The sequence below is a fragment of the Lytechinus variegatus genome, chromosome 2 (assembly GCF_018143015.1).
Source record: "Lytechinus variegatus isolate NC3 chromosome 2, Lvar_3.0, whole genome shotgun sequence".
NCBI classification, from domain to species: Eukaryota; Metazoa; Echinodermata; class Echinoidea; order Temnopleuroida; family Toxopneustidae; genus Lytechinus; species Lytechinus variegatus.
In genome coordinates this window covers 36,556,513-36,674,401 of record NC_054741.1, presented here as the reverse complement: position 1 = coordinate 36,674,401, position 117,889 = coordinate 36,556,513, and the positions used below count along the sequence as shown (strand labels likewise).

Below are 117,889 nucleotides of genomic sequence, written 5' to 3'. Positions count from 1 at the left end.
GTACTGTTTCCAGAAGAAGAAATATTGATCGGCATAGAATTCACTTTTAATGTTGTATGTGTGTGGTGGGGGGGGGGCGGATTTTTTTTCAGCCAGAAATTTCCCCTGATCGGCCGCTCGAAATTGATTTTTGTTTGTTTAAAGGGTAGTCCTATAATAATCACCTCTAAGCTTTATATAGATCAACATAAATATATAATAATCTCATAAGCCTTATTTAACTAATGCGAGCCATTTTTTTAATTTCACGTATTTTGTCTTAAATTGAAACAGTTTTGGCTTTAATTGTTTGTGATCCCAAATGTGATGTGCATCCAACTAAATAATTACTGCCAGCGCGAAGCGCGAGCAGAAACTTTTAATTTACGTTTTGATCATTCTGATAAAAAAGTATCTGAAAACGACTGCTTGTAGTAAGCGATGAAGACCGTTAAATATTTCAATAATCAAATAATGCGAGCGCGAAGCGCGAGCTGAACATTTTGACACTTCTACCTGAAGAATGGAAATTCTAAGCACTTTTTTGTAATCGTGAAAAGATAAGTATATAACTAAACAATAATGATGACAGCTCTATAAGCGCGAGCGGAAAGAAATCGAAATTTACACCTAAAAATGGGACACTCTATTCATGTTTTGTAAATCATGAAAGGGTGAGTAATTGGAAAATCTTCCTATATTAATAATGCGAGCACAAAGCGCGGGCAGATTTTTTTTATATTGTGATCTGAAACCGGAACGATTTAATTAGAGAACATGCTGCGTATCTCAATAAACATGCGCGCGCGTGTTTCAGATTTCGACTTTTCTAAATACCTTTGTTTTGATCGTGAAAATCAATAAAGTGAGCGCGAAGCGCGAGCCGCTATATTTGATATTCCGATCTCAAAAAGGGTCAATTTAAGCAATGTATTTCAAGCGCTTTGTGAGGTGGATATGGATCACAGTTAAAAGAAGGAACTGATGTGTTTGATGAGTTTTGTCATAGGACCGGGGCATTATGTCATCATAGGAAAATGATGACACCTTCTTAATTTCTCTTTGTAAGCGCGAGGTGAAACTGCTCAATATTCCATTCTGAAAAGGGACAATTTCATTATTAAATTAATTTATTAATCTTACAAGCCAAATGAGAGCGCCGCAGAAATCTGAAATATTATAGCCTGGTAACTGAACATTTAAAACACTTTTTAATTATGAATAAGATGTATGAGTTAATAAATTTTCAACAATCAATGCCAGCGAAAATCGCGAGCCGAAATTTTTGATAAACCGTTGTCATGAAATGGGGATTTCAATTGTTGTTATAGAATTAATATTAAGATATACACAACGAACCAGTCAAAATGCCTACATACAGCCCTAGCTGATAGTTTCGACAGACCCGAATAGGGATATTTTGAGAACTTAATGGAATAAAGCAAAATAATAGGTACCTGAAAAAATCAAATTTTGCAAGCGCGCAGCGCGAGCAGAAAATGTTAATCATTCGGCCAATAAAACATACATTTTTACAGAGCACTTTTTAAAGATCAATTTGTAAAAAAAAAAATGAAAGTTCGATTTCCGAACTTGACTTCAAAATTTGATAGCTTAAGCTCCATATAGAGCAAGATATGTAAATCACCTAAAAGGCAATGCGAGCGTGAAGCACGAGAGAAAATTTGGTAAATTAAGTGACAGGATTTTTTTTATCAAGTCTTCCCCTCATCTTATTTCACTCGTTTTCCTCCTCTTATGTTTCCCCCTTTCTTTTCCCTTCTTTTTCTCTTTTTTTCTTCCTTTCCCCCGCCAATAGGGGGGGGGGCTGGATCCGCCTATGGCTATGGGGGTATAATCTGGTATAAAGAGATCATTTGGGATGCCTTCTCACTGCCCCCCCCCCCCCTCCACCCCACTGTTCTCTCCTTCTATTTTGTTTGTTGTTGTTTTTTAGTACTATTAATTTTATCATGAGAAGGGGGAACTGTACAAGTATTTCGCAGGAAACAAAAAGCTAAGCAAAAAAAAAAAATCCACCCACAATGGCTCTCCATAACCATTTGTGCAAAGTTCAATGGAGATTTGTGCACAGTTCAATGGAGGTTTGTGCCATGCACAGTTCAATGGAGATTTGCCTCGCACATGAATTTCTGATGCAATCCCCTCGCGATGCTAGCCGGTAACGTGCACACGCACCCGCGCGATATCGACCACACATGTGTGTATAAAGCCGGTATTGCGGTAATGCTGTCTACCGTATCTACATATTGCACTATTTTACAAACCAGCTGTGCTGTGGTACTACTGGAATAGGAACTGGACATTTGACGAGTTACTATAGATCTACTACACATTGTTGTGTACTAACTGTAGATTAACACCAGTAGATTTGCATCTGTATTTCAACATTCTGAAGAAAAGGGAGAGTTTCTTTTCTAAGTTAGTCAAAACGAAGCTGTAAAGTCGGAGACAGAAAAGTCAGAAACGAAGTCGAAGAAAATGACGGACGAAGTTCAGGAAGACAATGAAGCGGTAATGACACTGTCAGACCTCCAAAATGTTTTCATACGATCTTAATTGTGTATTTATTTTACTAAGTGAATCCTTTATTTTTTCTATAGACTTACGACTAGATTAAATCTAATCCTACCATTGTTTAGATCTAGGCCTACTAACATATTCACCATGGGCATGGCCATGCTAAATTTCCAACTCCAAGAATAAAAAATGATTGTTCAAAACTTCAATTTCTGTTTCCACAAGAAGGATTTTTCTAAATCCCCCAATAATTATGCCATAATCATGATATTGTAAATACAGAGCTACCAAGTCTCACGCATTATGCTAGACAGCTGGCAGCCGTCTGTTTCGAGGAGTTTTTTAACATTTAAAAAAAAAATTTCTCCTCGTACACTGACGGCTCGCTATCGTGCAGCCAACATTAGGGCCTAGGGGACTTGCAATGCAAAATCCCCCCGTCGGGGCTCTTCAATTTTTTCTTTAATGAATAAAAATTTTGAGAAATAACGTGCCTAAAATACAATTCAATATTCCCTCTTGGCATTAATTGCCAAAAAACGGAGAAAAATCAAGTGAAAAGGAATTAAAAAAGTGACTTACCTCGGCTGTCTCGCAAATTCACTTCCCCGTTTTATCCGATCTTAAGTACATAAACATATGGCCATTGAGTCCCCTGTACAGATCGCGCTAGAACTTCGGTCTCTGTATTTGGTGAGTGAAGCCAAAGAGTTCAGCTGAACAACCAACATAACAGAGACCGAAGCTTATGGTCTAGCATTATGCGTGAGACTCAAGCATTTTGGACTCTTGTTCATCCCCTCAAATCTCTGTCTCACGCAACTATCACAGCCTATCCCCATATGTACACAATGTCTGTGGATCTCACTCGGATTCACAGAAAATCTCACGCATAGCTGGTCTTTGAACTTTGCATCTCTGTAAATATAATATTAGGGCCACGTGTATTATATTCCCTGCCCAGCCTCTGGCTGCCATGAAACCCATGAGACCAAACCAAGTATAGACTATCAACATGATCAATGACTCTTTCTTGTTGTTTTTTATTGTTCAATTTCAACTAGGTCTATGCCTATTAAATTTAAAGTTTAAATTTAAAGACCTTAGGGTCAAAATAAATTTTGTAGAGAGTCTGTTAGTGTTATCATGATCAATGTCTGAATAGAATTTATAAAGAGGGGCTGTCGCATATATGTTCTTTTGCTAGAATCGCACAGATACACTTTCGCACAGACTTTGTGCCTTAATACCATACAGTATATCTGAAGTCAGAAAAAAAATATTTTTTCATCACAAATGATCAGATAAAAATTGTAGAACTAATTTGAAACAGTGAGATATAATATTGTACATAAAAATTGGCTCACATATTTTGGCATACAACTTGCCCAGATTACCATGCTACATGTATCTGTGGCAGTCCCGTGGATATTATTATGAGTATTACATGAGCCTTTCAAATCATTTTGAGACTGCAGCTTATTCTTACGAAAATCAGGTACACTGTAAGATCAATATTTCAAGCAAATACTAATTAGATGGCCATGCGTCTTGGCCCTATAAAAAGATTTTTTCTTATGCTTTTTCCATTTTCATTCAGTTTAACATATTGTATCTCAGTTGAACGGAGAGATATTGTTTTGAAATTTTTTATAATTTTAAAGCTCAGTTGAACGGAGAGATATTGTTTTGAAATTTGTATCATTTTAAAGCTGAAACTATCATGTCTGGAAAAATGAGCGCAATAGCACATAGTGAGCGACACCGCGATTGATACTGGACGTCGGTACTTTTGTAGTACCGAATGATAGTTCACTGTAGATTTACATGTATGCCCAGGCCCAGTGGCTGACAGTGACCTAGAGGAGACAAAGCATTGGAGGGGCACTGTATTCTGGAGGAGACAAAGCATTGGAGGGGCACTGTATTGTTTGTGAACAATATAGTGCCCCTCCAATGCTTTGTCTCCTCCAGGTCACTGTCTGCCACTGTGTATGCCCTACAAGCCAGTTCGTAGTTCCTTTCTGCGCATGATCAAAAGATTCTACGCATGATCAGAAGAAGGTCATTTGTACTAAAATGACATGGTGCTTTAAAATCTAATGAGATAAGCACCAACTTTGATGTCTTGATTTTTCATATATTCTTTTGAATTGTCATTTTCAATTATATCCACAAAAAACAACAATACTTCCACGAACGACTGGTATTTCACAGTTTGCAAAGTACATTGTGCAACATGCTAAGATATGCATTCAAAGTAGAAAAGCAACAAATGCCTTTATTAAGTGTTCATTTGTGTGCTATTCTAGTCACCTGGTCTATTCAATTTCTTCATCCTGCTATGTAAGGCAAGCTTACGTAATATCTTGCTTTGAAATCTGCCTATCATGATGAAAGAAATGAAAGGTCATTTGACCAAAATTGTCCATGAAGTAACTACAAACTGGTCTATTTACTAGACTGCTGTGTCCGCCACACTTTTACTTAATCCATCAGGGTTTTTTGGCTGGCTTTTCTCCTTGAGGGAACTGCCTTCTGGTCTGGGTAAAAATACTGTTAAATGAGAAGTCCCCGAAGAAAACGGACAGGATCATCTGGTGCAAATTTCTATCACAAGCAAAATAATAGTTACTATCCCTATGGGGGGGCATCAGTTTTGTTAAGCAGATCCAAAACACTTCTATAAAGAAAAAAATAAACAAACTGATAACGCCTTATCAAGCTGTATCAATGGTACATTCGTTATTTTTTACGTAGAGCGATATTGTTAGGTACATGTAGATCTAAAATACTAAATAAAAAAAATGCTTTTCACGCCATATCAATGGAAGGTAATGTTATTTTTTAAATTAGGCCTTCAAAATCAACTAAATTAGATCTGATTCAAGTATATAGGTTTCCAAAACTACATACATGTTCAAACCCTCCACATTTTTACATGTACAAGTAACATAAAACCTAAAAAGATCCATTGCTTTTCAAGATTATGACTGACGTTTAACATAAACACAATAAATTCAAATGACTCCATTCATATATTTGTATCAAAATGAATGTACGTTAACGCATGTTCCCAATCAAAACACTTTGTTATTATATACACTACATTAAATAGAAAACATCTCAATGATAGTGTATTATCGTGCTTGCAACATACACTGATGTATCTTCTAGTCTACAGTACGTAATTACAATTTATTTTGTTAATGAAATGTATGGATTCATTCACAATATAATATATTGGTCTGTTTGGTGTACATGGGATTTACCAAATAAAGTGTTCTTTAGATCTGCTTTATTTGTAATTGATGTCTTTATGATAAAGTTTTAAAATATCATTATCCTTTTTTATTTGTTTAATTTCTTAATTTCATGAGCATACACTTGTCTTAGAAAGGAAAAAAAATGTGCGGAGTATATAAGCTCAAATATATATGATTATGATATCATATGATATATGATTATGCTGGTAACCATCCATTTTTTACTTGTCTGTATATTATACAGATCTTTGATCCTTCTATGAAGAAGAAAAAGAAGAAGAAGAAGACGCCCTTTGATTTAGATGCTGCCCTCGGTGGTGAAACTCAGAATGAGGAAGCTGATGCACCGGCAGCAGAAACAGAGAATGTGGATTCAGAGACGAAACCAACCGAGGAGACGCAAGGAGAAGGAGAGAAGAAGAAAAAGAAAGAAAAAGCATCAGCAGATAATTGTAAGTTTATTAATTGTATTGTGTTATTTAATTTGTAGTTGAGTTAGCTACAGTATGACAAAAAATGTTTGATTCAGCCAAACCTGATTTACGGTGATTCCACAGGAGAGAAACAATAGACACTCTGAATATGGATCAAATTGATCATTTTGATAAGTCCTGAATTTAGCAAAATCATGTAATTCAAATAAGCTTCAAAATTGGAATCAACTATAGTCAGTTTTTAGTATAATTGGTTTTGATTTTACATGACATTTTGGTAGCCTGACCATGGCACCATTCGTCAGTAATTCTGTAACCTAGCTTGAGTAGCACGATACCATGAATAGATACGTAAAGAATTGATGAAATTGAAGTTTAAGGTGAAAAAAGCATATTAAGGCAAGGTTCAAAACACACGCACAAACTTTACAGCTTTTGGTTGGTATGGAATTAATCATCATATTGCTTTTAGCAACCATACATGTACATGTCTATATCCTGGCATCTATAGGCTAACATTGATTTGACTTAAATAAGTATTAGTTGCAAGGTCCCTCTCTTCACACGAGTCTGTGATATGTTACAAAAGTGAAGCCCATAAGAAATTGTCCAAAAATCATTATGTAGTGCTTCAAAAATTTGAAATATAAAGTGACTGGAATTCTGGAAACACATGTATACTCTATAAAAAGTGTTCTGACTCAGAAACACAAAATTATAAAATTGTGGTTTGCGATGTACATGTACTTGTAGCTTTTTACTCTCAATAATTGTTGTTTTCCGGGTATTTTTTTCTTTTTAGATCTGATACATGTAATGATGTACTGATACACATGTTTCATCTCTGTTTGGAGAATTTTAAATTGGTTGTTTGCAAAGCTAGCCAATGCCTCTAAGGCCGTATATTCTCCACCTTCAACATTGTTTACCAAAGGATTATGCAGTGAAGGAAATATATCTTTAAAGATCAGCATGCTTCTTTGGCCACTTTTAAGTTTCAATGTAATATACACTCATGCAGAGCTGCCAAGTAGTACTGATTTTCAGTATTTACTACTGAAAAGTGAGAAAAATACTGATAGTTTAATGTAAAATACTGATTTCTAAAGTTTCAGCTATATGTGTTGTCCTATGGTATTTTTTGAAAATACTGATTTCCTCACCGAAATACTGATTTTCAACTTAAAAAATACTGAAATGTTCTTTTTCAGGTTGGCAGCTCTGACTCATGTAGGTTTCATATGGTTCCATTTCCGTGTTACGAATACCTGCCATGTTTATTTTGAGCTTCTAACCCTAATGCTACAACATGAACGTTTGCCATTATTGATGTACATTTCTTCATTGAATTGTTTTGCAGTCGATGAACTTGACCTGGAAGATTTCACAGCGTTGAAAAAGAAGAAGAAAAAGAAGAAGACGGCTTTTGTGATGGATGGTTTGGAGTCAGCCTTACCAGTAAGTAGCGCCTTTGAAGGGATACTCCAGGTAGAAAATTGTGTGATTTGAACAAAAAGAGTAAAAATAGACACACAAAACACTGAAAATCTTATCAAAATCAGACAAGGAATAACAAAGTTGGGAAAATTCAAAGTTTTTTCCTTTATGACGGTGAAACAGTTCTTTGCATATCTTCATGAGTATCATCCCTTTCATCATGCGTGAGAATCTGTGGCTATGTGGCAATCTGCAGTGCACCTTGCATCATATTGCATTATGCAATCTCAGCTCGAAGCTGTTGAAGTTTTGAAAGCCAGAAACATAGGTTTGGAGAGGCCAAATATCCAAGTGCAAAGAGTTTTATTACAAATTTGAAGCAGAATAGGATGGTAAAAAGAGCCTAGTTTTGAGTGTGCCATGGTGGCAAGTACTAGTCGTACTCTGAGACTATTGACCTTGGTCTGAATAGATTTGAGCTTGGATGCAGTGTACATTAGTCTTAGATGTTGCTTTGTATGATTTGCAGACACTTTAAATTCAGTTTTTCATGAGAAAAAAAATTGCTGATATTGCTTATTTTAGGAAGATTGGCCACACTGTCTTGAATTACAAATGAACAAGAATGGGTAGATAAATGCTCAAAATGGCAAAGTTGTGGAAAATTTAAACTGGCAATTATTTGGGGGATACAGCCCCCTTTGGGTCTCTTATTAACGTGCACAGAGCTAAGACATTTTATGATGTTGATGCCATCAAATGATAAGTCATGTGAGTTTGTGTCTCTTATCAAGTGTCTTCCATCTCTCGTCTTTCTAGGATGTGGATGATAACACCAGCAAAGAGCCGGCCGAGGAAGACACTCCCATGGCACTGGAAGATATGCCAGAGATGGAAGATCTGGATATCACAAAACAGAAGAAGAAGAAAAAGAAAAAGAAGAAGCGAATCGAAGACTTGGATGGAGATGATGTTGTCGAACCTGTCACTGGAAAAGAAGATGGTAAGTCAATCGTTTCTAATAGGAAACGTATGATTGGTCCTATTTTCGCTGCAGGACTGTACAGAACCTATCTTCTTTAAAGAAATTTTTTATAATGGCCTGGTTTCCTTGTTTTCTTTTACTTTTACAGTATTATTTGTGTTGGTTCACTTGTGTATATTGCCAATAATTTCTCGTCAATTTCTAATATTCCCTGTAACATGTGGGCACGTTGTGGGCGCGTCGTCGTCTAGCGGTTCTGACTCTCGCCTTTGGTCTTGGGCTCGAATCATAGCCATGACGTGTTTTTCTTCAACAAGAAATTTATCCACTGTGCTGCACTCGACCCAGGTGAAGTGAATGGGTACCTGGTAGGATTATTTCCTTGAATGCACTGAGCGACGATGATGGTAGCTCAAGCTAAAGCCAGGGTAATAATAGCAGCGCTTTGTTTCCTCAGGCAAAAAGCGCTTTATAAATCCAGCTATTATTATTATTATGTATGCTTGATACTTTTATTCAATTATGTTGCAAGGTTGCTATGTGCATTGCACTCGTAAAGTTGCAGTCTTGCTTTGTAAACTGTTTTGTTTCACACTACAAGTATTGCAAGACTTAATATTTGCTCTCTTTTTTTTGCCACAATTTGAAATCTATTTTGGATCTTTTGATCAAGGTTTTTTTCCATGTTTTTTGTTCTTGTTTTTATAGATAATTCAGAATTAAAGGACACAAGCGGTACAACGTGGGCTGGAACAGAACGTGATTACACATATGATGAAGTAAGTTGTAATGTATGTACTGAACTTACATGAGTTGATCGATACTGTCACTGACTGGTAATTTGTTAACCTGGGATAGCTAACTCAAAGAGCTTTGAATCTTGTGGAAAAGTTGCTCCAGGAATATTGACCATTATTATCATTTGTTTAAGGATTATAAACACTTGATTATAGTTGTGTGTATTTAAGGACATACATCTGTGTATAATGTATAAATGTATAGAAAAAAAGACATATGTAATGCATTTTTAATACAGAAATGGTGAATGTAACACTAATATTGTATGTCAATACTAGTATTTCGTGATGATGTACATGTGCAGTTATTGTGAAAATGGTGATGATGTTGGCAATGATGACCACATTTACATGATCACAGAATATTAACATAATTCATGATATTATGAAGCTAAAGCACATTCACTGATACTTTTGGCAATATGGTCATCATCATCATATTGCTACCAAGAGAATAGTACATTGCATAAAATTGTGGTTTTCCTGAATTTTGTTCATTACATTTCATATGAGATAAAGCAAAGGAAAGAAAACAAAAACACTGCATTTTGTTTATTATTGTTCCTTTTCTTTTCTTTATTCAAATACAAGTGTATTTGATGTCATACTATTATAGAATCTTTATACATCTGTTCGCTTTTATTACTTTTCTTTTCTTGTTCTTTATGTAGTTACTAACGAGGGCATTTGACATCATGAGATCAAAGAATCCTGACATGGTAACAGGAGAGAAGAAGAGATTCATCATGAGGCCTCCTCAGGTCGTTAGGATTGGAACCAAGAAAAGCTCCTTTGTCAACTTCACAGAAATTTGTAAAATGTGAGTGTGAAGATTCATTTTACTGACATATTTCAATTAATTTACATGAACATAGAGTGAAGACATTTTATAATGTGTCAGAAATGGCATTGCCATGGTAGTGGCACATTACAACAATAAACCTTTGAAAATTGTTCATAGCAAATTGGTGCTCTTGATCTTAGAGTGAAAGGCCTACAAAAAGCATTTATTGAAGTGTCGGAAACTGCGATGCGATGGCAGTGGTATATTGTGGCATTGGGTCCTCATCATGGGGCTTGGATATTAAACATAAATAACATTTGTGGTAACGGTCGCAAAATGATTGTTTGTATGTGTAACTAGAAAATACGCGCTAAGGATTCAGGAAGAAAATGTCTCCCAAGTAAACATGACATTCTAGTTCGGAAAAATTACATGGGGCTCGTGATGATCCCCCCCCAAAAAAAAAAAAATGCTTAAAAGAGCCCTCGAAACTTGAAAAGGAGCCCTGGAAAATCTCCAGGCATTACTCAATGCAATGTTAAAGCTTATCCAATTTTGAAGATTTAGGCAGTAAGTTTTGAAAAGTAGCCCTTTGGAAAAATAAGAACTTAATTTCTGCCTGCATTCTAGCAAGGTACCTTATAGAGTCATTTTCCAATCAATTACCTCACATGCACATTGGGTATCTTCAGTATGATAGATAGATAGATAAATGGTATTTATTGTGATAAAAATTCAATTAGCAGCCAAAGGCTGAATTGCATGAATTTGTACATAGTAAAATCTTAGTAAACAAACAAGCGAAACAGTAAAAAAAATAACAAAGTATGCTAATGTATAATACTGGAAAGGGGATACAAAAAGAAAAGCATAGAGAGGGAGAAGTAATGTCAAATACAGGAATGGGGAAAGGTTAGGAGTAGACTAGATGTATATACCTTTAACATAATGCACATTTTAACATAAATATATATTTAACCAATTTTGAATGAATAACAATACAGAGGATTGTATGAAATTACTTGCTTTGTAGAAAAGAAAAAAAATAAAGCTATTAATTGGGTGGAACTGAAGGAGGAAAACATGTATAAATATTATAAATGATACAGTAATCTGGGTTGGGATTGCTCTCGACATGCTTGATAATGATTCTAAATAAACACTGTGTTGATGGTAATAATAATAGTTAAGGGAATCGGAGTAATGAATGAATTATCTCAAAAGAAATTTAAATTAAAATAAGAGGACGTGGAAGTAATATGATCTGAACAAAAATGTAGGTGTAAAGTGGGTTATAACATTAGCCAGTGATTTTTCGGAAGAGAAAGTTGAATGATTACTGCAGAAATTAACAATTAGAAAAATATTTCAAAAGTCAGTTACAGTTTAAGAGAAGCTACAAATAAAGCAACAAAGGTATAAAGACATAGTTCTTCACAGTCCATGTGAGTTTAAAAGTCTCGTAAAGAAGGGGACTGGGCTGTTCCTGTAGCGATCAGTTCTACTTCTAGGTTCGATGCATATTCTTCTTTTTCTTAGTGTCCTTGTATTTGTGTTCCTATCAAACCATGGGCACCCAGTCTGTGTAGTTTTTTTTTCAGCTTCACATAGTACAGTATGCTTAAATATACCAGATCTTGATCTACAACAATATGGTGACAATTAGCCTTGAGTTTTAACAATTTTCTCATGAAATTGTTTGCTGCAACTATGTGATTAGTTTCTGCTTGAATCGCATTAGGTGATAATTCTAGGTTTTTTTCGTAATTTTTTCCACACAGGCTTCATAGACCCACAGAGCATCTGCTCAACTTCTTATTAGCCGAGTTAGGGACGAGCGGGTCCATAGACGGAAATAACCAGCTCATTATCAAAGGTCGCTTCCAACAAAAACAAATGGAAAGTGTACTCAGGAGATATATTAGTAAGTATCGTAAAATGTTTGCCATTGTTGGTGTACATTTATTCATTGAATTGTAAAATTGAATTCATGTAAAATTACAAATTTAATCATGTGAATCACATTTTCGTTTCTCCCCCCCCCCCTTCTTTCACTGTTTCTTGGAATACATACTCATATGATCTAGTAAGGAATTGGAATAGTAATCTAGACACATTTTGGGAATTTACCCAAGCTGAATACTGGTTTTAATGCTCTGGAGTATGGAGATGTTCCAATTTTTTGTAATTCGACTCATTAATACTGATATGAAAACTTTGGGGATATATTAATTTAATGTTTCTAATAATTTAATAATGCTCTTCTCTTCCTACTTACCTCACTTTAGATTATATTGGTAGAAATTATATTTTTTATTAATAGTAGCTGTGATAAAGATTTGTGAATGTCATTCAAAATATTCCAGAATTAACTGATAAAATAATATATTTGAAGGCAGTATATCAAATGTCTTCATGTCATAGTATGTATGCTCAGTAACTTTAAATGGCATTTTGCAATAGTATTATACTACATTGATGTTTCGCTTTATGATACTTGATAAATCAAACCAAAAATTTGGAAGCCTCTCACAAAATGTGCAGATGCCTGCTAACTGAATAAACCCTTGATTTTCTTTTTTGCAGAGGAATACGTAACGTGTCACACGTGTAGATCGTCCGAAACCTTCCTGCACAAAGAGAATCGGCTTTTCTTCTTACAGTGCGAGAGGTGTCAATCAAGGTGTTCTGTCGCTAGCATCAAGTCCGGTTTCCAGGCCCTTACAGGCAAAAGGGCACAAATGCGTGCCAAAGAAAAATAGTAGGGTTTCTTGTGTTTGTATGTATAGAAACGTTGTCTTTATATCAATGTCATTCTTTACTGTATGCATAGATAGGTATGTTACTCTGATACACATCATGCACATGATCTCTACTTCTCTGTATTTTTATTCAAAACCTTACGAGCTTGTATGAATAATTTTTTTCCTTCTGTGTTTTCTGATATTTACCCATAAACCTTATTTCTAAGGTGAAATTTAAATTCTGAATGTATCATTTTTTTTCCTGTCAAAGACAAATAGTGATATAATATTTCAGTTATTTAAAAAAGAGATGTTTGTCCTGTGTCCAAACCAGTATGGTTTCGGTATAACTACACATACAAAATACTTGAAAGCAATCAAATTATTCTGTTAGTGGTATTGAACGAAGCTGGTGTGACCTTTAAAAACTTCAGTATACAGGTGGCTCTGCCCAAGTTGAATCTATTGGGACCAGATTGCAAAGCATGTATTTAAGCCAGGGCTGGACATTAGCAATGGCCACCAAAATTCTGTAAGAGCTCCCACTTGGTGGCCCAGTTTGGCTACCAAAGTTTTGCTAAATTGAAATGTTTTCTATTGTTTCAGGGCCACCAAATTTGCTTTGCAGGCCATCAAAAATATGAAATTGATGATTTTGGTGGACCGATCGGGCCACCAAGAAAAAAAAGTTAGTGTGGAGCCTTGATTAAGCACATGTTAATAACATCTAAATGTTGAATTTAACCTATTGTTATTGATACATGTTTTGCATATTCTGGTCTGAAATCATGCTTTTGAGTTATGGCATTATTTGACTTAGAGAAGGTAGACTTGAAACTATCCTTCGAGTAAGGCCATTACTTGACTTTAATAAGGGGTATCCCAGGCTGAAAACAATACGATTGGAAGAGATAAAGAAAAATTAGACAAGGAAAACACTGAAAATTTGGTCAAAATCGGACAAGAAATAAAATTTTGACATTGAAACAGTTCTATGCATATCTTCATGAATATTCAATGAGAAAACTGATGCTGTCATATCCCCACTTGTTCTTATGTATGTTATTACATGAAATTATGTTTATTCAAATTTTGTCAAAGAATTTTAAAAAATGGATTAAAATCTGATTTAATGTCTTAGATATTCATTGCTGCAAATTATTATTATCATATTGTAATGGAGGCATATCATACACACATGTATGAAAATATAAAATGAAAATGATTTCATGTAATAACATAAGAAAAGGGAAAATGGGGATGAGACATCATCAGCCCAACCGAATGAATATTCATGATTCTATGCAAATAATTGTTTTCACAAAATATTGGTGAATTTTGAAATTTAATAACAGATTTATATTAAATTTTCAGAATTTTGCTCAGTGAATTTTACTCTTTATTTTTTTAGATATAATTTTCAGCCTGATTATCCCTTCAATGAAGGTCAATATTTATTGTCTCTCATTAGTCATTTTGTTGAATCAGGTTTTTTCTTTCTCAAACTTTCACACAGACAATCAGAGTAGACAGTATCAAAGAAATGACCCCCCCCCCCCCGTGCATGTTATGTTTATCATTTTGTCCATGTTTGTGTACACGTCGTCCTGTGTTTTTATGTCCTTTCTCTTTTCATTTTTAAAGCACCGTCAGGATGCTCTCAAAAATATATTAATTTGTGACATTTCTCCGCTTAATAATGGAAATATGGAATGTTATATCTCTTATTGCCAAGAGAAAGCATATGCATGTTTGTAAGTAAGCAATTAGTGGACTTACAGCTGTACACCATCACCAGGGGGCTTGATTGTGAAGGTAGCTAGTATCATGTCAGGGGTGGGGGGGTGTTAGGAGATCAGTTTGCTGAAGAACATGCTAAGCATGCAAACTGGTTCATATGGAAATTTGTTACAACACCAAGTCATATAAAAACTCTGCTTTATAGATAGGCTTTCCGTTCTCATTTTGAGTACATTTCCTATTGTGCTATGTTTAAAGGTCAAGTCCACTTCAGAAAATTTTGATTTTCATCAATGCTTGAGCGCCTAGGCAGCTCAGCTAAAGCCAGGGTAACAGTTTTCGAAACTGAAGTGGCTACCCTGGGTAAATATTACTATATTATTATTATATTATTATAATAGAGAAAAATCAGACAAGCACAATGCTTAAATAAGAAAGTTATGACATTTTAAAGGTTCTCTTATTTTTCACAAAATAGTTATATGCACAAATTCGTCACATGCAAATGAGAGAATCAATGATGTCCCTCACTATTTTTTTATTTTTTTTATTACACAATTTTTCAAATTCCACAGATTTTACAATAAGACAAACTTGACTGAACCATAAAATGATATGACAATGGTAATGCCACATATTCAGGGAGAAATAAAAATTTGTTTCACAGGACAATGAGAAAATAAGAATATTTCATATAATGAAATATAAAAGAAATAGTGAGTGAGTGATATCATCAGTTCCCTCATTCGCATACCAGCCGGAATGTGCATATAACTATTTTGTGAAATTGAGTGAAACTTCATGATGTTATAACTTTCTTAGTTTACATCCGATTTTGATGAAATTTTCAGTGTTACACTTGTTGGATTTTTCTCTTTTTATTTGAATCAACATTGTGTTAAGGTGGACTTATCCTATAAAGAAGTCTTCTAATTTATAATTTTTTAAATGAAATTCCAGTTGTCCTATTTCATGCAAGCAGTGATTGTATTGCACATATCTCACCATGTACGTACAAACTGTTGATAATGGGAACACCAGGAAAGTCCTAATGTTAGCGAAAATCAAGTTCAACTTAGCAGATGAATTCATACTTTCATGTCCAATGATCAGTTCTAATTTTACAATAATTTCAAAATTTATGATTGATTTTTCTCAATGAAAACTTTACTTGTCATAGATTGCAAGGACAAAAGCCATGATTACCGGTAGACCAAATGGGCATAGCATAACTGGAAATTAGACAAACTGCCAGGTGGGCTTTGTGGCAATGAACTTGTAGAAGAAATGGGAGTAGACCAAGGAGCGATCCAGGGCATTACCCTAACTTGTATATGTTTCACCTCCAAAATGCATCATGCAAATATATGTTTACAGACTTATTTGCTAATGCTATACAGTATATCATTTGTGAGCAAGGTTGCAAAGTACATTTTCTTCATTATTTTTCAACTATGTTGTCTAACTGTACCCATGAAAATATTTCTAACTTTTGATTGTTTATTGTGCAGAACCAACCACTCATCCTGGATGGTCAAATAATTCTTAAAGATCCATTATATTCTCTGTAGAGGATGTTGCCTTTTTTTATCTCAAATTAGTCGACTGGGCCCCGTAACTCAGAGGTTAGCGATTAATCGCTAAATGAAATGGCCCCAAAAATGTATCATGCAATTACATGTTTACAGACTTATTTGCTAATGCTATACAGTATATCATTTGTGAGCAAGGTTGCCAAGTACATTTTCTTTCAACTGTGTTGTTTAACTGTACCCATGAAATTATTTCTAACTTTTGTTTATTGTGCAGAACCAACGACTAGATCCTGAATAATCAGATAATTTTCAAAGATCCATTATATTCTCTGTAGAGAATGTTGCCTTTTCTTTATCTCAAGTTAGTCATCTGGGCCCGGTAACTCAAAGGTCAGCGATTAATCGCTAAATGAAATGGCCTATCAAGATCATCGTTGCATGTGCGTTTTGCTCTGTAGACTGTCTAGGAACCAATCAGAATTGTTCTTTCAAATTAGCGATTAATGGCTAACCTTTGTGTTACTGGGCCCTGGGTTTCATTCCATACCAGGGTTTTTTTTTTCATTTGGAAGAAATATGAATCAAATCATGATGTGGTCTTGATAGAATGATTAAATTTTGAAGAGATTTCAATTTGACATTTTCTTGCATTTGTCTTCATTTAAGTTCTACAGCATTTCATTACATTGTGCACAATATACACATGGCGATTGGGTTATGACGGGGTAAGAGATTCTTGATCATCACGTTTGGATAACGTTCATTGTTTGATTATTGCATGTCATAATACATGCGCCACCAACCAATGTTCACTATCATGAGAGTGGTGTTGGTCAACCATTTTTCCCCAAGCCATACAACATAGAACAGGCCACGAGTAAACACCCATGTGCAGGGAAGAATACGAACTAACCTAGGAAATCCTGATATCCTAGGAAAATTGTATTATGTATTATGAAGGTGAACACGACATTTGCTCCGAGCTTTATGTCATCTAAGATATTGGGTTATATGTTAGGTTTAGGATAGGTTATGGTGTAAAATCAAGGGATGAAATTGGTAATTCCGTGTGTGGAATTTACAGCGGAGCAATTGTCGCTGGAGCAAATGTGTGAACCATTATGGAATTCACTAATTGATGCATATTAGTTTTTTTTTCAATAAAATCGACTTGGGAAATGAGTATTTGGGAAAAAAAATATGAGCATTAATTTCAGTTCAAATTTGTAGTCGACTGTTAAAGCCATGGCCCGAGGCCACTTTGCATTCCACCCCCCCCCCCCCTCCAGGTTCCATGACTTTTGCTCCTGATCACATGACAGACTTTAATCAACAGCGATTTCAGAATGAGGAAACATAACATAAAAGGGGTAATCTTGTAGTAAACTTCTGCCAACATTGTATTCCTGTGGTAGGAAGTTGTCCCAAACTATGTTTTCTTTATGAAATTTGAAAGAAAAAGGATAGCACAATTAATTTCTATGTATTATTTGGTACATGTTTGAAATATCAGATTTACTCTACCATTCAAGAAAAAGTGCAGACCGGGTGGGTGTTTCATAAAGCTGTTCGTAAGTTAACAACGACTTTAAGAACGACTGGTGATCCCTTTTTGAATGCTAAATAATCACAAATGAACAGTAAATACTGAATATCATTTACCACAAGAAAGGGTCACTCTTGACTTACAAACAGCTTTATGAAACAGCTTTATGAAATGCCCCCTGTACTGTTAGAGAATTGTGTCACAATTGGCTATCCATAATTAAATCACTTCAGACCACAGCTTGAATTTAACTCGAGTTCAGAATACAGGCCAATATCTCTGGGACCAAGAGGTAAGGAAAAGGGGGGTGGGGGAAAAATTTAAGGGAGAGTTTGAGACAAAGAGGAGGGGCCAATGAACAGGAATTAATAAAGAGAGGGAAGAGATCATTAACGGATCTGAACGACCACTTTTTAAAACATGTCAAGACACATCAAAAATTAACAAGCATAAGCAAAATACTTGATTTCTTTATAAAATTTATTTTCAATACTAGTGATGTCGATATTCGAAGAAAAAATGAAAGTGGAACGGACATAAGGTAAAGATACACGTAGTGAAAGATTAATTTGTTCAATACCCATTTGGAAACTAGGTGAGCCGATGGTTCGAAGATTGTTTTGAATTTTCGTGATTATGATTTTTTTTTGGAGGGGGGGTTCCGATCAAATTATGTACACATAATAGAGAAAAAATAAACATATTTCAAGCCAATTTCACCACCTTGTCCTTCAAACATCAATATACCAGTCTAAAACTTTTGTGCCCAAGTGTCCTTTGAAATAATTTTTTTTTTCTTCAGGTAATGATTTGTCTGTAAATCATTCAATGGAAACAATGCTAACAAGATTTATCTCCTGGTAATAGATATCTTTCTTCATAGGAATGTGGATCAGGTAAAAAAAATCTATTTAATTTCTGCTGTTGGCAGAAAAAGCATGGCAAAAGCATATAACAATTTTCAAGGATCTATGTGCATAGACAAATATTAGGTGTTCTATTCCCTCAATAAAATTTCACTGTACACTGATGCGTTCACATTTGAAAGTGCCTTGACGTGAGGATCATACACATGTAGTCAAAATTGTTCTGCTTTACTGAATGTTTTCAAATATGACGTTCTGCACATGTATCCAAAATAAATGGAAAAGGTATTTTTAATGCAAATGTTTTTGCAAGTAGGTATTATATTTTAACTTCATTATCACAGAATTAAAGGACAGCCACATTTCCAAAAGAGCCTGGCCAGAACACAGCTTTCTAGTATGGTTTTATACTGTGAACATATGATGTACATGTCTACTGACATGTCATGGGGAACTTATGAACAAAGAAATAAATCATATATGACCAGAATAAGAAATGGGGGGGGGGCATTTATCTCAAAGTATCTCATATGTATTTACATCATATTTACAAAATGTCATTGTTCTTGATCAATACTGAAGAGGAAAAAAAGTCGAAACTCGTTGACATCAGAAAGATAGTTTGGGTAAAAACAGACCCCTTATTTACAAGTACGAGAATCATATTCATAAAAAAATTTCAAGTCTGAAAACACTGAATGGCACTCTTTTCACTAATGACAATCAGGGACATTTAATTCAAGCATTAATCTAGAAAAATATTATCAACGGCACCAAAAGAAGCTCTTTGTGATAGCTTGCACATTAACTAGGTTTGTGGTGCATTCACACACTCACTATGGCATGATTAGACCGAATAATATTCCTGTTATTGCATCACAATTTGCTCCCTATTTTTTAAAGACCACTGGGAACACAAAATGTCTTTCTTTAATATGAAGCATAAACTGGAGAGTAATCATTTCAGGAAGGTTCAAGAAATAGGAGGCCCCACATGCTTTATGGAACTGCCAAAAAATCTTCAAAGCGTTCCTTCACTGAACAGCCTACAATTTGGGATCAAATCCAATTAAAATTACATAAAACAAATAAACTCCCTGCTAGATGATACATACAAGGTAGGTTCAAGAAAAATATTGAAGAAAACCATGAACATATCCTTCTTTAAAAAAATCTATTTTTTTTCTATAACAAATATTACAGGAAAACCTTTCTGGAAATAAGATATCATCCATTTGCAGGGTAATGGTTAAGAGCGGGCAAGTGTGATGAATTACTGTATTAATCAATAGATATTAGATCAGAGAATCATAAAACACATGCGTACATTGTACATTTAAAACCACATAAAACAACTTATACCAAGGGTATTATAAGCACTCTGCTTGACAGTATACTTCTCATATTAAAAAAAAGAATAGGAGCATTTTCAGTCTTACTGTGCCACTGTACGGGCACATATATTGTGATAAATCAAGCCTGCTAGCTGTGCAGCGAGCAGCAGAAATTGATTTGGCACAGATCGTTGATTCAATACCTAGTCAGACACAGATTTCCCTTCGCAAGGTATTAACCGAGCATTATCCACTCCATGCGGACCAAATCAGAGAACAAAAGACCAAGTATCAGAATTTGACATTTGCCCTTATGATGTCTGCATGGATGATGTCTGCATGGCAATGATTCCCAGGTAGAGAAGATGGTCACACGTTTCACTGATTCATCTCTTGGCTATGCTTGTAGCCCCCACGCAACACAAAAGAGGTGATTATTTGGTATCGAATGTTCTGTAAAAATTGTCACGGCTGAAGCAACTTCTGCGACATTGACGGGACAGAAAGGAAAGCGTTGCTGTTGGCGTGCTATACTCTCCTGGGTGTGCTGGGTTGAAGCAGCATTGTAGCTGACGCAGCTTGCGGAAAGATGGCATGGTAGTTGGCCACTGGCATGTAGGCTGCGGTGATCATTTTACCTGGAAATACAATCAAACACACATCATTAACTTTTACAGAGTCTTCAATTCTTCCATAATTATACTTGCCTGCATCACCTAACAATTTTGGTTAACATTGGTTTGACTTTTAAAAAATCTGAGCTAGAAAGTCACACTTGTCACCTGTGTCTGTGATATGTTACAAAAATGAAGCCCAGAAAAACTTGCGTTCGAAAATAATTATTTAGTGCTTCAAAATTGAAATATAAAGTGACCGGAAACACCATCTTAATTTCATCCCATACACTTATGTGTACTATTTAGGCGTCTTACAGATGCCTATTTACAAAATCGGGTTTGCCTTGTACTTTTAGCTTTTCATTCTCAATAATGGTCGTTTTCAGAGTTTATTAGTTCTAATACAGGCACTTGTACACATGTTTCATCTTGGTTCAAGAATTTTTTAAATCGGCTGCTCACAAAGTTAAACAATACCTTTAAGAGTCCCTATGCACTCTCAAATAATGCTGCATAACAACCCCGGCTTTAGGGGATAATATGCTACACACTGTGTATATGGAGATGTACATTCAATCTCACATGAAAATTTGAAGAAATACATCAGAACTATTATCTGAAGATAAACATATTTGTTTTCGATAAAACAAATAAATACTAATGCAAGTACTAATGTCCAATTTCAAAACTTTGGTTCATATTCCAGCACTTGGTCATGTGTGTCTATTACTCCAACCTTAATAAAATATATATGTTTTTGTTTTCCCAAAGTAGCCATCTCCCCAAAATATTGTTTCCTTCTTCAAAATAGCATTTTTGTTTTAAATATAAATTTAGCTTGTCTTTCCAAAATACGCCCTCCCCCTCCCCAGATGCTTCTAAAACAGGGTTCCCAGCTTTTCAAGAAAACAAAATTCCCTGATTTTTCACCGATGAAGTTTAAAAAATTCCCTAATAATTATTCAAATCCATTCCAAGTTTTGCATGTTTTTTAAGTTGTTGCAGTGAAATACATGTATTTTCAATAATGCAAAACCACCATAACCAGTCATTCAATGGATGTTGATTTGATAAGTAATAAGTAAGAAAATATAATAACAGATCCTGACTGATAACTGTGCTTTTGACTTTTGGGCCGATCAAAATTCCCTGACATTCCCTCATTTAAGGCATTTTTCCTTAATTTGAGGTGTTTAAAAAAAATCAATTCCCTGCTTTTTCCCTAACTGAAAAAAGTAAAATAATTTTCCGATTTGCTGGGAACCCTGTAAAACTGGAGTCAATGACCGACAACAAAAAATAAAACCATCCATAGTGTAGTCTTACCTGCAAACCATCTGTTGTGTAGGTTACTAACAGCTGCCATAGCTATCTGAGCATTTGGGCATTTGACATAAACATTCCCCTGCGGCGATGCTTTATCTACGTGTATATGAAGCACTCCTCCGTGTTTATTACATTCCTCAATCACGTCATCTCGGATATCAGTCTCCCAACCTATCATTGTCTCTCTGTAAGAAAAAATGTATTCAACTGTGAGTTGATAGTTAAGGTATTTCTAAAGCATTCGTAGAGGTTCGATACTGTGAATTAAGTATACTTAGGTACAGAGCTGTCAAATATTTTTGTTAAAAAAAAACCCTTTTCTTCATTTCTTTATATCATATTTTCAAGCCTAAAATCCTGTTTTTCTTTAAGAATTTTAAACAAAAAACCAAGATATATCATCATTCTTACAAATGTCATAAATCCTTTTATTGGGGTGAAATTCTTATGTGTCACTTCCCCCAAAATCCTACTAATTGGCATCTCTGTTAGGTATCATTTACATTCTAATCTTGGAAAGGTGTACTGTCCTTAGATTTATTTTTCTTCAGTATATCTAGCACCCATTTGCAGTAATGTTTTCATTCCCTTTGAAAAATGACAGATGGCCACTTTACGGATTATTATCACCCTTCTCAATTTTAAAATAAAGTAGCTCAGAATTATTTTTAATTTCTGCAAAAATCTACTTTTAAAGGATTCATATCATGTGATATATGGGGAGAGCAGCTCAAATGTGGGGTCACAAAATAGTACTTAAAAACAAATTTTATTCACTGATGGATCAGTAACAAACCTTCAATAACATTGTTTCTATCATTTTTATTGATATCAGGGTAATCTTTGCCTTTGCATAAAATTCTGAATTTATTAAGTAGAGGACACCCTGTTAACTATGCTAATAAGATGTCTTCCTGTGAGCCCAAAGAAAGGATTATACCGTCACCTAGAACCTAGAGATTACCCAATTTCTGATGAATTTTAACAGAGACAACTCTGTTCCAGTTGGAAAATAAAATGGGCAATTCCATAAGCATTTACACGACTTGACTTCCAATATGTGGGACCATCCTGCCATCATTTGTGTCTGTTTTTCTTATTCACTGGAAAAGTTGTAAAGCTGTCCTATCAAGGCGTGATCAATTCAAGCAAGTAAAAATTAGGCAACAAGCCGTTGGTCGGGACGTACAAAGGTCGACTATCTGATGTAATATCCCATTTATTTATCGTTTGAATAGTAGATCAGAATACGTACGCTTGAGGATCAAACATGTTGGAGAGCATGAAGCAAGCTGTAGATCCAGCTCCAGTAGGTCCACCTGCTGCTGCTGCTGGTGGTGCCGGTGCTTGGACCTGTGGTACGGGCGGTGCTACCTGAGGTACCGGTTCAGGTAATAGACCAGCTGCGAGAGGTGGGATGCCTGATAACACATCTGGTACGGCTCCCATTCCTAGTGCCAAATTGGTCTGAAATAGTAGATAAAGATATACAGATAAGGACATGAAGACTTGTGACAGGGATATTTTGTAAAAATATTTGAAAAAATCCATGCTTTGAGCTACTTCGCATTAGGATGCTATTCACCACAGAAATACTTATGTCCTAATTTTGTTGATAGGTCAAAATTACTCTTCTTTCACTTTTCTTTTTAATCAAAATAACAGGATCTAAACAATCGTTGCACAAAGCAAATGATATCTTCATTCTTTTACTATATGATCTACCCTCTCTTGTTGAGGCTTGAGTCATCTATCACAATCAGCCTGGACACAGATTCTGGATAAACTATACAATTAACCCATGCACGTGTTAACATTATAACTATTTCAGCTGTGTTATTGTTATTTATTCTTTTTATTAATCATATAATCAGCATAATAGCAAACATTAAATAGAAATTTAACAACAGGATAAGGAGAGTCACAAAGATGTCTGGGGGCTGTTTCATAAAGCTGTTCGTAATTTAAGAGTGACTTTAAGAACGACAGGTGATCCCTTTTTACGTGCTTAACAATCTCCAATGAATATACCATTTACCACAAGAAAGGATCACCAGTCGCTCTTAACTTACAAACAGCTTTATGAAACACCCACCAGGAAAGGAAAATACATGTAGATGAAAGAAACAACTATTACTTTAGGGTCTTCCTTTCAATCCGTAAGCATTTACAGAAACACCCTGGGTACAAGTAAGGCACACAACAGCAAAGAAGCTGTACGTACATGTGAGTACATGCATCCAGACTGACACAAAGACTGACACCGAATGGAAATAGAGGCATAGTCCAGGATAGAAGAGACATAACCTTGTTTTTTTATATATACAATATTTTTTGATGGTTTCTTGTCAATTCGAGGGTGCTGATTACGAATCTGAATGATGCCACTCGTGTAACCTTGAGCATTTGCCGCAAATTGGCAAAATCCAATATGGCCGCCAAAATATGCAAATTACCCATGAAAATCATAAAATTGTCCGCACATTGGCTGTGAAATGCATGAAATTGTGTGGCAGGAGTGAAATACAATCTTAAAAAATAATTTTTTTAATAAAATATTTATTTTCCTGATATTCAAAATGGCCGCCATAGGCCATTGTATACACTATCATGTACAATATGAATAGGGAAAACTAATTTTCATAAAAATAAGCACTAAACTGCAAAAAATCGCGATGTATGAACGAAGTAATATATGCAAATCACCATTACTAACGAGATACATAATTTGTAATGTCATATATGGGAAAATTGCAGTATTTTTATATCTAAAATAGCCGCCACTGGCCCAAACAGTATTGCGTACAATTGCAATGGGAGCCAAAAAATTCTCAAGAGTGATCACTAAAATGCTTATTATGAAGATTAAACAATTGGAATACTGACATGATTATTAACGAAATATATTATCAATATGCTTTGTATGTGGTAAATGTTGTATTCTGATATTCAAAATGGCTGCCAAATGCCCTAAAAGTATTATACACAATGAGAAATAAGAGAAAAGAAATCACAAGATTGAGCGCTAAAATGCATATATATGTGATAAATTGACTGGATACTGTCTAAAAACGTATTTTTTAACGAAATATATCATTCAGGTTTCAAGTTTGTGTTAAATACTGTATTTCGACCTTCAAAATGGCCGCCATCGACATTAACCGTATTATGTACAATGTAAAGTGGGAAACCAATATTGACAGGAGTGAGCACCATAAATGCACGTAATAGTGATCTATGAGTAAAATATTGTCTGAAAGCATCATTTCTATTAAGATATATCATTTATTCTGCCAGTTAGGTGATAAATACGGTTATTTTAAAGTCAAAATGGCCGCTACAGTCCCTTACGGTATTATACACAATATGAACGGGAACAAATCATTTGAACAGAATTTGGCTATGCTTGGTCAAATGGTGATGTATGAGTGGAATATTGTCTGAAAACATGATTTATAACAAAATATATAATATCTTATGTAATTTGGTGATAAATACTGTATTTCAACATTCAAAATGGCTGTCATATGCCCTTTTTGTGAACATCATTTGTCTCCACCCAAATTGTATATATACGATAAGTGCTTATGGTGGCCATTTTCAATTTAAAAATGCAGCATTTTATCACCTTAATTACACAACATTATGATATATCTAGTTAGAAACCATGGTTTTAGACAATAATTCACCTTTACATCACAATTCACAATTATATGCAATATTTAGAGTCAAGCAAAGCCAAATTCTGTCAAAATTATATGTCCCATATTACAATGTACACAATACTTTTAGGACCTATGGCAGCCATTTTGGATTTCAAAGTACAGCATTTATTACCTCCACCATGTCCACGACCTATATGTGATGTTTTCAGTTAGAAATAATGTTTAAGACAATATCCTTACTCGTACATCACAGTTATATGCATTTTATGATTCTTACTCTTGTGAATATTATTTTCCCTGTTCGCATGTTACATAATTTATTTAGGGCTTGTAGATGTTATTTTGAATGTCAAAGTATTAATCACCTATATGGAAGAAGAAATGCGATGATTAAAACAAAAATGTTTTCAAATAACGATTTACTCATACAACAGGATTATATGGATGTCAAATCCAAATTCTTACAAAATTATATGTCCCAATTCACATTGTAGATAATACTGTTAGGGCCTATAGGGGCCATTTTGAATTTCATAATACAGTATTTATCTCATGCATGACAAAAGAAATGATATGTCTTGCTATAAAACATGTTGTCAGACAATATTTTATTCATAGATCACAATTACTTGCATTTTATGTTTCTTACTCGTGTGAAAATTAGTTTCTCTATTCGCATTGTACATGATTAATATAGGGGCTATGGCGGCCATTTTGAATTTCAAAATACATGTATACAGCATTTACCCCATAAATGGCATATTTACAATTTTGTATTTAGTCAGTATTCCACTCGTTCATCTTAATAATCTACATTTTAATGCTCAATCATGTCATTTTTTGGCCCCGGCTATTGCCATTGTACATAATACTCTTTGGGCCAGTGGGGCTATTTTAGATATCAAAATACAGCAATGTTCCAATATTTGACATAATAAATAATATATCTCATTAGTAATGATGATTTGCATATATTACTTCGTTCATACATCGCGATTTTTGCAGTTTAGTGCTCATTTTTGTGAAAACTAGTTTTCCCTATTCATATTTTACATGATAGTGTATACAATGGCCTATGGTGGCCATTTTGAATATTGGGAAAATAAATATTTTGTCAAAAATTATTTTTTAAGATTGTATTTCACTCCTGCCACACAATTTCATGCATTTCACAGCAAATGTGAGGACAATTTTATGAGTTTCATGGGTAATTTGCATATTTTGGCGGCCATATTGGATTTTGCCAATTTGCGGAAAATGCTCAAGGTTACACGAGTGGCATCATTCAGATTCGTAATCAGCACCCTCGAATTGACAAGAAACCATCAAAAAATATTGTATATATAAAAAAACAAGGTTTGGTCAATTTTCTATGGGGCCTATCCTGGACTAGCATACCTGTTGAGCTGAAGCAGTGGCTGCTGCAAGAGCTTGCGCACTCTGTTGAGCCTGTAGCTGAGCAGCTTGCAGGGATTCCTGTAGGTTCAAACCAGCTGCTGGCTGTGGTAAAGTCATCTGGGTTGGATTCACCTGGAGACCTGGTAGACCCATCCCTGGTACCTGGCTCAGCGGATGCAACGCTTCCGCCGCTGCAGCAGGGATCTGGAAACCAGTGCCTGCACAGTGACAAAGAAATACAGATATTCTTGGTGTTTAACCTTCAGGGATGTCACTTGGATATTATTAAAAAATAGTCTGAAAATCATCCAGAATGACTCCTTCCCTAAAAGAAAAACATGTTTTCTATGGGCAAAATAGGTAGACTAGCTTAGCTGGGAAATGATAATAGCAGGGCTAGCTGGGAGAACAGAAGTGGCTACCCTTGGTAAATATACTGTTATTATTATTATTATTAAAATATATTGAAAAGGTCTGAATTCAGACTTTAGTCTGAAAAGTGGCATCCCCAACCCCTTATCTATGTGTATCATACTGGGTGAATTTAAGTTTGGTGTTGGAAGCACAGTTAAGATTGTCTTCCTAAGCTCCAACACCTAGTCTGAGTTTACTAAATGATTCAAATTACATGACAGCTCAACACCAGGTGCAATTCATCCAAGCACCAACTAACATTTCAAGTTATAGGAGTCAAAGGTCTAAAGTCAATATCGTAGTTGGAATCAGCAACTCAGTGACAAAGCCTTCCTGGGGTGTCTCATGTAGAAATAGTTGCATATCGAATACAATCAAAAATCAAACACAAGTTGATTTCAAACTATTCAGAAGCATGCACTTGCATGTAATATATCAAGTTGTGTTTAAATGCAACTCTTTCTGTAATTTATGGGCCCCTGAATAAAGAAAAACAAATTACTTTTGCTATTTTTTTTTCTTTTTCAAATCATGTAAAATGTGTGTTGTTCTTTGAGCACTAAAGAGAGTCAATTGTCAAGGTACAAGTTCAATTTGTTGTCAACATCATCAGTGCTATCATTCTTGACATCATCACCATCACTGTTAACAAAAGACAAAAGATTTTTCAAATCATGTAAAATGTGTGTTGTTCTTTGAGCACTACAGAGAGTCAACTGTCAAGGTACAAGTTCAATTTGTCATCAACATCATCAGTGCTATCATTCTTGACATCATTACCATCATTATCACCATCACTGTTAATAAAACAAAAAGACAAATGTCTTACCTTCTGCTAGTTTAGCCATGAGTTGCAATCTGCCGGTAGTATTGAGTGTGATACCTCTCTTATCAAGCTCTTCGCTATCTAAAAACGAGGGCGTCTGTTGACCCTGTTCATTCCTCTCTGTAACGTGGTTGACTTTCATGGGTCTTCCGGCTAACTCAAATCCATTCAACTGATCTAGAGCCCTCTTGGCATCCTCGGCATCATGGAACTATAATAAAAACACAGATTTATTTAGCACAAAAAGCAAATTTGAGACTGTGCATTGTTCAACTTAGCCATTTCAAGATAAAAGATCTGTTGTGGACCAATAAGAGTTTGCACTCTTCGCGCAAAACAGTATGAAGATGGTTATGGGGCAGTCACACTTGGATGGCTTAGCCAGCGTATGCCCGACATACGCCATCATACATTTGGCAAGTCATTTAGTCATTTACCCCTATTTCTTAATAAACAGAATTGCCATTTGTCAACAAAACAATATTAAATCCATTGGATTTCTTGATACTAAGAAGTAGGATTAAATGAAATGTATGGCAGCATACACAAATCAACTCCTTGTTGTGGTGGAAAATTCTTGATAATTTCATCTTGAAAATCATGTATATTTTGCCATACAAATTATTAAGTATGTTGGACATTCTTCATGACAAAAGCAATAATGACATTTAAACAATTATATGGCAATAGATTCTACTTACAGTAATAAAACCATATCCCTTGGATCGATTGGCGTCTGTGTCCATCATGAGCTGAATATTATCAATCTGCAAGGGAAGTACAAATAACCAATAATCAATAAACTGGCAGAAAGTCAATCCTACTGTGAACTTAAAATGATGGTAAACCATATAGTTGTGTTACAAGATAATTACATGTTCATGAAGCTTACAGCTTAAACTGATTATATATTTCCCTTGGAAAATAAGTCATCATTCAAATATAAGAAATCAATACAAAATACAATCATCAAGTATTTTAGAAAATCAATGATCAATATTATTGCTGATTGTTAAATAAAAATTAAATAAATTAGCATGGAAAAACATGCTAACATCCATATACCAGTACATGACATGGCAGAACTTTTAAATCATTTTTATTAAATGCTAATGATACCAAATCTAATGATTTATTATGTCTAAAGAATACGAAGCGCTGACAAACCCTTTTAACATATTACATTAATGTTGGTAGTTTACTGAGTAGTGTGACTTTCATCAGAAAATCAAATACATGGATAGGCAGTCCATCAATTCATTCAATCATCAATCCATCCACCAACCAATCCATCCATTCATCTATCAATCTATCCATCAATAAATTCATCCATTCATTTATTATTCATTTCATATATTTATTTTATCCACAGTTAAATGCAATTTAATGCATTCCGAGTTCATGAGCTGGCAGGGGTGAGGTAGCAAGCAAAGAGAATTTTACAATAACCCCCTGTGGGTACTTACTTTACCAAACGGTTCAAAGATGCCCCGGAGCATAGCTTCTGTGATGTTATAATGAAGAGATCCTACATACAGCCTCATAGGACCTGAATTGACTTTCTGCAGGGTAACATTCTGACCAGCTGACCGATTCTTCTCTGCATGGGACGGCTGTACGATGATGGGGACACCTAGTAACTTCTGATTATTGAGTCCTAGTGCCTGTGTAAATTACATGATTCATATCATATAAATTTCTGACACTAGTACACAAATTAATCAATTCATGGGACTACAGCAAAATTAGTATACATTTGTTTTATTCGTAAATTATTCATACTTTTTTAAAGTCATACATGACTTTCTCCAAAACTGAATACAAAGGCCATAAAGAAAAGTTTACTCGCAAATTGGTAAAATGTTTATCATTATCTGCATAATTCCATGAGAACTGAACATGATAAAATGGCTCACAATCTAATTCAACTACCATATTCAAACCATTTATAGCTTTTTGAACATCTTAATGAAATTCTTCAGGTTGAAACATATACGAAAAAATACAATATAAAAGATTTAAATATTAAGATTTGAAGATATATTAAACAAAGTATCCAAAAAAAAGCCTTGTTGGTTGGTTGCCCTGAAATTACCCTAAAATCCTATTTTGTTCACAAAATATGGCCTGAAAAACAGGGTGCTTTTTTAGGAAGTGGGATATTTTAATTCATTGGATTTATCCTTTGTATAAATATCAAAGAAAAAAAAAAGAAATGTATTGAAATAACGCTCACTACACTTACCAGAGGTACTGAGTCTGCAGAATCATATTCCACATAGCCTACTCCTTTTGATCTCCTTGAGTTCCGATCTGTGATGATTTTGACAGTTCTCACCTATGGGGGGGGGAATAATCAAGAGATAATTACAAATGTCTCCTGACATTGGATACAAACATTAACAGTGTTGACCATTCAGATTTTTTTTTTTTCACATACTTTTGTAAAGTGACATACCTTGTATCTTGTAGTATTTTTTTCCTGAAATCCTCCACCAGGGTCCCGTAACACAAAGGTAAGTGATTAATCGTAGGCTTGATTTTCATGATCGATTGTACATTGAAGTAAATGGTATGAATAGAAGAAAATTGTTCAAGGATCATTGCTAAGCTTTGTTTTACAGGCCCCAGGAAGTGTTTACTTAGGGCAGATGATAGTGTCATTATTTTCTAGATTTGGGAGGGCCTTCATAATTTGGTTTTTGAAGATTTCAGTACTTCTTGAATTAACATTTTCCCTTGTGAGTTTGTCCCAGTGGGCTACTGTGTCAAGAAGTTTGCAAGCCAAGGTAGAGTTAACCTTGTATTGCTCGTCATGAGAGAGTCTAAACCTTGTTGATTTCTTTGAGGGACATTTATGTAAATCTCAAGTGAAATCTAAGTGAAATATCAAATGTTGTAATAACGCAGTATACTCCCTTGCATTATTTGCATGCTATACCAACTGAAAATATATTTTCAATATTCTATTATTTTTTTTCTTCTGCTGGCAGCATAAAAAAATGTTCTGATATCCTTAAATATACAATATCATGATTGCTACATATGGGTTTTAAAAAAAACTTCAATAAAATTACTATTCTCTGCCTTTTGTGAAAGTCTTGATCACAAAGGAAGTCATATTGTCTCTATGAATGTTAACTGTTGGGACGTTTGCTGAAATACATATTTCATTCCAATATATAACATTTTTAAATTCCCACCATTTTTTACTCTCAAGAGAGTACAGTACATACAGTACAAGTGTTTTAGAATCTCCGAAGTACATATCAGTGCTCTTAATTATTGCATGTATGAATAAGAATGCTTTTATATCATTCGACTATACAATATTCATTACAAAGTGTACATGGACTGTTCTAGTATATATCCATCCATAGTATCACTATTACTATTACATGTAGGAGAAATGCTGCAGTTATACCAACACTAGTGAATCTAACCCAACAAACGATATGTAGGGACAGCCATTTTCCGATTAAAAAAATCTTAAATCCTGTTCTTGCATGTCTGAAAATGGAAATTCTGTTTCCCCACAGACTTTGTGTACATGAATAAGTGACATTTCTGTTTACATAGAAAATCAATACGCAACAAGTTGTGATGTCAAAATGCTCGCGCAGGTCAAAATTTGTATTTGCCACTGGACAAACAACGCTTTAAAATCTACTGCAATCAAAGAGATACGAGTACGAAAGCTATTTAAAGAAACATAATCAAATCAATACATCCTCACCTTTCATGTTATCAGCACCATTTTTTGGTTGAATGAGATTTTATTGATAATTTTGGGACCTTTTGGACATTTATTTGAGCAGTTGATGACTTTCGCCTATCCGCCATTTTGGATTTGAGTATTCCACCAAAATGATGTTATGACCAAACGCAGAGGCGGCAACACACGGCCGTGTTTCTGCCTCTATGCGGACGTGAATGTAATTTCGATACCTTTGAGTGATGGAATCGAGTGCAGTCATGATGATGTGTGGATTTTCATGGTTGTAGGGAAGTGAGATTGTGATTTTTGGCCAGTTGATATTTGTATTTCGTTAAGGATATGGGAGTAATTACTGTTGCTCTTCTGTGCATTTTGAGGAAAAATATGTTTTCTGTGATTTTTCGTTTGAAAAGCCACTTTCCATTTCAAAAGGCCGATTTCGTGAATTCTGTCTGTTTTACGGGTTCGCAGAAAATCACTGTCCCTAGATAAGTCATTGTAAATATCATGAAAGCTGTGAAAGGTCTGGAGTCGGTATCGCTGGTGTGACTGTGGGATAAAATACCCTACCTTTCCAACTGATGAGAAGAATTCTTTGAGTTCCCTTTCTTTGGCTCTCTGTGAAAGTTGCATAACGAAAACAGTTCTGGCATCACGCGTATCTGCATCTGGATCATCCCGCCTGAATGAGGAAAAGATTAGAATTGAGTTCCTGGTGAATTATGCACAAACTATGCTTGATTTATTTCTTTGGAAATATCTTGTTTTCTCTCTCTTTCAAAGAAACATTTACTCAAAGTCAAACATGAAAACAATTTATTCATTTTATACAAATTTCACAGCAGCTGTACATGTATACCATTATAATAACAAACTTTGCATTTATCATGCAGAACTGACTCTATTCTGTATATTCTTTAATAAAAGAAATAATGAACAACTGATCTACCTTACAAAACATTTAGAATATAATACATTTAGCATGGAGAATTAAACAAAATCAAAAAATCAAATCTCCACCACATCCACAAACACACCAATACTAATTGCCTCAGTGACTTACACAGGGCTGATTTCCTTGTTGCGTTCTTTACTGCGTGATCTTCTGGATCTGTAGTTGTCTTCCTCCCTGTCTCTGTGATAATAGCCACCTCGACCACCCCTATAGCCTCCTCCACCCCATCGGTCTCCTCCCCTGTACCCTCCGTAGCGCTCCCTGCTTCGGCTCCGTCTCCTCGGCGGGCTCCTTCGTCTGTCCCTGTCTCTGTCACGATCCCTCCTGTCGCCTCGGTCCCTGTCACGATCTCTATCCCTGTCTCGGTCTCCCCTGTCCCGGTCTCTTTCACGGTCCCTGTCTCGGCCTCTGTCGCGATCCTTGCGATCCCTGAAATGCAAGAGGAAAGCAGATGTAGTCGGAATAAAGTCATTCACTTGACTACCGTTGCTACACCTTCTTTCAACAAGTGGAATGCCTCTGGCCGTCTCACCTGCATCACGCGATTCAACATAGCAGCAGTGCTGGCTTTGAAACTACTATAACTCACACAAGATGTTCAGTGATACTTGGTTACTCTTATTTCCACGTTTTATGAATTAGACCAATACACTTACAGAGATAGGATGGTAATTCAACAAATACCCCCAATGTGGCCAAAGTTCATTGATCTCACATGACCTTTGACCTTGATTATGTGACCTGAAACTTGCACAGGATATTCAGTGATACTTGATTACACTTAGGTCCAAGTTTCAAAAGTCAGATCAATAAACTTGCAAAGTTATGATAGTAATTCAACAGATACCCCCATTATGGCCAAAGTTCATTGACCTTTGACCCTGGTCATGTGACCTAAAATGCGCACAGGATGTTCAGTGATACTTGATTACTCTTATGTCCAAGTTTTATGAACTAGACCAACATACTTTCAAAGTTATGATGGTAAGTTCATTGACCCTAAATTGACCCTAAATGACCCTAAATGACCTTGATCATGTGACCTGACACTTGCACAGGATGTTCAGTGATACTTGATTACTATTATGTTTAAGTTTCATGAATCAGATCCAAAAACTTTTAAAGTTTTGATTGTAATTCAACAGATACCCCCAATCGGCCAAAGTTCATTGACCCTAAATGACCTTTGACCTTGGTCATGTGACGTGAAACTCATGGAGGATGTTTGGTGATACTTGATTAACCTTATGTCCAAGTTTAATGAACTAGGTCCATATATTTTCTAAGTTATGACATTTCAAAAACTTAACCTCAGGTTAAGATTTTGATGTTGATTCCCCCAACATGGCCTAAGTTCATTGACCCTAAATGACCTTTGACCTTGGTCATGTGACATGAAACTCTACTAGGATGTTCAGTAATACTTGATTAACCTTATGGCCAAGTTTCATGAACTAGGTCCATATACTTTCTAAGTTATGATGTCATTTCAAAAACTTAACCTCAGGTTAAGATTTGATGTTGACGCCGCCGCCGCCGCCGTCGGAAAAGCGGCGCCTATAGTCTCACTCTGCTATGCAGGTGAGACAAAAACTAGTGACTGTTTCAAAAAGAGTTACAACTACAACAAATAACTTCATAAACACATTGTATAGTGTTTCGATTATCAGCTGCATAGGCTAGTGTTTGCCAAGTATTTCAATTTATTTTCAAAAGCCCGGAGAAGCATTCCAATCATTTATTAAGTAGTCTGATGAGGTTGTGGAGAGCCAATCCCAACTGGGCAATCATGATGCAGCCAACTCCAAAGTTATGCAACATTTATCAAACACTGGGAATTTATTCAGTTGAACATCAAGACAGTCCCTCTATGTAATTTTAAAGTAATGGAACTGGTATCTATTATCTTAGACTTCTCTCTCTCTCTAACATCAATGTTTTCCTTCTTTATCGATAACCATCTGAGGATTAGGGCTTAGAAGAGAACAGCAAAAGATACCTCTTCAGAAATAAACTAAAAAAGAGATTAAAGCTGATAAGGAGAAAACAAACTCTCGAAAGAGGGCAGGAACTGTGTCTTTCTTTGCTCTTGCTGCGGCTGCGTTTCCTTCCTTTGCTCCTGCTGCGACTCCTCCTCCTTTCTTCCCTGAAATACAGACAGTCTCCACATGTTAATAAATTATCATTTATGAAAGTACAACTGTATTTACAATTACTTATAGTATATTCTAACTGGAACCCCTTTTATCCAAAGCAATTAAATCAGTTTTGAAAATTTTGATATTTCCATCATATAGCTTTCATGGAGTAGACTTCCAAATACACTAGGAAGTGAAAACTTAATCTTTATTTATTTCTTAATCTTTTTATAAAGTTGAAACGAACAAATTTATCATCTGCAGAAAAGGAACTTCTCATGCTCTTCTGTATGGGAGCTATTTAAATCGTAGAGCAATTCTTCTATCGAAATTCTGTCCCTTGTGATAAATAAAAAGATGGAATGCAGAGTTACGGACGAGCATTCATTCCTATTTGTAGATTCAGGGTGTAGCTGATAATCCAACTATAATATGGAGTATTATCCACTTGACAACACTGGTTGTATATATATATATATATATATATATAGGGGAAGGCGGGGTAAGTTGTGACAGTTTTTGCTTTTTGCATGTTAGAATTGATATGATTAATAATCTTGTCGAAATAAGTACCTTGCCTTGAAATGTAATTCTTCTGAAATATTTTCCACCTATATATAACTTTCTATCCCCACACTGAAAGTCATCGTGACCTTTGAAAAAAACGATGTCAAATGGCTCAACTTGCCCCATATATGGGGTAAGTTTGAACCACTTTCTGGGGTTAGTTGAGCCACAAAAACTATGTACAAAATGTATGGGGGGAGAACCAGCATGTCAATTTTTGTTTAAAGTCTTTTCACTTGCTAATTCTCTATAAATACTAACATCCTGTAAAAGGAAAAGAGCAGTCACGTAAATTTGCTCCTTTCAGCCTGCATTTCAATCGATTTTTATGGTTTGTTTGTTTTTTAAGATACATTACCATAGGAATTACCATGGCTCAACTTGCCCCATGCTGTTTGGCTCAACTTACCCCAGTCCGAACTTAGTGCGATAATTTTGTATCCACACATTTATTATGCATCCATCATATAAAAGACTATGACAAGAATGAAGATCCATACCTGGACTAATAATGTTGTTATCATGTCTTTATTATATCTAAAGACGTGTGTGTTTATAAAGCACTTATCTATTTCACACTCTTTTTTACTTTTTTGGCTGAAATTCATATTTTTCCCTCTAAAAAAATAGTTTTTGTTTCAAAGTTGGAAACAATGTGGTGGGGTTAGGGGTTATGCTATGGGTCATCAATACATGACACCACCACAATGTTTGACTCATTCATTATTGGCCTGGGGCTGGTGGCTCAACTTGCCCCTATGCTCAACTTACCCCGCCTTCCCCTATATATATATATATATCTCTCTCAAATTACAGACAGGTCTAAAATTACCCCCTAATGCAACCGTGGCCATGGCTTGCCTGGGAAACTTTTAACTGACAGCAATGCCCCTCTCAGTTGCCTTACATATTTGTTTAGGATAATGCTAAAATGTCCTTATTTCAAGCTGTTGTACTGTATAGAAATGGACCTTATAGGAGAGGCACCTTGCCCTCCTAAATAATAACTTCAGGCCTCTACAGCTGTACATTTTTTTTCGGACAGTTAACTGCGAATCAACTAGCTCCAAATGTTCTTCCTTCACTATTAACTCATAATATCACACATGATATGTTGATGCCGTTTCCACAACAATTGGTCCCCATGCATGGGGCACAGTGACACAAAGTATCCCAGGATAGTCTAATTATTACACCATGTATCCCTCAAAACTCAGACACCTTGTAGACAAACCATATACATATATCTCCTGCAGTCTCACACCAGACTCAACTTTGTTTTAATGTACATGAGACTACAGAAGATAAGTGAAATGTGAGAGGGAGGGTGTCAAATCATAATCAAATGGGGGACGTCAATCTCGACACCTTGCGCCACGGTGATCATCTCGGCTCTTCTCCAGTGACCAAAGGACGAAAACAACTTTCGAATTGCGTTCAGCAGGCGAAGATGGCTAGGTATTTCTCACTTTATCCATACAATCTGCGGCAATAGACATTGACCCAAGTTGTTACTTATTTCTTGGTTTTTAAACACTGATTTGGGGGAGTTGGGGAATGGACTTCACTTGAAATCAACTTAGACATTATAATGGACTCACTTTGAAGATTTTAATTGCAATCAACATTTATAAAGGGCCAAATATGTCAATGAATAGTTTTTGTGAATTATATGCAGCAATAAAATGAATATCAAACTGCTTGCTCTTTGACAATGTCTCCTCACTACATGAACAAATTCACATCTCAAGAAAAATTATTTTTCAGTATAGACAACAATATATCAGAGATGTATGTGTATATATGTGTTCGTAAAAATTGTATTTGATCAAAAACATGCTTCAAGTAACTCTTATCCCCCAATTTATCTACAACATGGTGTACATTTTGGGCATGCATGTAATGGAAAATAGCATTTTCTCCTCAAGCTCTGCTAGACAGATGTTACAAAAGCAACCATCTACAATCATATCTGCGAGATGGCCAATAAATTCTCTCTGCATCACAGTTCCACTATACCTTACCTTAAAGAGGGGGTTTTAAGCAGGGCTGACTTTTCCGCATCAAGTTCACCAAACTATCCCTCAAAAACTTGCCACCTATGTGATGGAGCACATGTGTAAAATTGTTACTGTGTTTTTAGCCTGGAAAGAAATATAGTCTTCATGATGAGATTTTCTATGTGTTTTAGTTTCATTTGTACCTCTCACACACTACAACCTACTATGGGGTATCCACTGACAGGACACATTTCAACATAAAGACTGAAATCATTTTCAACATAACACTTTGACTCTTGCCCGAACATCAGTGATGCAAGTTAAATGGACATTGACATAATGACATAAGTAAGAGTCCCTCTAGAGAAAGTAATGAGCAACTCACTTTTTCTTTGATGCCGGGGCTTCCTCTTCTGTTTCTTCAAGTGTGGGTTGATCATCTTTCTCTGGGGCGGCTTCCTGGATTCCAAAGGATAACATCATCATCAATGTAACACCACAAGCACGATGGGGGAGTATTGGGGTAGCAAAAAGGGGAGGGGCAACAGGGATTGTGGTAGAATAAAAGGGAAAGAAAGCAGAACAAGCAAAGGCATGTGAATAAATGTGTTTATATTTTATATTTGTTGAGATTTTCCCATGACGTGATGCATGCATGAGAAGCAGGAGTCTCTCTATCAGTTGCTATTAAATTCAATGTATAACCAACTGCTGTGTGAGGAAAATAATACATCATATTTATTTATGCAGCATAAGTATTTGGTGTTTCTTTCCTTGATCATCCTGAATTGGGAGATGCAACTTGGCATGAAACTACTGCTTCTCATGTTGCTCCCTTCGCATCAACTTACCAGGCACCTACTACAAAACAGAGTGCTTCCAATTTTGGAACATATTATAACCCTAGGAACATTTTGCCTGGGACCTGCAGAGGAAAATACTTACGCTGACCTACAACCATCAGTCATGAAACTTTTTAAAAGACCGATCCAAATAGAATGAGATGGTCCAAATACCAGTAAATAGGAATCTGTGACAAATGAAAATGTTGGAAAAGTGTGAGGTACTGATGTCTTTAAAAGACAAGAACCCTGCTGTACATAGGTGCATTGAGATTCTGACTATTAGGGATAATGCATACATCTTCATGCATGAAAGGATATAAAATAGCCAAAGGAGACTTAAATATACTGCAAGAAATGAATTTCTTGGACAATAGTGGAAAAGAAGCAATTGATTGGGGAGAAAGATATCAAAATAGTACAACGATATACTTGGTTCCAATTATTTCTTCTTTTCAATTTCCCTCCGTTGAAACATGCATCAACATTCTACTAGTTTCTGTTACAACCCACCCCCCCCCCCCCAAAAAAAAGGGATGAAAATGTTAAGATGTGTTAACAAAACAATGATAAAATCAAATATGTTTTCAAATATTTGAGAAATTAATGAAGAGTAAAATTTATCAAAAAAAAACAAAAACATTATTACAGGTGCAGAAGAGAGGTGACAAAAGACCAATATGGTCCTGCATGCAACAAATCATTTTATCTTTGACTTAAATGTTGAAAAGATAATTACTATCCACAAATATGACTGTAATGCATTATAAAATCATGCACACTCCTGAGTGCATGAGACATGCCCCCCCCCCCCCCATTTCTCCAATTGCAATGTTTTTTTTTTCAACAATGTACATCTTCAAAAACACTATATTTTATACTCTTTGTCATAGAGATGATACAATATTCTTTGAAGGTCATGAGCTCCCTAATATCATCTGGGTACAGGTGGACATTCTAATCAAACCTAGAAAAGACAGATGGGTAAGCATGTCAATTTCATTCTTAAAATAGTGTTGTTGTTTTTTTAATAAATGTTTTAGAATTTAAACTTCTTTGCAACATCAATAGGCGATTCTGTATGCTAAAAATTGCAAACTTTGCTCATTACCTGGATACATTAAACATAAAACATATTTTCCCTCTTTTTATATCAAATTCATTGTGCACATAGGAACTTGGTTCTCAGCATTTTCAAATATTTCGATTTTAAAAGACTGTCTTCAGGTTCTTGACATTAATTCTTGCTAAGATGGACTTTGACATTAACCATCATGAATTTCTCTAATAAGGTCAGCCTCCCACAAACATATTCAAAATTAAATGATAACACCTTGTTTCAAAATGCTTCTTAAAACATGATTTAAAATTGATTTATAATACATCAACAACAAAAAATGTGTACCATAATCCAGCAATCAAGTAATATTTACAAGAACTCACCTCTTTTTTGTACATGTAGGGGGCCTCCAACATGGCCTCAACATCCAAATCCTCTGCCATTTTGATCGTCTATTTGTCTTCAGTTATTGATAACCACTTAACCCTAAAATGAAAACAAATGATGTAAATGGGTAGATACAGTATGATCTGAATCAGTTCAATGATAAACATTCAACCATTTAAAAAATTGTGAGACTGCGACCTGCTTATAAAATTGCGATAGACAAAAACAAACTGCTAGATAACCGTTATCAAACAGTATTATCAAATAGATTGTACACTAATCTGAGATGTTGCCTACTTCTATTCTGTTTTATTTTCCTTTCCACCACTGTCCGAATAATGCATCATCTATATTCCTTTTCGTAGAACTGGAGTTCATAACGAAAGGTATACAAAATATATTTTATCTCGTTAGCACCTCAAAACAATTTTTTAAAATGTCCTGATAGATCGTACTGATCTGAGATGATGCCTACTTCTATTCTGTTTTATTTTCCTTTTCGCCATTGTCGGAAAATGAGTCATTTATGATACATGTATTTATCGGCCGATGCAAGTATCACCCTTGTCCAAGTTTCATGAACTAGGTCCAAATACACCAGAAGTTATAACATTTCAAAAACTTAACCTTGGTTAAGATTTTGATATTGATTCCCCCAACATGGTAAAAGTTCGTCGACCCTAAGTGACCTTTGACCTAGGTCATGTGACCTGAAACTCACGCAGGATATTCAGTAATACTCGATTACTCTTAGGCCAAGTAAAAAAAGAAAGTAGTTGATCGTCCGGGTTTTTCGAGAGCAGTGATGAGGTCCTTACTATTTGCTATCTTAATATTTTTTTTTAAAACAAGGAGGCATTTTCTCGGCCCGATTTTTTACATCATTGATGAGGGAGGCCCTTACTATTTACAATTTTTTTTGATATTTTTTATTCATATCATTTTCAGGCCATGTCAACCTCCAATCATGTGATCTATGCCTGCTCAATATTAATAATGAGTAGAATATAAATATCTACGATTGATTGGAAATCTATGGAAAATGTATTATGCGATAAATTGATGTTATTGCTGATGTATACTGGTACTGTATTGTTGTAAGACAGAATGTTCATGTCAAGTGAATAATTCAAACATTCTATATATGTAAGGGTAAAAATAATGCATGGGGGGGGGGTCATTTTTATTACCATGGTCATGGAGCCATGTTCAGTTTTCCAGAGCCAATCTCTTTTTTAGCTCTGGGCATGGTTCGCATCGCAGTTTCCAGCTGCTTGTTCGTTTACATGTTTAATACTGTTCAAGTTTTATTCATTCTTTATATTGATATTGAATATTAAATCCATAATTGAATATTCAATGCATTGCCTGCTGATGTTTAAAAACTCGACAGAAAATTCAATTCATTTCACAAATTCACATGTGCCAGCAGTCACATCATCCCAGCACACATGCATTCAGCCAACAGAGCATAGAGATGTATATCTCTATGCAACAGAGTCACACAATCACCGTAACACACATAAATACAAGCGCTATCACTCACCAAAAAACCCAGCTGAAATACAAATTACGTCATTGAAATTGATTTATCTGCACCATATTTCCAAAGCACACGACGGATTAGTTCAGATTCAGGAAGCGGGGTCCCCGAAAATGCACTAAAAATGAAGAAATCTGTGATCTTTTCTGAGTATGCAAACTTTATTTTCTCGCTAATTTATGAAGGTATCTTCAAATTTCCAATAAAAAAAACAAATCAGATTTTTTTCTTTCTTGCAGTTACGGCGATATCGGACTTTGCAATTGTTTTTGAAGTTGTGAGAGAGATCCCAGAGCACATGAGAGCAAATTGCTCGCCAATTTTGTGATTTTTTTGCTATTCAGCAGTCATAAAAATAGTAAATATCAAGAAAATTGATGCTGCAATCAAAATGGGAAGAGGGCGCGGACGAGAAACATCACTTTTTTTTTATGGAAAATAGTAAATAAAAAAATTTCATGCGGCGGCCAAAATTGATGCGCACGAGGACGATCAACTACTTTCTTTTTTTACTTGGCCTTATGTCCAAGTTTCATGAACAAGGTCTATATATACTTTTTAAGTTATGACGACATTTCAAAAACTTAACCTCGGTTAAGATTTCAATGTCGACGACGCCGCTATCAGAAAAGTGGTATGCTATGCAGGCGGGACAAAAACCAGATAGATTCCAAGATAAGGGTTTTCCCAATCGAGATGACATCAGGCCTCTACAAAAAAAATTTCAGCACTTGCCCTGTTGGGCAAGTGATGAAAAATTTTGCTTGCCCGATAGAAAAAACTGCTTGCCCAATTTTTTAAATAATTTTTTTAATAATAATTAAATAATTTTTTTCATTATGACGGCACTACTCTTACTAAATAACAATTGAGAATCATGTCCAGTATAAAAGAACACACATTGAAAAGGATATTTTCAGCAACGTAGGCCTGAGTCTTTACGTTTATTTTGGAGAAAAAAATCAATATTTTATGGCTATTTAAGGTTTTAAAAAACCCTTCAACAAAAGTTGCTAAAATTTCATATTTTGCATCTTTAAATCCATGAAATGGCTACCTGCGTAACATATTTCCTTAGAATTGCTTTCATTTACCGTAGTTGGAAACTATAAAGAAAGCCAGTGAAAAATGTTCAGCTCTTTATTGACTCAGAAAAAATTATTTTATCATCAAAAGTGGAGTGGCTAAAATTTCACATTTTGCATCTTTAAATCCATGAAATGGTCATTTATTTTCCATATTTCCTTGATTTCCTCGATTAAAAAAAATTATTTGGAAACCATCAAGTCTTTTCTTCATCATTTTATGATGTTCCACTCGGTCAATAATTTTATCTACATGTTTTCACTTATTAATGAATTATTAGTAACATTGTTTATGGCAATATTGTATGATTTTTAAGTAATCTTTTTCACTATGCTTAGAATCTTGGGTGTGTGTGTGTGTGTGTTTGTGTGGGTGTGACTGTGAGTTGAACTTTGATATAAATGAATTCAATATCTAATTTCTACTTCGCCTATTCCAGTACAATAACCTGTACTCAGCCATGTAATAAAGGCCCACATACCCTAACTTTTCCTGAAGTTCTTTGAAAACGCAGACTTCTACGAAAATTGCATTTCTCTATGGGGGAGTCTAAATTTGGTGAGAATGTATTCATTAATAACTTAAATATACATGACAATAAAGAAATCATCAAACTTTATTGGAAGTTTTGAATAATATACCCGAAATGTAAACTCTGTCTGAAACAGAAAATCACCATCATTGAGGCCTTTACTGAGCGAATTGTCCCCCAGAGCTCTGGCAGAGAGACAGAGCTCAGACTGGCTAGCTAGTACATGTAGTATGCGCCCGTGTGTGAGCCTCCCGCCGGCCTTGTGAAATAGATGGAGCTTTGTTTGATGTTTATTGTCTGATATTTACCTCTTCCCCTCAAAAAGGGAAACAAATTTTAAGTCATAATTAACAAATACGGCAAGTTATTTTAGATGTTAATAGGCCGTTTTGAAAAGCAAAGCAGAATGACATGACAACTCACCAATGCGAGGTTACTAGACTCAGTGATTTATTTCCTGTGTAATTCTAATTATTTTATCACAGAATTGTGATATCGGAAGGGGGAAAATGTGCATTAGAAATTGCACATGGTGGTAGTCGTAATGGACCCCTATACTACATTCAACTGTTTCCCGGCCATTGCGTTGATTTTTTTCATACCTGGTACCATGTATGGAAATAAGTGGTACAGAAAAAATAACGCAATTTCGGAATTTGAAACTGCGCTACTCGTTATTTTTTAAGGCTGATTCATGATTTTGAGTGTGGATTTTGGATGATTTATGGAAAAACGAGGTACGGTACTGAAAAAAAAGACGCAACAACCACTTGCCCGATCGGGCAATTGATTTTGAGAGGTGCTTGCCCGCACGTCATTTTCACTTGCCCCGGGCAAGCGGGCAAGCGGGTTTGTCGCGCATCTTCATGACATGCATGGTAACGGCAAATGGATATGATAAAGATTTGAATATACATGTAGACATGGTAGAGTTAACCTATGTAGAGTCTACTTAAACTTTTCCATCCCATTTTGTTGCATATATTCACTCCATTGCCGTGTTTTGGTATCGACAGAACCGGCCAATTATCATCATCTATTTTACATTGGAAAATGACGACACCCGATCTCCCAGGGCCAGGACAGAGAGCAGCAAGCAAATTTCGATGCAGTGTTATGCAACAAATTTCATCAAACTTTGCCATGCGCGATTTAAAGACAGTAACTAAAAATGCGTTCTTGCAGTTTTCATCAATCATGGTCATGCGCATTCATCATGGTTTTGCAAGCGTAAGTTGCTATCTATTCTTTGCCTTGCTTCTGTTTGAACTTTGTGGTAAAAATTCATGATTTAACTAATTTTGTAGTACTACTTGTCATGCTTGTCAGACTTGTGAACTGTGAAAAAGTCGGCACAAAAAGTCTTTAAATGTGCGCATATTATTATGGTCACCCCACAAACATTAAACAATTTTGATATTTTTTCTTGTGAAACAGCAAGCAAGGACATACATACACCATGTACACCCTCCCCCACACACACACACACAAGCCAAAGGCCATACACATGACGACACGCGAACCACGCATGCATCATCACATCAGGCCGAATCGAACCTGAGTCGGCACTGAATTTCATAATTAAGACATCGGAATTCGTACTGAAATCATCCAATTTACCACAATATTCACGAGTAGTGTAGAGATTGTGTGACGATATACGAACAGCAACTTATATGACACGTTCATGCGCCGAAATGTCGATTTGTGTTCGACTTCCGCAAGAAATTTCCACAGATTTCCACGGGCCAAAGTTCAGGAATTGTCGATTTGAGCTGTAAGTTTTAAAGGTTTAATCATCAACGAAAACTTAAAAAAGGGATTTTCAACTGATCTGAACAAGATTACATTGCATTTATTTAAATCTTTGAATAAAAAATTATAATAAGAATAAAAAATTGATTTTTAAAATTGAATTTGATCAAATTTATCGACTAAGTCTTATATATTTCATAAGATATTTTGATCGAGACAGACGCGTCCGCATGCGCAATTAAGCGCAAGCGCAGCCAACGAATTGTATTTGGTAGGCACTTTTGACGACAAAGTACGCGGTACGAGGACGCCGGCGATTTGTATGTGTATTTCTGTGGAGCAAGCTCAAGCTAGTCTACAAATGTAGACCCACATCTGCAGTGTGTGTACCAAGGCTGATTCAAGGAGTCTGCATAGCAAACTAGGTCTACTGCATAGAGGTCTACATCTCTATGGTCTACTGTGGCTGCAGATGGCTCGCTTCAGCTTCGCTTGCCCTTTCAGGCTGGTGAGATCCCACCTTACGAGCCATTCAGAGTCTGCATAGCAGACTAAGCTCAAGCTAGCTCACGGAATATAAAAATGGGAACTCGGGCGGATCCAGCCTTCGCCAATAGGGGGGGGGGGGGGCAGAATTTTTTTTCAGCCATCTCATGTGTATTTTTTCTTAAAATTTGAAAAAAGATGTGTATGCAACTAATTACTACGAAGCGCAAGCAGAAATGAACTGATATCAATTGGAAAAGGTATACCTGTTAAAGACTATGCTGTTACATAGTCATGAAGACGTATGTTACATATAATGCCAGCGCGAAGCGCGAGATGAAATTTTTGACATTTTTACCCAAAGAATATTTGTAACTAAAAGGTCAAGTCCTCCTCAGAAAAATGTTGATTTGAATCAATAGAGAAAAATCAGACGAGCACAATGCTGAAAATTTCATCAAAATCTGATGTAAAATAAGAAAGTTATGACATTTCAAAGTTTCGCATATTTTTAACAAAATAGTTATATGAACGAGCCAGTTACGTCCAAATGAGAGAGTCGATGATGTCACTCACTCACTATTTCTTTTGTTTTTTATTGTTTGAATTATACAATATTTCAATTTTTACGAATTTGACGATTAGGACCCCTTGCCTGAAGCACAAAATGTTGAAATAATGAAATTCCACGTGTTCAGGGAGGAATGAAACTTCATTTCTCAAGACAACGACGAGAAAATAAAAATATTTGATATGATAAAATACAAAAGAAATAGTGAGTGATTTCATCAGTTCCTCATTTGCATACCGACCGAGATGTGCATATAAACTGTTTTGTGAAATTAAGCGAAACTTTAAAATGCCATAACTTTCTTATTTTACATCCGATTTTGATGAACTTTGATTTTGAGTGTTACGCTTGTTGAATTTGTCTCTTTTTATTCAAATCAAGTTTTTTGTTGGGGTGCATGTGCACTTGTCCTTTAAACAGAATATAATAGATGCGAGCGCGATCGAAGCACGAGCGGAAAATTTCGAGATTTAGACCTCCTGAACGAGACACTATTCATCATTGGCAGCGGAAACCGAAAATTTTAGGGGGGACCTGTCCCCGTCCCCCCCCCCCCCCCGCTTCCGCCGCCTATGCTATTCATCATGAAAAGGATGAGTAATTGGGATAATGCGAGCGCAAAGCACGAGCAGAAAATTTCCATATGCGTTTTGATCTGATCGAACTTGAAGGTACCTGTTATGGGCCTGTTATGGACTGTCACTTAGCCATGGAGACGTTACATATTTCACCAATCAAATAATGCGAGCGCGAAACGCGAGCTAAAAAAATTTGACATTTCTACATAATGAATGGAAAATTTCAATCAATTTTTATAATCGTAAACAAGATAGCTTGATGCGAGCGCGTGAAGCGCCGAAAATTTGACTAAAGTTAGTCAAATTTAAAGTTTGGCAATATTTTGTGAAAAAATAACAGTCATCATGAATGTGGGCTAATGATGTCACACCCCCACTTTCCGTTTTCTTATATTATTACATAATACCATAATTTTTTCATTATTTCATACATTATATCTCCGTTAATGGACTAAGTTGCAGCAGTAAATATGCACTAATTAAATCAGTTGTCATTCCAATTTTTCTAGTTCTTGAAGGAAAAAATTGAATAAACCTACTTTCATTTGATAAAATACAAAAGAACAAGTGGGGGTGTGACATCATCAGCCCACCTAATGAATAGTCATGACGACTGTTTTCACAAAATCTTGCTAAACTTTAAAATTCAATAACTTTATTAGTTATCCGATTCTGATGAAATTTTTGTCATTTTGCTCTACTCTATTTATTAAGCTATAAATACTTTCGACCTGGAACATCTCTTTAAAAGAGAGCTGATATTTTTATTATTATTACTTTGAGTTTTGACACAGGACCGGCACATCCTTAGGACATATGAAAATGAAGACTGTCTTCCTATTCCTCTTCCTAAGCGCGAGATGAAACAAAAGGGAAATATCTTAATGCCTAATGAGAGCGCGAAATCTTCTGATATGATGGCCTGAAAACTGGACATTTCAAGCAATATTTCGTTTTTCATAGATTTGGCAATAAGGACCAACTTGACTGAACCATATAGTATTAAACAATGCTAATTCCACATGTTCAGGGAGGAATTAATCGTTGTATCACTTGACAATGAGGAGAAAATTAGAATATTTCATATTTCATGTAATAAAATACAAAGAAATAGTGAGAGGATGACCTAATAGTCTCCTCATTTGCATACCAGCCAGGATGTGCATATAACTGTTTTGTGAAAGTAAGCGAAACTTTAAAATGTCATAACTTTCTTATTCTACATGGGGGTCATTTTTTGATTTATACATAATCCAACTAAGGGATGAAGCCGAAGTCGGTGTGGCCTCCATATTGGTGACACAAAATGAAATGAAAAAGTATTAGAGGAGGGAGAGAAGTGAATGAAAATTGAAAAATAAGGGGGGGGGGCGAATAATTGGAACAAAGGGTTTTTTTCAGGTCATTAATTTTCGCTCACCCTTCGCGCTCGCTTTCAGATCAATTCAATTTCAATTTATTTCATTTTCAACAGGACAAAGTAAAGAGGTCGAAATAATTACAATGAACTTTTTTTTTTGGGGGGGGAGATGGTTTTTGTAGTATCATGAACAATATCGATGTGAATATCTCGCTGATTGAGGTGAAAATAATGAGAATACTCCTATAGCGAGTAGAACAGGACATTTTAAATCCCATGTGACCCACTTCAGCAGTTTATTATCTCATTCATGGCAATGCAATTGGGAAGTATCCATTTTAGTTTTATACAATGACCTGAAAATTTGTTCCCCCAATTATTCCCTCTCCTTGTTTCGCAAATTTTTCTTCCCCTTTTATCCTTCTTGTTTCTTTTCTCCTCCCCATTTTTCCTTTTTGCGCGGCCAGCGGTGGTGATGGTGGTTGGGGGGAGGGGTGATGGCCCATGGCTGCTTCGGCCCCCCGTTCATCCAGCCTATGGGGGGGCCGGGGGGTGTATTTGCACAGGCCATTCTCCTCTCCGAAAAGCGAGGTGGGGCAGGCTGTGAAAAGTATCCCCAGGCCCCTGGAATTAAAGATTTTTTTTGAAAAATAACATAAGGGACAATTTTTTTTTATAAACTGTAAAGAATGATTTTTTCTCGGTTGGAAGCGCAAGGAGTTGTAAAAGTTTTTTTGTAAAGAATTAAGATAAGGATTAGGATACTTGGATGGCTGTAGTTTATGCTTTTAGAGGACCTAGATAGCCCTTAGACAGGCCTAAGAAAAATCTAGGCCATGAAATCTAATGTAAGATATTGTTTGAAGAAAGCCCCAAACCCCTAAATCCAAGTAAAAAAAAATCTTCGAGAGCATGATCGGAACTGGAACTCTACTGAGTAGATCCAGCTTGGTGTAAATGTATTGCATGTATGGCGCCATCTTAAAAAAAGTGTTAACGCAATTTTTATTGACGCGTTATTCATATCCACGACGAGCAGAATGCAGAAGTACGAGATCCAGTGACTGATCTGGCAGAGAAATTCACGTCAAACCATGTTTCTTCATTGTTTTTCTTGATATTTGGAAGGGAGATCGATTTCTGTTGACTCGATGAAAACCGTCTAAGATAATGTCGTCTGTGAAGAAATTAAGTTTGAGTGGATTTAAGTCCACTTTCAAGCGAAAAACAAGCCGAGGGATTTCTCGGAATCATTCTCCCGCACATCTCAGTGGAGACTTGCAACAAGGATGCTTGTGTGACGACTTGAGCAAATCGAATAGCGAGTACCAGAATATCCCGACCAAAAACAGGCCAGGTAATATAAAATCTGAGGAAATTACTCCCGCTTTTAATGATAAACACAGTCTGAAGAATCGGGAGTCTAAATCAAGTCGATGGGGTCTGCGTCAAAAGGCTGATACTAGCAAGAGCAAATACGGGAATGAAAGTGAAACAATGATTAACTGTTGTGAACCCGGAAGTGGTGTTGATTTGGATCGCGAATGCACGGTTGATGATTCTGCTGTACTATGCAAACCCCCGTCTGCAAATGGGCACATTGTAATGAGGAATGGAAATATGAATGAGTATGATATTGATACTGGGTATGTTGGTGCCAGGTCTGTGTCATCACCCTGCATTTCAAATAACCATTCATTTCATGAAGGCATTTCCAGTCATTATATAAATAATCCCAAGTCAAGAAAAAGTGAGACTGAGCCTGAGGTTGTTCCCCATGCAGAAAATATGCGCACAAACCAAACAACAGAATGTGAAGAAAGTGCTGGATATAGACGGTATAATCGCCCATTGCCTGTGCCTACATGTAGCTCTGTTAGTGATGAAATTTGTGAAAATGAAGGTCAAACAAACATGAATAATAGATTGTGTGATATAAACGATAATGCAACAATCTTTGAACAAAGACTTGATGAGTGCCTAGAAAATAACATGTGTTTGAAGGATGTTGACGAAAGTGTTCCATCTACAGAAACCCCACCAGCCATTCCACCTAAGCCTGCATCACTCTACTGCAATGGTCAGTGGCAATTGGAAGATGATAAGGACCCTGACTCTGTTCAGTCAAAGAATATGAGGAATTCAACCTTGTCTCTTGGTGAAAATCCTGATGTTCCTCCACGCCCCCCTGCACGCTCTAAAAGGAGACACGGTTTGGATTTGAGTCTGCCGTTCAACAGGATGTACTTGGAAATGAAAGAAAGAAGCTGCAGCCAGACTGTACCTGTATACGAGGACGTGAAGGTGGAGCTTGGTCTGGAGAGTGGCGGTCTTGCAGGAGAGCTGTCAAAGCTTCCTCGTCAACCTTGGTACTGGGGTCCAATGAGTCAAGATGAAGCAGAGGGTAAGCTTAGTGATGCTGACGATGGCAGCTTCCTCGTGAGGGACAGCTCCGATGATAGGTATCTACTTACCTTGAGTTTCAAGTCCAGTGGTCGTACCCTCCACACGCGTATCGAACACCGTAACGGCCTCTTCAGTCTCAACGATTCCGAGGGACATGCCTCGGTCATTGAGCTCATAGAGAATGCTGTCAAGGAATCGCAGGGTGGAGTCTTTGGCTACATGAATGACTCCACAGGAATCCAGAACTTCCCTGCGAGACTCACCCATTGGGTATCCAGATACAGTGAAGTGAAGTCTCTGCAGTACCTCTGTCGCTTTGTGATACGGGAAACCTACCCCAGACATCACATCCGGCATCTTCCACTTCCTAAGAAGATCAATGAATATATCCTAGAAAATCAGTACTAAAATCATTCTATTTGAATTTTGTTGAATCATGAATTGAAATGCTGAATTGTTCCAAAGATGTTTCTTGAGTGCTCTTTTATAAAGCATTTTGTACTAACAGCATATATTTTATATATTTTTTCAAATATGATAGGTTTACATGTGTCGTAATGAGAATGCCTTGTAGGCCTTTACTGTACTATTATACTACTACACGTACATGTACTTCTGCTAAGTAACAGTAAAATGTATACTAATCTGCAATTTGATTTTGTAGATATTCATTGTTTTGAGAGAATACAGTGTAAATGTAATGACAAAACCTTACTTCAAATTTAAGAAAATATACTTCCATAGTAGGGTACTACATGTTCAAATATGTACCACCATGCATAAGTGTGACTAAACCGACTCGGTTAATGTTGCTTAGACTGCTAATCGTCTATAAAAGATATTAATATGGTAAAGAAAGAATTTTAGTACGGTTCATTGTATGCACAGCTCCTTACAGACTTAAAGAGAAATGCCTGTAGTTGCAGTAAACACTGATTTCATGAGAAAGTCTGTAAAACCAGGCTTAATTGTCAGAATATCATCGAGGATCTAGATCTGGTACAGTTACATAAACTGAACTTTGTGAAATCTGGAAATCTACGCTGAAAAACGTTGACACTGAAGATCACCAACACAGATAGGCACACGTGGGACAGTGTATTATTATTGCTGGAATAAAGACCCGACGGAAGTGACCGAATCCGCGCTTATTTTGCTTATTTCTCAGCAATTACACAATTTCTTCCAGAATCCTTTGGCACATATTTTTTACTCATACAAACAGACACTTGGGTGGTCATTATATTAGATTCTGTAAAAAGTCATTTTGAGATAGTAACCAAAACTGGAATTTATCTTTAAGCTTTGAAATTGGTAAAAGTTGCTCGCATACATGTAGGTGGATTTGTAGTCTAATATGTAGTCCTTTCAGTGCTGAAATACTTACATGTACATGTAGCAGAATGCAGTCCATATCCCCAAGCATTTCTTCCTTTATTTCTTGTAACAATACTTATTTCTTAACCCCCCCCCCTGAACTTGATGCTCTTTGTACATGTTTACATGTGCCTCCAGTATAACAAGTTTTTTTTCTTTTGACAAGTGCCTTGAGAGTCTTTTGAGATTCAGTTATAAAGCAACAGTTAATCCACCAGCTTTTTCAATTAAATTGTATTTATATATTTTTTAAATTTTGATTTCACTTTCATTTATTATTGAGTTTTTTATTTTTAGTATTATTATTAATTTTTTTTGGATGGGGTGGAGACGGAACAAAGTATATAAATTAAAGCCACAGATCCTTGTAGAAGGAAGGGGGTAGTAAAAGAGTGCTCAGTATCGAAAAGTGATGTAAATTGTGATCTATCATGGTTATAAAATCTATGTAAGCTCTGTGTACTTTAGAGTGACAGTAGGTACGCTGTAGGTAAAACCCTTTCCGCTTTACATGTATGTTTTTTTTTAACAAGGTGAATGGAAAGTGGAATTGTTTCCCTTACCATTACTAAACTAATATCAGTACTTGCAAATTATTTGTACAGACATGTGTATTAATAATAATATGCATGGTTCCTTGCTCACTCAGTGGTTAACCTGTTGACTACCAAAGCAAGGTAATTCCTTGAAAACCTGTTTGGAATCTGCAGTCGACAGGTTTCGTTTGATAGCAGGACCATCTGGAATTCCTACTGTCTTAATTCTTCTCCTATTTAAAAAAAAAAAAAAAGGAATCAATCCGAACTTTTTTGCCATCCGTTGTAGTCTGTATCATGATTTGTCTAGATTTGCAGAGTTTTTTCATGTTAATAACATTTAGTTATGTAATGTACTACTAGTTATATTGAGCCTTGCATTTTATTTTGGAGTATGAAGATCAAAATCGCTTTTTATCTTCTTTCCACATGGTTCTCATTCATACTTGAAAAGAATTAATGATACTTTTTTATACAATAATTATAAAGCTTATTGACTATGATTGTGAAATTATCTGTACAGCTGAAAGCTTTTTCTTCCTGATTGTGGTATGATTCATGATATTTCCTTTTTTGTTCCTTCTTTGGGACAGTTTTACATTCCATCTTTTATGCTTTTGTGTTTGGTCAACCAACTGGAGCCAGAATGTTGTAAAAAAAAATAGTCTCATTAGTGGTATTCGTATGAATCACATCCACCTGATCATGAAATACTTGTTTACAAGACCTTGTTCACAGGAGCAAGGTTGTAGTAGAATTCCCAAGACAAGAATACCAGCTCTTATTGTGTATTTTATTCTGATAGATGGGTGTGAAAGTACCCAATGTGACCATCCATAATTGTGCCTTATTTAAACCCCACTAATGGAAACAAGTATAGATCCCACCTTCAAATAATAATCACAAAAATAATTGTAATGTACTACACTTGTTTCTCTGTTTCTTTTATTTTTGTTGCATCTAGTAGTAAACAAATATGGAGGCCTACATGTCCATAATTTTTAATTGGTTTGGACTTTGATATTAATAAGTGTGAATATTTATAGGCAGTAAAGACAGTGTTTTTTTGTAAGGGTCATGTGAATACTGAACCTTTGACCAGGGGAAAAATTCATGAAACAAATACTAGTAGTCCGTGATCTTCATTGACTTACTTACATGTATAAGCTACTGAAATACTTGTACATTGGCTCAGAGCAAATTTATCAGTGAAAATCACTAAATATTTGTTCCATGAAACATTTCCCTGTTTTGACCGTTTTCCGTATTAAAAAAGGCTTTAAACAACATAATTGATTTGTTATTGTCTGTTCAACTTGAAAGTTTGTATAAAATCTTTAATACAATATTACGCTTTAAGGCCAGAATTACATACGTTTTTTTTTAACCGTTTACTGATTTCATTCATTAATTACCGGTACACTTTAATTTTAAAAGGGTGCTCATTGAGAAAGGATCCACATTTGACAAAGGTGTCTAATTTCATGCCTGTCTGCGGCTTATTATAAGTCCTAAACTCCTATGTCCTCTTTCTGTAAATGAATGAATAAAAACAAAACAGAATTAAATGAATTCAAAACAGTCTTATTATTCAAGCAGTGGACTCAACCGTAACAAAAAGCTTTAAATTTCTCTGCATACCTGCATGGCAAAAATGTGCAAACATTCATGGATAAAATTATGAAATCTGCATTTATATGACATCATGGTTCAAAACCAGTTTTCACGATCCCCAGCCAAAGTTTTTATTATGAAAAGAGCCTAAATTGACCAAAATTAATCAAACAAAAATCTTTCCTCTGAAGAATTTCCCTTTTTAAATGTATGAAAGTAATTTGGGTGGATTTATAGTTTTAGTGTACTATTTGCAACTATGTTTTTTTTTTAATAAATGTGCATGTTTTTTTTAAATGCACATTCATCTTTTCAGTCTACATAGATTTGTATTTTTCTTTCATAAGAAAGGCAATGTAATGTGCATTTCATATTACACTGTACATGTAATGTATGTACGACTGACCGAGAAAAGTTTCATTCCCTTTCTGGGTACAAAGTCTATTTCCTGTATTATGCACATTACATGTACATGTATGTATACACTTATTTACTTATGAGTATGGGTAGGGATTTTACATGCACAATAAGTTTTACACATGTATGTATATGTGCATTGTGTGCATGATGTAATTTTGTACCGTGAAGATCTGATCTCTCATAGGTTTTGTTGTTGTTGTCACTGTACAGTACATGTACAATGTAATTTTCATGATTTCCAAAACTTTTTCTTCCATGATTGAACAAAAAGAAATAAATTGTATCCCTACATGTACATGTACTGTACCTCCACAATTTGATGCATTCTGTTTGTGCATTTTAAAAATTTTGCTTCTTCAAGTTCCTATCCTCATAAAGCACAAATATATTCATAAAATGTATTGTTATTTTTTTGCATTGGTAAATACTAAAAACTATTTATGTATGGTAGGCCTATTGCTGTCTCGCCTGGCTGTACTATGAAAACAAAGTAAGGGGAATTTGTGCAGCTAGACAGTGATAAATGAATGGAGGGAATATGTCTACTGTAAGTACTGTATTTTAAAACAAAATTCATGGATTGATGAAATTGTGGAGTTGAGCTGTGTGTGACTTCCTGCCTTTATCTATTGGTTTCCTCTTTGAAACTCAGCTACATGTTCAGTATATCTCACAGCCTTTCATACATCATCATTCTGCAAGTAAAAGGGCAATATGGCTGATGTAAAAAAATATTCTGTTTTTTAAATACATTTTCTGATAGAGTATTCCAAGCCCTTTCTGATGATATCTTCAAAATGAGTTTTTAAAAAATTAGAAAACATTATGAAAATTTGAAAGAAATTGGACTATGTTTGAATTATGACATTTCTACTAAAAGGCTGCAACTTTAAGAAATAGTGTAACATGAATTGAATTTATCTTCATACTTCACAAGATAACAAAATAATAACATGAATACAAGAAATACGTTTAATTACATAGAAAATACAAAGATAATGGCAGTAAATAAAGCGAAATATGAAGGAACCTGCATGAAAGCAGAGCTTGTAATGTCTGCACGTTCCTTAAAGTAATTATGAAGTTCGTAAGGAGATCGGACACTAAAGAAAAATCAGACTACAAAGGAAAAGCCAAAGATTAGCGCAAAATCAGGGGGTAAAGAATTAGAGGAAAAGTGGACAATGTGAAAAATAGGAGGGGGTATGAGCGAAGAATGAAAAAAAATAAAAAACTATACCATAGTATACCTTTAAAAAGGTACAAATCAAATACATTATATATATTCAGCCAGTGCATCTTAACGGTGTCCATAACTGGACAAAAGAAATGATTTCAGTTTACATTTAAACATACTTAAGGATAAACAGCTAGTTATTTCGTTTGGAAGATTATTCCAAAGCCTTGGTACTTCGAATACAATTTTTCTTTGAGCAAGTAACGTACGAGTACGTGGAAGGTGAAATGAGTCCCTTTGGCGGGTAGGATAAAAATGGATGAGATTGTTTCTTTGAAACAAGGAAGAGAAAATTTCCGGTAGATCATCTTTTGAGAGATGAAACATGAATGTACCAAAATGAAATTCGTAAAGATCACAAATTTTCAGGATTTGATTTTTTATAAATAATGGATTTGTGTGTGCATTAAAGTCAGATTGGTTAATCATCCTAATTCCCCGCTTTTGTAATTTAAATAACATTTCTAATACAGTCTTGCTTGTATTACCCCAAGCCAATATACCATAATTTAATCGTGATGAAATGAGAGTCATATATAAGTTTAGTAGTATATAATCAGGGAAAAAGAATTTTAGCTTGCTTAAATTACCAATACTTCTAGAAGTCAATTTACACAAGTAATTAATGTGACACTTCCAAGACAAATCATGATCAATATAGAGCCCAAGAAATTTGGTGGATTCAACCTGTAATAAATTTACATTATCCATGACTACTTGACCAGGTAAACTTTTGAGAGAATTACTGAAAATCATAAAATTAGTTTTCATGGGTCTAGGATTTGCAAGAAATTCCTATACACAGGGTACCCTTTTTCGTAAAATTTGTGTCCGAAGATGGGCAATAGGGGTCATGGTATGGGGACTTGCACCCTTGTAAAAACATTGGTGTCTAGAGTGCCCCCCCCCCCAGTTAAATATAAACAAAGATGTATAAGTTGTACATTTACTTCAGTGTTGGATCTGAGAAATCTGTTTTGTGTACATGCACCAAGCAGTAAACCACTTAAGTTTGAGATCACTGTAATACCAGGAACTTCATTAGAAAATATGTTATACATTAGCATTTATTGGGAAACAGGATGTTTGCATAGAAAATACTGCTAAGTAGTCAGTTTAATTTTATTTGGAGAATATTTTATTATTGAGTTGTATCTTTTTTTTTTAAATGTATTTTATCAATATATTTAATCATGATTCTGTTAAAGGGGTACTCAGGGTTAAAAAAAAATTATTCATTAAGTTCACAAAATCTTGATACAGAAAAGAAAAATCATTTTTATATACCAAGCCTAATTAAGTATATTCTTCCAGCAGCATTAGTTTTAATGATTTTCTAAATATCTTGCGACCGGGGGTGTTTCTAATATTACTTGGCAGATAACTGAATATTAATGTACATAAAAGAAGTTTCACTGAAATAATGCAAATCTTGAAAATGTCATAACTTTGTTATTCCTTATCCAATTTTGACCAATATTTCTGTGTTTTGTTTGTTTTTTCTTTATCAGATTAGAAAAAAAAATCAGCCTTAAGTACCCCTTTAACACTGCATGTAGGGACAGTGAATTCCTTTGTAAAACAGGATTTATGTTTTTGACACACATTTTTTATGACAAATTAGAATTTCCATTTTAGATCTAGTTACAGGTTTTCAGAAATGGAAAAGTATTTCATGGGGCAGGAAAATCAGTGTTCCTATACACTGGCATGTGTTTGACTTTTAATAAGTAGACAACAGTATTTGAAGATAAGTATTTTGCTTACTGCAACTTGCTTTTAACTAGAAATATTGCACTCAAATGATGTATTGGTTAGACTTAGAATGAGGTACTTAGTAAAGGTCCTTTATGCTATTTGGTTGAAAGACTAAGGTCTAATTTCCAGAGCCCATTTGGTCTAAATAGCCAGTTTGGTCTACTCTTCCATTTGTTCAGGTAGATATCACATGGTGTGTTAGTTGTTAGAAAAATAAACATAGAAATTGAATATTTTTTCTTTGGTGAGAAAAGTGTTACCCCTTATGGAGATTGTTGGAAACCTAAATCATGTACATGTGTTTATCATGTAACATCTGTAAGTTTGTTTTTGTATCATGTCATATATTCATGTGATTAAAGCAAATTAAGCGATGTCACATGCACACTAACCTCAGCAAATCAGCCAAGTTTAAGCTTCATGTGCTTCCCTTAGAATTGACGAAGAGGGATTGTACATGATTGATGTAATACATTGTAATTTCCTTACATGTATAAATCAAAGTCATGATTATAAAATTGTGTGATTTGGCCCTCAAGGTGTCAAATTAGAACTTTGCAAGATATCATTTGCAAGTAATGATATTAATGCCTATTATTATTATTATAATTATTACTAAACACAAATGAGAGGCACACCTGGGGGGATGTCTCACAAAGATTTAAGTATGACTTGGTGTCGCACTTTAATGTCAAGTTGCGTTCAGTAGAAAAGGCATGACCGAATTGGTCAGATCATGCCAAGAGGACGTGCACTACTGGGTATTGATCAATAAGATTGCACGTTGCATATCATGTACACGTTGGCATTTAATTGCGACTCAAAGTCTAAGTCATACTTAAATCTTTGAAATCTTTGTGAAACACCCCAGGGTTATCATGTAGTAAAATGAAAAAGTATTACATACATGTGTATTTAGGTGATAAATATTTTGTATATATCCATCATGTTCAATAATATGAATATGTTTATCTTGAACGATTTAAAGCATTCTATGTATCAAAAAGTAAACGTAATCAGAATGATATGTGTTTGATCTCTTAAATGTCTGTAGTACTATGTGAGTGGAAATGTTAATCATTTTGGGGTACTTGATCATTTTATATAGAATGAAGAAAAAAAATCAGAGCATCTTGATTGCTTTTGTAACTGATTACTATTTTGTACTGTTTTTCTGCCTTTTCTAATGTTTTGTAACTATTGTATTTTTGTATACCAGCAGTGCTTGAATCTGAAGTTGACTTTTAAAGCCACAAATATGAAAGAAATGTGATGTGTATTGTTCATTTGAGAGCCGATGCAACATTGTTCTTAATGCATTTTTATTAAATGCTGTTTTTTTTGGTAAAGAAATAAATGCAGACAATTTGTAAGCAAATGAAAATTACATATTTCCATCATTTGAAGCTTGTTGTGTCCAGAGTTGGAGAGAAAAGAGGAATCTGTTTATTCTGTGTAAGGGTGGGTTATTTTGTCCATTCAATCTTATGAATTTTCCAAGAAATGAAAGATTGATTTTCAATTAACTTTAGTTTTGAATGGTCCATCAATCTTACATGATTATGTACATGTTTATATATATATATATATATATATATATATATATATATATATATATCACTGATATACACACACACACCCACACATCACCAACCTGGTCAAGCACTTACAGTAAAACTTGGAGGTAAGAAATCAGACATTTATAATGTATCTTTTTTGTATACATCATTTATTTATCGCAGAACCACATATATCATTGTTACCTCTACCTATTATATGATACTTTGTGTAATTACCAGCACTACCAATTAGAGTAGGGTTGGTTTGGGTGTCTGCGCCTATGTATGTATGTGACTGCGAGTGTGATTACATACATAAGTTCACGTGCTTAGACACGAATGTATATATGAATCAATACCTTATATAATTATGTATTATTTTGAGATATATATACTATTATATATTATTATACATTTTGAGATATATGTATTATACAACACACATAACCCAATACTTTCAAAAAATGTTCGTAATAAAAATCTGCGTAAACTTAATTAATTTTAATAGCTATTGGATAATCCTAATTAAACATTACCGATGTAAAACATATTCTTTTAAGATATACCTCTATTTAGTAAATTAATCCAAATATATGCATATTACATGTAAAGCCATTATGTCTTTTACATCTTCAGATACCTGAAGAAGGCCGAACTAAATGGCCGAAAGCTTGTATTAATAAAAAGTTGAAGAAATCCAGGCTACGTCTCCCGCTTCAATGCTTTTTGAGCTTCTTCGCCAATATATCACTCACTGAAGCACCCACGCAATGTTTAGGTCCTTGCTCATCACAATTATATATATATATATATATTATATAACGTGCCATGCATGAAGTCACGTTGCGCTAATCATTTCTTCAACTTCTTGTTATTGACATGCACACTATATAAGAGAATTTTATTTGAAACCTGCATATTACAGGTGTATGTATCATAAGTATTGAAGTATATTCAAAATGATACTGAAGAGGAATTAGCCTGTCAAATCACATTAAATGTACATGTAATTTTATTTTTTTTTAAAGGTTTGTGACCTTAAGACAGATTTCAGGTTACAGATTTAACTATTATTTTTACAATTACACATTTGCTTTACATCTCTGCAATATGGGAAGTGAATCATCAGCACACAGTACAATACAAACAGTACTTTGTATCGTTTCAGTTTCTTTTTCCTCCTTTTTTCCAAAGTCATCCCCTAGCTATCACACAAAGTTAATAACCCCCCCCCCCTCTATTTCTAAATACACACCTCTTTATTTCCTTTCCTCTTTCTATCTCTTTTTCTCTCCTGTTTCTCGCTATTCCCCTTCATTCTGTTCAATTCTCAAGACCAATGGCCCGTTTCATAAAGAGTTACAACTGTTGTAACTTTGCCATTATGGCAACCTTGATTTTAATTGGCTGCTGAGCCCTGTTACCATGGTAGTTGCCATAATGACAAAGTTACAACAGTTGCAAGTCCTTTATAAAACGGGCACCGATTACACTTACTGTGACTTTGCCATTATGGTAGCTAAGTTCTTCGACTTTGATTGGCTGCTGAGCCTTGTTACCTTGTTAGTTACCATGGTAACATACAAAATTGCAAAGTTACGATACTTTTTAATGAAACGGGATTCCAAGTTATGCAAACCATGTGTCGTTTACTAATTTCTAAGTCAGACCATAATCTAGTAAGATCTATAGACATTCAGCGATTTGACTCGGGCATTCATCCATATTAGACCAAAATAATAGTCGTACAGCTATCCAATAAAGACTGCAGCGATGATCATGTTTGAAAACATTTGTCTATTCACAGATACAATAGAAGTGAGTCATGATGGAGCAAGGTTGCATGTATTGAGTTCAATTTCACATGGACACGCCTTATCTTGATGTGATTAATGGATTAAATAAATACACCCTGAAGGCCACAAATTGTGCAATACATGCAAGTCAGATGCGGTTAACCTTGAAGTGTTAAATTTATAACACCAAAGAGTATGAAGACGTATGAAATCTGACTTTGATCGATGATCCCTCATCAGTTTTTAGTGAATATCATTGTGTGATTGATACAAATAAATAGATCACTTAATAATTCCCTTTAAAATGATACCCTACATGATATGATTATGGTTCACATGGAGGTGCAGTGCCTTGAAATGTGGGGCAAGGTCAAAATTCAAAAGTTGCAAAATGACACAAAATTGAAAGTCATTGGGTTTTTTTCCGTGGTGATGAGCGAGTTTCTAAGCGGTTTCTTTTGTTTTCATGCACCTTAACATTAACATGGAATAAAACACACCTCTGCACGAGCAAACACATAGGATAGAGGAATCATGTTCTTTATTGACCCTTCATGACCATTTCTGCTCGTTTTGCAGCTTTTTAATTCAGACCTCATCAGACACTTTAGAACCCTGCTCTTTTCGTGATGGCACGATCATAAAAGGTATGGTATCATTTTGAAGAAAATTAAATGATCTTTTAAATGATATCAAATTTGCATTGTGTAAAATTGGGAGTTGGGAGAAATAAATGGCCAAACTCAGATTCCCAAAATGTTTTTGAGAGGTTTATATTTGTGTACCAACACCAAAGTTTATGATGTGTAGAAACCCGAATCTAAACCGAGATAGTTCAAACCAAAATGCCAGTCACTTTGAATAGCACCGACTCAAGTCCAGGGGAGCGTTTCATCAATATTTTCATTCGACAAGTTGTCAGATCTGACATCTTTCCTTGATTCTGATTGGCTGAGAGGCACTGATCCCATGGTAATTGTTGGCTAAACTGGTACTTGTCGGATAAAACGTCCGACAAGTCTTTTCATGAAACGCTCCCCAGGAGAGTATTTCATCAACATTTTTGTCCCGACAAGTTGTCAGATCTGACAACTTTCCTTGATTCCGATTGGCTGAGAGTCACTGTTACTATGGTATAACTGTCGGATAAAATGCCTGACAAGTCCTTTCATGAAACGCTCCCCCGAAGCGTACATGGACTCAGTCCTAAACTACTAAAAACCTCCGACTTCTTTATACCAACATCAAATGCAATATTTTCCTCATGAATTGATGTCACTTTATGGAAATCACAATTAAGATGAGAAATTCACAACTGTAAATACAGGTATCAGTGAATATTTAAACAAGTAGAATGCCTCTGGCAATCTCGTCTCCATTACACAATTCAATACAGCAACAGTACTGACTTTGAAAACAACTCATTGAGGTATTGTGCTTTTTTTCAAAGAGAGAGAGAGAAAAAAAGAACACATTCATTTGATAAAAATATCCTAAGTTCGTTGACCTTAACTAAGAAACTTGTACTTCATTTCATATCACTTTTTGATATCAATAACCATCTAATAATTTTTTTAAGCAGTGAACAAATCCAACTTGATTGATCCAAACTGACATTTATAAACTCTTACCTTAAATTTTACTCGACTAATTTCTGATCCCTGTTAACCATTATATGCATGTGAAATATAGGCCTAATATTGACTGGTTTTTTTCAAAAACTTGTAAAATCCTAACATTTGTTTATGTTTTTTTAATGACATCAGTATATTGACTCCTTAATGACCTTTAGAATCCGCATTGTGACCTTAAATTACATTCATTCATTTGCTGATACTAATTGGCATCCATCGTTCGAAAGCTTTGTGAAGTGGGGATTTATACTTTCAAAATTATCTTCAATTTTTTTCTTGGTTGTTGATATTTATAGTGCAACATTGTCAAAATTCATTGACCCTACATTAGACCTCGACCAAGTGACCTCTGAAGCTCGTTTAAGATCCAAGTTTTATGAAATCCTAATACTTTCAAAGTTATGATGGCATTTCAAAAATTTTATCTTGGTTAAGATATCAATTTTGATACCCCAACATTGTCAAAGTTCATTGTATGCAAGAGGATCAGTGATACTTGATTACCCTTATGTCCAAGTTTCATGGACTAGGTCAACCTTAACCTTGGTTAATATTTCAATGTTGACAACACTGACTTCTCCTTGGTGTCAAAATATTGAGTATTCTCAGTTTCATTTTTTATTTCTGTCATGTCCTGGATAAAACTCTCTTTTTTGCTAGTATTTTGATTGGATTCACAATCTATTTCATGATCATCATCTCAATTGGAACTTGGTCATGAAAAACTGAATCGTCTCTGAACAATGTATACTGCTGAAAGTATCGTAAACTCTCAAATACTCTATACAATAACAGGAACTCTAAACTATGATTTCATGGTTATTTTTATCATTCACTTATCAATAATGAATCTGGAAATGGTAATGGTCATGGTAAACCAATGCAAGTTGATTCTTTTGAAAGAAGTGATCTGCATTTCAAAACATACCTAAATAATTATGGTTAAACTTTTTGAAGTTGATAAATTTCCATAAAATTATTCCTGATTTTGGACATAGGTCATTATAATAGACATGATATAATGAAAAAATATATTGAAACCATACCTTCATGGTAGTAGTAGTAGTAGAGGTAGTAGTAGTAGTGGTAGTAGCAGCAGTAGAAGTAGTAGTAGTAGTTGTTGTTGTTGTAGTATGGTAGTAGCAGTTATAGTGTATAGTAGCAGAAGTAGGATTAGTAGTACTAGCAATAGAAGTAGTATTATAGTAGTAGTATTAGTAGTAGTAGTAGTAGTAGTAGTAGTAGTAGTAGTGGAAGTGGTAGTAGTAGTAGTAGAATAGTAGTAATATAGAAGTGACAGAGGCCATTATATAGACATGATATAATGAAAAAATATATTGAAACCCTACCTTCATGGTAGTAGTAGTAGTAGTAGTAGCAGCAGCAGTAGAAGTAGTAGTAGTAGTAGTAGTAGTAGTATAGTAGTAGTAGTAGTAGTAGTAGTAGTGGTGGTGGTGGTGGTGGTGGTGGTAGTAGTAGTAGTGGTAGTAGTAGTTGTTGTTGTTATTGTTGTTGTTGTAGTATGGTAGTAGTAGTAGTAGTAACAGTATTAGTATATTAGTAGTAGTAGTAGTAGTAGTAGTAGAAGTAGTAGCAGTAGTGGTAACAGTATTAGTAGTAGTAGTAGAATTAGTAGTAGTAGTAGTAGTAACAGTATTAGTAGTAGTAGTAGTAGTAGTAGTAGAAGTATTATTATTATTATTATTATCATTATTATTATTATTAGTAGTAGTAGTAGTAGTATAGTAGTAGTATGGTAGTAGTATAGTAGTAGTAGTAGTACCAGTAGTAGTAGTAGTAGTAACAGTATTATTATTATCATTATTATTATTATTAGTAGTAGTAGTAGTAGAAGAAGTAGTAGTAGAAGTTGTAGTAGTAGTAACAGTAGTAGTAGTAGTAGTAGTAGTAGTAGTAGTAGTAGTAGTAGTAGTAGTAGTAGTAGTAGTAGTAGTAAAAATAGTAGTATTGTTGTTGTTGTTGTTGTTGTAGAAGTAGCAGTAGTAGCAATAGTAGCAGCAGCAGCAGTAGAAAGAGTTGTAGTAGTAGTAATAGTAGTAGTATAGTATAGTAGTGGTGGTAGTAGTAGTAGTAGTATAGTAGTAGCAGTGGTAGTAATAGCAGCAGCAGCAGCAGTAGAAAGAGTTGTAGTAGTAGTAATAGTAGTAGTATAGTATAGTAGTGGTAGTAGTAGTAGTAGTATAGTAGTAGCAGTGGTAGTAATAGCAGCAGCAGCAGCAGCAGTAGTAGTAGTAGTAGTAGTAGTAGTAGTAGTAGTAGTAGTAGAAGTAGTAATAGTAGAGGTAGTATAATTAGTATAGTAGTAGTAGTAGTAGAATTAGTAGTAGAATTAGTGATAGAAGAAAAAAAACAATATTGCTGCTGCTGCTGATGATGATTTGACACAAATTTAACAATAGGGACCAACTTGATTGAACCATGAAATATTAACAGAATGTTAATTCCACATGTTAAGAGAGGAACAAAACTTTTTTCACATGACAATGACATGAATGAGGGGAAAATTAGAATACATGTATTCAACATTTCTTATAATAAAAATACATAACAAATAATGAGTGGATGACGTCATCAGTTCCTTCTTTGAATGCAGAAAAGGATGTGCATATAATAGTTTGTGAATTGAAGCGAAATTAAAAATTGTCATAACTTTGTAATTTTACATCCCATTTTGATGAAATTTTCAGCGTTACGCTTGTAGTATTTTTCTCTTTTTATTCAAAACATTTTTGTTGGGGGTGGACTTGTCCTTGAATTTCTAAATTTAAGATTGATTATTTTTAGTTAATGACCGACTTGCTATTGACTGAAACTTACCGATCTGTATGATGTGGACCTTACATTGACTGGAGTAAGGTGAAAAATACATCATACTTTTCGATGGTTATCACAGCGATCAATCATATATGTATCATATGATATTATGTATCACCACTGTGCTCATAATAAGTACCATTCTATGGTTTCACTCCGTACTTGAAAAGATATTTATAACACTTCTTAAGGGTGTGTTCCTACAAGATAATATCAAGGAGAGTCATTGACATTTTCATCAAAATAGAGTGGTAAAATAAAAAGACAGGGCGCTGTGACATTGCCAGGGTATTTTATACAGCATCCCACGTTATGAAACCTTTCAATAACAGGTTTGATTAAAAGAATAAACATTCAGAAGACATTAAACGAGAAACAAAACCCTTGTAACAAGTTACCTTGTGTGTAAACAGAAAAATCAAAGAAGATTAATGAACGTTTGATAACAACTTGGACAAGCAATGATAAAGTTAGGAGCATTTGAATGTTGAGATTACTAATACTATATGGAGATCTTCCCATCGGCAATGTGACCAAGATTTTTGATGTCACGCTAATCTTGTACAACAATAAAAATTATACCACACGGCATCTATTTTTCCTATTTCATAAATATAGAAAAAGCTCTTTGTCGATGATCTACGTGTATTATTGAAACCTCTGATCTACACGCCCCCTAATGAAAAGAGCAGCTGGTCTTCGGATAAATTTAATAAAAACAATGTTAAGTTAGATCAATATGATGTCCAAAGGTAATGGGGGGAGTGGTCCCCCTACCTTTGGGGACAAATTTCCGTCCTTGAAAGAAAGGAGATGTCATGGCTATCAAGTTGTATTGTAGCATGGTACATGCGTTGATGATGTTTCAGAGTATCTGAATTAGTGAAATCAAGGCTAATAATAGTACGATTCGAACAAACAAAAACACTCAAATTTCATCAAATCGGACAAGGAATTAATGACAATTTTGACTTATTTGGGTGAAATAGTTCTGTACTATCATCGCTCTGAGCAAGCTAATGATGTCATATCCCTAATTTATTATTGTGTATATTGTAATATGAAATTATATTCAAATTCTGTCCTCTAAGAATGACAAAAGAATGGACCGACTACTGATTAAGCATGTTAAAAGTGTAAGATAATCATTCAACTTACTTTGTTATATAGGGGAGACATATATCATGCTCACATGTATGAAAACATGAAAATATATGATTTCATGTAACAGAAAAAGTAAAATTGGGACATGACATCAACAGCCCACCTATTGCAGCATATGACTGTTTTCATAAACTATTGCAAAAAGTTTTAAAATCTGATAAGTTATTATTTGTAATCAGCTTTTGATGACACTTTCACTGTTTTACTTGGTGAACTTTACCCTGATTATTAAGATATTAATATTTAAAGCCCGCAGTACCCTTTTGATAATAAGAATATTATCACACACTACAGACTCGATAAAAAGAGGTGTGATAAAATTTAGCAACATTTATGGGTACGAAGACAAAATGGGATATGAGACAAGGTGGCTTGTTTTTGGTGACATAATTGCAGACCAAGTAAAAGATTTTTTTAAGGGTAGAGCAAATGAAATGAGATATAGTAAGTGCAAATAATGTCGAGAGTTACACAGACAAATTCATGGACATCAAGAAACTTGAGCCATGACGCAAACATGACATTATTATGACATGATATAAAATCATCATCATCAGATTATATAATAATTATAAAAATAATAGACAATTCTTGTATAGCCCATATCACATTATGATATAGTGTCCCAATATGCGCTCTCATTTGACAGGAACCAGCCATAAATGATGTCATGAGTTTGCCGACCTAAGTTTTGAACCATTAATCAGACCTGAAGTGTGATACTCATTTATTTAATAGCATATATAAAAAAAATGTAACATCATGGCTGAAAAACGTTTAAATATATTACGAGGCTTGTATCCTATATCCGAACGAGACTTAATTCAATGAAGGAACAATAAAAGCAGTCGCAATTCAAATGCAAGTCAATTGTAGGTCTTCAAGTTGAACATATTTAATTGTCTTGCAATTACTTGGAGAATTATAACTGATTGCTAGACTGCTTCTTGTGTTAGAAATGATAAATCTATTTCTATAGTAATTATAATTATAATGATAATAACAACAATAATAGTGTAGAATTATTGAGCACATACACCATCTTCTTCTTCTTCTTCTTCAGGGTAGACCTGTGTCCTTCACACTTGAAAATTAATACAGGCGAAAGTAAGACAGTAAGAAGCAAATGCAGCTGTTATCAAGTATAGTACAAATCAATTTATGAAGTATTTAAATCAGCTACTTTTTCATGTTTTTACCATCACCTACCATTAATAGCACCACCTGACATGGCCCTGGGAAGCGGGGGTGCTGCGCGGAATATTCTCCATCGGAAGCACCCAAAGTATTCTCGAAGGTGCACATGTGTAAAAAGGAAATATATAACCAGAATGACCTTCATAATGTACTGAAACTTTTTTTCGCCAGACTTTTTTTTGCTGTTCAAAATTTTGAGGTCCAATTTGAAGTTTGTCAAGTAAAATGTTTTATTTTTTGCTTTCAAATTTATTTTTACCAAAATGACTTTAATATTTTAGTGAAAACTTTTTTCTTTCTTGCTTTTCAAATTTACATCTGCGCCCCCTGTCAAAAAAAAAATCATTCCCAGGGCCCTGTTGATACTCTGATAATAAAAAGGGGATATTTCAAGGGCAGTTTGTGGGAATTCATGGAGAGGATACGTAATTTAATAACCAGGTAATGCGACAATCCGATATCAAAAATATCTGTCTAATCAACAACATTCTTTTTATTGACATCCTCTAGGTTATTTTCTACACTCTAAAAGCGGCGCCAGTCTATTCACAATCGCCATGGAAGTAAAATGTCGTGAGATCACAGACAGCCTTTTGCAAACTATCTACGCCATCTACGCGCACTCACTTACGTAACAATCCGTCCAACAACGCTGCAAAACAACATAAACTTTTGACCAATCAGGAACGAGATACTGAAACCGCTTATGACAAATCATACGTAACAAAGAAACGCGTAAGTTTCCGTTGACATTAGCAACTTAAATTCATTCTTTATGAATTCTCATTGCGATCAAGACGTTTGCTTTGCTCCTAGCTGTCTTTAAATCTCTCAAAGAGAATGGCTCGACGATCTTCACGTGTACGAAGATATTTCTCCCGACTGCGAAAGAGCATGAGAAAGAAATTGACAAAATTGTGCTGTTTCATCCAAGGTATGGACGATATTCTTCATCAGAATCCCACTCCCAAAGACATGACATGAAAATAGAAAATTAATGTCGACTCATTTTAAAGATACTTCTGAACTATTTCATTCAATTCATATTTAATATTTTGAAAACGATACGCAGTTTTCTGATAGTACTTATTCTCATGTACAAGTTCAAAGGGAATATTTTTGCCAAAAGATAAATTTCATTCAAATTTAACAAAATCTATATATTTGTTTACAGTTACCGAAGATGACAGCGAAGGCATTCCAAAGAATGCATCGACAATAGAGGGCCTCAAAATGGTAAGCCATGCACTGTTGACAAAAACATTTTAATTCTATTCTCTGTAATGCCTGTTAACCAAACATCGAGAGAGTTGCGAAAACTTTTTGTAGTATAAAGGCAGATGGGCGGAAATTCCATGTACCGCGTCCCCGGCTACCAATAGTAGAGGGACACAATATCAAATTTCCCCGTACTATTTTAGGTCTTTTTATGATAGAGAAAAATACATCATTCTAAATCGAAATAATACATGTATTTTGGACTAATGACCTAACATTTTGGGTGATAACCTTATTTTTTTTTTATTTTTTTTTTTTTGCTTGTAAAAAATATCCTGCCCCTTGTCCCGTTACCTTTGGGGACAGATTTCCGCCCATGTATAAAGGTACGGCCCTACCCTGGCTGTGCGAATTTTCTCCTTTAAGATCTCTAGCTCACCGAATTCCTGTTTCTGTGTCCAGCATCGCAAGCGATGATGAGATGTTGACACGTTCGATGACGACAGCAGTGACGTCGTGCTTGAAATGTCTCTGCCAAAAGTCGAATTTGGGCTGATAGACAATGTTTTTTCCGTTGCAACTACCTTTGTCGATGAAATAATTGATGTCGCTTCCAACTACCCCGGACCAACTACTTGAAATATTGAACTTCAAAATTACTCAATCACTTTCCTTCTCTAATCTTTATGTTATTGCTATTAGAAATTATAAAAATAGTAACAATGAAAGCAAGAAAAAGTGCTAGGCGTGAGAAGTGTTCAAAGTTCTATTAATATTCCTGAAAATTACAGACCCCTTTTTAAGCTTTTCAAATTTCTTGGGACCAATTTTTTTTTTTTTTTTTTTTTTGGGGGGGGGGGGGGAAAGGGGGCTTTAAAACGTACATCTGCACCGCCAGTAAAAAAAATGGTTCCTGCCACCTGGGGGCCGTTTCATAAAGCTGTTCGTAAGTCAAGAGGAACTTTAAGAACGACTGGTGATCCTTTCTTGTGGCATATGGTATATTCATTGGCGATGGTTTGGCACGTAAGAAAGGTTCACCAGTCGGAAATGGCCCAACTGTCTGCTGTGTAAACCTTTCACTTGAGTTAAGGAGTCTGAATGCAAACCCACAATGATTTGTCTACAGAAGGCCCTCTTGCTCAGAATTAAAAAAATGCAAGTTTCATATAATAGTCTTGTGTGAACACCCACTTGTTTATCAAAGTTTCAGTTAGGGTTCGTGGTCCAGCTCCACTAGCTAAAATTGATGTCAATTTATTGCTAATCACTTTCTTGCAATACCCCTCTCGATAATGCTTGTCAATCTCTGGATGCATTTTGAAATCATGGTAAAAGGAATGACTAGCTTTCACAACAGGTATTTAATAATAATAAAAAATAAAAAACATGAATACAACAAAAACAGGTATTCAATATGTAAGATATACATCCATTCTTATATATGGTACATGTCTATCATTTAATTTACTGCCCAGCAGAATTTTGTATAAAGAATATTAATTTAAGGGCTTAAATTTATCCACCTGATTGGTGTCAAGACCCCTCTCATTGGTCTTAGAGATTTATTTTATTTTTGGCCCTTTTTAATTTTTTCCAAAATTATTCTGTAATAATCTTTGAAATAATAGTTATTAAAAAAAGCCTTGCCCTGCTGAAAATACAATTTTTTCATAAAGGCCTTTAATTATCTATGTCCCAATAAATAATTTAATCTTCTTCATGAGGGATATAGGGATTCTTTGTAGAATTGTAATGCATAATATAGAAATATAGAACAATCGTGGTTGACATGAACAGTTTCAATGTCAGCAGCTGAAGAATACAGTAGAAACTCGGTTTGAAAATACAATACGATTTCCTCTTTTTTAACATGGTCATAATCCTTGTCTCTCTACTTTCCATACTATTGTTTATAAATCATTAAAAAGAGAACTGAAAAGATATCTATAGAAAATGGTAATTTGATCGGTAATATAGCATGGTTGGGTTTATTATATTCATGCCTTCAAGAAGCACTGGTTTCGAGCATGTTTGCTACACATCCAGGCAATTCTGACGTGCAAAGCTTTAATGAAAACTTTTCAGCATTTCATTTAGTAATTTGATGATAGTTTCACTGACAACTGTTCTAAGCTACAGAAATGCTGCCCTCTGATTGGCTGATAGCAAGAATAAAAAAGAATATGATTTCATACTTTGCGAAACATCCCCAAGTAGTCACTTGGAAAAGAACATGTGTAGTCTGTTATAAAGACCGTGACTATTTTACGAAAGAAAATGTAATCACTAAACAGAATACAGATGAAGAATAGGGCAGTTGTAAAAATATCACTATAGATGCAAACAAGATACAGACTTCTCGTATAAAAATGCAGAATAATGAAGTCACATTTTAAGGGAGAAGTTCACCCTGAATAAAAGTTTGTTGTAAAAATAGCAGAAATACTTATGCTAAAAAATGTTGGTGATGGTTTGAGAAAAATGTATTAAATATCAAGTTTTTAGAATTTAAGTTTTAGGATTTGTGATGTCATAAACAAGCAGCTGCTCCATATGTTAGGTAACAAAAATGCATTAAATTGTAATTTTTTAATGGTTTGTGATGATTTATTATTTTTTTGAATGGGTGTGAAATGATTTGTGGATTAATATACTGAAGGCATTTAAAAAACTTTTTTTTTTTTTAAATGACATTTCATTGTTTTTTTTTTTACCATACAATATATAGGAGAGCTGCTCATATATGATGTCACAAATAAAAAAAATAATTCTAATAACTTTTTATTCTTTGGATTGTTCTCAAACCTTCAGAAAAATTTGGTGTCATTTTTTCTGCCATTTTTACAATCAACTTATTGTCAGTGTGAACTTCCCCTTTAAAATAAACACCCTTTTTGTACAATAATCCAAAGGATATCTGTGGAAAAATTTAGGGAAAATAAAATATTAAAAAGAGAAAACTGAATGTACATCTCACTTTGAGTAAAAAATAACTATCCTTTCTTTTATAAAGTCATGAAATTATACAGAGAACAAGTGAAATCAATATTTATACATCTCAGAGATAAATGAAAAGAGAGATGTTTATGAGGAGTCTCTCACAATATATATTCCTTCTAAATTCACTATTTTCTTTCACTTGATAAGTCAAACTAGATTGGCAACTTCTATTGAGCGATACACTGTCCAATTTCACTCTTGTAAGAGCTATAGTGCATCTATTTTGCCTTAGATTTCAATACTATCAGAATAATGTAACCTTTTGAAAGGCACTTTCCTAGATATAATGTCACAATGGAAAGAATTACGAAGGGCACAAAAATCTCCAAGCAAGACAATGAGAGGGACATGGAGGCCAATTGGAAGGTCATCAAAGGTCATGTCCTTTGTGTCCTTGGAGAAATTTAAAGAGAAATTCCATTTGTGGTAACGATCTCAAAATTAGTTCAAACATATTCCAACAAAATGACCACCCAAGTGTTTGTGCGTAGAAATAAAAAAAAATATGTGGCAAATGGCTCTGAAAGAAAATGTGCAATTGCTGATAGACAAGCAAATAAAGACAGAATTCCATCATATGTCAGGTATTTTTCCAAGGAATATTAATACACTGTCTCACATATGCTTTTCTGTGTTTAATAGTGATCATATGGGTTGTCAGTTTTTAGCTAATATTTTAAGATTTCACAATTCACACAGAATATGTTAATGTAAAAGACCTAGACCTATGATAATAAGGTGACAAATAATCTTGATTTTAAAGACTCCCATGAAATATTTACTTGCTGCAACTACATTTTATCACCTTTAAGTTCAGGTTTTTTCTCTCTCAACTTAACCCTTTCCAATCCTAGCAGTTGACTTACTATAACCAACATTTTTCATAGAATGATAAGAGAGTTAAAAAAAGATATAAAGTCACCTTCCAAATCGATGAGAACTGACAAACTGAGAATACATGTATGCAAATCAAAGTAGACAGAGAATCCATGAAATTAATAGAGGAAAACAAACAAGACTGTAAAGTGAAATAAAACTGTAAGTATTTTTAAAGAAGGAAACGGTACCAATAAGGGCATAAATTACATTGAAGCTTACATATCTCTAATTCATCTTTATTTATTACAAGAAAAACATGTAATCAATCAATATATGAAATAATTTTTTCAGGTATACATAATTACATAATGTTTATGGCCATGTGTCATGAGGCCGACCAAAAGTGGTGGTGGTGTTACACATTTTGGTTAATTTGTTGAGTTATTCCTAAATATAAAAATTCTAATCAAATTAGCTATGCCAACAAGTTTGGTATCATTTTAAACCTGAATTCATTGGATAATAATCGAGAAAGTTTTATTACTCTAGAATAAATAGAATTTGAGTTACATGTCTTTAAAGACCATGAACTGGGGGTTGTGCCGGAAGCAGTGCCACCAGATGCAGTTCCATCTGTACAAAGTCAATGGGGATTCTCAATTATGCTATTTTGGATAAAACTTTACTAGTTTGTGTGAAAATTTGACTTTCAACTACAAATTTGGTATCAAATTGAAGCTAGAACATTTCTCTTTACTGTTATTTGTACTTAATTGAAAAATAAGTTAGGCAATGTCACTGTCACATGTACATACAAAAACAAGGTCAAAACATTGAAAAAGAAATAGAAAAATTGTTGAAATTTTTCAATTTTCACAATAATTTTTCCATATCGACACATATGTTCTTCAGTGGTTCATAATTTCAATGTAGCTTTTTTGTAAAGACCAGAAAATGTGATTTCTACTATTCTGTAGAATCACAGATCTTGAAAATTCAAATGACACAGGTCAGATCGAGACATTCAGACTCACAATAGGTGAAGAATCTTAGAAGTATTACTTGGTCTAATGTTATTATAATTTTTTTTTAAATTGTTTCACACCTTAAATCAAATGGACACAGCAGGTAAATCCACCATGTAATGGTAATGCAAGAAAAAATAGCACACACAATATATACATTTGATTTTCTTCTGGTTGATGTTTAAGTAATTAATTGACCATAAACCCTATAAAGTTCTACTTTGTTTGGTCATTAGGGGAATATACAAATTATCATTACAAAAAGATTAAAAAAAACTATTAATATTTGTCTATTCATCATAATACATCACTATCCAATGTGTTGTAAAATTTTTTTAAAATAGAAATTGAATTAAGTTGAACTTGGACTTGATAATCTATTCCTTCGCTATTGCCGGAGGACAACTGTTTAAGTTACACCCCCAACTTCTAAAAGTGTGAGATAAATGTATATGCACTGCAGGTCTATCATTTAAAAAAGAAAGAAAAGTGCAAGCTCATTCATTGCTGAAAACAACTGTCGCTATCACGAGAGGACACATTTAACAGAAAAATGATGGTATCACCAGTTTTTCATTGAATCTGGGCCTGGTATTTAACCACAATGAGGCTTAATACAGAATACGAGTACAGGTAAATCTGCCTTAAAAGTTAAATCTGCACAGAATCCAATCTTATGACTGCAATTAATTACATAATGCTGTGTATATTCAATCCATCACCTCATATTGCAAGGTGATTATGTCACTTCCCCTAGCCTCACAATGCCCAACGTAGGTCAAGGAATATATATTAGGACTGCATAACTGGATGAGCCCCCTAAAGATGCAACTATACTCCCGCTTATTCCAGTCCTTATCACAAATCATAATGGACGCCCATGGAAGCCTGAGACACACTGCTTTATAAATATAGTTATTTTTTTCTTAGTTGCATAATTCAAATTTTGTTCAAGTTGAGGTTATTTCATCAGTCCCAACTGATTTAATTCAATCCAACCCATTGTGCCTACTGAAACAGGATGGTCCATGTTCAAAGTCTTTGGGAATGACATTATTCGGCAGTCAACAGGAAAAACGAGATTAACTGCATGTCCATGTCAAACAAGACTAGGGTGCTTTGAGTATGTATCAGCAATCCTGCTCAAATGGACCTGCTTTCACAAGAAACATGTTGGGTTCACAAGGTCCTACACATCAGGCGAGCATAAAAGCCGGTGAATGATAATCTGAGGATCCTGGTTTCTTTCAGTTTCTTGAATTAAGCCCTGAAATGTTCCTTGCCTGTAGAAATGAAACAGGATTGCACACTCTTGAAATATATCTAAAAACAAAAGGAGTAGATTAAGTAATCGATTGAAATTGGAGAATTCCTTAATGTTCCTCAAAAAAAAAAGAAAAATCAGAGGAGCATGTCTGTGAAATTTGATAAAAAACATCTAATCAGAAAGGCAATATTTGACAACCTAACAATGCTGACAGATACTGGCAATTCTTAGGGCAGCATACATTTTCACTGTAGACGTGCGGTAAAGCCAATACACATGTACTAATCCCCCATCTTTGTAAAAATGTGTAGTTTGGATAATCGAATGAGCAAAACAGGGCAAATAAGTCGACAGCAATGACAGTTACTAGTAATTCTTACAGCCAGGGGTAAAATCTTAGAAACTAGAGGATGACACCTCAAATTTAAGATTAATTAATTTCTATCAGATTTTTTTCATGAATCTTAATGCTTCAAAGATTTTAACATTAGTTAGTAAGGGATACAGAAGTCTAGTGTTTCATTTCCTTTAACATGATCACATAATTTCAATCAGGGTAAGAAATCATTAATTTTTTTATTCATTTTATTTAATTTTTTTTTTTTTTTTTTTTTTGGGGGGGCTATTTTTTCTTCACATAGGGGTAATTTCAGAGGCTATTTCTTTAATTTAATGAGCTAATCTTATGCAGTAAATGAAAATATTATCATTCTGCCATATGTAGACGATTGATTTTCTAAATTCCAAATCATTGTTTGTGGTACATCTTGGGGCTACTCCTGAAATGCTAGTTGCCCCAAAGCATGCAAATTGGGGGAGTTTAGGGGCTATATGGGCTGTAATGTGGAAAAAATAATTGCCTGTCACCCTCATGCATCTCCTACAGTGCTTTTAATTCATCTGGGTGGTGTTTCACAAAGATTTAGGCACGACTTAGAGTCGCACTTAAATGTCTACTTGCGCACGGTATAAAAGGCATGACAGTATTGGTCAGATCATGCAAAGTGAACGCACACTACTGCCTATTGATCAATAAGATTGCGCGTTGCATATCACGTACGCGTCAGCATTTAAGTGCGACCTAAGTCATACTAAATCTTTGTGAAACACCCCCTGATTATATCGAATTGCCAATATGCCTAGTGAATTCAATCTACATGTATCTTATACCATTATCCAAGACCAAAAAAAAGTATGAGATGCAATGAGAATGCATCACGATAGTCATTGTCCATAACCTATCAAGGATGCACATTCTATTTCTGGGAAGACAAATAATTGTCACTTCATAAAAATATTATAAAAAATCTTCCATATCATTGACAGTAACGTAAAAATTAATTTGTATGTTCTGAAACATTGCGAGGTTAAAACTGAATCTTGAAGATATCAACCAAAAAAATCTGTCTGTCAATTTGTGAATCAAGGAACAAATTCTTTGAAAAGCATGCTGTGCTATTTCTCATCAAGATGTCTAGTTCCAATAATCAATCAGTATTTATTTTGCTGTAACCCTCTTCATATAAAAAAAAACAACTAAAGCACTTCACAGACTGGTATGTAACACTTAGAAAAAACTTGCTCTGCGATAAAGAAGTGAAATATCAATCTTATTAAAATACTTACAGAAGTAATTGCTGCAGACATAAATTCATTCATTGCACTACCAGCAGTCTCCATCTGAAGATAAAGTAGAAACATAATGAACAATTTTGTACCACTGAAATAATAGTAACCATACTTATCATAGCTGGATTTACATAGTGCTTTTGCCAGAAAATCAAAGACAATGGTCAGAATATATCTCCCTTTTTTCAATGGTCAAGTCCACCCCAGAAAAATCTTGATTTGAATAAATAGAGAAAAAATAAAAACAAGCACAACACTGAAAATTTAATCCAATCAGATGTAAAATGAAAGAGTTATGACATTTTCAGGTTTCGCTTATTTTCACAAAACAGTTATATGCTCAACGCAGTGATATTCAAAAGACAGAGTTGACAATGTCCCTCAATATTTCTTCTGTTTTTTAATCTGTTGAATTATACAATATTTCAATTTTTATGAATGAGACAAAAGGACCGACTTAAATGAACCATAAAATGTTAAATCAATGGTAATTTTACATGTTCAGGGAGGAACAAAACTTTGTTTCACAGGACAATGAGAAGAAAATTAGAATACTTCACATCATAAAATACAAAAGAAATGTGAGTGATGTCATCAGTCCCCTCATTTGCACACCGACTAGGATGTGAATATAACTTTTTTGTGAAATTAAGCAAAACTTTAAAAAGTCATAACTTTTTTTATTTCAAATCTGATTTTGGTGACATTTTTTAGTATTATGCTTGTTGGATATTTCACTTTTTATTCAAATCAACTTTTTGTTGCACATGGTGGACTTGTCCTTTAAGTAATGATACGCAGCTTTTCAAATACACCTCATATCTAGTTACCTGTTTAGAGGTGCATAGGGATATATATCCTTACTAATAAATAATAAGGTGGTCTATACATATATAGTAATAGCATAATTTCCCCATCCATTGATAAAAACAGAAACCATCAAAATAAAAGTGAGAATTCTAAATAATCCTTAAGTAAAAAGCTTCAGGCATGCAAACCTCATTTTATATATATAAAAAGATGCTTACTTCTCCTCTGAACTTGGCAAATCTAGTAAAGTCTGTGAGCCTGTTGTCTAAGAATGTCCAGGTTTCCTCAAAATCTGGCGACTGGTCCTGAATAAAGCACAGTTCTGTACTCTTATACACTGCTGCCAGAGACAGCCTCTTGGTGTACCAGTTGAACTAAAAAAGAATAAATGATCAGCTATGTTATGTGATCAGCAAAATTATCTCCTAAAGCATGTCTTAAAGTATACAGGAACATGGAGCAATGAAATGTAGTCACTTTAGAAACTCCTTGGCTTTTTTATTTTTCAATCTTTGTGATCTTCCAATCTACATCCCTATTGATTCTGCATAGCAGGACCATGAACTATGGAGATTGGGCTTCTAGTCATGTGGCCCAAGTTATCTGGAACAGACTTCCAAGCAAGCACTATCAGAAACAGTCCAAGACCTTCCAATCAAGTGTAAATAACTATTTATTCTCTTGGCCATATACAGAAGTCATAACACTCTGCCGAACTTTGTTCAGGCGAGACAGAAAGGGTATTGCTATTAATTTGGTACAAGTAGGGAATAATTTTCCTTACCAAATTAGATTAGCATTATGGTTATAAAGAGAAAATCTGCTACAAAATGGACTATTTGTGTAGCATTCTTCACAAAATTTAGAGCAAAATGGCAAAGCAATAGCAGGAAAATCATTCCCAGACAAGAACAGGTCTCCAATCCTGCATAAAGTCATGTGCAATTTATGATCAACTTTATGAAATCCACCCTGAACCCTATCTTCAATGATATGTCACTCACATCTGCAGATTTATCCCCTGCATGAAACCAGACTGTGTCCATAAGGTTTGCTAGATTACTGAAGTGTTCAGCTATATTCTCAGGTCTGGCTGTAAGAACCATAGCATCAGGCCACTGCGCATGATACGGGATGATCATTCTGAGACGAGTCTGCAAGGCATCTCGGATAAATGCACCAGTCTTCTTCCTGTTGGAAATTATATCAAGTTGGAAAGGAACTGATTTCTTTTACATATTTTGCATTCATAGCATAATGTTTTTGTGGAATTCTTTTCACACTTTTTTTTTATAAAAGACAAAAATGTTGACAAAAGAGTATGATTCTTTTAATTATTTAGATGAAAGTATAAATGTGAAAACCTGAGATAACTTGGATTAATTGTGTAGGTGTAGAGCATGGGAAATTCAGATTAAAAAATAAGTTTATGAAATAAAACAAATATTTTCACATTTTCACTGTCTAACAACGCAGCAAAAATTTCAAAAGAGCATGCTGCATAATATCAAAGTTCTCTTCATGCCTATTCATGAAGATATATTTTCATTCACTGTTGTAGACAAACACAGGTAACTTGATTTAACGTAACAGCAGGTAACCTTAAGTGTCTTAATCACTGAATCGCAAGACTAATTCTGACTTTCTGACAAGACTTTCCTGTAATTTCCAGAAATTTCCTAACGAGTAGTGACTAGTCAGTCATTATTTGGAGGTGACATTTTTTGCTATTCAGTGCTAATTGGGTAAAAGAATCAAGCTTGATCCATGATGGAAGACATAATTTTCACGATTTAAAAACATATCTGGGATTCTGGGGTATACCTTTCTCCTTCTTCCACATCTTTACTAGCTTCCGAAGCCAGCTGCTCTGCCAACTGTGCATTGCACTCTCTCACAAAATGGTGCATGAGATCACCCCCACCCCTGGGAAACATGCCATGGGCAACTCCCGGGTATCCTTCATGCTTGGCAGCCTCGGCAAGAGACTTGACAGTCCAACCGTGGATGGGTACAAACTCTAGGGCAGTGTTGAGAACCAGCTTCTGGATGTCTTTAACACTAGGCTCTTCTTGAGTTGTTTGATCACTCTCGGAGGATGATGAGGAGTCACTGCTACTCCTTGCATCATTGTCTCCTTGTCTGTATCTCATCGAGGAGGAAACCCATCTACAATTCAGTCCTATTGATGAATAGTTAACAAAACATCATCTAAATATTACAAATCAAAATCTATCAATAAATCATCTGAAGTTGCATCTAAATTTCAGTCATAGTCTTAAATCCTCTTCTAAAACAGTAATCATTTTTTCTTTATTTTTCCCCATAAAATTTCCATTTTTTAAACTCTATCTTAGTATAAAGTAACTAAATTCAATAACATTTAATTACAAAGGCTAAGCATTATTTGCATGATTAAGAAATCTTTTATAAAGTTTACAATACGATAGGTGACAACTTTGTGAAAGTACACCATAGATACATTAAGGAATATTTACAGTCTAGGACTACTAAACAAACAAAAAACAGACTGGCATTGGCATTGCAAAGGTAAGTTATATACGAATGACAATAAAAATGAAAAAAAGAATAACTAAGACTATGAGTATAGTAAGAGTAAGACAAAACCAGACAACTTATATCATGTATATTGTATACACATGCAAATTATGTTGAAGGAATGGTCGAAATTTAAATAAACCAGTCATCGAGATTCATTATCTGATAAAAACTGGCCTGGGCCCACCAACCAGTTCAGGGCAAAAGAATTTTTTGTTCCCACTTTTTAGTTTTGCTCAAGCTGCGTCAGACTCAGGGGCTACGGTCATGGAATCAACTTTCCCCCGGAGGTTTCGGGCAAAACTTGCCGAGTTTTTGTCAACCACAGACACAGTCGCCAGTACCGCATCACGTTCAATCGTTACAAATACAATACATCAATGAAATATAACAAACCTTTATTGATGTAAAAAATATCAAACTTACCAAATACGTTGCGAACAAATCTGAGCCCCTGCAAGCTTGCCATTTTTTGTAATTTGTTGGTTTATCACCGGGTTCACCGTCGCGGGTCTGAAATCTTTAACAACACTTTCGTAACAAATTAGCTGCATCCTCCTGACAAGCTGCCTTCTCAAAGTGTGTCAAATGTGGTATGTGGTAGCAGCGAACAAGAAAAGCGTGCATCTCGCTCTTTCTAACGTTAGCAGACGACATTTCTGTCTCTCCTCTCATTTATGAAGCGATTTACTGCATATACAGAGAATCAGAATGGTGCTGTAATAACTGTACCCCTATTTGAGGTTGACCTTGATATGAAGTGATAATTTTGAGGCTAGAGAGGCACTGGAAAGAGACTGCTTATCTTTTTTTATTATTTATTTGGGTAAGGGGGGGGGGGGTATGGGGTTACATGTACCAGCATTCAGACATATACATTTTAGTACAATCGAGTGTCATGTCTCAAACAATATGGCTTTTGATGTCATCATTTCAACATCTCTGTTCTAACTTTCTCATTTACACAAAATTGTCGGTGTTAATTCTCAATTTACCTTTTTCTGTTTTTAGCTCATCTTTTTGGCCGGGTAGATGATAGATTTCAAAAGAACTAGGAATTTTAAATAAATGAGTACTAAAAATCCCCCAGTTAACCAACTCATCCACAAAAAAGTGTGAGGGTGGGATGGTGTAAGAGACAAACATAAAAGAGATATAAAGGTGGAGAGAGACAGAGGGGGGGGGGGAAGGGTACAGACTATTTTTTTGATCCCTACGAAAAAAAAGCAATTGCTGATAGGGTGTTCCTACGAGAGGTAAATAACTAACTACTAGTAACTAAATAACTAACTGAATATATAAATAAATAAAAAATAAATAAATGAATGAATGAATAAAAATATTCAAAAGCATACACAAGCACTCAAACTCTTGAATCAATAGACATTGCTGCATTTTCATCTTTATTATACACACATCTTCACAGCATAGTGGTGGGTTAGCATGACTAAATATGCAATACAAACAAATTATACAACACCTATGTTGCTGCATGGTGAAAACATTTTGCAAGATTATTACAACAGTACCTTTGTAACCCACAAGTCATCAACACAACACTATCATTTTAATAATCATATTTATATGAAGTCATAGCAGATTTGCTGAAATGAAATACAAGGTAATCAATACAATGCAGTCAGCTAGCCAGTGATATTAGGTGTGGAGCTTTCAGAAGATTTAATCCTCGTATAAGACCACTTTAAATAACCTGACTTTCAAAGTTTGACATTCTTGAAATCTATGCAAAAAGACAATTTTTTTCACAATTCTTTCATCAAAAGTTTGTAACATAATAGTATATTGATTTTACTACTGCACAGGCACTACAATATTAGCCGTGTTTAAAGAAAATGCAAGTCTGTTGTTATTACAAATGTGCTTAACGTGAGCAGTATGGCAGAAGTTTGCACCAAAAGATAAAGGAAATAATGAAGACCTGCAAACCTTTAGGATAAAGGATGGAATATCTAAATAATTTCCAATTTCTTGGTAACATACTTCACAGAAATTTCTTATAGTTGAGTACCATATTACTGAAGGTTCCATCAATAAGTACTGTATCATGTTTATTGTCTTTTATTGCTAAAAGACATCAAAGTAATGATTAAAGGAGATAGGAAAAGTAACCCGCTATTTAAGTTAGTCATAGCTTATTTGTGTGGCTTAAGTTTTACATGCTAAATATCAAAATAACATCGCAAAGATAGATTTGCTACAACAGCAAATTTCTCCTATTATACATGATATGAAGTTAAATTGGGTTCACTACAAAAAATGGAAAATATTACAAATACCTCAAACAACATTTGAGATTTTCCAAAGTATTGCTATTTTTATAGAAATAATGACTTAAAAAATGAAAGGAAAAATTATGGAAAATGCAAAAAAATATCAATAACAATCTTTGCTCTATATACTACAGGCTAAAATCACATCAGCTGCCCATAAATATTTCTTTTTCCTTTTTAACTAATAGTAAATCAATCCATAATAAAATCATGATAGTAAAAGAAAACACTCTAAAATATTTGAGGGTAGAAAATGTCTGATGCTATATATGCCAACAAGTATAGTGAAAATGAATACACTGAACAGCAAGATCCTCATATTCAGATTTAAAAAAAGCAATACATAGTCCAGGTGAAAATGTAAGTTCTATAAAGTCTGAAAAAACTTTGTGTGGTGGCAGCACGGTGTACATCTAGAGAAATGCATCCCTACCAGCCCAAAAGACCCTGTCATATCTTGCCATGTCATGATATATTTAACTCCAAACAATTTTTGTTAGACAGTATTAGACAGTCACAAATCAAAAAGAACAAGTTTAGAGTTTAATACAGTTAGTGCTGTCTGTTAACACCAACATAAACCAGCAGAATAATGAACTTAGAGGGGAATCCAACCCAGTACATTAGGTGAAAGTTTTGACAGAATAGGATGAATTTTTTAAAGTTGTAAAAACTGGTAATCGCTATACCCATGGAAACTTCAAATTGGCCACATTGATGATGTCATAGTGATGTAAGGCAAGGACTACTCTCACATTTACTCCAATACAGCTTTTTGCTGCAGGATGACACAAAAATTGTAACTTGTGCATGAAATACCAACTCCATAATAGTGCACCCAATAGGTCCATGATTAACCAAACATTAACTAAAATGTTGTAAATTACTACAATATGTACTGACCTGAGGATCAAAGTTAATGCATTCAGTAATATAACCAGAATTTTCTTGTCTGATTCAAAAGGATGGACTACCTTAAATGATGGACAACTTTCAATGATGAACCTCTTTGCAGAGGGAGAAATAAACATGAATGCGATGACACATACAAGTACTACCGGTACTCAAAACTGCTTTGTGCTTTTATCAAGGCATAAGTGATCAAATAATATAGACCAGCCCTCATGGGACATGGTTCACATTGCCCAACTTGTCAAATTGCCAACTAGCTTTCAGCTGATGGCATTGGTATCAAAAAAGGGGAAGCTCACCCTTACAAAGATGGTTTCAATAAAAGCAGATAATATGGAAAATAATGGTGAAGCTTTGACCAAAATTTATCAAATAATAAGTGTTACATCTTTTATTACTTTTTTATTTTGTGGTATCTTATGTGTATGTAGGCAGCTTCCCCATGTAGCGCATGGTGTGAATTCTATAAATTTCATTTTCTAATGGAATGTGAAAAATACAAATGTTTTTCTTATAGAATGTAGTGTGAAATGATGGGTTTGATGATATATCCCCCACAAAAATAAAATAATTTCCAAATGTTGGAGAAAATGGCTATTTTGGGAGTTTATCATTTCACACAACATATAGGAGCTGCTCATCCATGTCAAAAAATAAAAAAAAAGAATTATAAATTCATAGCTTCATTATTTGAAAACAGATTTTAATCAAACCTTTACCAATATTTTCTCTCATATTTTTTCTGCTTTCATTACAACTAAAATATTCTCAACTTAAGGTATATAATGATGATATGCATATCTCTGAAAGGCAAGTCCATTTTAAGAACAAGAGCAAATTCATGAGAAACGAAGCTTCTGTTTTCTCATTCCGTGATTCAGTTTCATTCAAAGCTACGGTGATCATTAACCTGCAAAGGAGTTATAGCTGAATGCATGAATGAAAACACATATTACACGTGGTAAAATACACATTCCAATGCTTGCAAGCATTTATCTAAAGTTTGGTTGTTTACATGTATTTAGAATGCCTTGTTACATGCACATGGAGAAGACGCTACATGATATTTAGTGTTACAGAACCATTCCCTGATCGATATGAACTTTTTTTTAAATTCAGCCTATACTATCTATAAAAGAACTCAGATGACTTGAACATGTGATAACAGTGACATATCTTATCACCTCTACTTACTATCTTTTCCCCTTGGTTTAAAATGGTGTGTATTCAATATATAAAAAACATACCCAGTGCAAAGTTTGCACACTTCAGTACAACAAATGATCAATTTATTCTTGTGAACCACAGATAATTAAAGACCCAGCACACACAACTGTAGAGGAATGAATACATTCAATAAAAGTACTTGTCATGAGCATTTTCAATCAGTTGCTGTGACTGAAATACAAACACTTAAAAAAAAGGTGATCATGACCTCATATCATTTGACCTTTTGAGCCCTAGATGACCTTTGACCATATCATCCTATTGGACACACGTGTGGTCTTACCTAAGGATCATATGTACCAAGTATGATCATAATTGATACAGAAATAAAGAAATGAAAGCAAGTTGAACAAAAACTTGAACATTTTGGAACAGACTAACAGATCAACAGGAAAAGTGATCACTATGTCTCTAACGAACTTCATTCAGGCGAGACAAAAAGAAAATGTGCTTTGCGAGTCAAAATAGGACTGCAACCCTGGTGGGTGTTTTATAAAGCTGTTTGTAAGATACGAACGACTTTACTCACAACTGGTGATCCTTTCTTGTGCTATGTGATATCCCTAGATCATCCAGATGTAATTGAGTTATGACCTAGGAACATGTTCCAGTCGTGCGTAAAGTCATTCGTAACTTAACAAACAGCTTTATGAAACACCCACCTGGTAAAATGGAGCAACAATGATTTACATTTGACAAATATGATATAGGTGACTATTTCAACCACCCCTAGCTCAATAAGTGACACATATGTACACATTTCAAATATTAACAACCAGAATAAAAAGGACAAAGGAAACATATACAATAGAAATTCCAGTGAATAAAATAACAAAACTCTCTGTACTTCTGACACCCAATTCCCCATTATACTTTGCTTCATGGATTAATCAAAATGAAAATTAAAAGTATGATTCAAATGGCTTAGGATGTCAAATCAATTGTTAGTGGCAATTCTGAAAAATGTATATTCTCCATTATTTTGTAGACAAAGTTCAGTGATACCTTTCTTGAGCTACTATGTGATTACAAAACGAGGTGGTCATCAGCCAACTGCAAATATCACACGAGGGCTCAAACCCCCCGGTTTAGAGTTAAATGATGAATTTAAGAAAATACTAAAAAACAAATATGCGACTATTCACTTCATTTATCTATGCCCTAAAACACATTCGGATATTAATGTAATACCAGACATACAGTATATCTACCAAATTTCACAGTTATCCATGAATCAGTTTTTGAATAATAATGAAATGAATACCAATCAAATGAAATCTACTGTTGGAAGCTATGTGGTGTTTCTTGGCCTTACGTTTGAGATTAATAAAAAAAAATCATATTTTTTGTGCTCCAGGGCACAAGAAATGTCTCACGATTGATTTTTAAAAATGTATGCAATCAATTTACTGGTAGTCTATGTATATGTGGGGAATATGTATCTAATACTTTTCTCCACAAATAAATAGACTTCCATAAGCACATCTGGTGGATAATTCATATTAAAAGCTGTTCGTCAGTTATGACTGTTGACCCTTTCTTGTGCTAAATTACATTTACCTTTGTAACTGACATAGCACCAAGGAACTCGTTTCAGTTGTGCGTAACTTTACAAACAGCTTTATGACCCCCAGCAGCATGTAGGGATTATAATGATGACCATGAAGCTAGATACTGAATCAGTCAGGACGAATTAGGTTTGATGTCCAAATATATCGTTGGTTTGTTGCGTGACGCGGATAAACGTTGTGCGGCGACTGAGCTCCTTCAACTTACTGGCACCAACGTACGTACAGGCAGAGCGCAAACCTCCCAAGATGTCCAATATTGTCATATTCACGTCTCCCTTGTAAGCAACCTCGACCGTCTTCCCTTCACTGGCTCTGTTTAAAGATTGATTTCCAATACAAATTCATCGATAAGGGAATTTGGTTAAATGTTTATTCAATAGATGAAGGGAGTTTAGAGAAAGATTTATGAGATTCCTGATGAAAATCTTTGGTACTGTAATAATGATTTAAAACTACTTGATATGTATAATTTGGATCTAAACTATAAAGGAGTTCAACTGGAATATATTTCATACTTAAACCCTTTGTGACAAGCTTAGATGCCGATGAAATTATCAGAAAATTTTAGAATCATTTGATCACTTCTTGAGATCATTTCCAGCTTATAAATATCATTTCTTGCTAAAAACGGATATTGATAGTTCCCAAATTACTGGCATGCCATCTTGTCCACAGATTTGGAGCTTTGCAAATGAGTTCTAAAATCTTGCCGACAATTCAATTTTTTTTTTCTGATTGTTGAAATGTCAAACGAAACCCTGTATTCTGATACAATGCTCTGAGATCTACCTGTAGTTTGCGACTCCACCGACGTGTTTATTCATGGCCGTTGCAGAGCTCATACCGTAGAAGAGTTTCATTCTCTTCCCATTGCGTTCTATCACTTCACCTTCTGTCTGGTCATGACCTGAAAACATTCCTCCCAGCATCACAAAATCTGCTCCAGCACCTTGAGAGTAAGAAGTTTTTAAAAAATCAACTTTTAATAATGATCATCAATTCTACATGATCAGAAGCAGATCCACGGGAGGGGGCACAGACGGAGCATGCCCCTGCCCCCTCTTTTTCCAAAATCTTTAAAGCAAATATTACCCTCTACTATGAAGTGTTCCCTGACTCCATTTAAAATGGATGAAAATTGCATTCTTTTAGAGTCAAGGTCCTGTATTATTGTTTATTTTGATGGCAGCTGTCTCCTCCCAATAAACTTAAGATATGAGATGCATAATTATTACCAACAAGATCAAATTTCTGTAGGCTTTCTATCAATGCTTGAGTACTCAATAAAGCACACATCCTTGTGCAGTGTATGTTCTGCAATAGAATATTTCTACTCTAGAACAAATTTGATGCCTAAAACCAAACTGCTCCTCTGCTGTACTTCATTATCACTTTCAGGATTTATTCTGTGTAAAATGATCTATTTATAGCAAATACACATTGCTGTTGAGTCTAATTATTTGGAAATCTTCACATGTTTATCCAAATTGGCCTTATTGTACAAGATAGATGTAATAGTATTACATGGTTAAAGGGGAAGTTCACCCTGACAAAAAGTTTATTGTAAAAATAGCAGAAAAAATAATAAATAATATTGCCGAAGGTTTGAGAAAAATTCATTAAATAATTAAAAAGTTATTAGAATTTCAATTATTTGATTTGTGACGTCATATGCGAGTAGCATTCCTACATAGCGAATGGTAAAAAATTAATGAAATGTCATTTTCTCAGAAAATTGAAAATGGTTTTCACTGTAACATTTGTATATCAATAGACAAATCATTTCACACCCGATCATGAAAAGAAAACAAAATTAAGTCATCGGAACCATACAAAATTTGAAATTCATAAATTTTATATTACATAACACATGGGGCAGCTGCTCATTTATGACGTCACAAATCCGAAATTTTGAACTCTAATAACTTTCTTACTCTTTAATGGATTTTCCTCAAACCTTCACCAATATTTTTTATTATTTTTTCTGCTATTTTTACAACAAAGTTTTCTTCAGGGTGAACTTTCCCTTTAAAGCTCATTGACCCCAAAATGATCTTTAACCTTAAAATAACCAGTGACACTTGATTACCCTTAGGCCCAAATTTCATGAAAAAGTGTCCTTATACAATGAGTATACTGAGAGAAAAATAAAGAAATTGTAGAATATAAATATTTACCAAAAGCCTTGACAACATCACCGGGGCATGTGCATCCGCCGTCCTGTATAAAATCAAAGAAAGGGAATTTTTCAAGATTTATCTTGGTTTCTTAGGTGTCCAGTGCTACTTTATTATCATTGCCGAAGTCAATAGTCAGGACGAGAGGTGATTACAGGTGAATTCCCTGTTGAGGAAATACCACTTTGTCTTTAATATGCCTGTTTGGTTGCATTGCATTCCCAGTCAGTGCCATTTTGTCTAAAATTACTCATTCTATTACTAGTAGTCATTGGTTACTTCATCTAATTCCATTTTAGGATATACAAGGAAAAAAATAATAATAAATGGGGGCTAGGGGTAATTTCGTACCCCAGAATGCTCATAAGCCCTGGAAAATTGCCAGTATCTACAATCATAAAGCTCATTCAATGTTGCAGATTTAGGCAGTAGGTTGTGAAAGTAGCTCCCAAAAATGAAATATTCCTTTTACATTTGATGCTATCCTGCCTACTATCATCTGATGACCAGTATTGTACAACGCCTACTCAGCTTGTTGTAGAAAATGGGAGACTGTATGTCAAACATTCGTACCATTGCACACACAACGTACCATTTAAAATGTACTGTAGCATGGCTTGAGGAGATGACGTCACAATACGATTCAATTCATTGCACTCAGTAACAAAATGAAGGTAAAGTACGCATACAGCGTGCTGGCTAAATGCGCATGCTGCCCGAGGTCATGTGCACTAGTGAGATTTTGCCTTTCGCTATCAATATTTTTGTTCCCTTTTCATAGATTATTGCAGGGAAACACTTATTTTTTTAGATTTTCACCAAACTCTAAGGTGTGTTACATAACAAATAGCGAATATTCTTATTCATGCAATGGTGCGAGATTTGATTTCGCATTCGATGAAAGGTAGAGACACTCTATTCAACTCGGCTAACACCTCGTTGAATAGAGCATCTTTCTTTCACCTCATGCGAAATCTCACACCATCGCACTCATGCATATTCGCCATTTGTATACTAACAATCACTTATGGTAAATGTAATCGGATAGAGCATTCCATTGATATGTAATGAGATGGGAAGACAATGACCATTCAGAATAATAATCCCACTTCCATGGTTTGGTCCAATGAATTTAGTTGTAAAGCCCTTTATAAAAACTAATTTCAATTGTAAATATGGAAAAATAAACCAGATTAAATGATTATAATGTACCGATATGATATGTCCATTCAGTCCATGAGCAGCGTCTGCACACTCAATGACAGCGCTCAGCTGTGGGTATCCTACACCAGCTTTCTTCCTCGTGGTACACACAGAACCTAACAAATTAAGAAAAATATCAAATTGATATACTACAGATTTGGAATACTGGTAAATCATATTCCAAATACGAAAAATCTTGCAGTAGATACATGTATAACCAAGGGATGTGATAAAAACCTTTTTTTTTAATTCTATCCACTAAGAAGAAATATTGAAGTAACAGTATTTGCATTGCTGGTTTGGCAACATTTTGTGCAGGAAAATTCTTTTTTTAACACTTTGTAATCATTGAACCATTTTTGCACATGTTTTCAAGAGGTCATGATAAAATCGAAGGAAAAGGCAGGCTGGTTCAACAGTTTAACTGAAATGCAGAGTGCCCCCCTTTCCTATCCCATGATGCAACAGTGTTTTTGAACTAAATGCCATTCGAGATCCCAAAGTAACGAGCATAAAGACATGCTACACATTAAAGCCAGTATACTACAGTCATTTTGAACACCATCAGTTCTATATCTAAACTACACGCTTTGATTCTAGATCTGTATCTTTAGCCAGGATGCAACATTCTGATCTTGTAGTCTTACAGTATATGCCCCACTGGAATGATGGACTGTTCACCTTTGAATACATGATATTTACCAAAAGGTTTACAGCATTTATCAATGCATCTTATTTTTAATGAAGAATCTATTTTTCAATAAAGATTGTACATTTGACTTAAATAAAATTCATGAAATATTTTTCATTGTTTCAATAAGGTACATGTATCAAGACTATCAGTATTATATACTTGGGTCTATGACAGTATTTTGAAGTTCAGGGCCTGAATCATAAGGCATCACAACTCTAGCTCAAAGACATCTCTATGAACATCATCTGTGAACAGACATATGCTTCCATGTCTTTCATAGAAGATGTGTGCAAATTCTGCATCTGCATCTTCTCCAATTTGCAAGCAGAGTTTTGTTCTATCTGAACAAAATTTTTCAAATTTCACACTTCTTCGATTGCAGATTTCCGGAAGTCCATGCATCCAGTGCAGTACATTAGCATATTAAGACTTTCCACAGACGATTATTGTCCACCTTGGCTTTCCATAGAGATGTCGCCGAGCTGGATTAAAAGGTAATCCCTCCCTGGAACTCAAGAGGGCACTTTTGGATGGCACTGTTACATGCTGTACTTGCCACCATCTTCATTACAAAGATTGTGTAATTTGCATGTAGCTATCAATCATCAGCCTGTCGCGTAGCACACATAATACTGCAATGCTATTGGTTACAACAGCTGTTACAGCACTAGCACAAACATCTGCTGACGTCACTTTACAAAGCAGAAGGCGGAGCCAGCCTGCTAGGATCTTCAAATAGTAGCTGAACTGTGAATCCTCAGAATTTGGGCATTCAAAACATGGCAACTGCATATAGCGTTGGTGTCAATGGGCAGCTAGCGTGTCTGCAGCACGTACATGTACGTATGCCCAAGAACGCCATCTTGAGTTCCCGGGAAGGATTACCTTCAACACACTTTCATTAACGGGGCCTAGTTCACTAACCTGGTCCAATTCCAACCTTGATGACATCAGCTCCAGCTAAAAGCAGTTCTTCAACCATCTCTCCCGTTACTACGTTACCAGCCTAAAACATTTTAAAAAATGGCAGGAAAAAAAATTACTCACTTGAATATACTGAATGATTCGTAATTCACCAATTGAATCATTTAATGACTCAACTGGACATTATGGCTTTCATCAAGCACGAAGGAAAGTTACACATCAGAAAGATTATTTTACGATGAGATTTCCACAAAAGAAAAATTTGATCTTTTTCATTCCTGAACCCATCCCGACAATTTAAAAAAATATTTTACACTCACAAAAATGGTATGCTCTGGAAAGTTCTGCCTGAACTCTTTGACGGTCTGGACAAAGACCTCTGAGTAGCCATTGGCAACGTCAAGACAGATGTACTGGATGGCCGGTATGGCAGCGATGATCTCGGCCACTTTCTCAGCATCCTTTTGCGACGTTCCGGAACTAACCGCTACATTCTATGTGAGAAAACATGAAGAGATACACAAGTTGAGAAGACAGAAATCAACATGAGCAGAAATAAAAGTTATACCTGGGAAGTGTCTGTTTTATAAAGACTTATTTTGTGACTTGTAATGACACACACTTACTGTAATTCCTAGTTGATTGCTGTAAATTATATGCAACATACCGAATCATTGGCCAGATTATGCTCAGAGTATTACTGCATATTCATAGATGAGATTTCCTCTTATGTACCCTTTCCCTTACTGAGGAACAGACTTCATTGTATTTCAGTTTGCCTTTGGTCCATATTAATACATCGTGTTCGATTACTCATAAAAACTGGAAGTGGGATTTAATGCCATAGTATAGTCTATACCTTTGTGGACTTGTGGCTTCTTACTGTAATCTTGTGATTCCTAAACTTGAGTCTTATAACATAAGATAATTAACTGAGATATCAACGAATCTAAATCATACATTTCATGGGTGTCAACACATAAGATCTCCATGCCACGAAAACATTCAATCAATTTTTAGATTTGAATGAACCTGGTATTACAGCATTAACCAAAATTTGCCACAGTCTGACAAGTTGTCAGATCTGATAACTATCCATGGTTTAATTGGGCGCGTCATGATCTAGTGGTTCTGACTCTCGCCTTTCAAACAGAGGGTCGTGAGTTTTAATCCAAGCCATGGCGTGTTTTCCTTCAGCAAGAAATTTATCCACACTGTGCTACACTCGACCCAGGTGAGGTGAATGGGTACCCGGCAGGATTAATTCCTTGAATGCACCAAGCGCCTTTAGCAGCTGGAGCTACAGCCGGGGTAATATATAGTGCGCCACTGAATAGGCAACTAGATAGATCGGCGCCTCATAAATATATTAATTGGCTGAGGAAAGGAGTCTGTTACTATGGTACTGTCGGATAACAACCCAGGTGTCAACACTACGGATAACTTTCATGAGACAGTCTTCTGGAGAATAGCTTTAATAGAATTATTTGCCCCCAAATCAATAATACCAATACATGACAATTAATAATTAATATCAGTTTCCATCCTAATTAGATCCTAGAGTCGCATCAGAGCAAATTAACAATGCAGTAATAGATATGTAAAAAAAAACTATTTATTTAATACAGGCATATCTCCAGATTGTCCCTAAAATATTCAAAAGAACCCCATCACTTGCTACCGGGTTAATTACAAACTCTCTTTTTTAACAACATGAAAAGAATATATTTTTTCCTCAGCCCCGTTGGATAAAAGTTACTATCATGGTAACTTTGCCATCCAATGGTAGCTACCATGGTAACGAGAATTTAATTTTCATTTCATTCATTTCATTTTCAACAAAATATAAATCAAATAAATACAATCATAACAAGTCAACATCATAAAAAATTATATCAATGTCATAAAATCAACTTGAGAAAGTTAATAAACAGCCAATAATAATTAACAGCCAATCTAAATCCAAGATTCCATGCAAGTTACCATTGCGTGGCAGAGTTACCATAATGGTAATTTTTATGATACAGACCCTGATGTCCAGATAAAAATCTTACTTTCAATGTCTCTGGATTGTTGGTAGCGAAATCAACCCAGTCTTGAACAGAATAATGTTTGTGGATGCACGAAAACAGACCATGCTGTAAGAAAACAAATAAAATGAAATTAATACATATAAATAAGCAAAATAGATAAATACTAGTTGTGGTAACAATGTCAAAATGACTTCACACAGAATTTATTAGCACCAAAGTGTTTATAATGTGTATAAATAAAAATATGTGCTAAATAGCTCTGGAAGAAAATGTGTAAATGCTGTGAAATGAGCAAAATAAGCATAGAATTCTATCAAATGTCAAGTATTTTTCAAGCAATATGAATACAGTATCCCACATATGCTTTTCTGCATCAGTGAATATCAGAAATAACAATTTGATCTAAGGTTTCATGATTTTACAAAGATATCATGTTTACATTATACCAGATCTATATGTATGATATTTTGACAATTAACCTTGATTCAAAAGACTTTCTCATGAAACAGTCGTTTGCTGCAACTACTGTCTTTTACCTTTAATAATAATTCAACAACATTGTCATCTTATCTCCCATAATAGTGACCCACTAACAATTTATCATATATAGCCACACACAAATCCGCCGGGCTATGTCCCAGAAAGTGAGGGATAATATGAACATTGTATTTATCTGTGTGTATCTCACACAGCCATACACAGAGTCACAGATAAATATATGCATCAGCATTGCATATCATTTAAAACTTTAAGACGTCACAGTAGTTAGAAGTGAAAGTTATTTGCTTAAATTTGGCTTAATAGAGTAAAATATCGGTACTTACATGTGATCTGAATACAATTGTAAGCAAGATAGCCAAGTAAAATACTTTCTCAATCAATACTTTCAACTGAATACCGGTCCAGGGGCTCGTAACACTAATGGGGTGTTGCAAAAAAACGTGCGATCAATCACAAGTCAATTTTTGGTCCCTAAATCAATCATATGTCTTGCAGTTAATTGCAAATTAGTGAATGATTGCTAATCTGCTCCTTGAAACAAGTTTGCTCTGATTTGCTACAGCTAATGTTGATCTATCAGTTGTAAAATTGCAACAGAATATTTGCAATTGATCGCAAATATTTTCTTGCAACACCCCCTAAGTTTAGCGATTAATCGTACGCTTGATTTTCACGATTGATTGTATATTGTGGTCAATGCAATCAATTGTTTAAAAAAGTGTTGTATGATTGATAAGCTGTTTGTTACAGGCCCAAGGTATACATGTCTAGGCTTTGAGAAAATGAACTTACACTTGCTAGAGCCTTGGCCATTTCAAAATTGCCCACCGTGTCCATGTTAGCTGCCATGATTGGGACGCCATTGTAGGATTTCTTTGAGTTCCTGAAGATGTAACTCCTCTCCAAATTTACCTACAACGTTAAGCGAAATAGGTAGAGATACGAGGAAAGAAACCCGAGGAATGTGTAGGGAGAAATGGAGATAGAGGGGATGGAGAGAGAGAGAGAAGGGGGGGGGGGCAGATGAGGAAGGAAAGACATGCCATGGATGAGTGAAAGGAAGAAGGGAGAGAGAGGATTGTGGAATGGAGAATGGGAGAAAGGAGGTTGAGGGGCAATGACAAAATGACAATGAGAGACACAGAAACAAAGACAGAGACAGATGGCGAGTGTGAAAGGGGGGGGTATACATGTATGTTTAGAGGGTGGAGAGAATGAAATAATATATAAATGATTGGTGTGTACAATGTATTGTAACTGCATGCTAAACAACAAAACATTTAAGTTGCAATAAGTAGGATGTAATAAATAGTAATGCCTAACCTAAAGGGTTCAATCTTTGATATTGTTCAATCATTGACAAGTGTAAAACAGGCACAATTAAGCCTTTGGTTTATTGCATATCAGTATTGACAAAATGAAGTCAAGTACTTGTACATGTAGATATGCAGTGTAGCCAGTAAATATTCTTACACATTGAGGAATGAGAATGGATAATTTAATTTTTTTTCAGTCCAAAACTAAAAGCCAAACTTGTAAACTTTGATGAATATGACACTGTCACCATGGTTCATAAAAAGGTCTTGGTGAATTTGTTTTTACAAATTCTTATTTGGGGGGGGGAGCACAGTAAATTACTACTCATTGTAACCATCATAAGATGCAACCAAAATATAATAAATTGCAAGTTTGCAACCCCACCCCTTGAAATGTAACCATAAGAAACACCCCCAATATAATAAAGTTGCAACCCCATCCCTGAAACAGAAGCAAACAGCCAACCCAATCTCACCTATTTGCCTTGCACTCAAACTGAAAACAAGCCAGGATCGATTTCTCACCCATGATAAAAACCCCTTCACTATCCATTCCTGTCAATTTAGAGCCCATTTAGCAATTAGATGTGCAATGATCTGCTCCTGTACTATCCCCTAAATACCCTACACTCAATATATGTCCCTTTATAATGCATGCTATCAATCAGTGAATGTTGCTCCGATATATCTAAAGGTCAGTTAATATGAACCTGACTGAAACGTGATCTTTTGCTGATGAAGATAAAGCTTTGGGTAGATCATGGCTACTTTTATCTGCTGGGGCGTGATGTGTGAAAAGACTAGGCCATAATATTTTTGTTGATAATATGAAGCTGCACAAGATTAAAATTTCATATTTTGTATCAGATTGCCATTTGCCAATATTATATTTATCAATAACGATTCAATCTGAGAATTCCATCAGAGAACATATTTTTCTAAAATTTTCTTTGATATTGGGACATATTAATTATCAATTCATCCTTATTTGGATAATCCTCGAACGAAAAACCATTGTGCAGAATTTTTACATAAACCTGCCTAGAACCATAAATATAATGATCAAAGGAATACTTTTCCAATAGAACTTGACAATGATTGCTTGATTGAACTGCAACCTACCCTTAAAGGTCAAGTCCACCTCAGAAAAATGTTGATTTGAATCAAGAAAAATCAGACAAGCACAATGCCGAAAATTTCATCAAAATCGGATGTAAAATAAGTTATGACATTTCAAAGTTTCGCTTATTTTTAACAAAATAGTTATATGAATGAGCCAGTTACATCCAAATGAGAGAGTCAATGGTGTCACTCACTCACTATTTCTTTTGTTTTTTATTGTTTGAATTATACAATATTTCAATTTATACGAATTAGACGATCATAAAACCTTCTTGCCTGAAGCACAAAATGTTAAAATAATGGAATTCCATGTGTTCAGGGAGGAAAGAAACTTAATTTCACATGACAATGATGAGAAAATAAAAATATTTCACATAATAAAATACAAAAGAAATAGTGAGTGATGTCATCAGTTCCTCATTTGCATACCGACCAAAATGTGCATATAAATGTTTTGTGAAATGAAACGAAACTTTAAAATGCCATAACTTTCTTATTTTACATCTGATTTTGATGAAATTTTCAGTGTTATGCTTGTTGAATATTTCTCTTTTTATTCAGATCAAGTTTTGTTGGGGTGGACTTGTCCTTTAAGCTTCACATACATGTAGTAAAATTTTGACCACAAAAAGTGCATTATACAGAACCACTCCACAATATACACATGCAGAAGATTTAACAAACTTATATCAAATTTGATAGTAAACTAAAGAAAACCTCATAATCATAGGTCACACACAGCAAAGAACATTGTACACCTAACAATTTGGATATTGAAGATGGTAGAATTCTGACCAATCTGCATCCATTGCATCATTACAAAGATAAAGACCAATAAGATATTAGCTAAATCCTTACATGTAATAAAACAGAGAAGTGAGAAGAAATAATGCTATTTTTTTTCTGTGTTGCAATAACTTACATGAATATTGTACCTAAGTACTGTACTTGACAAAAGATTTGAAGAAAATCAACCTGTCCTTAAAGATAATATTCTGTTTGATTTGAAAATTTAACTATGGTTTCTAATAGGAGAAAGCTTGAAAGAAAATTCAACTAGTCCAAGATTTGATTTATCTTTCTTGCTGCTAAAATGTTTGAATTTTCAATACCGGTATTTGTAATTTTCGCAGTATAATGGTTAGTCCACTATAAGGTTTCCAATTTGAGTAACATGAGCATGCACAAGTTCAAGTAACAAGAGAACCTGCCAATTAAGACAATTGTTTGTTTATCCTTAGTTCTTAAATTGGAGCATGTATGATGGTGGGCCCCAAGTCTGCGCACCTAACAATTTGAGTTAAGATTTAACATGAATTTCTTCTTATTTCACAAAATCTTTCAGATGATAATGTTCCTTACATCATAATGAGTTAGTGTGCCAAATATCTCATAAAAATTTGAAAGAAATATATAATTTTCTTGGAAAAAATCTCGGGCAGTTATTTTCAGATTGAAAAAAAAATGGTACCCCACGTCTGTGCACTCATTCACTTTGCACACGATTCGAGGATTTTGATGACAAAAGCTGTATTTTGAGGCTGTCACATGAAATGCCCTAAATTCATTATTTTTCCACCATTTTGAGTCGGACTTTTTTATGAATACCTGTCTATGCTGTCTATGTAGTGCATGTGTAAAGTTCGTGCACGTTGCGTATCTTCTGTAACTAAAATCGCGCAGATACGCGGGTGCGCAGACTTGGGAGACCGCGCAGACATGGGGGAACTGACCATACAGTAGCTCGTACCACATAAATTTGTCCGTAAAAACCATCTTGCAGTTTTTATTTATTTATATTTTTTTTGTCTCTCATGAGTGCATGGTCTCTATCCACAGGTTTAACTCTGGTTTCCAATGTTCTTTCTTGAGATTTGTGGTACTTGTAAAAAAAATTAAACCCTGAAGCCCCCTGAAGCATTCATAAATTTGACAAAGGAATAAAATTTCAGGGCTGCCAACTCTCACACAATCTGCGTGAGTCTCACGCATTTCACCCGATTCTCACACTCTCACGCTGATCATACGAATTCTCACGCTGAACCCCGAAAATAGAGAGAAAAAAAGTTTATTAGCCTATATCGGTTATTCAATAACATTATAACCCAGCCAGGCGAAAGTTTCAAAGTTTTTAACCACACAAGCGCAAAGCTAATATACCATCAATGCAAATTGGTTTCGGTTTGCCGCGCAAAGACAAGATATGGAGTTGCGATTGGCTTACTGTATTCCGCGTGTGAGTGCGGGTGGCGTCAAAATTTTACTATGAAGCGGGGGTTTTGTGCGCACGAGACACAACGAGCGATCGAGTGTCAATGCAATGCCAGCAGCCATGCCATGCGATAGCCCGCCGGCCCGGCGCTGAGATGCCGCACCGGCGCCCGCGCAACTCAGTATACTTCTACTTCAGATTTCAGCCGGTAGGTAAGTTGTCTCTTGTCTTGTCTTGAAAATATGTTTTGATCAGATCCTTTATATGCCATTATTATGATAGTAAGAATGACTTTGGAAGGATGCTTGTATAAATTGATACAGTGCTATGAACTATGTTGTGTGTATTCTATTGTGAACGAAATTTTGATTAAATTTTTCTCTAAAACGAGTGTGATTGAGGGTGACACTGACTGTCTCTGTACCACTACACGAGCGCCGACCTAACTTAGATCGACGGTGTGGCTGACGATCTGCGTTAGATGTTAAAGTATTTTAATTTTTATTTAGTCTGTGTGACTGTGCATGTTGGGTGTATTCTGTATAATTCAAGAACCTATATTTTCGTAAATTGGTATCTTAAACTCAATTCTAGTGAATAATTGACAATAATAATAATAATGACCAGATGATGAATAGTAGTGGCACTGGAAGCAACAAAATTTAGGGGGGGGGGTGCAGGAAACAATTAAAAGGTCAGCAGATAATCACAGGTTGAGGTTTCACTGCTATTATAAAGAGAGTTGATATGGAATAATGCACTTAAAAATGTGGATTTTTTCAAGGTAAGTGAACTTCATTTAAAATAATCAACCTATTTGAATCCTGCCTTATGTATTTATGGAATCAGAGTTAAAAGTATGTGCCAGATTGCACCATTTAAATTGCAAAATTGTAAAAGCTCCCTACCGTGGAAGGGGGGACACCCCCCTTCCACACCATCCCCCCCTTGGGCGCTATGCGCCCTCGGGCTTGGTCGCTTCGCTCCCTCGCAATGTCTCACTCCAAACTCTTCTCAAAGGTTGGCAGCCCTGAAATTTATCATTTTGTGGTGTTTTTGTTGATGCAGTTTGAATCAAATTTCAATCTAGAACTTTTAATATTTCTTCTCACTTCTCGATACAGACTAATCTGTCACATTCTTATTTCATCATTTTTAAAAATAGTGAAAAGAAAAATTGAAATCAAGCTGCCATGGCTATTATCAGGGCCTTATTTCTGATAACATTTTCTCTAATTGACTCCTAATCAGGCCTGTTTCAAATTATTCAAAGTAATAATAGCTACCAATCTATGAATTTGATTTCCCATGGAGGTCGAGGACTCTAGGTTTCTCCTTTTTCTCAATTAGATCTATCAAAGTTCAATACAATATCAAAATGTTGATTTCCATCTTGAACAATATCCCTTTAATAAAAATGGATCAATTTTCATATATCACAATAATCAATACTGGCATTTCTTCATCGGATTCACTTCATGTTTATCTACCTGTAAATACAAACTCTTAGTTAATTCTGTACAAGAAATAAATGTATAGCCTATTGTGAATAGTCACAGAATTAGTTTGCAATATGAAATTCAAAGTATTTAATTAGAACATGAAAAAAGTCGTAGTACTGTAAGTCAAAATAAGTTTTTATTTAAGGCCTGTGAATTTAAAATTAATGTTAGACAATCTGAATCTTGTTAGAATTTGATAATGAATGTAATACAAAAAAGGTGAACAACCACACATGTGATGTACACTCAAAACCGCAGCACTCCAAAACGACTGCACACATTCAATAGCCATGGCAGCTAAATTTCACTTTATTTTGGAGCTCCACCTCCGATCGGCTCTTCAATGTGCTCCTCTTTGGTCGAACAAGAACATCTTTGAAGTCTAGCTTGATGTCGCTGTCGATTCTTGGCATGTTGGCAATTGACGTCCGCTAATATGGATCAGTGGATGCACCTTCGAACGTCACTAAATTCCTGTAAAAATTGGCATGAGACTAAGAAGATTCTGCTGGTTGTTGGGATACGGTATCCTTTAAGTTATGATTTGAGCAAGCAACTTTTGTTTTCAGTGTTGGTCCATTCAATTCCAAAACAAAAAAGTACAACTGGTCTATTGCCAATAATAGAATTAGACAGAGTCCAGTGATGTGGTTGTGAGCAAAGACTTGAGCACTTTCGGTCTGAATTGAATCCTGAAACAAAGACTTTTGCTTTGTATTTAATTATTGTAGACTACTTTGGAGCTCTGCAAAATTTCAGAAAAAGAGAACTGTCGTAGATTTCAATTGAGCAGAATCCAGATGAGCACTCGATCACTGCACTGCTTCTGCAATGCACTGCTAGCACAACAACACTAGATGTATGCAAAACATTCTTCGCATAGATTCCCGCGCGCGCGTTTGTAAAGCCCGGCCTAAACAGCGAGACGAATTACAGTAGTTCGTGCAGCTTCATACCGGTATATCGGACCCTCTTGGACCCTCGACCTTCGGCCTATCTCTCACTCCGTTGGCGTTCGGAGGGGATCGGCGGCTCGCTGAGGGTAGCTTCCGGTATAGTCTCTATAATTGCCATTTATAAAATTGAAAAAATTATTTTCCTGATTTTAAAAATACTTTTACAATTGATTTAACTTCAAAGTAAAATAAACAGTATTAAATATTTATATTTGTCTGAAATCATAAAATTCACGTAAGGATTCGAACTATTAATTTGTCTGTAGATACTAAAATTAATAAAAACCTTGAATAAAGCTATCTCAAACTTTGAGCATTTTCTAAGGTAATAAAAAATTACATTGCAATTGCACACAATTCATATGCATGTGCATCATATCATCAACGCGAACCATCATCACCAAGCGATCGGGTCAGTTAACAGACTGAGGCATCTGTAGTATTTTACTTTCAGAGATCGAGTAAACAAATAAAGAAGATGTTGATCAAAGTGAAGGTAAGGCCAGCCTACAAAAATTAAAATGAATTTGTCTTTGTCCTTTGCTGCGCTTGATTGTCATGTTTGTTGTGAAGCTTGTTGTGTCAGTTGTGTGAGTTGATGTCTGAATGAATGCACTGTCACTGAACTGTTTTTTCAATCATTCATATTCATAGCAGGGTGACCAGATTTTACAAAATGAAATACGGGACAATCGACAAAATTAGAGATCAACAAAGAAGGCAACAAAACTGTTAGACTTTATAAAACAATATGATAAAGAATGGGAAGGGAGGGTGAAAGAAAAGACGAAAGAAAAGAGATGAATTGAGAAGAAAGAAAGAAAAAATGAAGGAAAAATAAAAGAAAGTTAGAATAAAAGAAGGATGAAAGAAACTAGAAAGAGAGAAAGAGGTTTCCGTCATTATTTGATTTGAATATAGAAAGAAAGAAAAAGAAATGGAAGATGAATAAATGTGTGAAACACAAAATAAAGGAAAGGAAAGAAAAGAAAGTAAGGATAAAGGAGGACAGGAAGAATGAAGGAAAGAAAAATGTTTCCTTCATTTTTTGAGAGAAAGAAAGAAGAAAAACAGGAAGGGAGGAAGGAGTTAAGAATAAGGGAAAAGAACTAGAAAAAAAATGAAAGAAAAGGGAAAGAGAGAGAGGAAAGAATGAAAAAAAATGATGGAAGGAGAGAAAGAAAAGCAGGGGAAGGGAGAAGGAAACAAAGAAAATTTTAAACAAAGAATGATGATAATAATAATAGATGCTTATATAGCGCATAATATTCGACGGAATCTCTATGCGCTTTACAAAAGAGGCAATTAAGTCTAATACAGGTATACTGAGAATAAAATGCATAAATAGTAAATGAAAAATTGCAACATACATGGTGCTCTTCCTAAAAAAATAATCTAACATGAGAACAAGTATGTTTTTAAACATTACTGATAGATGGTAGGTAAGAGAAAGGAGGAAGAAAGAAAAATGAACACAGAGAGAAAGGATCAGGAAAGAAATATAGGAAATAAAGATAGAACAAAAAAAGGCAAGCAGGAAGGAAAGAAGGATGAAGAAAGAAAGAAAAGGAAAAGAGTTCAAACTTCAAGCAAACAAAACGATCCAATCATCTAACAAAAATCATAATATTTGGTGTTTTTTCAAATATATTATTGAAATTTCAAAAAGCTAAAATGATTTAGAAATTAATAAAATTTCAAAGTGAAACATTGTCAACTTAAAAATGAGATGAATCATTGCAGCATCATATACACAACAAATAATACCCCTTTCATAAACCCAATTATGGGGCTAATGCTCAGCATAATTTGGTCGTAAAATAGGAGGAGGACCAGAGTTATCCACATTATTTTGATGCTGCTATTATCCGCATAATAGCAGCATCGGGACCAGATTTTGACTTTATGAACGCATTTCCAAATAATGCGGATTATTGCCATGGTGCGGTCACAAGGTCACCCTTTTCCAACACAACCGCATTGGAGGGGGAGTGTGCAAGTGTCATGACGATTATCCGCCTTTTTCAGGACGGGCGCTGTAAAAGTAGTGCGGATTATTTTCGGAGGTTGTGAACGCAATTTTTATTGAATTATCCGCATTACTCTTGGGCGGCTAATTGGAGGAAGGGTTTTTGAAAGGGGTATAGACTCAAATCGAAAGCTGAAACAACCAGATCTAGTTATGAAAACTCAATCACTTGTTCCTCCAATTACATCTCCAAATCAGTAATCTAAGAATCCATGATATAATTATACAAATTTCCAGCCGATTATGTGATTATTTTGGTGGAAAAACTGTTTATCAATATTGTTTGCACCATTGAGAATCTGCTCCGATCCTACTTGCCTAGATAGTAGCCTGCCTCACACAGGCAGGAGGCCAGTTCGTTTGCAATGTATTGGGTTCAATGAGCAAGAAAATCACAGCAGAACTTGCAAAAGTTTACAGTTATCGATTTTATTGCCTCTGCTTCATCATCTGTTGGTTATTTGATGAAAATTCGTCACTTTTAAATGTATTAACTACATTTTGTTCAATATTCTCAAATACGGGACAAATAGGCATCCCGGGAAGGGTTTGTTGGGACGCCGGGACAAAGGAGCAAAATACGGGACGATCACAGAAAATACGGGACGTCTGGTCACCCTGATTCATAGATTAATGTCACGAGTGTTGTTGGTGACCAGTGTCTGTTGATCAGGGGAGCGTTTGATGAAAGGACTTGTCAGACGTTCATCCGACAGTAGTTTCTGAACCAATCAGAATTGCAGAATCCAAGCCTTGGAAAGATGTCAGATCGATCTGACAACATGTCAGACAAAAATGCTGGTGAAATGGTCCCCTGGTTGATGCGATGCCAAATAATCATGACTGCATATAATAAGGGTCACTCGGAATGCAGTTTACCAGCCTGTTGCGTCAAAACCAAAATCTTTATCTTAAAATAGGCAGTGTAGTTTTTGTAAATGAAGTCATGAAAGTGCATGCACAATAGTACTAATGCACAATCAATCAGTTCCGAGTTACTGTAGGCCAGGGGGCGATTGCACGTAAGCAAGGCCAAGGGTCTTTGCAAAGTTAGTCTTTGCAAGAAGGGCCGTCTTTCATGTCGCCCATTTAGTTTACCGGTATTATGATGTATGATGTGAAACATTTGAAACAGGTCTACAGGTCACCTGCAAACATTTTATTTGTCCGTTGGGTAAATAAAATGTTTGTTTATAGAATGATGTGATTCATGAAATTGTATACACATTGATTTAAAAGCTAGCTAATGAATCTCATTTATCATAAATTTCAGAAATATCCCGCATAGTACAGCGCATCATAAAAGATGGGTGACACGAAACACGGTCCTTTGGAAGACCCTTTAGTGCAGTCGGCCCCAGATCTACTCTAGTCATGCTAGTCTACTGATTTGCCCTCAAATAACGATTAGGGTCTAGTATGATTATGATGTAAAGATTTAAGGCTGTGAAATAAAATGTGTTACTTTAAGTTTTTATCAGATGAATTCAATTTAGCCTTTTTCAAATGATAAGTACAGATTTTGCGGTGAAATCTATTTTGGTCAGGTACTATTAATTTCTTTGATATTCCACAATATTTTCAGTGTATATTCTCAAGAATAAGTGTAGATCTACTATAAATATGAATTTCTTAACAGCCCTGTCATTTTTTAAAATTAAAAATAATAGTTCCCCATGTCTGCATACCTACTAAGGGTTTAAGTAGTGAAACTGCATTTTGATGCCTTGTTCATGGAATGCCTGAAATTTAATATTTCCATTATTTTTTTATTTTGATTCTTTCACTGTATTGTAGAAGTAGTTCATTGCATATCTTCTTTGAGATCTAGATAGATACATTTTGATGGAGAATATTTTATCTCAGAAGATGAAATTTTGATTTTTTTTTCTGTTCACCCAATATAATGACATAAAACACAGTTGAAAGAAAATTGTTTTAATTGCAGTATTTTTCTATTTTCTTTTACCTTCCATCTTTACAGACACTCACCGGGAAAGAGGTAAGTTTATAATGATAATTACAATTCACTACACTCAAATTTAGTATCTGAAGAGGGAGAGAGTCATTAAATATTTTTGCCTAACCCTGTCTTTCACACCTCAAAGGTCAAGTCCACCCCAGAAAAATGTTGATTTTAATCAGTAGAGAAAAATCGAATAAGAATAACGCTGAAAATTTCATCAAAATTGGATGTTACATAAGAAAGTTATGACATTTTAAAGTTTTGCTTATTTTTCACAAAACAGTTATATGCACAACTCAGCAACATGCAGATGAGAGAGTCAATGATGGTCCTAACTCACTTTTTCTTTTATTTTTTTTATTGTACAATATTTTTTTTTTTTTTTTTTACAGATTTGACCTTCAGAACCAGCTTGACTGAGCCATATAATGTTCAAACAATTGTAATTCCTCATGTTTCATGGAGGAAGAAAACTTGTTTCACCTTCCTTTGATGAGAAAATTAGAATATTTCATATGTCATAGAGTAAAACACAAAAGAAATAATGAATGAGCGATGTCATCAGTCTCCTCATTTCCATACTGACCAGGAAGTGCATAGAATTTTTTTTTCACATTAAGCAAAACTTAAAAATTTTATAACTTTCCTATTTTACATCTGATGTTAATGAAATTTTCAGTGTTGTGCTTGGATTTTCTGGGTTTTTTTTTTCAAATCAACTTTTGTTGGGGTGGACTTGTCCTTTAAAGAAAATTAACACACTGCAAGCCTCAGAGAAATATGCAAACTGTTTGGTGCATGAATGATATAACTGCAATTTGTATGTTTTAAAGCCCAACTGTCCACTAATTTGCTAACTTGTATTACACTCTACAATTGTACAACTAATAAGTAATGATTTTTTTCATAAGTTTTCCTCAGGCTTTATGGGTATGTTGTGATTGAATATGCCCAAACTATTATAGTAATACAAGTAGGCCTATAAAGTATAATAAAATAATGTAAGAGAATGATGTGGTATATGATCTGACTCTCTTTAGCTGACTCTCTGAGTAGCAGGTTTTACCCCACTGGATATGGATTATATGAAACTCTTTTACCCCATTTGTTCTTGTCTGTAAGAAAATAGCCCTGGTTCTTGGTCCCCAAAAAACAATCAAATGAAGTAAACAAAATAACTAATTTCTAAATAAGGAAACCAATTATCAAAAAGTTAACTCTTGCACGTTGTTCATTTGGGGGATAATCATGACAATTGTTTCCATGTTATTTTCTTTCATTCAAAATATCAATATTGCACCATTGATACTTTTTTTTTTTTAATAGATTTGATCCAAGAACTATACCCTGTTATTAGCTTATCTCATTTGAAGGTAGGGGAGAAAACTATTACGATTGTTGAATTTAATTGTATTAGTGCAAAATTGCAACATCAGCACGCAAAGGGTTAAAGACAATCTCTGCAATGAACAAAGAAAAAGTTTTACAGTGCTTATAAAATCTTGAGACTAGTGAGATGTAGGATGTTTCTGTCAGATGAAATGGGGCTTTTCGGATAAAATGTCCGACAAGTCCTTTCATGAAACGCTCCCCTGCGTTTTTATGGCTTTATTATGGATGCATGCATATCTGAAATGCTACCTTGTATAAATATTCTTTATCAAATCTTTATTATTCTACAGATTGAAATTGACATCGAGCCTATGGACAAGGTGGGTGTGTTATGAGATGTATTGCTTTCATATTTTGAAGATTTAACCTTGTTTTGTAATCAAATTCAAAGCAACTGATTATGAAGTACGAAGAGACAAATTTCCTTCTGTAATTCTAAAAATCACATTTAGTTTTCTAGAGCGCAAGTCATTCTCAATACTTGTAGCATCATTTTCTCTGTTATTTTGGAAATAAAAAAAAAGTGAGATTACAATGAGGGAGTGATTATCTTTCTTATAATGGAGTTTTGTATTTGTGATATGATGCCAAGCCCTCTTTATGAGGTAATTCACCTTTGCCTGTTTTGCTATCTTGTTTTTCCTCATTGAAATGACGATATTCATTGTTTCGCTTTTGTTTTCTCATTTTATATGTAGGTTGAGAGGATAAAAGAAAGAGTAGAAGAGAAAGAGGGTATTCCTCCAGCACAACAGAGGTTAATTTTCAGCGGTAAACAAATGTAAGTACTGCAGAATTTGTCTCTGCCTACCTCCCTTAACCACAGAAATCAGTATGACCTGGGGAAAACGATTACACATCTTTGCATATTCTGGGCTCCGTAGCACAAAGGTTTGCGATGAATTGCAAATATGAAAGAACCGCACTGATTGGTCCCTGGTCAGTATTTTAAACCTAATGCACGTGTAACATTGATATTGATTGGTCAGTTCATTTGCCGATTGATCGCTAATCTTTGTGTTATGTAGCCCTGGTCTGAAAAAATAATTATTTGACTTGTGGAAGGACTAGAGTCTAAGTAATTTTAAATGTATAGATATTGATACCTACAGTTGAGGCCAAAAGTTTACATACACCCATGGAATTCATTGAAATTTGTTCGCTTGCCAAACATAAAATTTACTATATCTTCAAGAAATCTGCAGAAACGCAAAACGCAAATACTATCATGACGAATTTGGTATTAAATGAAAGAGCATAATGAAGCTTCTTCACATGATTGGGATGCCGTTAGGATTTAAGTATATTTCAGGTGGTATTTTCTTTGACGAAAAAGAAATAATTTTCATGCCAAATGTATTCTATTGATTGTTATATTTTCAAACATCGTTTTGTCAAGAAATATGTAAATGTCAAATCTACGATATAAATTTTTTATCTTGATATGTCACCACTGAACAAAAAAAAGTGTAATTTGAAATGTTTGTGTTGAGAAGTAACTAGTACAAGTTTTTATATTTAATTTGACTAAAATATGAAGATTTTTTGGAGGAAAATTACACCTAAATATTTTTCAGCTCCTGATGACAAAGCAATGTGATGAAGGGGAAAGACATACTCATTTATTGGATATCAGATTTGTCATGATAGCACAAATATTGTACAAGATACAGTAAATTTTATGATGTTTGGCAGTTGTCAACTTTTCTTTGAATTTCCTGGGTGTAAGTAAACTTCAGGGGCGGTATTCTGAACATTGTCTTCGGTATTCTGGTGGATGTCATAACTTTTGTCACAAAAATTGTCATAAATTTTGTCTCTTCTCTTTAGCGCGCAGCAAAAATATGCGGCTTTAAATGCGCGTAATCCTTTTATACAAGCAAAAGATATGACAAAAGTTATGACAGGGGGTAGCAGTCATAAATTTTGTCATATCTTTTAGTACCAAATATCCCGATACCCTGCCGACTGAATGTCAAGCAAAGAATTGTGGTATTAGTTTCACTCATCTTCCATGACAATTTTCAAAATTATTTTTTCATGCTACAATTAGTTAGGCCCTACATATTTATTCCTCCCTTTTTTCTCTGTTTTCCTTACTTTTATACTTCTCTAAAATTCTTCACAGCTCCCTGTCTCTCTTTGTAATTAAGCGCATCAATATACGCGTAGTTGCGCGATGCCAGCAACTGTTTTGGGGATACGCCCTACTTGCCACGGGGCTTTCCTATTGGCTAGAAGGGCTCCAACTGGGAACTAACGATGATTTTGATTGGTTTGCTTCCGAAAAGATGGGTGGGAACTTTGAGAGATATGACAGGGAAAAGACAATGTCCAGAATACCGATTTGTGACAATCATAGCGGTGTCACATCTCGGAGAGAAATGAAAAAATTTATGACAAAAGTTATGACATTACAGAATACCACCCCTGGCCTCAACTGTACATGTCAAACTGCTATGTTGAATCGCAGAAAGATTAACTTTGTGACGTCACAGACGAGCAACTCCTTCATATGCTGTGCGCTTTACACTACCGTATGCCATGTTCTCAAAAATATGAAAAGTGATTTTATTTGTGCGGGATTCTTCATTTCAAACCAGCTTCTAGAAGAAAAGTATGTTTATTTATCATGTTGCATTTGAAATTTGAATTTATTTCGTGATATACGGGGAACTGCTCGCATATGATGTCACATATTAAACTCATGGAAAATTCATAATTCTCTTATTCTTTTATGGATTTTCATCAAACCTTCACCAATATTTTTCTCTTTTGTTTTATATTACCAGTAAAACTAAAACCGATTAATCAGTGAAGTCTTTTTCTTTAAAGATGTTGGTAACCATGAAGGGATCCTTTTGTACATGCTCTGATATGTATCAGTTGGAATGACCACTTTTATGAAGATGGGAAAGGGACTTATGAATTTTCTAGGATTTGGGATTAGTTGCTGTGCCCTTTTTTTACAAATATATTTTTTCAAGAAATAAGATATTTTTTCATATTTTTTGCACGTATGAGATATAGAATAGCACTAGAAATACACTTTTCTTAATGTTTCAAGTAAGTATATCAAACAGATTTTTTCATCAAATATTTTTCTTTTATTCCAGACATCGCATTTAGATCATTGACCTCATGATATATGCATAATTGATGGTATCTGTAACATTCAAAGCCATCTATTTAATTACTCTTATTTTTCTGTCAATTGCACAGGAATGATGACAAGACCGCCCAAGATTACAAAGTGACCGGTGGATCTGTTCTTCATCTTGTTCTAGCTCTAAGAGGAGGAAATCGATGATGGAACAAGTATCAGAATAACTCAATTTTTTTAAAAGCTGATCTTATCCCAGTATTGTATCAGATAATTATCAAAGCGGCACTTCATTAGGGAATATTTATATTATATACACTGTTTGCTTGATGAATATTGGAGGGGTGGGGATGTGCCAACAGCTGTCCAAAGAATGACGGCCCTTTATACAAAAAAAAATGTGATTAAAAGTTCTTGGTTGTAATTTAAAGTTAATCGTCAAAGGATTTTTTGAATAAATATTTCAGTTTGATACATTTTGATTGATTTTTTTTGTAAGAAATATAATATCTACCACAGTATTGAAATTCTTAGTGGAATTTTAGTACACAGAACAATGGGCTACTGGCTTCTATCAGAGGCACTGTCACGTATAGTACTACAATGGATGATTTCAAGTTTAGTGCTAACCTTTTGGTGTTGATGTTAGGTCATGTTTACATGAGCATAGCACCAAATATGAAAAAAAAATTGCTCCTTAAAAGTCACTCACTTGGCATTGAGCGATTAATATTGTGATTTGGATTATTTGTGTGAACTCAGAATAGGTTTTGGAGTTAGGAAACACAATCCAAATTGTGCTTCCAACACGAACACTAGACTTCAAATCACCCAGTGTAATAAGATTTACCTCTGTCAAATGGCAGAAAATTCAACATTGAACCTGTCCAGAGTTTAAAACGGTTGTACCATCTGTACTTTTCCAAATGGTCTGTAAAGCAGTCTGTAAGTCTGTAAAGTGTGAATTGAAAAGTCCAGTCATTACATAATTAGATGGTATCAATCAACAGTAGTTTGTGACCTTAAAAGGCTGTAAAATACTGCCACAGTCATACCAAGAAAAACAATGATATACCACTGGTTGACATACCACACTGTAGCATTAGGTTTCACAATGTCACAGATAAGATTTCTCTTCTGGTAATCCCAGACCTGCCAACTGTCCAGATTTTCAACTTTTAAAATGGCCAAAAATCAGAACATCTTGATTTCAGAAATTTCAAGTGAAAAAAAATGTTGAAAAATCCCATAGACCCATTCCTGCTAGACAGTCCTCGATACGTCTTAAATAGCCCAGTCCTGTTAGGTTTAAAGTTGCTAAACTACAGGAATTTCAGGGAAGAACTGCCTTCTTGACCCTTGCATGGGGCTCTGCCCCTGGACCCCATCGGGGGCTTAGACTGAGTTTGCCCCGTGGACCCCTGGCCATCAGTTGTCCAGATTTTGCATTTCTAAATGTTGGCAGGTTTGTAATCAGAATTATGGTTCATGTCCGTTTTATTATGTTTCAACTTGTTTGACAAGTTTCATTTTTCGTATCTGTGCGAGAGTTGCATGTGATTTGCAACTTGCCAATCGTAATCTGTTATGAGAAGGAAGTTTTGATTGATTATAGCAAGGAATTTTGCATGTTTGATAAGTACATGTAGAAGACTATGTATGGCCAACATCAAATATGACAGGGGTGTATTTTTTTCAGGCTAAAGCTTGAATTCTTGGGGCCATAGAAACACATAGGCTTGTTTAAGATGATTTTCAGGCTTTGAAATCAATTCATAGTGAAATCCCTGCATAAATGAAAGACAGTTTAATCAACATCAATACAAGACAACAGAATATAAAGACATCAAAATAGAGGAAATTAATGCAATTCTCCATGTATGTGATTTCAATTGATCTAAGGCTGGCTTTTTATATAATAGATTTTTTGTTAGTTAAAAGGTGGTAAAAGTACAACTATGAGTACGTATACCTCTTGCAATTGCATGATGGTTGTATATGATGTACATTACAATTACATGCCTGGCAATATTTGTATCTGCTGTATATTATTGTTTCATTAATTTTTGTTAATTACTTAAGGACAAACCTTTGGTTTAGCTGCCACTGCTAAGTTTGTTACAATTTGGTTTTCTGACTTTTTTTTCATTTTATGAAACAAGAAACAAACTTAGCTACCATATTGAATATCAAATTTGAGGTGACAGATAAAAGATGCCTGTAGTTAATGCCACATTAAATCAACTATAAATCTGGACAGGTGGTGTATATATATATGTGAACAATTTTGAAGGTTTAACTCCACTTAGTGGTCCAATTTCTGTAAGCATTTGTTACTGCTTGTAAAATATGAGAAACCAGAGCTACCGGTACACAATATATCTATATATTTATATTTCTTGTCAAGGTTGTGGATAATTTGTTTCATGTGGTTAACAAATATAAGGGTAGCTCAAGGGAATGCCATTTGTTGTTGCTAGACTGCAAACCAATTTGAAAGAATTTTTCTTTTTAATCTGCCACAGATATACAAGTATTCCACTATTTTTCTGTTATACAATCCAATGTTATTGTTTCCCCCCTATCAGCGCTGGTTTATGTGTATCATTTCCTTCATAATGCGTCACTCGATGTAACATTTCTGTCATTGTATTGAATGTCAGTTGTGTATATATAATATTGGTGCCTGTACTTGCAAAAGTTATGATGATTCATACTATCTATACTTGGTAACAAAAAGCTTTTATCCCCAAAATGGTAAATGTTCAAGAGATATTTTTTTCTCCTTTTTTTTCCAATTGCTACTGTACTCCATAGGGATGGTTTTCCCTTTGGCCGAGTATTTTGGGTTCCATTTTGTAAGATGGAGGGATTTTTTAATATGATATCACATATCATCATCATCTAAAGAATCTATGCACTTCCATTGCTTTCTGCAATGAAACCTTGTTCTAACTGCTCCACAACTGAGACCAGTCAATTTCTTAATATCATTACCAAGTGCTTCACTGTCTACCCCTTTTCTTTTTACCAGGTCACACTTGTCATTTAAACCAAAAAAAGTAATTTTCCCCAAAAATATGATAAACAAGATATGTGACGTTTAAAATGATACCATGTGACCATTCCACCACAAAATAACATTGAGTTAAGATGATTTAGTAAAAGAAAAGATGACAAAATTAGCAATTAAAATTATCTATCTATTGGAATTTTTTTCTCACACAAACTTTCTAGTTGTGCTAGCATGTCAAAAATCTTCTTGTAACTCATTGTTTTTGTGGCAGAGGGTCATATACAAAACTATTCAGTAACTTGAATTCTGTTATCTAGTGATTTTGTTTCTATGACATGTATTAGATACATGAAAATTGACTCAAGTCAGCTTGCTTGAATGATCTGTAACAGGTTTATAATTTGTAGCTGTTTGTATGTACATTACATGTGCTTGTAATATTTGATGTACTATTGGAGGGACATCATATGCTTACTTATTAAATTGTTGATATATGATATGACAAATTGCCCTTTATTTTTTTTCTCTCATTCTTTTGTGAACATGACTTCCTGTTGCAGTATCATTTCTAGCTCTGCATGATTTCTTAGACATTCATATAAGATGAATTACGTAATTGAAAATTTGCCAAAATATTTGATAACTTGAAATGATGGGTTCGCTCAAGGTAATGTAAAGTCAATAAGAGTCAAGATAGGGATGAAGGGAAGGGGGGGGGGATACAATAAACAAAATGCAGATAACAGTGAAGCAGAGGGGATTGATGTGATTATGAAGAAAGTTGGAGAGAGTTGAGTGGGAAGAAAAATACAAACAGCAAAGGGTGCAAGCCCAAATGGAAAATTACAATGTATGATGCAGATAAAGAGAAGCTTAAGTGTCATAGAAGTGGCAAATGCAAGATTTGAAAGACATAATGAATTAGAAGGGAGGATGTTGAGCAGGGTATAAATTATTTTTTGAAGGGTTTGAGAGACCTCGGGGGCCATGATTGAAGTTTTCAAGGGCTTTTTCTTGTGGCACATCCCAGTCAAAGTTCAGCATTAGATCTTGCATTGTATACATCATATATCATTCATCATATACACACAAAAAATACAGAACTGCTTTATAATGCCACTTTAAAAATCTCTATTTATTTGAAAACTTAAATTTGTTTTATTTTCTTTGGAATGCTGAAAATGGTCCAGTAAAAATAAATTATTATTACAGAACAAATGACTATTAGTAATATAAAATAAAGCTGGTCTAACAATTTACAGATATTGTCTGCCTAGAGGTTTCATTTCCAATATGGAGTTGACTTTTGCCAAAAGATCACAGTGCAGAAGGCAAACACTGTCCTGAGGGCACAATATGGCTCCAAAGGGGTAATGAAATGTTATCATAAACAGATAGACCAGGCAATATCTGTTATAATATAGTCTATGTAGTCCCAGAGAGGGCTATATGATATATTTGCAATGCTTGCTGCAGCCCTGGGGAGCCATTTCATAAAGCTGTTGGTAAGTTAACAGTGACTTTAAGAATGACTGGCGATCATTTCTTATCGTAAATAATATTCACCTTTAAACGTTCTTTGGCGATTATTTAGCACGTAAGAAAGGTTCACCAGTCGTTCGTACAGTCGCTCTTAACTTACAAACGGCTTTATGAAACACCCATCTGATTTGTCTACATCACAATGGGAAAAAATACAATTAGTTCCTACATCAGGTAAAATGTGCATACACACATGATTACCCAGCTAATAAGCACTGAACGTCACCTTGGTTAATATAACACATTTATATCGACTGAGGTGACATCACTCAAAACCTCAAATATACCAAATGTGATACATGTAGTTATAAATGAATAAAATGTGAAAAAGAGCATTTTCCTCATATGGTGTATTGTAAGCAAAATAGTTGGAATATCAATATCAATTTATGAGAACTAAACTTATACAGGATAAAAACAGGATCAGCAGGAGCTGTGTTACATCATGGTACTAGTATGGACACCAACGTTGTCAGTACAACATAAGAATTGTGATGTGAAACTTATATATAAACTGCATCCATCAAATTAAAATAGAGAAAGGATAAGAGATGAGTAAAAACCCGTCTAAACTTGTCTATTTTGATAAGATAGCAGATTGATGTGATTGTTTAGGATGGGATTTGATTCAAGATAACAGCATGTGTACCAGCAGGGGATTCAAGTTAGGCATGATCAAAATTTCCATAACATGAAGCTTAGCAATTGATTGATCCTGGGCTGATTTTACAGCTATTCATCCACAATAATCCATGCAATCAATCACTGAAAATAGCCCCATGACCAATCACTAAATACTTTATGTTACAGGGCCTTGATGTCATATTTGAATAAATGAATATCATTCTGAGCCATTGCGTGTTTCAAATCCGGTGTTGGTGTTTGTGTTGGAAGCACAATTTGGATTGCTTCCCCTAGCTCCAAAATCTATTCTGAGTTTGTAAAACTGATCCAGACCACTTTATTGACATCTCAAAAACTAGTGAGTGACTTTTCAGGACCATCTTCAGTTTATGGTTGGTGTTATACTTGTGTAAAAAATGACCAAACACCAACACCAAAAGGTCAACAATGAACTTGAAATCACCCACTGAGCAGACAGCTAAACTTAAAGGGGAATCCAACCCAAATGAAACCTTGTTTTTATAAGAAAAAGAAAAATCAGACAAGTTGATAGGTGAAAGTTTGAACAATATTGGACAAATAACAAGAAAGTTATGAATTTTTTAAAGTTGTAAATATTGGTAATCACTATACCCATGGAGACTTCAAATTGGCCGCTTATGTGATGGCATAGTGATGTAAGGCAAGGACTACTCATCCATGTACTCCAATACATATTATGGCTAAAATGTCATTTTTCCCAAAAGTTTCATTTCAAATTATATTTTTCTTTCATGAGGACATTAAACGATATACTACCTGGGTTATATTTAGATTACTGCCCCAGGGGAATGGGTACTAAGGAGAAAACCACAAATCCCTGATAATAAAGTACACTGCCTATGGGAAAGTTGTCCTTGCCCCTTGCCATAATTTACTTACCCAGTTGCCAATTTGAAATCTACATGGTATTAGTGATCTCAATTTTAAAGCAGCTATAACTTTCTTATTGCTTGTCCGATTTCTTTCAAACTTTCACTATTCTGTTTAATTCATTTTTCTCCTTCCCAACACAACATTCTATGGCCAAGGCTGGATTCCCCTTTAATACTGCAAAATACTTCTTGGGTACCTTTTCATAATAATCATGACTGGAATATGTTCTTAGGTGCTGAGGTATTAGGGATATATTCATTTAGCACAAGAATGGGTCACCAGTCTTGCATACAGCCATGCATAACAAAAAGCTTTATGAAACGACTGCTAGGTAGGTTGTGATGTCACAGTCACATTACACACCTTGTTATATCTCGGCAGAGTACAGATGAACGTAAATAAAAACATGTCTTTAAATACTTAACTAGAATCTTCAACAGAATAACAAAATTTGACCAAGTGGGCATTTCATAAAGCTGTTTGTAAGTTAAAAGCTACATTAAAAATGACTGGTGATCCTTTCTTGTGGTAAATTATATACACCAAATTGTTCATTAGCAATGGTTTAGCGCGTAAGAAAGGTTCACCAGTCGCTCTTAACTTACGAACAGCTTTATGAAATGGCCACCGGGAGTTGAAAACTGAGTACATACTTATCTGTTTATGTGTTATTTTTCAATAATAAACATTTTGTAGAACTTTCATCTTTCAAGATAACCTACATACATGTATCTATAAAATAATCCAAATTCTATTTATTTTCATTGCATAAATAGTACAAATGACTGTACAACCACAAACAAGCATAAAATACTCGTAAGAACATTTTGATTATTACCTTTAACATTGGACCATTTTGGACACTTGAAGCCAATATTAGTGTCTCATAGCACAAGAGATGTGATATGTCTTGTCATATCTGAAAACTATGAAAAATGTTGCCGGTCTTCGATGTGTCATATCTGAATAAGACCTGTGGTACAAAATAAGACCTAGGATTTGGGAGCCTATATTATACAGAAATTGCCTACCTAGAGATTGAATATTACATTTGTTTCCCGGACAAAGTTATATTTTTCCCAAGGGATTATAGTTTGCTCAAAGCACGCAGCACTGAGGGAAAATATTTTCGAGAGGGAATAATATAGCTGTTGAAATGTTATTTATTAAAAAGATAGACAAGGCAATATCTGTTATATTATATAGTCCCTGTAGATTCGCCATCAGAGTCTGCATTCATCACTCTGACTATATGATTAACCCGAAATTCAGCTTTGATCCATAATACATTAAGTACATTCTTAATGCAATCGATGCGTAAACACTAGTGCGTACATCAAGAAACTACCTGATAACGCAACTTGTAAGCAGCCAGTGACGTCACCTTAGTGAAAATAACACCGCAGTTTACAATGCAACACAGTTATATTCACTAAGGTGACATCAAAACCTAGAATATAGCAAATGTGATCCTCGCAGCTATGGTCACGTGATGGTGCATTGACCTATTACTGATTCGAATCTACATAACCTATGTAATATATTCATGTATCTACATGGAATTTAGATATATATTTTTAACACACAAAGTAATAACAGAACGATAACAGAACATAAAATACAACATATATGCAGTACCTGAAGTGTAAATGAAATTTCATTTAAACAGAAGTGTTTGTCTGGTCCTGAGTTGATTTGATTTGTAAGGATCTGTTGATCGTTGTCTGATCAGGGCCCTTTGACACAAAACTGAATGATTGATTGTAGAGTTAATTTTTACCATTGTTCCCACATCAAGAACAATGTTATCAATTGTAAATATTAGTCCTACTATTAATCGCCAAGTTTTGTGTCACAGAACTCTAAACTAAAATCAGGTCACAACTAAGAGACTCCATCAGTTTCTTGATAAATAAAAAAAAATTACCATTATAAACTCTTTTAACTCTCCTCTAACAACTGACTGATGAAGGCACAAATCACCATCCTCAATATTTCCTTAATTCAAATAATTGCAGATACCTAGGACTCCTTCTGTCCACGTAAGGAATCAAGTAGATCTAACACTAGTTTCAATGCTACAAAATTATCTGGGATTTTGTTCTGCAATTCTGTGAATGTTATCAGCAATAATTTTACAACACTCTGACACATCCTTCACACCAGAAGTGAAGATGTAAAAAACAAAACTTAAAAATATTATCTGGCACCAAACAGTAGAGATTGAACTGAAAAAACAAGTGGAATGCCTCTGGCCATCTCACCTGCATCATGCGATTCAACATAGCAGCAGTGCTGACTTTGATAACTACATGTCTAACTCATACAAGATGTTCAGTGATACTTGGTTACTCTTATATCCACGTTTTATGAACTAGACCAATACACTTACAGAGATAGGATGGTAATTCAACAAATACCCCCAATGTTGCCAAAATTCTTTGACCTCACATGACCTTTGACCTTGATCATGTGACCTGAAACTTGCACAGGATATTCAGTGATACTTGATTACTCTTATGTCCAAGTTTCAAAAGTCAGATCAATAAACTTGCAAAGTTATGATGGTAATTCAACAGATACCCCCATTATGGCCAAAGTTCATTGACCTTTGACCTTGGTCATGTGACCTAAAATGCGCTCAGGATGTTCAGTGATACTAGATTACTCTTATGTCCAAGTTTTATGAACTAGACCAACATACTTTCAAAGTTATGATGGTAATTCAACAAATACCCCCAATTCGGCCAAAGTTTATTGACCCTAAATGACCTTTGACCTTGATCATGTGACCTGAAACTTGCACAGGATGTTGAGTGATACTTGATTACTATTATGTTCAAGTTTCATGAATCAGATCCAAAAACTTTCAAAGTTTTGATTGTAATTCAATAGATACCCCCCAATCGGCCAAAGTTCATTGACCCCAAATGACCTTTGACCTTGGTCATGTGACGTGAAACTCATGCAGGATGTTTGGTGATAC

The 117,889-nt window shown here is 34.9% G+C and overlaps 6 protein-coding genes and 1 long non-coding RNA gene across 10 annotated transcripts; 4 read left to right on the top strand and 3 right to left on the bottom strand.

Annotated features, from left to right (window-relative positions):
* The first annotated feature begins 2,195 nt into the window (after positions 1–2,195).
* On the top strand, positions 2,196–13,636 carry LOC121407996 (eukaryotic translation initiation factor 2 subunit 2-like). The gene is made up of 8 exons (XM_041599287.1): positions 2,196–2,514; positions 6,031–6,238; positions 7,581–7,678; positions 8,477–8,660; positions 9,351–9,421; positions 10,111–10,259; positions 12,005–12,147; positions 12,810–13,636. The coding sequence occupies exons 1-8, from the start codon at positions 2,482–2,484 to the stop codon at positions 12,983–12,985; spliced, it is 1,062 nt and encodes a 353-aa protein (XP_041455221.1). The 5' UTR covers positions 2,196–2,481; the 3' UTR covers positions 12,986–13,636.
* A 1,886-nt stretch (positions 13,637–15,522) lies between these two features.
* On the top strand, positions 15,523–16,880 carry LOC121407995. The gene is made up of 2 exons (XR_005968975.1): positions 15,523–16,126; positions 16,438–16,880. It is a non-coding gene; the product is annotated as an uncharacterized LOC121407995 (long non-coding RNA).
* A 1,370-nt stretch (positions 16,881–18,250) lies between these two features.
* On the bottom strand, positions 18,251–44,842 carry LOC121407994 (RNA-binding protein 39-like). 3 transcript variants are annotated; one of them, XM_041599283.1, is made up of 14 exons: positions 44,683–44,842; positions 39,898–40,000; positions 37,998–38,071; positions 34,979–35,053; positions 33,016–33,336; positions 32,523–32,634; positions 30,480–30,572; positions 29,701–29,898; positions 28,936–29,001; positions 28,238–28,445; positions 26,995–27,212; positions 23,187–23,398; positions 21,932–22,116; positions 18,251–20,626 (listed from the first exon to the last, which is right to left on the bottom strand). In XM_041599283.1, exons 2-14 carry the CDS (start codon positions 39,955–39,957, stop codon positions 20,517–20,519), a joined length of 1,932 nt encoding a protein of 643 aa, XP_041455217.1. In that variant the 5' UTR covers positions 39,958–40,000; positions 44,683–44,842; the 3' UTR covers positions 18,251–20,516. The 3 variants fall into 3 exon arrangements, with proteins under 3 accessions (XP_041455217.1, XP_041455220.1, XP_041455219.1); XM_041599286.1 differs by lacking the exons at positions 39,898–40,000; positions 44,683–44,842 and having other exon boundaries at positions 34,980–35,053; positions 37,998–38,025; XM_041599285.1 differs by lacking the exons at positions 37,998–38,071; positions 39,898–40,000; positions 44,683–44,842 and having other exon boundaries at positions 34,980–35,503.
* A 3,977-nt stretch (positions 44,843–48,819) lies between these two features.
* Positions 48,820–51,192, top strand: LOC121407993. The gene has a single exon (XM_041599282.1). It carries the CDS (start codon positions 48,983–48,985, stop codon positions 50,624–50,626), a length of 1,644 nt encoding a protein of 547 aa, XP_041455216.1. The 5' UTR covers positions 48,820–48,982; the 3' UTR covers positions 50,627–51,192.
* A 21,856-nt stretch (positions 51,193–73,048) lies between these two features.
* LOC121407992 (ubiquinone biosynthesis protein COQ9, mitochondrial-like) lies at positions 73,049–80,251 on the bottom strand. Its single transcript, XM_041599281.1, has 6 exons — positions 80,102–80,251; positions 78,941–79,298; positions 78,121–78,307; positions 77,335–77,490; positions 76,304–76,357; positions 73,049–74,693 (listed from the first exon to the last, which is right to left on the bottom strand). Exons 1-6 carry the CDS (start codon positions 80,142–80,144, stop codon positions 74,658–74,660), a joined length of 834 nt encoding a protein of 277 aa, XP_041455215.1. The 5' UTR covers positions 80,145–80,251; the 3' UTR covers positions 73,049–74,657.
* A 1,501-nt stretch (positions 80,252–81,752) lies between these two features.
* LOC121407989 (GMP reductase 1-like) lies at positions 81,753–100,354 on the bottom strand. Of its 2 annotated transcripts, none has more exons than XM_041599278.1 (9): positions 99,669–100,354; positions 94,001–94,120; positions 92,729–92,812; positions 90,995–91,168; positions 90,675–90,756; positions 89,066–89,172; positions 87,854–87,896; positions 86,466–86,625; positions 81,753–85,988 (listed from the first exon to the last, which is right to left on the bottom strand). In XM_041599278.1, the coding sequence occupies exons 1-9, from the start codon at positions 99,771–99,773 to the stop codon at positions 85,799–85,801; spliced, it is 1,065 nt and encodes a 354-aa protein (XP_041455212.1). In that variant the 5' UTR covers positions 99,774–100,354; the 3' UTR covers positions 81,753–85,798. The 2 variants fall into 2 exon arrangements, with proteins under 2 accessions (XP_041455212.1, XP_041455213.1); XM_041599279.1 differs by having other exon boundaries at positions 99,687–100,350.
* A 256-nt stretch (positions 100,355–100,610) lies between these two features.
* On the top strand, positions 100,611–112,316 carry LOC121407990 (NEDD8). The gene is made up of 5 exons (XM_041599280.1): positions 100,611–100,812; positions 104,330–104,347; positions 105,994–106,023; positions 106,402–106,484; positions 108,926–112,316. The coding sequence occupies exons 1-5, from the start codon at positions 100,795–100,797 to the stop codon at positions 109,011–109,013; spliced, it is 237 nt and encodes a 78-aa protein (XP_041455214.1). The 5' UTR covers positions 100,611–100,794; the 3' UTR covers positions 109,014–112,316.
* Positions 112,317–117,889: the final 5,573 nt, after the last annotated feature.

Excerpts from the sequence above, each read along its gene's own strand:
- LOC121407996 (XM_041599287.1), top strand. The coding sequence starts at position 2,482 with ATGACGGACGAAGTTCAGGAAGACAATGAAGCG. Across the intron at positions 7,679-8,476 it reads GTTTGGAGTCAGCCTTACCA|GATGTGGATGATAACACCAG; the intron begins GTAAGTAGCGCC and ends TCGTCTTTCTAG. Across the intron at positions 8,661-9,350 it reads TGTCACTGGAAAAGAAGATG|ATAATTCAGAATTAAAGGAC; the intron begins GTAAGTCAATCG and ends TTGTTTTTATAG.
- LOC121407994 (XM_041599283.1), bottom strand. The coding sequence starts at position 39,957 with ATGGCAGAGGATTTGGATGTTGAGGCCATGTTGGAGGCCCCCTACATG. Across the intron at positions 33,337-34,978 it reads AAGAGCAAAGAAAGACACAG|GGATCGCAAGGATCGCGACA; the intron begins TTCCTGCCCTCT and ends CTTGCATTTCAG. Across the intron at positions 30,573-32,522 it reads TCTTCTCATCAGTTGGAAAG|GTGAGAACTGTCAAAATCAT; the intron begins GTAGGGTATTTT and ends CCCCCCCCATAG.
- LOC121407993 (XM_041599282.1), top strand. The coding sequence starts at position 48,983 with ATGTCGTCTGTGAAGAAATTAAGTTTGAGTGGATTTAAGTCCACTTTC.
- LOC121407992 (XM_041599281.1), bottom strand. The coding sequence starts at position 80,144 with ATGGCAAGCTTGCAGGGGCTCAGATTTGTTCGCAACGTATTTG. Across the intron at positions 79,299-80,101 it reads ATTTGTTCGCAACGTATTTG|GACTGAATTGTAGATGGGTT; the intron begins GTAAGTTTGATA and ends ATTCATCAATAG. Across the intron at positions 78,308-78,940 it reads GATGTGGAAGAAGGAGAAAG|GAAGAAGACTGGTGCATTTA; the intron begins GTATACCCCAGA and ends AATTTCCAACAG.
- LOC121407989 (XM_041599278.1), bottom strand. The coding sequence starts at position 99,773 with ATGCCAAGAATCGACAGCGACATCAAGCTAGACTTCAAAGATGTTCTT. Across the intron at positions 89,173-90,674 it reads CAAGGTTGGAATTGGACCAG|GTTCTGTGTGTACCACGAGG; the intron begins GTTAGTGAACTA and ends TTAATTTGTTAG. Across the intron at positions 87,897-89,065 it reads TGAATGGACATATCATATCG|GACGGCGGATGCACATGCCC; the intron begins GTACATTATAAT and ends GATTTTATACAG.
- LOC121407990 (XM_041599280.1), top strand. Across the intron at positions 106,024-106,401 it reads ACATCGAGCCTATGGACAAG|GTTGAGAGGATAAAAGAAAG; the intron begins GTGGGTGTGTTA and ends TTTTATATGTAG. Across the intron at positions 106,485-108,925 it reads ATTTTCAGCGGTAAACAAAT|GAATGATGACAAGACCGCCC; the intron begins GTAAGTACTGCA and ends TCAATTGCACAG.